We start from the raw sequence: 118406 nt of genomic DNA, 5'->3' as shown, positions 1-118406 counted from the left end.
CTACTTTTCACTTGTTTTTACAACTAGACACGGTGCTCAGAAGAGGAATTCCTGCTATGCTAGCGTGTCATTTGAGGCCCAGGGAACACACACAGGCCATCAGTCGCGGTGTCATTGTGATAGATTGAAATGGCAACCTTCTCAGGCTGAGGGGGGAAAAGACTTGTGCAATGAGAAACACATGTTCTGGAAACTTCTAGAGTTTTTGGTAAAAACTCCTAAGGCTTTATTGATCAGAGCCACAATGTGAAGGAAGTAATAATTCTTCAGCCATTTCAGCTGCTAAAGTTTATACTACCAGCATAATGTAGAGACAGCCTCTTTGCTGATTAAAAATATTATGTTTTGGGCACCTGGGTGGCTTGGATGGTTAAGCGTCTGCCTTCAGCTCAGGTCATGATCCCAGGGGGTCCTGGGATCGAGCCCAACATCAGGGTCCTGGCTCAGCGGGAAGCGTGCTTCTCCCTCTCCCTCTGCCTCTCTCCCTGCTCATGCTCTCTCTCTCTCTCTCTCTGTATCTCTCTCTCTATCTCTGTGTCTCAAATGAATAAATAAAATCTTAAAAAGAAATTATGTTTTGTGTTTTGTCACTAATCTTCTCCCGGAGCTGATCTTCGGATATAGTGTGTGGTAGGGATTGAATTGCTTTTCTTCCATATAAGGGTACCTGTGATATTGTGATTTATAATAAGAAATATACAGATTTGGTCTTTGTCCCCATTTCTGGCCCTCAGCTCCTAAAACCCTTGGAATTTTCTAAGAGAGTGATCAGTGTGTCTCTTGTTATGGCAATGAGGTGGCTTTTGCAAAGTAGCTAGGGATGGGGGCTGGTTGCCAAGAAAACCAACCAGGTGATTAGTGGATTGGAACTTCCAGCTCCAGCCCCCAATCTCCCTAGGAGGGAAGAGGCGTTTGAGGTTGAGTCAATCACTAATGGCCAATGATTTGATCAATCACGTCTTTGTAATAAAACCTCCATAAAACCCCAAAAAGGATGAGGGTTAGGGAGTTTCCAGACTGGTGAGCCAGAACCATGTGCTACTGGGCCCAAGAACATAAACTGCTTTGTTAAGGACCTCATCCTATGTATTTCTTTATCTGGCTGTGATTCATATCCTTGATACCCTTTGTAACAAGCCAGGGTTCTAGTGAGTAAACTGGTTTCCTGACTTTTGTGAACCACTGAAGCAAGTCAATTGAAACCAAAGAAGGGTTCCTGGTAATCTATGACTTATAGCAGTTGGTCGGAAGTACCGGTAACAACCTGGATTTGAGATTGCAGTCTGAAATGGAGGGCAGTCTTGTGGGACTGAGCTCTTAACCTGTGGAACCTGATGCCTCTCTAGGTAGATAGTGTCAGAATGGAGTTGAATTGCAGGATACCCAGCCGGTGTGTGAGAACTGCTTGGTAGTGTGGGGAACCCCCCCCCACATTGGAATTAGGACCAGAATCATTAAACCCAGGTGTCCCAGCTCCTTGCACTGCAATGTGCAACCTTTATCCAACCTTCCTGCGGTTTTGATTCTAGATTGAGTTTCTACATATACACGGGTCTGTGTCTGTTTATGCAGCACTATTCTGTTATTCTATACTGCACCAGTATCGCATGGTCTTAAATACTATAGCATTATAAAAAGTCTTGCTGCGTCGTGGGGAAAGTTCTCACAATTCATCCTTCCTCGAGAGTGTTTAATTTTTCCTGTACTTCACAAGCCTGTACATTTTTAAAGAAAAAGTTCACAAAGTTCCATATAAAAAGGGGCAAGGCATATTTTGGTTGGCATTACATTGATTCTATATACCATGTGGGAGAGAAATAACATCTTTTATATTGATTTTGCCAATCCATGAACATGTAATTTTTTTTAATTTAATCAGTTTTTTTTTAAAGTTTTCATGATTTTCTCTGTAAAAGTCTTGTCCATTTTTGTTAGTCAGTTCCTCAAATATGTACTTCGTAGTTTTCAAAGCTATTGTGCTTTGAAAGTGCTATCTTAAACATTTTTATTTCGTTTTCTGTTACTAACTGGTATGTTGAAATGCAATTGAACTTTATATGTTGGTTTTATATTTAGCAAATGCAAAATTCTCTTGTTAATTCCAACAATTTATCTGTAGATTCATTTGGGTTTTCTGTGTACTGAAGCTGGTTATTTGCTTTTAATGACAGTTTTATTTATTATTTTTTCAATCCTACTTTCTACCTTTTTTTTCTAGATTTACTGTGCTAGCTCAGACCTCCAGCAATACATTGAACAGTACTGTGGGATGGTGGGAATCCTCATGTTCCTAACTTCAAAAGGAATGTTTTTAGAAGATGTAGTGGGTAGAATAGTGGCCTGAAAAAGATATGTCCAAGTCCTAACATGCCTACCTATGAAATGTACTTACTTAGAAATAAAGTCTTTGCACATATAATTATAGCTTTCAACATGAGATTATCCTGGTTTTAGGGTGGGCCCTAAATGTGATGACTAGTGTCTTTATAAGAGACAGAGAAGGAGAAGATACAGAGACACACAGAGGGGAAGACCACTGTGAAGACCTAGGCAGAAACTGGAGTGATGTGTCTACCAGCCAATAAGCACCAAGAATTGCTAGAAGCCGCCAGAAGCTAGAAGCGAGGCCTGAAGGGAGGGAGCTTCTGGAAGGAACCATCACTGCCAACCCCTTGATTTCAGACTTCAGGCGCCCAGAACTCTGAGAGAATAAATTTCTACTGTTTTAAGTCACCAATTTTATAATAATTTGCCAAGGTAGCCCTAGGAAACTTACACCGAAGATAACGTAAGAGACCGCTCCGTGATTCAGGGGATAAGGAAGGGTTCCTTAAACAAGTTACAAAAAGCACTAGCCATAAAAGAAAAGATTGATGTATTCCTCCATGTTACAATCATCATCTTTGGGGGCAGGAGGAGTGGCATTGGCCAGGCAGCCAGACTTCGAAAAGGCTCTGTGCGCTGGCCCTGCTGCCTGGATGCCCAAGAGGAAGGTTAGCTCCGCCCCAGGCTGGGGGAGGTTGTTAGCCAAACCTGCTCCCGCAAAAATGGAAATGAAGCCAAAAATGCGGCAGGAAAGGATAAATCTTCGGACAAAAAAGTGCAAACAAAGGGGAAAAGGAGAACAAAGGGAAGCCAGGCTGAAGTGGCTAACCAAGAAATAAAACTTGCAGAAACTGGGGAAACTAAAAACAAGCAGAGTCCAGCCTCTGATGAAACGGGAGAGAAAGAAGCCAAGTCTGATACCTTGCCTTATCAGCGGTCCCTGTCTCCCTCCTTGTACAATCCAGAGGAATATTTTTATCAACTGTTTTGTTAATGCAAGTTTTTTAGTAGCTCTAGAAACAATTTTAAGAAGGAAGGATTCCCACCTCATCCCATTTTTTAGTGTAAATGTTTTTTTTTTTTTTTTAAAGAGGTGAAGTCATTTGCTGGTTGTTTATTTTTTGCTACAATCAGAAAATAGTGGGATAGTGAATAGGGGATGCTTTGATTGTCCTGGGTGTCCGCTCAACATTCCATAGCTGGGGTAGTTTTTATATTTTATAATACAAAGCATATTAAATGGCAATTGGGAGTCAGTTGTGCATTTAATATGTCTTGGACTTTTTTTTTTAAGATTTTATTTATTGGGCGCCTGGGTGGCTTAGTCGTTAAGCGTCTGCCTTCGGCTCAGGTCATGATCCCAGGGTCTTGGGATCGAGCCCCACGTGGGGCTCTCTGCTCTGCGGGAAGCCTGCTTCTCCCTCTCCCACTCCCCCTGCTTGTGTTCCCTCTCTCGCTGTGTCTCTCTCAAATAAATAAATAAAATCTTCAAAAAAAAAAGATTTTATTTATTTGAGAGAGAGAGAGACAGAGATAGCGAGAGAGAGAATGAGGAAGAGGGAGAGGCAGGCTCCCCGCCGAGCAAGGAGCCCGACTCCGGGCTCAATCCAGGACCCTGAGATCATGACCCGAGCCGAAGGCAGACACTTAACCGACTGAGCCACCCAAGCGCCCCTGTCCTGGACATTTTAAATGACCTCTATACCCCTGTCGTTTTTGGTAGGATTATTTCCTAAAGAAAACCACTCCTTGATCGTGGCTCTCCCTGTCAGAATTTTGTGAATTCTGTAACATCTTGGTCTTGATCGTTGTTTTCATAGTAACTTTGTTAATGTGCCATGCAAGATTGAAAGATCCGAGTATGTAGTGTACATGACATTAAATTGTGAATTAATGGGACTTAACAGTGTAATAGCCTATCAACATTTAAAGATATTGGTGCTTGATATACTGTTAAGGAAAATTCGCCTCCAAACTTTAAGCTGGAAAGTCACTGGAGTCAGTTTTAGAAAAGAATCACAGCTACATGATTTTTTAGATTTTTGGTATGTACATTAAGAATTGGGTACAAACTGGGGCACGTGGGTGGCTCAGATGGTTGGGCATCTGCCTTTGGATCAGGTCATGATCTCCAGGTCCTGGGAGGGAGCCCCACGTCAGGTTCCCAGCTCCACTTCTCCTTCTCCCTCTGCCTCTCCCCTCTGCTTGTGCTCTCTCTCTCAAATGAAAAAATAAAATCCTACAAAAAAAAGCATTGTGTACAAATTAAAATGTCTGTATTGATCCTGAGAATAACCGATAGAAACTCAATTATGAAAAAAAATCATCTTTTGAACATTAAAAGATATTGCAATAAGAATCTAAGACGTGCCATAAAATAGGAGGCATGTGGCAGATTCAGTCAACAAAGTACTAGCTCCAAAATATACTTCTATGAATCTACCAGGAAGTCAAACAACTTAGTAGGGAAATGAACTAAATTAAGTAAATGAACAAATAAAAATTGTATAGGAAATGCAAAACAAATGGCTTACGATCATATGAAAAGATGGTCAGCCTCATTAGTAATTAGACACATGGAAATTAGAACATAATGAGTTACCATTTTACCCCAGATTAGCAAAAAATTTTAAAAATCTGATAATATCAAGTATTGGCAAGGAAGTAAAACAACCGGAAATCCTCGACTCCACTGGAGAATATAAACTGGGACAATCAATATCTAGTAAAATTGCAGACGTACATACTCTATAACCCAGTAATTTTATTCCTAGGCAAATGGAGTCAGGAAACATGAATAGGAATGCTCATAGTAGCTTTCTTTCTTTCTTCTTCTTTTTTTTTTTTTTTAGTTTATTTGATAGAGAAAGAGATAGCGAGAGAGGGAATACAAGCAGGGGTAGTGGGAGTGGGAAAAGCAGGCTTCCCGCCGAGCAGGGAGCCTGATGTGGGGCTCGATCTCAGGACCCTGAGATCATGACCTGAGCCGAAGGCAGTCGCTTAACCAACTGAGCCACCCAGGCGCCCTCATAGTAGCTTTCATTGGAATTGCCAAAAAATGGGAACATCCCAAATGTCCATCTACAATAGAAGGGATAAAAGAGTGATCCTATTCATATGATGAAATTCTGTGTACATGTATAAATGAATGTAATGCCACTATATGCATCAACAGGCAAGTAACAAAAATACCTTCAATGTGATTTCATTTATACCAATTTAAAAATAGGCAAGATTCAACTACATTTCTTAGGGAAGTATATGTAGGTGAGAGTAAGGAAAAGATCACAATCATCACAGTAGTGGTTGCATGGGAGCAAGTGAGCGGGAGATAATAGAGTGGGAGACAGAGCTTACTTCTAAGGAACCAGCAGCATTCCATTTCTCACCCCGAGTGGTAAGATCAAAGCAAAATCAGAGCTAGACGGTAAAGTGGTAAAAAAAAAATGTTACTCAGGACCATTGCAATAGGGGAAAGGAGATCTCAGTATAAAACCAGCTCAATTCCAAATACAGCATGGGCAAGTGGGAATTTACAGCCAAGGAGCAGGGTGGAGGTCATTGGATAGAAAATTACTAAGGAATCATCATCAGGGTTATGGGGGGGAAATTTGACCCAACAGGGTTCTTGCAAATCTGACCCGACAGGGTTTTTGCTGAGAATACACCAGCATAATCAGTCACCTGGGGGATGGGGGAGGACCAGGAACCCAATTAGGTAACAAGAGTGATGGGATATGAGGATGGGAGTTCTTTCTAAACCGACGTAGCAGAGTGCTTGCCCCAATGAGATCTTACTACCAAGTGCAGATGGCCTTGAAGGTTCAGGAGTTTGACTGAAGCTTGGTCAAGCAGAATCTGTCAGTTAATTACATGGGTGTTTTCTTATATTTTTAAGACGCAGATATATTTTATATTTTTCTGTGTATAAGATATGTCCCACAATTTATTTATTTATTTTTAAAGATTTTATTTATTTGGCAGAGACACAGCGAGAGAGGGAACATAAGCAGGGGGAGCGGGAGAGGGAGAAGCAGGCTTCCCGCGGAGCAGGTAGCCCGATGCGGGGCTCGATCCCAGGACCCTGGGACCAGGACCTGAGCCGAAGGCAGATGCTTAACGACTGAGCCACCCAGGCGCCCCATGTCCCACAATTTAAAAAAAATTTGCAATAGATAATTTAACCAGTGGTTAGATGGAAGGGAAAACTATTGGGTCAAGGAATTTGTAGGACATTATATTATGGTTTCAGTGTTAGGCTTTCTAGTTCCTTTTTAATTCTCTTAATCACATTTCTAGGTGATTTTCAATATCCCCCCATTCAATATTGAGTCTTTCCAGTTGCAGGCACCCTATTGGGTTACAAGGGAGATCATGGTCTCTGCAGTCAAGTTGCTTCAAATCTGGCGATGATGAGATCATTACCACACCATGGGGTAACGACAGCCGTACAAGTATGCAGATGGGGAGATTTGGAAGAGGGATTCCTGAGATGTGCACTGGAGGGTATCCAAGCCAGGAGAAGACAATCCTGGCATTCCAGACCAAGTGAACAAATAACCAAGGAAGGTAAGAAGCAAGGCCCCTACAGAACGGTAAGGGGCTGGTGTTGCTGGGCCTCAGGGTACATGTTAGGAGGTTTGTGAGAAACTGGATTACAGATGCAGGCATAGGCCGGTTATGAAAGGCCTTGTAAGGTAAAGGAGTATGTTTGGCCATGAGGCTGAATATCCAAAATCACAGTGGCATAAAGACCGCAGTTCACAGCTTTGTCATTTAAGCCTTGTGCCCGGGTGGGTAGTGGCTGCCATGATGCGCCACACCAAGGCCAGGGCCCAGCCCTGCTCTGCGCGCCGCTCCGTGGCCCAAACACAGCTAATAATCAGCACAACACAGGCCTTTAAAATAAAATTGGTTTTATTATAAAATTTTAAAACCGTGCTTTAAAGGATCGTCGTGGGAATACTGCATCATAAGAAGAAAGATATGTTCATAATCCAGACAGTCACACAGTGGATTTTACACTGTCCATGGAATTAATATTTAAAAAACATTCTTCTTTTCAGTTAAGAAGAGTCTTCAGAGCACCATTATTTGAAGGGAAGGTATTTTGCATATCAGAGTTCATCTTTGGTCTGCAATTAAGAAGCAAAATATTTAGTGCCATCAAGAAGTCTTAGATGAGTCAAGAAAACTTACGTTAGTCTATTAATCATTTTCCCCTAAAGATGGGAGGAGGAAAAAAGGCAAGTTGGAGGCTTGTAGGGCCTAGGATTATGCTTGGAATCACCTCTGGAGAAAGTCACATTGTGGTTTATGGGATTACTGATGGCCAACACAAACATCTAAGCGTCTGTATTCCCATAAAGGGTCTGAGCTGTGAATCATGTCAGTGAAGGGCTAGAGCAGACAATGAGAAGGAAATTAACAAAGGCCTTCAGTGCACCAGTCAGGGGAAGATACTGATTTGGCACTCCTCAAAATCACTTAGACAAAGAGGAAAAATAAAAAAAAAAGGGGGGGGACTGAAGAACGGAGCTGCCCAGTTTCATCTGGAGCCAACAAGTGTTATGATACCCAATCACAAATCTCATGAGGGTACATTTCAAGTTGGATAATTTTTTTTAAGATTTTTTTAAAAAGATTTTATTTATTTATTTGAGAGAGAGAGAGAGAATGAGAGATAGAAAGCACGAGAGGGAAGAGGCTCAGAGGGAGAAGCAGACTTCCCGCTGTGAGCAGGAAGCCTGATGTGGGACTCGATCCCGGGACTCCAGGATCATGACCTGAGCTGAAGGCAGTCACTTAACCAACTGAGCCACCCAGGCGCCCCTTTTTTAAGATTTTTAAGTTATCTCTACACCCAACGTGGGGCTCGAACTTATGACCCCGAGATCAAGAGTCGCAGGCTCTACAGACTGAGCCAGCCAGGTGCCCGTGATTCTGGCAATTTTTCTTTGCTCAATGGCTTTAATTCATTTTATGAACTTCCAGCACTGACAGGGGTTAATACTGATCAATTACCACTTCTTGGGGGTTAGTTACTTAGTGGCAAGTCGGTACTCCCAAAGAACAAAATAAAAACAAAATAACCAAAACTCTGATTTGTAGCACCTGCTGTTGTCATGGTGACTCTCCCACCAGGTGGATTCCAAGCTCCTGGAAATCAACCAGTGTGCAAAATTCCTGAATATGTCACAGTCAGTGAGCTCATATCAACTGGTTCCATCACACCACTAGGGAGAGTGGTCACTTTATTCCTTTTAAACCTCCTTGTGAGACAGGCATGATAATTGCCAAATCTGCCTTCTCATCTTTGGTCACAATACCACAGTTTTGAGTTTGTTGTCCATTTAGAGACATGAGGATATTGCTTAGAAAAATATCAAGCCTGTATATTATATATGTATATGTATATATATGTAATATATATGTATACATAGGTATATATGTGTGATATATATTACAATTTTTATACAATATATGTTCATTCAAACAAAAAACAAGTACATTCAAAACAACCCTCCCCTGCCACACCATGTCTTTATACACAACCAGACACACAGTCTGATGACGCAGACTAGTTTTTCGTCTTAGCTTTTTATAATCTAGCTAGATGATTCTGAGCTAAATTCTTCTTCAAGCTCAGTTTTTTAACCATAAAATGAAGGCATTACTGGGTGACCCCTAAGGTCCTTTTTAGCCTTACAAGTCTATGTGAATCTGCCTTTTATAAATGAAATCAGTATGCGCTGGTATCAAGAGAGATTGCTTCTTAAATGAATAATCTGATAACATGAATAATCACGGTCATATATTTTTTTCATCTCTAAATTGAGGTAATGAACTTTGCCAAACCTATCTCACATGATGCATGTGAAAATACTTTTCAAACTGTAAAAATCTATTCAAATGCCACGTGATTTGAATTCTCACGTTGAAAAAATGCTTTGCAGGGGGGCAGGGAGGGGGGTTCCTGTGTCTTCTCTCTTATCTGCATGTCAGTGCCCTTTCTTCAGCCTGGTTGTCCATGGCATCCGCCTCTCTGGTGGACTGAACTGCATGGAGGCCCCTGGAGGAGCTCAAATTCTTGCTGTCTGACTCAATGACTAAAGGAATGAATGAGGACTTGGAACAGCACTAGTTCTTACTCTGACGTTGGCCAGTTCTGGTTACCTTTTTCCTATGGCACGTGCAAGGAAAGAGGTCATCCTCAGCCTGTGGTTCTACCCTCTTCATGCCCTCTCGGATTTGGGGCTCACTCACTTGCAGACTGGCATATTCCTGTGTAAGCAACAATTCAAAAGCATTCCTTATGTAACTTAAAGTACATTCACCAACCAAATTAGATACACTACACTGTAATTTGCTAGAATATGGTCCTTTTAACTCATATGTGACAAGTTGTGATAAGCAAAATATTTCATACTCCCCTTAAACACCCAACACCAGAGCTTCTGAGAGGGGGCTGTCCTTTGGACACTGGCTGCCAATTGCTAATGGACCTCTTCTTATTCTCTCCTTTACTTATACAACTTGTAGGGTTTTGGTTTTACTACCATCTGCCTTGAAGTGAAAATAACTGTGCACACGATCTCCCCTAGACTGGGAATTTGAGAACAGAGAGTATTCCCACCATGGCCTGCACAGCCTCAGACACCACCTCCGTTTATAACATGCTTGCTCTGGGCTAGGCGATGATGCTCTAGTAAATGCAATCTGAACGAATGAACACAACCCCCATGGATCTTTAGGAATTTGGACAGCGAATCCCCTGATCCTTCAGTTTACACACTTCACCCTCTCCATCCCTTCACCATCCCCTAGGAAGGTGAAAAGGGGGGAGGGGCCAGTGCAGACCAGAAACAGACTGACTTTGTTCTATAGCAGATTCTAAGATTTGGGGCTCAATACCTGCAATTCTGAGATTAAAACAAAAATCCTAATTTAGATCTAGTAGTATTATTAGCAAATTACTTGTTTACTAGCCTTTTAAATGATCAGCTATACATTGATTATAATCCCTAAATGCTTAGGTCCATGAAAACACTTTCCGAGAGACATCATAGCTCATATGGGATCAGCATTATAGGTCTGAAGATACTGTGCACTGTTTAGACAAAGAACTGGTAAGGCAGCAGCAAGATTGTACAAAGATAAGATACAGATCCACGTACAGTAACTTTGCAGGATCAGAGGCCAATTTCCTAACCACACAACACAGAGTGTGAACATAAATACTTTTCCCGTTATGTTGTAGCATCCTCCTCTAGCTAATCTTTGGTTTTGTACTATTTACATTACTATTTGATGTTGGTCCCTGTTTTTAGCCCACATAAGTATATATATATATATATATATATATCTCATTATATTAATACACTTTAAGAAATTATTAAGTGAAATATTATTTGCTGCTAACATGTCCAATTACAAATTGTATGTCTGTTCTCTTAGAAAATACTGACCTGGAAAAGTTTAAAATAGTAACAGAATATGTCATCACCCATGAGATTATTTCTTGCAAATTCCTGTCCTGCTTTTGCTATCTTCTTTGCCTATAGGAACAATGACAACAGAAGCCTTTAATGAAACATTTTTTTTTTCCATGCAGACGTATGCAAACTGATCTTCAGAGTCCACATATAATGGGACAATGGCAGGAGGAATTTCTTTGAGGGTAGTCTTATGTGGTTAAGGGAATGTTTAAGAGGGTACACTCAGATTAAAGGGAGGTTTTTAAAATATTTTATTTATTTATTTGATAGAGAGAGACACAGCGAGAGAGGGAACACAAGCAGAGGGAGTGGGAGAGGGAGAAGCAGGCTTCCCGCTGAGCATGGAGTCTGATGCGGGGCCCGATCCCAGGACCCTGGGATCATGACCTGAGCTGAAGGCACACGCTTAATGACTGAGCCACCCAGGCGCCCAGACAGAGGTTTTTTTAGACTTGAAAGTTTGAGGAATCATACTGGACCTTTCAGAATTAAGCCTCTCTTGCAGAGAGAGGGCACACATTTAATGGAGTGACAATGACATTGTAAAGTAAATTCAAGACAAGGCTTAACACACTGCCTTAACAGTTCTCAGCAACTCGTCTTCAGTTTACTTCATGCAATCCCGCCTTTTAATCTACAGCAGTTAGTTTTCCTTCCTGCCAGTCTGGCCATCTTAATTTTCATATTGCTAGCAGAGGTGAGGCAGTGCTTGGGGCTCCGATCAAACTGACCAAAAGAGAAAGCATCCTCAAGGGCAACATTTAGCTTTTGGTTTCAAGTGCAGAGTGGACAGTGAATCCAAGCCTGGACACCTGTGTTCACCCCGAGGAGGACTGATGTGCTGCCATGGGGAGGTGGTGTTCCATTTACAGGTAAGGGTCTAAATCTGAGCATCCTGAATGCTTTTCAGGGACAAGACATTTAAAATGAACCCCTGCTATTGGGGTAGAAGAGACTGACCTTACCTCTTCATCATTATCTTTTGCCCACTTGAGTTTTTCTAGGAGATCACTCAGGTTGCTTTTGACAGGAATGTAATGTTTCCAGGGCTGCAGCTCGTTGTAAAAGTGTTCATAGTAGATGGAGTCCTGCTTTAGCACAACACTGTCACCGACTAGGAGATATGGCAGGCGATACGCGGCAACAGTGCCATCGATGTTTATTTGATACTTATGCTGCAAGACAGTGGTAAAATAAAAGCCGTTATTAAATTGCCTCTCTCCACTCTTGATTCTCCTCTTTCCACACTTGAAGCCTCATCATTGTCGGGTGCAAACTGGCCAGATTTTGCCCTCTGCCTCTGCCATGGAGTAAATGCTGTTATAGAACACCTGACCTAGAGCTAAAGGCTTATTGCAATGCTCTCCTGAATTTCACAAAGGGGCCACGAGTCTGATGCTAAAGCAGACAATAAAATAATAAGACTGCTGTCTGAAGATAGATTTATCATGACTCTGTAATCCCTCTACTGCTTTATTGATCACGTGAGCACCTAAGGATGGCAGCTATGCCATGTTAGCCATCTTTTTTTACATCAGATGGCTACACACAAGTTTTGAGGAAATTAACAAGCTCTGGGGCAAGGGCGTCTATGAATAAAAATATTCATAGAGCTGTGGTCATCAATTAGTCTTTAGTTGTAGCAAATTCGACAGGTAGGAATAAAGCAAAGGCATGACAGAACACCCTCTGATGAGGGGTGGCTGATGACAGCTCTCTTTGGTTCTATAACCATTTCTTTCAGAAGTCTTTGTGATATGCAAATGGAGGAAACACTGACAATTCAACTTACAGCATTGTGTAGGTCTACCTGCTGCCATGTAACCCATCAAAAGAAAACCTGGCTATCTACAGCACAGATAGAGTTTGCTAATCACTTGCCTTCCACATACAGAGGACAGGTGACTACCTTTTGTCCACCATTCCTTCCATGACATGGGTCTTTAGAAACCACTTAGTGGTTTGGAGAACAGGGCAGTGTCCCACTGCCTAAAAGAAAGAGTTAGAAAAAGGATCCCTCCCCAGGAAACATGAGCAATGCAGGTTTTAGATACAGAAAGCCCTCCCTAATTCCCAGAATTCCCAGGCAATCATTTGGATGGGTTTCAAGACATTTCCCCATCAGAAAGTCTGATAAGAGACACCTGGTTTATATCTTCTTTAGTCTGTTGCAATGCTCTGGGAGAAGTATTTGTAAAATCACATACATACATTTAATAATAAGAAAGGATTTGGAGCTGAAACGTGCTTACCTTGACCCGAGGCCCCAAGCTCCCTTGATGCAGATTTAAGGTCAGGTCTGGGTACTTTGTACAACCCACGTTGCCACAGTGGTCCCTGGGGCCTCATGCCTTGATGTTCACCTCTCTCACCCCCTATCGTTTATAGGCCTCAGTTTCCCTCCCCCAAATGAAGGCATTTGGAAAAACAAAAAGGATTGGACACAACTGAGGTCGTACCTTGAAGAAATCGAAAAATGAAATGTGTTTCACAATAGGACCATATAGGCTTTCATCATGTTTAAAGAAGAAGAAGTTGGTGAAGGCAGCGTCTATGAGTTCCGGGTGTTTCCTGCTGAGCTTAACCAGCTCCAGCCTCTCTTTGCGGCTGTCACGCCCTCTCCACATAGCGGTGGAGTTCTTGCTTTCCCAGGGAGGACCCGTGTTAGCTTGCACAGACATCATGTCCAGACTTACTCTGGAAGACAGAAAGCACCACAGATTTTCCTCCCCAACCATCACAGTGCAAAGGTGGCTGAGAAAGAAAACTCAGCAAGGAAAGAAAACCAAGGCTCTGGGTCATCTTAGACCCGTCTCTCACCGGCCCATGGTTTCTAGAACAGAGTCAGTCAAGTCGTAGGTAGGCATCACAATATCCTTGGAATCCGTGGAGCCACACCAGGAAAAGATTGGATGGATGTGTGAGCTGGATTTCTTTTTTTCTAAAGGCCAGTCTCCCAAGTTAACAAAAAACTCCACATCTGGCATCTTCACCTGGAAAAGGAAGGTAAAGAGCTTATCTACATTACTGGCAATGGATAATCCCTTCTATGGATCAATGTGTGGGGAAAGGCAACCTCGTGCATGCAGTCTTTCCACCCCTGCTTGGCCACATAAGAACGGGTCTCAGGTCTGGAACACTTCTTTACCAAGAGATAGAGCCCTCGCAGTCTGGGCGGGGCTCACCTCCTTGTGAGCGAATGTACTTCTTGTTCTGCTTAAGCGCAGGTGTCCACGGCCCTCAGGCTGCCCAGCTTGCTGTATTTCAGACCCCACAGGGAGGGACAGGGAGCTTCCACTGCAGCAAGAAGTGAGGTGCTTGCAGCAACAGTGTGTGGTGAGGGGGGGGGGGTATCGGGGCGGGGGGCGGTGAGCAGATCTGCATGCCCAGGGGGACTGCCACAGAGCAAGGGACTGGATCTTGTTCCCTTTCCTCTGTTATAAGTAAGCGCTACAGCCCTTGAGGCTGGTATGCGTGCTGTCTGTTCTCAGCAACCTTGAATCCCTCACAGGTTTCTTCTTTGGGTGGCATTTACCTGCCTTTTCACTTTGGCCGGATTCACGTAATATCCTATCCTGCAGCACAGCCAGACCACCCAGTGGTCACAAGAAAATTAGAAATTAGAAATTCTGGAAACACAAGAAAATTTAGAAATTGTACCAAATGAAATACCAACTTTACAAGCTTCAGGTGATGATAATTACCCCAATTTGGATAGTGGGTAATTTTTCAGAATACTGTCATATATATAAGCATACTAGATATCCTTTCTGTGATGTGCAAATTGGCCAATAGACTGGCTTCAAAAAGAGATGAAATGACATAGATAATATCAGTTCTAATGCTGCCAAGAGACTCTAGGATGATCAGAAAGAGAGAGGGAATTACTGGAAAACAATTACAGCACAAAGCACTGGGACTCTAACCCTAGTTCCTGGTTAATGAGCCATATGTGCCCATTTAAAAAATATACCCCCCACCCCAGATAGTGGGGGGACCAGAATCTGAACTCTGGAAGCCCAACACCAAAGCCAGCTCTAAGGATTTCCAAACTAGACCGCCTCTACTGACAAGTGGTACAAACGTGTTCAAAGAAACTGTTTGGTTTTTCTTTTTTTTAAATCAAGCCACAGGTAAATGCTTGGGGTTTTTGGTCAGTCTGAAAAGTATCTTGAGAAACTGGAGTCCTGAACAGTCTTTATTTTTCCATGGATTGACACAGATGAGCAAGGAGAACTTGCTAGCATCCTGAAGTCTTAGCTGAAGGAGACAGAATACAGATGCTTTGTAGCTGCCTATGTTCAGAATAAACTCACTGTAAGTGCTCTGCAAGCTTGAGAAGGTACTGTGATTTTCTATGAGTAATTCAATCAAGATATAGACACAGATTATCCAATAAATTGTTATTAAGCAACCGGTAACAACGTGGGTAGAGTTTTTCCCATCAGCCAGTTTACTATCACTGTGAGGGTCTCCACTAGAACCTCACGAAAAGCACTTTATACCAAGAAACAGGATTCAGCATAACAGTAAGTCTTCTCTGGGCTCAAAGTAGGTTTAGTACTAAAACAATTTTATTCTAAGACATTTTCCCTTATAAGGTATTGCTGTGGGCATTGGGGGTTTGTCCCCCCAAAAGATAAGCTGAAGTCCAAAACCCCAGCATCTCAGAATGTGACCTTTATTTGGAACTAGGGTTGTTGCAGATACAATTAGCTAAGCTGAGGTCCTACTGGAGTAGGGTGGGCCCTGATCCGATATGATTAGTGTCCTTACCAGAAGAGAAGAGAGAGACAGACACATGGGGGAAGCGGGTGGTAAGGGGCAGAGGCTGGAGTGAGGTGGCTGCAAGCCAAGGAGCCCCGAGGATGGCCGGCCGGGCACCAGAAGCAGGGAGAGGAAGAAAGGGTTCTCCCCTATATCTCGGGGGGGGAGGGGGGCCTGCTGACGCCTTGCTCTCAGACTTGTAGCCTCCAGAACTAGGAGAGAACATTTCTGCGGTTTTATGCGACCAAGTTTGCAGTAATTTGTGACAGCAACCCTAGGAAATTCATACAGGTACCCTATGTGACATAGAGCCTCAGAATAGTATTATAATAAGGTTCCAGAATAGAACACCACTGATGCTGTTATTTTTTTTTAAATTACATAGTAAAACCTGGGCTGAAACTGTCTATTATACCTAAGAGAAAATACTTACTTTTCTAGTCAAAGAAAGTAGTATGGCATCCATGAAAATTCGAAAACCTACATGTTCACCATGAGTCTTGATATAAACCTAAGAGAATTGAACATTTATTAAGTTAACCTAGAAATGGTTTATTTCCCATCACCCTTATTTCCATTGTGTTTATTATGTTAATCTAAAAGTACTGGCAGATTTCATTGAGGTAAAGCTTATCACAATGATCCTCAGAATGATTTTTTTTTTTTAAGATTTTATTTTTAAGTAATCCCCACACCCAACCTGGGGCTTGAACCCACACCCTGAGATCAAGAGTCACAGGCTCCACCAACTGAGCCAGCCAAGCATTCCACAGAATGATTTTTAATAAAACTCTGTAGCTACTTACTGCCAAATGGTCAAAACAAATAAAAAATCACTAAGGCAAACAAGCAAACCTTAATCACAAATCATACCTTGTTATCCTTCAAGGTATAATGACATAAGCTTTGTCTTTGTCCAAATCTTTTTGGAATTTCTTCTGCAATCTTTTCTGGATCAACAGCAGGGAAATGTGCCAGATCTCTCTGAATCTGAGTAATGGTTCCTGGGCAGTTCATCTCCTGTAACCAGGCTGCACTATCTTCCAAAGGACAGTCACAGTTTTCATGGTAAACCGGCCCTAATTACACACAAGTAACAAAATATCACAGTAATAATTTCACTCAGCATTCAAAACAGCTAAGAAATATCCATTATATGGCTTCATAAATACTGTTGTTTTTTTTTAAATTATGTTACAAATTACCTTTTAAAATATATGGAGATTTGGCAACATGTTGACCTTGGAATTTAACTTCTATCTTCAGATTTTTGTAGCTTGCATACATTCTGTATCTTACTATGAAGGACCCATCCTTTCGGTCTAAAACCTGGACTCCAACTCTAGTGAACTGCTCTTCCGGTGCCGAGATTTTAATTTGGAACACCTTTTCACCTGGAGAAGATGTGAACCTGTCATGGGAAGAACAACAAGACATAAAGATTATTTCAAGGCACAAATGCACAAAGATTATGCTCTTGTCTATTAGCCTGTTTTCTTCCATACTCTCTCCCTAACATATATGCTTGCTGCTTCTCTCATATGCTTGTAGTATCAGAATGAATGTGATGGATCAGAGATTTTTAAAAAAAAAGCAGAGGATGACAAATGTCCACAATAACATAAACATTTTATTAGAAAATTACAAAGGAATATATAAAGACTACATATTTATGTAAACATAGGACCCACTTACGCATTCTATATATAAAAATATTCTTATCAATCTATTTATTTCATGCACCTGGTAATTTGCCTCTAAAGATAATGACCTTTTGAAAAGTCTCTCTCAATGATTCTTTAAAAGAGCAGTATTATAAATCATGTTCAGCCACGGGCAAAAGCCAGTAGGTTGTGTATCATCTAAGTGACACTGTATAAAAAAAATTTTTTTTTTAATGTGAGTGCTCTCGCTATGAATATTTTTAAGATGGTATTTAGTTCCCCCAATTGTTATAACCACGTGACAAAACTGATAACTTTTTTCTCCTTCTGCTTTGGAAAACTTCTTGGTAGTTTTTCTTAAAATACCCAAGATTTTTTTTTTTCCTACAAAATATACACGGTCAGCATCCACCAATAAAAAAAGACAATCACTTCGGGAGTATGTGAATTCTAAAACTAAGCTTTGAGTTATCATTTTAATTGCTGGAATTCAGTGGAATGAAATAATGTTCCTTACAAATGGTAGGAGATTCACACTTTGATACTTTCTGTATCAAATACTGTATCAAATTCTGTATCAGATACTTTCTGATAAGTTTCTGTAACTTTAAAGTTTCAAAGAGTGCTTCATTTTTCTTTCTGAGTTTCAAAACATGCTTACCTGCAGATGTCTCCCTGAAAACAGAGGGCAGCACCAGAGAAAGATGAACCAACCAAGTTTTTAACAACTGGGTTTACATTCCTTACAACAGCTTATGCCAAAGTAGGTGGAAAAGGTACTTCTAGCAAAGTCCAGGGGCTTTGTCTCTCCAGTCCTGTGTGAGTTCCTATCAAAACAGCCAGGAGAAGAGCTAATCCGGAATTATTTCTAAAACTACAGAGAATAAAATTGATTGCGACGGGGAAGACTGTTACAACCAGATGTGGATAGCATCCAAATATCGTGAAATTTAAACTGCTGTGGAAAAACGGGATCTTGGGCGGGAGAAACAGTACATTTTAACTGCATTCCAAAAGAGTTAGGGAGCCGTTTCTCGACTTACTTATTTCCTGATGCATCCACCGCCTGAATGTAGAAATAGCGTGCGGGAAGGACGACGGCTGCCTTCAGCCCGGGTCCCCATACTTCGCTCTTCTCTGGACTCAGTCGCCTGTCTCTGCCGGTCTCGGCGAGTGCCGGCACTGTCCCCCAAAAGAAGCAGTAAAGCAGCAAAATGCTAAACATTTACAAGACCGACTCTCAAATGATCCACGGATAAATGAAGTGTAAGAGGTGATCGGGACCAGCCGTGCCTTGGGCAGGGGCACGTTGGCCGATCACAGCAGCAAACACGACTCCAAAAGGTGTCCCTTGCTGTGCAGGGCAGGCGCGCGGGTCTCCACTTTTCCCCCAGAAAAATCACAGGCGGAGCGCTGGCTTCTCCAGCTAACGGATGCCAGTCGTTTTGCTCAAACGAGCAGAAACCACGCTACTCCTCTTTCGTGGGACAAAGATAAACAAATTTGTGTTGCTCCTGCAACTGGAGCATCATTGGGGGCGAATCGGTCTCAGGTTCCAGCCCAAGGTGCAGGGCGAGGGGATTGGCCTGCGTGTCGGCTGGGCTGAGTAAGGCCTTCTCCAAGTGGATGGCTCAGTGGCGTCTGTGCTCAAAGGCTTCCTGGGACTTGTAGTTCGCGACAGGACTAGCGGAAATCTTGCCAGGTTTTACCACCTCTCACTCATTTATTTACTTTGCGGTCACCGCTTTCAGGGAACAGTTATATACTAGATGCCCAATAGAGTGGCGTGCGGGGACACAACTAAGATTTTTTAAAAATTGTCACCATATCCTCCGCACGTGCAGAGGGCAGCTATAAAACGATGAAAGGAAGGTGTTGTCAATGATATCCGGCAACCGGTCGCCGGACACAGCCGTCCAGGGCGCTGTCCCCACGCGCTCCGATGGGACGAGAGACGCCAGCCCCAGGGTAACCGGAGGCGCGTCGCGGGCCGCGCGCGGGAAGCTGTGATCCGAGTCCGGCGCCCGCTCTGCGGCGGCCGCAGCGACTCGACCCCGCCGGTCAGGCCAGAGGTATCCGGGGCTGTGGGCTGGGCGAAGGTGGCGGCCCGCTTCTGTGCGCCCAGTGCGCGGGGCCCTCTGCCTGGCACGCGAGCGCCGCGGGCCCGGCCAGCTGCCGCCCGCCGGCTCTGGACGCCGCCTATGCTGCCTGGGTGGCCAGGGGCCACGGCCTCTCGGGAGCCCCGGGGCCGTCCGAGGGGAGGCCGCTGCATCCGTGCCCGTCCTCCTCCGGGAAAAAGTGGGGTGAAGAGCTGGGCAGCAAGATGGGGGAAGTGTTAGGGAGACTAGGGACGAGTGCTCTCGGGAACAAAGCCTGACTTGGAGATGCCCGCGTGGATACCGGTGGCTCCTGCCCGGCGCGGGTCTCCACGCCACGCAAGGCCGGGCCTGGCCGGGAGTGTGCGGTGGTCGTCCCTTCTTCCGCGTATGCCGGCTGTGCGGCCAGGCGGTCACCAGGAGGGGTCACGGTCAGCTCCGGAATCGGACCCAGAGCCCCCTGCTCTCCCTCCCTCTTCCCTCTCTGGACCCTTGCCAGCTGCCCCGAAAACCCAGACGGGCCGGGTGGCTCCGCGGGCCAAAGCTGTCCTGGGTGGAGGCCCAGGCGGGGCTTTTCTGTTTTCCTTTTTTTTTTTTGCAGTTGTCTTGAGTATTGATATCAACTGGTGCATTCAAAGCTCGAATCGGCTGCTCCCCCTTGGCGGGGGGGGTTAGTAGACTGCCCGCGTCCCAGCGGCCCTGGAGCTTCGGGCGCCGGGAGCCTCCCCCGGCCCCAGGCTGGTTGGAGGCGCTCACTCCACCGGCCTCCGCCCGCTCCCTCTAGCGGCGAACTCTGGCTTCCGGCCGCGGAGGGAGGCGGACGGAGGGGCCCGGAGGCCTCGCTGCGGGGACGGCGACTGGGGGACGCCCGGCCCGGGGGAGCGCTCGTGGGTCTGGGAGGCCGCCGGAGAAGCGCAGGCAGAGAGCGCGGCCTCGCTCCTCCTGTCGGCCGGCGCCGCCTCCGACACATCGGCTCGGCGCGGCGGGGACGGGCCTGCGAGACCGTCGCCTGGGTCCCGGCGGCTTCTGAGCCCGGCGGCGCCGCGGGCTTCGCGGAGTAGCGCGGTGGGAGCTCCGTTCGCCTGCCTCGGAGCCTGGGTGGGACGCTGCTGCGGCGCGCGGGAGGACCCGGTATCCTTCGTAGGCCGGCGGCCTCAGCCGGGGGAGGGGCTCGGGGCCGACCGCGCAGGGAGCCCGGAGCGCGTGGGGCTGGCACCCGGGGGTAGGACCGGGACCTGACCTGCTGGGGCTTAGCGCCTCTGGCCCGGCCCCGGGGCGCATATTTCACCATCAGTAAGTCACTTTCAGGCTCCTGCGTCTCCGTGGCCTTCCACACAGCATATAATAGACCATAACAGTTGTCCTTTGGGGGAGGCTTTGCTGAAGACCCTTCTGAAGATCGTCGTTCCCTAAGCAAACTTGAATATTTAAAAAATACGGATTGAAAATACAACGCGAAAAGAATGTAGCCTAGGCGATAAATATTGACCTTAAAAATGGAACGTTGATTTTACAGAACAGTTCATTTTAGTGACTTTTAGAAATCGTTACTCTAGCGGCGCATTTTATAAAATTTTGTTCAGTGGCTTGCGCCGTGATCCTAAGAATACATCATTAAATTGAGCCTTATGCAATCATTCCTTGTAAAATCTTAATAGAGCATCACCTCTCTGGAAACTCAGATCTCACAGATGAGAACCACGGAGGAGAAAAAGAGGCCTCTTGGCTAAAAGTCCAGCTCCTGATTCCTAAGGCCTCTCCTAGTAAAGCCCCCTGGAATCTAGGCTCCTAATCTGGAGCTTAAAATAATGCCCGGAATGATGTAGGCGCTTAAACATAACTATTTGTTGATGAGACTTTCACAAATGCCCATCCCTAAGGATAACCCTAGCAAGCCTTGTGAAAGAAAGATACTGAGTTCGTACAGGGTGACCAAGCCTAGTTTGGGGAGCAAAGAAAGAATTCCCTGAAAGTGACATTGAAGGGTATGTGCAGTACAAATGGGAATTAACTGAAGACGGGGAGGTCAGTAGGAGGAGACCACATCCAGAGAATGGAAAGTTGGAAGGAGGAAGGGGGAAGAGGAAGGAGGTAGAGTTAAAGAAATAGATCATGGGGCCAGACAAGGAGTTGGCTTCTTTCTAAGAGCAGAAGGTTTTAGGAAGGGGAGTTATAAGATCATATATGTGTCCAAGATTTATTTCCTAATACCTCCGCACAGGCCGGATTAGAAATGTCAACCCAGGCAGGGGCTGGGGATGGTGGCGGTGGTGCCAGGGCTAGGAGTGGGGATGGAACTGGGAATGGAACAAAACTAGGAACAAAAGGAAATACAAGATAGGACAAAATGGTGGGGCTGCAGGCTATTTAGTGGAGGGACAAAGTGCCCCTCTGTGTCTCAGTATTTCCTCAGGCTATAATTACAACATAATACAGCAATTGCTGTCTCTAATGATTCTGTCTAATAACTTGTGCTCAGTTCACTTGTAGGAAAGCCTGGGGACATGATAGTAACAAGCACCCTTAGCCTCAAGGGCCCCCACTGACACGGGGAGGACAGATGTGGATGTGACGGAGAACAGGGAAAGAAAAGAAACTCCGACAGTGTTTGGGTCATGGAATTTGGATAATTTTCACTTTCTGTGTAATATCTTGGTACTTTGCAGTATTTTTCTGTCATTTGTTTTACTTCTATGGTAAAAATCTAGAAATATCACACAGTTTTTCAGAGAAATTTCCATAAACAATGGTTCAGATGAGAAAGTTTTCAGACCACTGTTGGCTTTTATTGACAATCACTATACAATATGTCCTTATGTTGATGATCTTCATTTTTTTTTTTTTTTGGTAGAAGTACAGCCAAAGAGATCATTCTTGTTTAGTGACCATTATTTTTCATTAATTTTATTTTATTTTAATCACCATACATTACATCATTAGTCTTTGATGCAATGTTCCATGATTCATTGTTTGCGCATAACACCCAGTGCTCCACGCAGAACGTGCCCTCCTTAATACCCATCACCAGGCTAACCCATCCCCCCACCCCCTCCCCTCTAGAACCCTCAGTTTGTTTCTCAGAGTCCATAGTCTCTCATGGTTCGTCTCCCCCTCTGATTGCCCCCCTTCATTTTTCCCTTCCTGCTATCTTCTTCTTTTTTTAAAACATATAATGTATTATTTCTTTCAGAGGTACAGGTCTGTGATTCATCAGTCTTACACAATTCACAGGGCTCACCATAGCACATACCCTCCCCAGTGTCCACCCCCCAGCCACCCCATCCCTCCCACCCCCCACCACTCCAGCAACACTCAGTTTGTTTGCTGAGATTAAGAATTCCTCATATCAGTGAGATCATATGATACTTGTCTTTCTCTGATTGACTTATTTCGCTTAGCATAATACCCTCCGGTTCCCCAATACCACAAATAATACCTACCTCTGCCCACCACGCCGGCTCTTCGAGAAAGGCATGAGGGTAATGGATCAGTAGAAAATGCTCTGTCAGTTCATCTGCTAAGAATCAGAGAAACCAACTCCTCAGAAAACCCCAGTTTAGTCTGTGTGACATCAGGCACCGACCTTCTCTTTGCATCTTCCTCCAACATGACCAGGATGCCAGGAGATGAGGAAGAAAGAGAAGGCATAAAAGCTTCCTGTCTAGAGATCCGCTCTAAGTGCTCCTAGGATTTCTTGAAAAAAGTTTCCAAAAGATACTGTTGGGGTTTCCATCTTTGGTGGTGAAGCTCCAGCCAAACTGACCTTCTTGCAAAGAACTATAAACTCTGCACCAATTACTAAAAAAAAAAAAAAAAAAAAAAAAAAATCACTATCTGAAGATTTGAATAGAGGGAAAGCATTCCTTAAAAATAAAGAAAATGGAATCTTTTCTAGGTTATGTGGAGTCCTCCTTGTAATGAGCTCTGTTGCCTTAAATTACGTGAAGGACAGACATTACCTTTATTGGTTTCTCCTCACAGACTTAGCGTGACCATTCTTCTGTTATTTCTTATTGCCTTAGAGGTTTTTGTCACTCAGTATTTGTATGATGGGTTTTATATAATCATTTTTCTGTAACTTATGAAAATTACTCTCATTTCTAATTTTTTAAATAAGTGAATGGGCAGAGATTTTTAACTAGTAAACATCAAAACGGTCACCCGGGGTGGGTTGTGTCTCTTGAGCCACATTGCTAGAGCCCTGGAAGTGGGCACACTCAGCCTGGCACCTGCATCGAGTACTCCTCTACCACCTGTAATGGTCTGACTTATCAAGGTCTTGCTTTTATATAAATCTTCAGCTTCCTCAAATGCACTTGGTTGCTTTTTGAACCGTTCTCTGTTTCTTCCCCAAAGGAATTGGTGTAGACTTGAAAATTGGTTTTTCCTGAGACTGATCAGAAGTTAGTGACTACTAACTATAATTGATTGTGGTGATGAATGCACAGCTTTATTGAGATGAAATTCACACACCATACAATGCCCCTGTTTAAAATGTCCAATGCAATAGCTTTGTATTCACAAAGTTGTGTGTTCATTATCTCAATTATAGAATATTTTCATTACTCCAAAAAGAAACCCCATCATCCCCAACCTCCTCCTCCCTCCCAGCCCTAGGTAACCCACTAATCTAATTTCTGTCACTAGAGACTTGCCTATTTTACATTTCATATAAATGGAATCATACACTATTAGGCTCTTTCATGACGGGCTTCATTCATTTAGCATAATGCTTTCAAGGCTCATCCATGTTGTAGCATGGGTCAGAGCTTCATTTATTTTTATTGCTCAAAAAATATCCCATTGCATGAAGATACTACATTTTATTTATCCATTCAGCAATTGATGGACCTTTGGGTTGTCTCTCCTTTTTGGCTATCAGAAATAATGCTGCTATGAACATTTGTGTGGATGTATGTCTTCCTTCCTCTTAGATGTATACTTAAGAGTGAAATTGGTTGCTCATATGGTAACTCTAAAAGTTTGAGGAACTGTTTTCCAAGGTGACTGGACCATTTTGCATTTCCATCAGAAGGGTATGAGGGTTCCAGTTTCTCCAGGTCCTCAACAATCCTTTTTATTATCTATATTTTTGATTAGAGCCATCCTGCTGGGTGTGACATAGTATCTTGTGGTTTTGATTTGCATTACCATGATGACTAATGATACTGACATCTTTTCATGTGTTTATTGGCCGTTTCTGCACTGTCTTTGGAGAAGTGACTATTCAGATATTTTGCCCATTTTTTATTGAGTTCTTTTATGTTATTATAAAGCATTATTGTAAAATAATTTTTTAATAAGACACATGGCCAGTGATTGTGGCTGTAAGTGTATAGTAGTTGTAAAATAAATATTTATTGAATGAAGGCATGTGAAATACTTGATTCCTTTTCTTAGTGCTTTTGTAGTGTCTAGTGGATTGTTGATGTTTCTTTCTCCTCCTTCTTTTCTTAGGAGCCCATCTTGCAGCTCTCAAATTTCTGTAGAATGCTGTAAACAATCGTCACAGTTGGTTTTCAAGTCATAGAAAGAGTTGCAACTTCTCCTTCGTAACAGAACTTTCCTAGTTGCATTCAATGCCTAACATTGCAGAAGCAGAAAGGGCAAATGATTCTGGAAATGGTGAGCACAAATCCGAGAGAAAGTCTCCTGAAGAGAATCTACAAGGTGCTGTCCAGTCTTTCTGCCCTCGTGCCTCAGGGGCACCCTTGGGTCCCAAAGGAGATGGTCATTATCCGTGGAGCTGTCCAGTGACCCACACTCGGGAGAAAATTTATGCCATCTGTTCAGACTATGCCTTTCTCAACCAGGCAACCTCAATCTATAAAACTCCAAATTCAGCCCACTCTTCTTGCCTCTCTGATAGTACCTCTCTATCTGCTGGAAATAATCCATCAAGATACATTGGCATCCCAACGAGTACATCAGAAATCATCTACAATGAAGAAAATAGCTTGGAAAACTTATCCAATAGCCTGGGCAAGCTACCTCTTGCATGGGAAATCGATAAATCTGAATTTGATGGGGTGACCACAAATATGAAACACAAATCAGGTAAGGAAGGAGGCTTGAATTTCACATGTGAAAATAATCAGAAAACAATATATCTTGTTTAAGCTTGCCATTAAACATGGTTTCCTTTTATAACGCTGAACAAGGAACATTGCTGTGGTGTTGTCTGTCATTGTAGTTAAAATATAACTTTGGGCAGAGGACATTTAGTTCATTAATGGGTTACCACTGGAAACTTCACACATAACCTGTGCATTTTGAGAGCTTTGAAAAATCTAAGAATGCTGTAAAATACAGGTATTGCAGATAAGTATGTGGTAGCTTAGAAATGGTTCATGAGGTTCACTAGAATAACATACCACTATTTTGTAGTTTTGCAGAGACATGAATTCATCTTTCCCAATTAAATGCTTAGTTTTCTACCATATAACATTGTGGCTTTCTCTTGTTAAAATTTTAGAGCACCCAACAGGGTCTCCAGGTACCACTGAGTAGGTTGTGTCCTGCACAATTTAAGAGGGTGCTGTTCACCTAGGGTCCCATACAGTTTTGGAAATTGCAGTGTGGTGGCCCTGCATCAGAAACTACAGCTTTTCATTTCTTTCTTTTGGACTCACAGTAATAAAGGATTTTTTTGTGGTAGGTACACTTATCCTCATTTTATAGGTAAAGAAATTGAGGCTCAGAGGGGATAAGTTGCTTGTGGAAAGTTGATAGCTAGTAAGAGGTAGAACTGGGATTTGTTCTAGGCTTCTTTGACCATTTTGTAAAACCTCCTTACTTGTTCATCTGCCAGATCAACTTGTTTCACAGAATATTATGTAAATTCGTAATTCTCGGTGTGTTGGAGGGTTTCACTTTGTGTCTATTTTTTATGGGTGATTGGCCTATAATTTTTTCATAATATCTTTTTCAGGTGTTGGCATTAGGGCTATGCAGGTCTCCTAAGACAAGTTGGGAAGTGATCTCTCCTGTTTTCTGAGGGGTTTTCAGAGGGGTGTTAAAAATTTGTAGCAGTAGGGGGCGCCTGGGTGGCTCAGTCGTTAAGCGTCTGCCTTCGGCTCAGGTCAGGAGCATCAGGCTCCCTGCTCCGCGGGAAGCCTGCCTCTCCCTCTCCCACTCCCCCCGCCTGTGCTCCCTCTCTCGCTGTGTCTCCTTCTGTCAAATAAATAAATAAAATCTTAAAAAAATCTCTAACGGTGATTATGGAGTTGTCTTGATTCCCATTAATTCTGTCAAATTTTAGTTTGTCCATTATTATCTAAGTTGTTGGTTTTGTTGGCATAAAGTTATTTCTAATAGTTCTCTTTATCCCTCTAATACCTACAGGGTCTTTAGTAATAATTCCTCTTTCATTCTTGATACTGGTCATGGATGTTCTCTTTTTTTCCTGGCTAGGGCTTTATCAATTTTGTTCATCTTTTCAAATAACCAGCATTTAGCTTTGTTAATTTTCTCGATTGTTTGTTTGCTATTCTACTGATTTGTGCTTATTATTTTCTTCCTTCTACTTACTTTGGGTTTACTTTGTTCTTCAGCTTTTTGATTCGAGACTTTTCTCCTATAGCATTTAGTGCTTTAAATTGCTCTGTGAGTACTGTTTTAGCCACAGCCTATGACTGTTGATACACTTTATTTTCATTGTCCTTTAATGTGAAGTATTTTCTAATTTCCCTTGTGATTTCTTCTTTGATATATGCATTACTGTTTAGAACTGTGCTGCTTACTTTCCAAATATTTTGAGGCTTTTGCTAAATGTTGATTTCGAATTTGATTCCATGGTGGACAGAGGACATATGATCTCTATCTTTTAGGATGGGTTGAGACTAGTTTTATGACCCAACATACTGTCCATGTTGGTGAATGTACCATGTGCATTTGAAAAGAATGCCTGCCCCTTCTGTAGTTGTTGGTCGTAGTGTTCTATAAATATTTATTGGGTCAAAGTGTTTGAGAGTATTGTTCACATCTTCTATGTTACTACTTAATTTTTGTCTTGCTCTATCAATTGCTGAAAATGGGGTGTTAAAAATCAGCTGTGATTGTCGTCTTTTCTGCATTTAATCCTGTTGATTTTTGCTTCTGTGCAATTTGAAACTCTATTATTAAGTGCACACACAATTATGATTTTTATTTCCTCTTGTTGCATTGACTTTTCTATCGTTATGAAATGTCCCTCATTATTCCTGGTAATATTTCTTATTCTGAAAGTGACTTAGATATTAATCTAGCTACTCCACCTTTCTTTTGACTGGTGTTTGCATGGTATACCCTTTTCCATCCATTTATTTTCAACTTGTATCTTTTTATATTTCAAGTCCATGTCTCCTACTCAACCATAAAAAACGATGAGATTTTGCCATTTGGCACAACATGGATGGACCTAGAGGGCATCATACTAAGTGAAATAAGTCAGACAGAGAAAATACCGTATGATTTCACTTGTACGTGGAATCTAAAACCCAAAACTAATGAATAAACAAACAAAAGGTAGAATCAGGCCTATAAATACAGAGAACAAATTGATGGTTGGCAGAGGGGAGGAGGGTGGAGGGGACAGGCAAAATGGGTGAAGGGGAGTGAAAGATAACAGTTTCCAGTTATGGAATGAATACCTTATGGGAATAAAAGGTACAGCACAGGGAATATAGCCAGTGATTCTGTAATTGCGTTGTATAGTGACGGATGGTAGCTACTTTTGAGATGAGCATAATATCTAAAATTGTTGAATCACTGTGTTGTGTACCTGAAACTAATGTACCATTGTGTGTCAAATCCACTCAAAAAAGAAAAGACATGATTCATCTTCCTCTTGATAAAAATCTTATAACTGAAAAAAAGTAAAGTGCATCTCTTAAAGATTTTTTTTTTTTTTTATTATTCATTTGACAGAGAGAGAGCACAAGTAGGCAGAGGCAGCAGAGGGAGAGGGAGAAGCAGGCTCCCCACCGAGGGGAGATCCCGATGCGGGGCTCGATCCTAGGACCCTGGGATCATGACCTGAGCCGAAGGCAGATGCTTAACCGACTGAGCCACCCTAGGCACCCTAAAGTGCATCTCTTAAAGATAGCTTTTAAGTATAGTCAATGAACTACTTGTTTCAGGTATTGTTTCTTTTAGTTCTGGAATTTAGATTTTTAAAATAGTTTTGGTTCCTATCTTGGATTTGCTATCTTTTCATTCATTACTGGAAGACTGTATCTATCTCATAAAGCATAGTTATAATATCCACTTTAAAGTCCTTATCTGCCAGTTTTAAGACCTGGGTCATCTCAGAGTTGGTCTTATCTTTTTTTTTTTCCTTGAGAAGGTGTCATATTTTTCAGGTTCCTTACAAGTTCAATAATTTTGGATGGTATCCGAGGTATTGGAAATGTTGTGGTGATTTGGGATTCTGGTATATTCCTCCAGAGAGTGGATTTAAGTTTGTTCATTTGTTTGTTTGTTTTTAATTTTAGCAGCAATGAATTTGGTTTGATTAAAACTGCAGATTTTGTCTCTGGAGGACATTTCAAATCTCTGTCCAATATTTTAAGCCTTAGCTGTGCTGTTTGGGGTCTGCTTTATGCATGGTTCAGGGATCAGCCTAAGATTTGGGCCAAATGTATACACAAAATTTGAGTCTCCCCTTTTCTGGCTCTTTTATTTCTGGTCTCCCCACCTACCTTACTTTCCAGTGACAGTGATTGCCCAAAACTCTGTCCCGTAGTTCCTCAAGTCAAAAGAACGGCAGATATTCTACTTACATTTGCTATCCTCAGACCTTTCTCTAAAAGCCAGTGTGATGACTAGAGGTAGGTGTGTATGTATGTATGTTTCTTTGGTGTTGGGGCTAGATGGGTGTGTTATTGGTAGCGTGAGGAATGGAAGAAGGAATATGACAATGTTAAGGGAAGGTGGGCAAAGGTTCCTGGAGTTGATGAGATGGGGAGACAGGGTGTTGAGGTGTTGATCTGTTATGTTCCCTTCTCAAACTTAGCTTCCACTTTGCCAGAGCTTCCCTCTCTCGAACTGCATGGAATTTTGTCTGTGGGACCAGCTCTCCCTGTGGCAATGTGGGGACTTCATGAAGGGTGTGCATTTGGAATCCACACTTACTTAGCCGAGGGGGTTCCTAGGAGTAAAGTAGAAGGGAACGGAGGGCAGGCTCAGGTGAGCCTTAGAGGAAATATGCGGGTCCAGACCACTCTGGGGGCTGCTCGGATCACAGATTACCACACTTCATTGGCCTCTAAGATTTTAAATGGTTGGGAAAGCTATGTAGGGCATTAAGGCACAATTGGGCAGTGAAGACATGGGAAAAAAATGTTGCAAAGTTGTTTTTCCATCTTCTTACTCTCTAAGATTTATTTTATTAGTGAAAAGAAACTTTTCAGAATGAGACTTAACTCATGTTTGCCAGTGGTTGTTCAGCTCTGTAGAAATTTTGTGTTCTCCATGAAGACTTAACGAGAATAGCTAGAGGGAATGGGGAAAAACTTGTTTCTGGATATTATAGTGTTTGTCCCTATGACATCTTACAAAAATCAAAGAAATCCCCTGTGTCACAAGAGTTTCTGAGTTCCAGCTGGTTTGGGTTTTATTGTAGAGCATCTTGAATGAATGAAACAAGCCCCTTTCCATGTCTGTTTCTAGGCGTATATCTATATAATCTATATTTTATAATTATGCATAACTCATAAAAATAAAACATTAGCTTTTATTTAATTTTTATAGCAGATTTGATTATTTCATTGAAAATATGTTATGTGTAAAAATTATTAAATATTTGAGCATAGCTGTCTGAAATGTTAATGGTATTTTAGTGACATGAAACTTGAATGGTATTTATTAATATATATTTTAAAGTTTTTATTTAGATTCCAGTTAGTTAACAGACAGTGTTTTATTAGTTTCAGGTGTACAATATAGTAATTCAACACTTCCATACATCACCCGGTGCTCATTGCAAGTATGCTCCGTAATCCCCATCACCTAGCTCACCCATCCCTTCTGGTGACCATCAGTTTGTTCTCTATGGTTAAGATTTTAACTAAATAATTTTTGCCTAAGTAATCCATTAGCATTATTCAGAAATAAAAAGTGTAAAAATTAAACAGTGCAAAGTCTAATTTCATTTTTGTCTCCTTTTTGTCTAGCTCCCAATTCTCCTCCTCCTTAGGTAACTACTATTATTTGCATTATGTGTCTTTTGGAGAGATTGTGTGTATGTGCGCGTGCATGCGCGTGTGTGTTCATGCATAAGCGCACGCACACACACACACACACACACACAGAAAGGAGACTTTGTTTTCCCTTCTAGTTTCTGGTGCTAAAGTTGCATTTTAATAATATACATGTGAGTATCATTCTTAATTTGTTTTGTGGTCTCTGCAAGGCCTGGAGATATTTTTAAATATCACATTATTGCATTATTGGATCTAGTGCTTTTACTTTCTTAACAGAGTTACATTAATGTGGTTTTATTGTTTTGTAGAAAGGATTCATTTTTGGAAAGTGGCCTAGTTAAATAGTTTACTGTTGGTAATTTGATTTTCTAAACCAAAAATTTTGTGATTGCGTCTTTTACTAGCTGAGCAACCAGATCAGGAATTGGAATATAAGAATCTAATAGGAACTAACACTCGTGGTTGCTTAAACTTGTTTTTATTCTCTCTCTTTAAGCCAGGGGAGTATTCTTGAAGATACATGTATTTCTTCAATATGTTCGCGAGTATTTTGAGAACTAGCGGCATTGCTTTTTAATTTTGTTACATAATTAATTGTATTTCCATGGTAGTTTATTTCATCTTGAGCATTTTGCTTATTTTATATTCGTGTATTCTAGGCAATGTAAAGAAACAAATTTCCAAGAAAAAAACTTCAGATAAAAAAGGAAGACATCAAAGGGAGTGGCCTCAGTATTCTCCTCTTGAAGACATTAAGCAGCGGAAAGTATTAGATCTCAGAAGATGGTAATCTCTAAAAATTGACTTTTTTCCTTAACCACACAATACCATTGTCATACTTAATAAAATTAATAATATTTCCATTGTATCTGATTCCCAGGCTAAAGTTAGATATCCCAGGTTTTTCTGAAGTAACTTCACGCTTGGTTGTTCATAGTGGGACCCAACCATGAGCCACACCTTGTGTTTGTTTGTTGTGGCCTATATGTCTCTCCTAATCTAGAACAGTCTCTACCTCACTTCCTTCATGGTTTTTGTTTTGTTTTGTTTTGTTTTTAATTCTAGGAGATTGACTTCTTAAAGAGACTTGGCCAGATGTCTTGTAGAGTGTCCTACCTTCTGGATTTGTCTAATTTTTTTCCCTTGATAGTTGTCTAAATTATTTCTATAACCTTAGTATTTCCTGAAAGCTAGAAATTAGATATAAAGACTTGGTTTAGATTCTGGTTGAACATTTTAGGCAAGAGTACTGCCTAAGTGTGATCCTGTGTGCTCTGTATTGCATCACATTAGGAGGTACATAGTATCTGGTCATCCAGGATTAGATTCTAAGAGTGATCGCTGGATTTCAATGGTGACAGCCTAGCCCACATTACCAAGGTTCTTTGTTCCCCTCTGCAACGTCATGTAATCAGTGGGGTGGCAGTGGCATCAGGCTAATATCCTGTCCCCATCAACTTTTCACCTAATGGTTTTGGCCAAACCCCATTGACAATTGTTGCCTGAATCCTTGTTGCAAAATGGTGATATTTCAAATTTCTATCATTTCTTCTCCTTTTATTAGCTGATATTCTTCTAATAAGAAGAACGTTCACTCATCAGCTGGGGCTATTTGGTTACCTTAGAATACAGTTCCTATTCTAAAGAAAAAAATGTTTAATTAATGATAGCTTTTAAATATTACTAGTCTATGATTTGAGGTTTTAAAAATTGTATGAGGTTGAAAAATGCTAGATTTTATCAGTTATTTCATATATTAGACCCTTTACTGTGGGTTGAGAATAGAGATGCACAAAACATGGCCCTTGTTTTCTCAAGGTTTAGAATCTAGGTGAGAAATGGGAACTAAGCAGAAAAAACATAAAATATCTCAGGCAATCTGTCAGATGATGAGTATGAATAAGCTACCATTAGTAGAGGAGGTAGTGAGGAGCTTGGTCGTAAGAGAGGCTTCACTGAGGACCTAGGTCTTTTTTTTTTTTTTTAAAAGATTTTATTTATTGATTTGAGAGAGAGAATGAGATAGAGAGAGAGAGCATGAGAGGGGGGAGGGTCCGAGGGAGAAGCAGACTCACTGCTGAGCAGGGAGCCTGATGCGGGACTCGATCCCGGGACTCCAGGATCATGGCCTGAGCCGAAGGCAGTCGCTTAACCAACTGAGCCACCCAGGCGCCCGAGGAGCTAGGTCTTAAGAGAGGAAATCTGAGGGGATGGAGTGTCCAAAGGTCTTTGAATGGATGGTAGGAAAGTGTCTTGCTTGTTGGTAATGAAGATATGACAAGCTTGTTTGGAGTGAAGCTCAGAGAAGCCTAGAAACTCGCCCAACATCACGTGGTGAATAAGTAGATCTTGTATTGAAACTGAAGAGAGCCAGACTCCAAAGTTCATATTCTTTCTTTGTAACACCTGTCATGATCTATATCTTGGACACCAGGCTAAGGATTTAGCTTTTTTTCTTATGATGTAGAGAGAAACCACTGATGATTTCTTTTTTTTTCTTTTTTTTTTAAAGATTTTACTTATTTATTTGACAGAGAGAGACACAGCGAAAGAGGGAACACAAGCAGGGGGAGTGGGAGAGGGAAAAGCAGGCTTCCTGCTGAGCAGGAAGCCCGATGTGGGACTCGATCCCATGTCCCTGGGATCATGACCTTAGCCAAAGGCAGACGCTTAATGACTGAGCCATCCAGGCGCCCCATTGATGATTTCTTAACAAAAGAGCATTTTACAAAGACAAACTGGTAGTAATAAGTATGTAGAGCATGTTGGAGAAAGACACTATAATCCAAAACAGTAATGTTAGTTTCTTTGGATAAAGGCTTTGCCCATTTTTGCTTCTAATCCCTTAGGTTTAAGATATGTTTTAGAAACAAATTTGGATAATTGTATTTTAACAGTACAATATGTAAAGTTGTAAAGGCTTGGATGAAGAGGATAGATGGGAGCAATAACCTGAGGGGAAAAATTCAGGATGACAAGCTCATTTCCCACCGAGAATATTACAAGATTAGGGTTGCAGTGGAAACACCCATAGGAAAGAGTAGAAAGTCAATTAAAGTTGTAGGCCAGTCACCAGCAAGACCAGTAAAACAAGTTTGGATGGATGAAGAAATAGGGAAAATCTTAAGGGTGCCTAGGATTGATCCTAAGGCTTTGTGAAGAAGTGTTTAAGATGGAAGGGAGAGATTTAAATATGACAGAATAAGTCTTTTTACTCCATTCCTTCTCTCTGTTGGGGAAGTAGACCTTCCTCTGCCCTTCAAGGTTCTTCTAGCTGGACTTAGAATCAAATTGACATGAGACAGATGAACAGGAGAAAATCAAATTTAATGATGTATGTATAGGGAACCCACACAGACATGGAAATTCCAAAGACAATGAGGTAACATGAAGCTTAGTGAGCTAAGGAGGGGGTAGGGGTCTGAGGATACAAAGGGGAGGAAGGCCATTAGCAGGAAGGGGAAAGGAGATGTTCTGAAAAACAGAGTTTGCCCTATTATGCAGATCAGTTTCTTAGGTAAAGGAGAGTCTCTGTCAATAGCTCTCTTCCTCTTAAAAAGCAGGCAGTTGGGGGGGTGGTAGAGAGCTTTTTCTGAATCTGCTGGGTTTGGATTGCTTTTAACTCAAAATAATGTTCATGCCAAAGTGGTCCATCTTGGGGTGACCTGCTCTTGGCACCTACACCTCAAACCCATGGAAACAATAACAAAATTTAAAAAAAAAAATAGGGAAAAACTCTATCTTCCCTGAAACAAAGAAATAGCAACATTCCCAAACCATAGGTTTTAATTCAAGCGTCTCAAATCCTGTGCACTCTGGACCAACAGAGAGAGGACACCAAGGGCTACACAGACTATGGTGGGCCTCAAACAGCACAGGTTTCCCTAATGTTTGTGTGGCAGTCCTAAAACCATATGGTGACCCTTTGGTTAGATCCAGGGGTGTTACAGCTGCACCAGTGGAGAAACATTGGAGTTCTTGGTGGAGATCCAGTTCAGCGCTACAGAAATGCAGGTAGGGGCTATGGAAGGAGACCTCCTGCTGATCTGATTGCCACTTGATTATCTTACCCCTTCATTTCCAGCCAAGGACAGTGCCTCTGGTGAATTGCTGGGAAGGTTGGTGACGGCAAGAGTGAAACACAGGCCACATATTTCCTGATTTCAAAACATTACAGAGGCACATAATCAAAACAGTGTGGTCCTGGCATAAAGACAGATATGTAGACAAAGGGGTCAGAATAGAAAGCCCAGAAATAAACACTCGTGTAAATAGGCAAACAATCTTCAGTACGGGTGCCAAGACCACAGAATAGAGGAAGGACAGTGTCTTCAGCAAATGGTGCTGGGAAAAGTGGCTATCCTTCTGCAAAAGCATGAACTTGACCCTTACTTTTCACCATACACAAAAATGAACTCAAAATAGATTAAAGACATAAATATAAAGATCTAAAACTATAAAACTCCTAGCAGAGAACATAGGAGGAAATTTCATCACATTGGATTTGACAACAATATCTGAGATATAACACCAAAAAGACAGGTAATAAAAGTAAAAATAGACAAATGGAATTATGCCAAGCCTTAAAACTTCTGTGCATCAAAGGAAACAATCAACACAATGAAAAGGCATCCTCCAGAATGGGAGAAAATATTTGCAGATCATATATCTGATAAGGGGTTAATATCCAGAATCTGTAAAAACTCCTACAATTCAGCAACAACAAAAAATATCAAAGAACCTGATTAAAAAATGGGCAAAGGACTTGAATTGACATTTCTCCAAAGAATATGCAAATGGCCAACAAGCATACAAAAAGATGTTCAACATCATTAGTCATCAGAGAAATGCAAATCAAAATTGCAGTGTGATATTACCTCACACCCATTAGGATGGCCACTATCAAAAATGCAGAAAATAATAATTATTGGCAAGGATGTAGAGAAATTGGAACTTTTGTGTGCTGTTGGTAGGAATATAAAATTATAAAATGGTATAGCACCTATGGAAAAGTATGGAAGTTTCTCAAAAAATTAAAAATGGTATGTATGTTATGGGCCGAATGTTTGTGTCTCCCCTCAATTCAGATATTGAAATCCTAACTACCCCCAAGGTGATGGAATTAGGAAGTGGAGCCTGTATAGAAAGAGACAGGAAGAGGGAGCTTGCTTCCTCCCCTCTGTCTCTGCTCCATGATGTGAGGATACAAGGAGAGGGTGGTCATATGCTAAACAGGAGGCAGCTTCTCACCAGACATTGGATTTGCTGGCATCTTGATCTTGGACTTCTCAGCCTCCAGAACTGTGAGAAATAAATGTTTGTTGTTGAAGCTACTAGGTCCATTGCAATTTGTTATAGCTGCCTGAGCTAAGGCACCATATGGTCCAGTAATCCCAATTCTGGGTATATATCCAAAAGAATTGAAAGCAGGATCTTGAAGAGATATTTGCATACTATGTTCATTGCAGCATTATTCACAATAGCTGAGAGGGGGAAGCAGCCCAAGTGTTCATTGATAAAGGAATAAAGAAAATGTGCTATGTACCTAGAATGGAATATTATTCTGCCTTAAAATAGTAGGAATTCTGACGCATGCTACAACATACATGAACTTTGAGGAAGGACATTATGCTTGATGAAATAAGCCAACACAAAAAGATCAATGATATGTGATTCACTTATAAGAGGTACTTAAGAGTGGTCAAAATCATAGAGACAGAATGTAGAATGGTGGTTGCCAGTGACGAAAAGATAAATACTGTAGATTCCATTTATATGATGTATAAAGTAGTCAAACTCATAAAAATAGAAAGTAGAGTGGTGGTTGTCAGAGGCTGAGGGGAGGGGGAAAAGGGTGTCGTCCAGTGGGTGTAGAGTTTCAGTCTTGCAAGATGAAAAGGTTCTAGAGATCTCTTTCACAACAATATGAATATAGCTAACATCACTCACCTGTACCCTTAAAAATGGTTAAGATGGTAAATTTTATGTTGTGTTTCTACCAAAATTATATAAAAAAAAACAAAAATGGGGGCAGATTTGACAGTGGAGAGTCGAAGATAGCAGACAACTCTTCTGTGATAATGGGCTCTATTCAAGGATGAGTAAAATCATAGAGGAAGCAACTTGATACATGTATATAAAAGTTGCAAATAAGCAAAAACAGGGACAACTGCAGAAGGCATATACATCTTTGGGAGAGTTAGTCTAGGAAGTAAAGTTAAAATTCAGAATAAGCCCTCTTTATCAAAAAAGTTGTAATTTACACACTTTCTCAAAATGAAGTCAAAAAAGACATTGTATGACAACAGAAGGAAATAATTGACAGGTCCTTGGAAAGAAGTGGAGAAAAAAAAAAGTCATTGTAGAGGTGAAAACCACATTCGAAGCAAGGAAAAAAAAAACCCAACCCAATGAAAAACATAATCAAGTCAATGGCGAGCCAGTGTGAGGAGATCGCACAAAACTCACATGGAAAAGAACAAAGATGTAAAAATGATGAAAGAACAGATAAATATTGGGGCGCCTGGTTGGCTCAGTTGGTGGAGTGTGTGACTCTTGATCCTGAGGTTTTGAGTTTGAGTTTATTTAAAAATAAAATCTTAAAAAAGAAAAAGAACAGATAAATACGGATAACAGACAGAGGCTCCAAATAGTACTAACTTGTATTCTTGAGGAAGAGATCAGAGCATAGAAAAGAAAATAATTTGAAGACACAACTGGAAGGAATGTTCCCCAAATGAGGAAAGGCTAGAGTCTGCAGATTTGAAAGGGTAAATTGTGTCCCAGGAAAGGAAAGTCGATACAGATTGATGAGCATCAAGGCATGTTCTAGGGGAGTTACTGAAATTCAAGTATAAGGAGTCTTGGGTGCCCAGGTGCAAAACCAGTTGTACAAAGGGAAATTATCCCTTTGGTCTCTGTCTTCACCATGGCAGCACTGGCTGCCAGGCTACAGTGGAGTCATGTTTCTCAGGAGAGAAAAAGTCACCCAGATGTCACATTCACATTGTCATTCGAGTGTGGTAGCAACAGACTCCGAATCATGTGAGAATTCAGTGACTACAAAACCCATGAGCTCTTAGCCATTCAACAAGGGATGTAAACCAACCAAGATATTGCGGGTAAAGAAAGGAATGGAAAGCAGTAGGAAACAAGTCATGTTGACTGCTAAGTCCATTTGGAGGAAATTTAGTTGCAGAACGGAATGTTGGAGGGAGCTATGAATACCTGAGCACTTAGGGAAGTTAGCTTCTGAGTTTGAAACGGGAGCTGTATAATGCCAACACTTTCTCAGGCCAGGATCATTTCTGTGGGTAGGAATTCTTTTTTAAACAGCCTTGCGAATAGATATAAACAAAATCATTCTAATGTGTTCATTGGTTTTTTTCTTTTGTGGATGTAAACCAGTTATTTTGTAGTCTTTTCTGGAGGATGATTCTAGTTTCCTAGGGCTACCATAACAAAGTGCCATAAATTGGGTGGCTGAAAACAATAGAAACCGTCTCATAGTTCTGGAGGTTGGAAGTCTGAAGTCAAGGTATTGGCAAGGCCACATTCCCTTTGAAGCCATGGGGTAGAATTTTTTGCTTCATTCTAACTCCCAGTGCTTTGTTGGCAGCCCTTGGCATTCCTAGGCTTGAAGCTTCGACGCTTCTGCCTCCATCTCTGTTTCCCCCACCATGTGTCTGGGTCTTCGTCCGGCAGGCATTCTCCTCTCTGTGTGTCCTTCTTCTCTTTTTATAAGGACACCGGTCATCTTGGATTAAAGGCCCACCCCTACTCCAGTGTGACCTCCTCTTAATGCAATTCCTTCTGCAAAGACCCTGTTTCCAAGTAAGGTTGTATTCATAGGCTTCTGTGGTTAGGACTTCAATGTATCTTTTTAGGGTGGTGTAGTTCAGTCCATAACAATTCGTGTATTATGTGGCTACATAATAACCATATAGTTAAGGACCATAAGAATCCTTTGTATCTAGTCTTAAAGGTTCTAGTTCAGCCTATAGATACAAGGGTTGTTGATTTGTATAGGCGCCATTATGCATATTATGTGGACATATACGAATATATATACATGTATCTGTAATTTTTCTTTTTGTAATTAACTTTAAGGTAAGACCAAAACTGTGTTTAGTGATAAGTCTTATTTCTCCTTTTTGTTTTGGCCACTGTCAGCACCTTCATTAAAAAGCAGTTGGGAGGTGCACCTGGCTGGCTTAGTCCATAGAGTGTGTGACTCTTCATCTTGGGGTTGTGAGTTTGAGCCCTGCACTGGGTGTAGAGATTCCTTAAAAAAAATAAAATCTAAAAAAAAAAAAAGCAGTTGTGAAAAGGTAATTTGAAAGCCAATACTATTTCTTTTTTTCTGATTGAATAGTCTTGCTTCTTTTCTCCTCAGTTCACATTAGCTGCAGTCACTTCTCTTGACACGTGACAATTTAGAAAATTGTCTCGATTACTCAGTGCAATGAAATTGTGCCATGGAAGGATTTTGTGTTACACTTTAAAATTCTCTGTGACAATGGAACCATTGCTTCTCACCCAAGGGTTTTTAGTTGGACATAGTTGGTGATAAATGGGTGGTAAATTGTTTTTTAGTCTGAGTTGAAGAATCTGAAAAATTGATACATGGGGACAGTGCTTTGTTTCGTTTCTCCAGTATTTTTGAAGTTGCAAATAATCATGTATGCAGCTCAGTTAGGAGCTTACACTGAAATTTTAGTAGTTGGTGCCTACATTTATATATTATTATTTCTTTTCCATTGGTTTAGATAACATCTACTTTAAAGAGTGGTTAGTTAAACTTAGCTAACTTTATTAAACTGGATGGTTTATTGTTGTTATACATTTACAATATATTTAATAAATAAAAAAATATTTTAAGTGAGTAAAGATTTTACATTGGCTTATATGAGTAAAGTTTTCATTATGCTAACACATTTAGTTGCCATGAATATTATATTTCTGTATCCACATTTTGTATTCATTCAAGTGAAGAAAACAGTCTTTTGTTTTCTCAGGTACTGCATAAGCCGACCACAATATAAGACTTCTTGTGGTATCTCCTCATTAATTTCGTGTTGGAATTTTTTATATAGCACGATGGGAGCTGGAAAGTAAGTATTTATTAATTTATTGGTATCCCTAAATTCCAAATTCAGAAGTTTTTTAGTAAAAAGCAATATGCTTTTTCTGTAATTGAAGAGTTTTAAGAATAAGTTTTTCATACATCAAGAAAAAAATTGCTGCATTTTGTTATAAGCCTTTAGCTAAAAATAATAAGCATGTATTATTTGTGATAAAATAAGTATTAAGAATATAGTTGACCCTTGAAAAACACAGGGGTTAGGGCAGTCTCAAATCCACATAAAACTTTTGACTCCCCAAGAACTTAATGACTCATGGCCTACTGTTGACTACAAGCCTTACCAATAACATAAACAGTAGATGAATACATACCTTGTGTGTTATATGTATTATATACTGTATTCTTACAATAAAGTAAGCTAGAGAAAAAATGTTAAGAGTATCATAAGGAAGAGAAATGCATTTAAAGTACTGCATTGTATTTATAAAAAAAAATTTTCTGTGTATAAGTGGACCTGTGTGGTTTAAACCCATGTTGTTCAAGGGTCAACTGTATTACTAAAATTGTTTGCAAATCAGATGGACATATGAACATTGAGGCAGGTTATATTTCCATATGATTGGAATTGTAAAATGAAAGGTAATGTTTCTTTTGTAGTCTTCCACCTATTACCCAAGAAGAAGCTTTACGTATTTTGGGCTTTCAACCCCCATTTGAAGATATTAGGTTCGGCCCTTTCACTGGAAATACAACACTTATGAGGTATGAAGTCCTCGCTTACAGACAACACCTGATTTCTAGTTCTGTGAAATAACAACGCTGTAGATGTGTGTTGACAGTAAAACCATGTTTCCAGCTGCTGGGCCCCAGCCTTTGGTAGATACACCAAACTTGGGTGCTGCCCGAATTTTGCTGGAATTGGAATAGTGCCATCTGTGCTATGGAACTGTTGGCTATGAGCAAACTTTCTTGTCATTTTCAGATGGTTTAGACAAATTAATGACCACTTCCATGTAAGAGGATGCTCGTATGTTCTATATAAGCCTCATGGGAAGAACAAAACAGCTGGAGAAACTGGTAAGTAAGCATATAGAAGATTTTTACACACACACGCCTTAGGATCTGTCTCAAAGATTGGCTGATTTGGTTCATGGGACATTATGCAAACCTTGAATACAATCTCTTATTTTTATATGTCTTTATCCAAGGGGGAAATCATAATAGAAATCTGTAGGGTACTTTCATAACATGGGTGAATATTTTTAGCTCTTCTCATCTTTGCATGTAGAACTTTTAGAATTTTCAAGTATGTCCTAAACACTACTTTAATGCATTGCTTGTATTGTTTGGGCCTATGGCGTGTGTGCGTGTGTGCGTGCGTGTGTGTGTGTGTGTGTGTGTGTGTGTGTGTGTGCTGGTAAAACTCTTTCAGGAAGCAACATGGAATTTGCAATTCCTCTTCCTAAAAAGGAATGCCAGGATTTTAGAATATCTGATGGTAGGCCTGCACAGTAACATCTAACAACAGGACAATGGTCTTTGAAAGTGACAGAGTTCTATTACAGAATAGTCTTGGCTGTAACAGAGAGTAATGGAACTGATCTTCAGGACTATTTTTTTTTTTTTTTTTAAAGATTTTATTTATTTATTTGACAGAGAGAGACACAGTGAGAGAGGGAACACAAGCAGGAGGAGTGGGAGAGGGAGAAGCGAAGCAGGCTTCCCGCAGAGCAGGGAGCCCGATGTGGGGCTCGATCCCAAGACCCTGGGATCATGACCTGAGCCGAAGGCAGACGCTTAACGACTGAGCCACCCAGGCGCCCCAGGACTATTTTAGTTATATGTTAGTTATATTGGACAATTTCCATCTTTCACATTTCATCATAGCCTTTTGACTTTACTAATTAGAAAATTATAATATAGTTAAGGAAAAAATTATTTGACACTTGTTAAAATGATCATGGAGGCTTTATTCAAGACTATTGTAGTGGGTTATTATAATGGGAGCAGAGATGGGATTCAACCCTGAGTACAACAAAGACTACTGAGATTTATAGCCAATTAGCAAAGTGAGTGGTTGGGAGGTTACTATAAGGGGGCATGAAGGGGGTGGTTAGGGGGATCCTTGCTAACTGCTCTGAGAGGATTCTTGTGGTAGGCAGGCCAAGGGCAGGCTACAGGCTTAGACATCAAGAGTGGGGCATAAGGAAACTGAGCAGGTATTAAGGGTGACAGAGTCTCCTTAAACTGGCTTAGCAGGGTTCTTGCTAAAATTGGACCAACCAAGGATGGACACAGAAGCCTGAGGTGGAGTCCTACTGGAGAAGAGGGCTCCGAGGAACTTAACCAGTCTGGTTAAAGAGAGAGGGTACATGGTTTACCAAGGTGAAGGACTGAAACAGAGAGCAGGTTATAGCCTGTTGACCTGTAGCAGGTATAGCAAGTTGGTTATGAGTCAGGCACACTTGGGAGTTGACATGTGTTGGTTTCTATACATTCTGGTTCTGTGACCTTGAACAAGGCAGTTAGGACCACTTACTGAGTCCAGTGTAGACCTTTGTCTTTCCATATTTGTACCCATCCCATAGGGTCACTGTGAAGATAAAAAGAGACATATATTATATATACCTAGCCCCTTGTGTGACACAGAGTAAGGACTCAGTAAATGTTAGCTTTTATTCTTACTCCCTAAATTCTGCGCATTTGCAGAGAGCCTGTCCCTGTGGAAAAAACAGCTTTAAATGAATGGTATTTTTTTTTTCTTTTCTGTTTCTGGTGAGACTCAACACACTTCCTCAGGAATTGGTCAGACAGTTAAAAACTAACAAAGGATATACTTTCCAGGTTGCTAATTTTCTCTTCCCCTGTGTTTAGTTTGCTTTTTTTTTTTTAATAAAGAAAAGTGTCTACTGAATTTCAGTTTAAAAAAAAATTCAGTCATGTTTTTCATTCCAGAACTACCTAGTTCTTTTTCAAATCTTAAAAAAATTTTTTAGGGCGCCTGGGTGGCTCAGATGGTTAAGCGTATGCCTTCGGCTTAGGTCATGATCCCAGGGTCCTGGGATCGAGTTCCGCGTCGGGCTCCCTGCTCCTTGGGAGCCTGCTTCTCCCTCTGCCTCTCTCTCTGTCTTTCATGAATAAAGAAATAAAATCTTTAAATAAAAAAAATTTTTAAACCTGAGGTAGAGTTGGCATATAACATGACATTAGTTTCAGCTATATAACATAATAATGATTTGCTATTGTATACATTGCAAAAGGACCACCACAATAGGTGTAGCTCACACCTGTCACCACACGTACTTACAGATTTTTTTTCTTGTGATGAGGACTGTCAAGCTTTACTTACTTTACAGCTTTCAACTATAAAATACAGCATTATTAAGCATAGTCTCCAGCTGTACATTGTATCCCCATATCTGGCTTATTTTATAGCTGGAAATTTGTGCCTTTAATCACCTTCACACATTTCACCTTCCCTATTTTATTTTATTTTTTATTTTTTTATCTTTTTTAAAAAAGATTTTATTTATTTATTTGACAGAGAGCGAGACAGAGAGAGAGGGAACACAAGTAGGGGGAGTGGGGGAGGGAGAAGCAGGCTGCCCGCTGAGCAGGGAGCCCGATGCACCCAGGACCCTGGGATCATGACATGAACCATCCAGACGCTTAACCCATTTTATTTTTTAAAGTCTGTTGTTTCTTATAATTTCAAGCCCCCTTTATTTTTTTTCAAATACATTAAACCTTTTTTTCCCTGTATTTGATCTAATATCTAAAATTTGTCTGATTCTACTTTCTCTTGTTTCTTTTGGATTTCAGTTGAGATGTTGTGTTTCCTTGTGTGTATAATTTTTTAAAACTGTTATCTGTTTAGTTGGATCTACTTCTGTGGCAGGGTTTGGGGCTTGGTTTGGATTTAAAAATCTTGAGAGAAGATTTGCATTTAGTTTTGCCCATTTCCTGGAGTACTGGGACAATTTTTATTTAAACTCTCTAATTGAGGTTTTTTTTTTTTTTTTTTTTTGATGATACAGATGGCATCATTCTGAACTGGTTTATGATTTTGAATTCTTAGAGGAAATCTTGGCTGCACCATCAATCCAAAGTTTAGACTGGCACATTTCTTTGGTCTCTGTTCCATGTGGTCACTTTATTTCTGGTTCCCCTCTATACTGCCTCATGTTGTTCCAGCTTTGCATGGGTTTTCTCCTCTTGTCCTCTTCAAGAGAAGGCAAAACTTTACCTCTACCCATCTTAGGTTTTCAGCTGGGACATGTAGCAAAAAGACAGATGAGCCAGTTTATTAACACGTACGGCGCACTTCATGTGGGAGAAACCTCAGTGAAAAGGAACTCAGCCTGGTGGCTTAGAATGGCTTACTTAGCATCTGCAACAAAGAACAATACATTTGTAGAGAAGTGACGGCTATCTGGGGAGCCCAGGGCATCCCAGGGAAGGTTACTTATGTGGAAGGGAACTAATGGAGGAAGGTTTGTTTGCAGATTCCTCTGGTGCCATTTCTGGGCTAAGAGTCTGTCTCTGGTAAAAGGAGAATTTACATCCTGCCTTTAGGTAGGGAAGGGGAGGGTTGAGAGAGCTTTTCCTGCATTTGCGGCTTCTTAATTGCCTTCAGCTCAAAATAATTTTTATGTCAGAGAGGCATATTTTGGGTGACAGGCATATTTTGGTTTCCTTCCTGCTCCATTCTGCCCCCTGCCCCCAGCCTTATTTCCTGCAGACCTCCTGCAGCCATCAGAGTAGAACTTTACCTTTTATGGGGTTTAGCAGAAACCTTCAGGACAAAGACCTTCATAGGACCTCTACTTTTATTTATTTTTTAGTCTCTGGAAATTCTTCAGTTATGTATTTTAACAGCTCTTTTAAATATTTTATCCAGTACATTTGTTATGTCATTGGCAGGGTTATTTAGGGTCTCTGTATCCCAAGGAAGAAAAACTGATGGATCAGTTTAAAAACTATGTTTTATGTATTTGTGTTTATTTTCACATTTATATTCTGTTGAATGGAACAATCCTAAACTCAGAATTCTTTAGACAACAATATACTGTGAATGCTATGAATCTTTCTGTGATTAAACTTATGTATTACGATCAACGTCTATCTCTTTAAACCAGATTTATTTGTAGATATGCATATAGGGATTAAATCAAGCACAGTTTAATTAGCAGTGGTACTGTTGCAGGATTGCAGGGCTCTTGTCTCACAGAGTCCAAGAATGAATCTTGCGACACAAAAGGGTGAAGTCAAGTGAAAGTTTATTAAGTGGAGGTGAGAGCAGAAAGGAAAGAAAAAAACTCTCCAGAGGGGTCTGGAAAAAAACTCTGAGAGGGGTCCTGAATGGGTTGTCACCATGGGCTTTTACTGGCAGTCTTCTATTGAGAACTGACTGGAAAGCGTGTGGCCTTGAGATTCTTCTGCAACCTTGGTTTGTTCCCTTATGTCTTGTTCTTCTCTGTCTCAGCATCTCCACCTGCCAGGAATAGTTCCGGAGTCTAGTCAGGGGCCTCCTGTCTCTCCTGCCTGACCTTCACCCCTTCCCCTATTCACGGGCTGGGACCTGTGGGCAGAGAGAGCTATATTGGGATTGTGAGGAGTGACTGACTGTATACTTTTTAATTAATGGGGGTTAGGGAATAGCGCCCATCTCCAAGGAATCTGGAAGCAAGGCTTTCAGGACCGTGAGGGCCCAGGTGCTGCTAAGATAAGGTTCCTTTTAAACTTGAAGGCACTAAGGCAGCCATGGGTTCCTTGAGGAAGGTCACGCTCTGCGTGTTTCAGGTGTCCATCAATGGGCTGCAAGCTGTAAGGAGATTTTAATTTAAGCTACATTTCTTTTGCCTTTGTTTTCCATATCAGTACCAGTTATGGATATATATAGAGTTTTCCGTAAACTGTATCATTCAGATTAGTGGCTTGACTTTCATTTGGTATATTAATTATTCCTGCTTTAATACTGAATGTTTTATGCAGTTTTGGGGTTTTAAGGTCTTTGGTCTGTTTTTTTCTTTTTTGTTTGTTTTTGTTTGTTTTTTAATCAGCCTTGACAAGTAAGGAGCATCTTTGGTAATCCTGGTGATTCCTTAATGTACTTTTTACTAATATTTAATAATTTCTGCCTGTTAGCCCCATGACACATTTCCTAAGAATGTGTATGTTTTGTTCTAGGAAAGAGACATCTTATACTTTATTTCTTCAAATTAAAGGAAAATAATATTAATTATGTTGGTTCTAGATTTTTATCCTAGCCAGATCTGTATTTTAGTTTATGGTGATGCTAGCTTATAATATCAGTCTGTAAAACAAGATACTCATCATTACCAAGATCATATTATATATCATATTGACCACTGTCATCTTTCATATGATATTAACTTTTGAGGGTAATTTCATTTTTTTTAAAGATTATTTATTTCTTTATTTGAGAGAGAGAAAGAGAGAGTGTGTGAGCTTGTGAGCAGGGGAAGAGGGACTAGCAGACCCCTTGCTGAGCATGGGGCCAGCTGCTGAGCTTGATTTTGAGGACCTGAGATTGTGACCTGATCTGAAATAAGGAGTCGGAGGCTTAACTGACTGAGCCACCCAGGTGCCCCAGGTAATTTCATTTAAATTTAAGGGCATTTCCATACATTTTACTATACATTCCTACTGCTCAGTTTTAAAAATTAATTTTATAGTAGTAAAACCATCTTTTAGCAGATGTTTCGTGTGTGCTAGGCACCGTGCAGACTTCCTTGCTTTAATTCGGTAGCAATCCTGTATAGATGTATCATTCCCCCTTCCCTGATGAGGAAACAGACATGGAAAGTTCAGTAAGCAGAACAGGGTTGCACAGCTAGTGAGTGGTAGATTCAGGTGTCAGAACTCGTCCGCCTGATTTCAGATTTCAAACCTAACCACTTGTTGTTCTGTGGGTCCCACTGTTGTGTTCTTTTAACGATCCTAGTACATTTTAGAGCTATTATATGGTTAACATTTTTTATAATTAACGTACATCATTTTCAGCAACAAAATTATATACTGATAGAAACATTGCTAAACATTTTTTTCCCCAAAATGCTTCATGTCTCCTTAGCACAAGGGTTCTGTTTGATTTCAGATTTTTTTTTTAAGATTTTATTTATTCATTTATTAGAGAAAGAGAGATAGCAACAGAGATAATGAGAGAGGGTGAGAAGCAGGGAGCCTGACGGGGCTCGATCCCACGACCCCAAGATCATGACCTGAGCCGAAGGCAGATGCTCAACCGATTGAGCCACCCAGGTGTCCCAGACCTTGATTTTATCATAAGATTTTCACAAGATAAGTAGAATGTTTTTCTGGCCCCAAAGATTTAAACGTCCTCCAGTTGTTACAAAGTATAATAATGATTCTCTTCATTAAAGGTCTTATAAAATTTACACTGAAGATGGAAGTTTGCTGGAAGCAAGTGGATGAGCAAGGGTGTCTCGGAACAGTAATTAGTGATGTGAGCCAGCACCCGGCCCCCCCCCGTGGGACTCCCACCCTTCTCTGACAACTGCGCGTGTGTGACATGGGATCTTTCATGACATGCATGCTCAGTCCATAGAATAAATATTAGTAAAACTTAATTGTTTTTTTAGTGTGAGACAATAAAGAAAAGTAAATGTTCTAATATTTTGTGTCTGTGCCCCAAGGGGTCTTGTGTAACCACTTGGATGTGTCCACACTGAGAATCATAAACCTACAGCAGCGATTGGCAGAACTTTTCTATAAATAATGCAATAATCGATGGAGAGAATGTCACATTTATGTGTCCGAGACGTGGAAAAGTACTGTGATACTGTTCTCGGGCTGCTGTCCCAAGACTGCGTTGTGAGTGGGGCCCTGGAGACACCAGCCTAAGACTCATGAGTCCGTTACTTGCTTGTCTTATTACTTGCCAGTCAGAAGAGGATTTCATAGAGAAGTTCATGGATTTTTGTTGTATTACTATCAGCAGCATCTGGATAGAGGGGCAGGACCTACGCAGAGAAGGGTCACTAAAATCCAAGGAAACCAGGGGAATCACCAAGGCTCAGAAATTATAATATGAAAGGAAATTTGATATCAGAAAGAATATAGTATCAAAGAAAATCTGAGCATAGCAGAAGCATCAGTTATGTAAATTTAAACGAATTCCCAAGGTAAGAGAATGTAGTTACTTATTAATGGAATGTAGGAAAATACTAATAGGGCCCTGGAGACAGTTGATTTGGGAACTGCTGTTCTGGAATTTTCAATTTGTTTTGTCCAAATGTCCCATCTGACTTTAAGATTTTATGCCCTACTTTTATTGGAAACTCTCTCATTTGCAGATCTTTTCAGGGTTTGTATTTTATTTATTTCCTAATAGCCTAGTAGTCCTTCATGACTTTATTTTTTTTAAGATTTTATTTATTTATTTGACAGAGGGAGACACAGTGAGAGAGGGAACACAAACAAGGGGAGTGGGAGAGGGAGAAGCAGGCTCCCCGCTGAGCAGGGAGCCCAATGCGGGTCTCAATCCCAGGACCCTGGGATCATGACCTGAGCCAAAGGCAGATGCTTAATGGACAGAGCCACCCAGGTGCCCCACCTTCATGACTTTTTTAACTTAATGATTTGATGTGTAGATTCACCAGTGTCCCTAATAATCTAGGCTGTGTGGCCCTGGGCCCTACGGACTTTTTTACCCATATGTTCACATTTCCTCCAATATCTGCCAGGTCTTTTTCAGCGAGGAATGGAATAAACTACTCATTCACCTGTTCCCCTGCCCCAACCCCCTTTCCTTGGTGGGGGGGGGGCGGGGTTGCTGCCATTTCTTCAAATGAAAATAATATATTTTCTCAGTTTTCTTTATGTTTTCATTTTCCCTATTACAATACTTAACTCCTGACTTTGTCTTTTTCTATGCGTATTTCCTGAAGGATAATTGATCTGCTTCCCACCTTGGCATTTTCTTGTCTTCCTCCTCAATAATCAGTTGTCTGGTGCAAACCCTGCTCTATCGCTGAAGCGCCCCCTGCCACTTCATGTGCCACTTCCTCTTCCTACAAGACTGATCATTTGCATCTGTCGTTTGGCATTTGGCCTCTGCAGCCTTATGTTTCATCTTTTCAGTGTGTTCGTCCAGCTCCTTGACCATAGGGACATCTTTCAATAGCCCTGAGTCCGTATATGGTGACCATGACCTTGCAGGGGCTGCCCTCGAACTTCTGACCGTGTTCAGAGGGAGGGGTGGTACAATGTCAAGCAAAAGACCTTTCTGTTCTCCCTCTGTGGAAGAAAGAGTTGAGAAATAGGCTTTTCTCATTTGTCTCTGGGATGTTCCGTAGTGAAAACCATTGTCCCTTGTTGCTGTTCACTTGAAAAACACTTTGAGATGCATATTCTCTTTTTGTTTCAATTATTTTTAAAGAATTATTAGGTCTGTTTTCCTGGGTACTAGTCTTCTTCGACTTTGTAACTCCCCAGTGCTTGCTGACATGCTCATTTCCAGGGGGCCCTCAGTAAATGGAAATCGAGCTCACTCAGGAATAAAAGCAAAATGCAGGGGTTTTGGTGAAATTAACAGATTAACTGTTAATATGAGTAGAAGTATTTTTTTCAGAGTTGTAATTACTCATAATAAAAGTTTGTGTGGTAAGTGGTCTACAACTAGTTCAAACTATTGGTTCATATAATATAATAAATCTAATATAATGTAATATAATATAATATATAATATAATAAACATAATATAATATAATTATTATTATTATTATTCGGGTAACTTAAAACTGTTGGTTCAGGGGCGCCTGGGCGGCTCAGTCATTAAGTGTCTGCCTTCGGCTCAGGTCACGGTCCCAGGGTCCTGGGATCGAGCCCCGCATCGGGCTCCCTGCTTCTCCCTCTCCCACTCCCCCTGCAGTGTTCCCTCTCTTGCTCTGTCTCTCGCTGTCAAATAAATAAATAAAATCTTAAAAAAAAAAAAAAAAAAAAAAACTGTTGGTTCACTTAGCCACCAACATTTGTGCCAGGAAAGTCTAGATTAATTTTTTTTATTTTTTAAAAAAGATTTTATTTATTTATCTGAGAGAGAGAGAGTTCACCAGTGGGGGCAGGGCAGGGGCAAAGGGAGAGGGAGAAGCAGACTCTCCCGGGAGCCAGACACGGGGCTCCCTCCCAGGACCCTGGGATCCTGACCTAAGCCAAAGGCAGATGCTTAACTGACTGAGTGATTCTGGTGCCCCTAGATTAATTTTTTTTTAATCAGCTAGCTTGACAATTATACTAATGTTCATGTATTTCATTTTTATGCTGGTATGTATTATAACTTCTTAGTTTCGCTTAACCGAAAACAGCTACCTCTACCCTTTCCCGATGTGACTCATATATACTCTCACTGTGGCCACTGTTAGGAGCTTACCACTGTGTCTTAGCACATCTCAGGTGGACTATGCATCAATATTCTGTTTTCCTCATCTGCTGGTTTCTCCCAGTTCTTACTAGACACCACGGCACTTTTCAGTGTGCAGTGCTAATAGATCCATCTACTTCAGGAGCTCTCCAGTGCTTGCTTAAAGCATAAAATCCTTAGCATCATTCAAAGCCAATGCAGATTGGCCTTCCACTGCTATCCTCCACGGACCAGCTGCATTTAAAAGGTGTCAAGGGAGGAAGAACCTTGCAGGATAATGTTATGTTCCTGGATTAAAGAATCTGGTTCTTGTCTTTGAAGGTGTAAAATACTTGTGACAAATTCTTCCAGAATTCTCTGTAGTTTTCCTATAGATGATCAGGCCCTATAGAACAAACTTGCACTAAACAGACTCAGAGAATACCAGAATGTTTATATATTAACTTAGAGTGAGAAATATATAACCAAAGGGACCAGAATTCTCTCGTTGGCCGCTCAGGAAGTATGTTCCTTCTCACTGTATAGCAGTCCAGCTGGTTCTAGTAGTTCTTGTGCGCCGTACAGATCAGGCCCTGCAGTTGGAAGTGGTTGCTTTGTCATGTAGGTTTTGGATTTTTTAGAAATACTCTGGTTTAGGCTGAACATGGTGCTGAATTTCATTTCTATCAGTAACACATTTTTGTGTCTTCTCCTGCCTAGAAGTACTTCCCTGGGTGACTACCTTAATGTATTAAATATTGTATTTACTGTCTTTTATTTCAGAGGGTGATCTTTTTCTGACCTTGTCCTGAAATTCTGGGGGTGCCCTACGGTAGGATTCACTATGCTGTCATACCCTGTATTCTAAACTAGACCACCCACCTGCTGTTCCCTGATTACATCCCTCCCCTGCAATGATTTTGTTTTCTCCTCCTGGCCTTTCCTCTGTCTGGATTGTTGAAATCCTACCACTTCGTTAAGGTCTGTCTTGAGTGGCACCCTTCTTGATTCTTCAAACCTGATGTGCTCTTCTCCTTTGAATTATATCCCTTTTCTGTGGCACTGTCTTATTCCACTCTATAGTAAATAATAATGTAATAATACTTGTTTTATCTTCCCTAGGAGGGCAGGTCGAGGTACTATGCATTACTTGCCTCTTGTTTTCCTGCAGTTCCTGGTATAGTTAGTAGGTGCTCACAAATGGTTTACTACATTGAGTTAAATGGAATTTTCCATTAACTCTAGACCAAGTCTCAAAATGTGATCCTTAGACCAATATCAGCATCACCTGCTAACTTGTTAGACATGCAAGTTCTTGTTGGACATGCAAGTTTTTGGTCCCCACTCCAGACCTACTGGGTCACACACTCTGGGGGTGGGTACCAGCAATCAGTTGTTTAGCAAGCCCTGTGTGTCGAGCTTGAGAACTATTGCTGTAGTCTTTCTATCAAGAGCTGGGTCTTCCATTGATAGGGAATTCAGTGATTTTCAAATTGCGCTCAGCTGAGCCATGGGAATCCTATGGCAGTACTTTGGTGCTGAGAGGGGAGAGGACCAGGCATCCAGATTCCCTACCTCCTTTTTGGCCATGGCAACTCTGCTTTTAGCCTTTAAATGCACTAGCCTGCCATGTCAACTTTCCTTACAGAGGGGTTGCATGTCCAAAAAAGTTTGAAAATTATTATTAAATTAGAGGTCATCAAATTACAGTCCTTTTTGTAAACAAAGTTTGATTGGAACACAGTCATAACCATTTGCTTACACATTCCCTATGGCTGCTTCATGCTACAAAGGGAGAGGTGACTAGTATGAGGTGTGCTCATGACCGACAAACCTCAAATATTTACTCTCTGGCCCTTTAAGAAAAAGTTTGCTAATCCCTAATCTGAACCAACCAGAACCTTGAAGTAAGGAGCAGGAACATCCCTGACTAGCACTAAGCCCATAATTATTACTCTATAGAAAAAACCCCCCACCTCATGTCTTCTAGAAAAAAGGACATGGTCAAAGAGTGTTTGTAGCACCTGTACTCTTTAAAAAAAGGAAATAAAAGAGTGCTTGCAGCAGACAAAAAGATGTGAAGGGTAATGAGGATAATGAGAGCAAATTTTCTTACCTATCTCATTTGCTCCTGAAATCTTGAATATATTCCAGGACATTAGAGTCATTACTCTTCACAGGCACACTAACGAAGTCAGGTGTTTTGTATTACATTTGACTTTAAAGAAGGAAAATGTGAAATACTTAAAGATATCCATTAAAAAGCTATGATAAAAATCCCTTTTATTATAAGTTTTAGTTATTCAGTAAAGGTTTTAGTTATTTGGGAAAACTTTCTATTTGACATTTTCACAATTTTAAAAAAGATTTTAAGAGTTTTTTTCTAAACCAGTTATGTGTATACCCATCTTTTGTAATTATTGAATTTGTTAGGAGTCCAAATGCATACATTTACATTTGCTCACGATCCTGGAACCTATCTATAATGACGTTCAACCATGGTAATGACATAAGACCCTCTTCTGAATTTTAGTTCTGTTGGGCATTCATTAGAACTGCCCTAGATGTTAGTTTTTTTTTTTTTTTTTAAGATTTCCTTTATTTATTCATGAGAGACAGAAAGAGAGAGAGAGAGGAAGAGGCAGAAGGAGAAGCAGGCTCCCCATAGAGCAGGAAGCCCGATGTGGGACTCGATCCCAGGACTCCGGGATCACAACCCAAGCTGAAGGCAGATGCCCAATCGACTGAGCCACCCAGATGCCCTGGGTGTTAGTTTTTAAATTGCCGAGGGAAGTCAACCAAAAGCTGCAGAAAGATTTATCACTTGTCATTATGAAATAGAAATTTTAGTGGAAAACTTCACCGTGCCATGCAGATATGCCCTGGTGGTAGGCCATGAAATAGAAATCTATGGGAAAGACCTAGATGAAGACTTGGAGAACAGATTGAAGCTAAAAATGTTATTGTCCCCATGCAGCTCACAAATTGTGTCTACAGGGGTGCAGTGGCGTCCTGCTGCGTTAGCTTTGACCTGCTGTTCTTAGAGGTCTTCAGCTATGTCAGTGGCCAGAAAGTCAATCAGGGAAACCATAAATTGCCACCTTTCATCGACTTCACCTATTTTTAGGATTTCCAGTTTTAACGGGCTATTTGTTCATTAATAATTTAGTTTCTTCCAGGAGATGCAAGTTAACGAAACCTCAGTTAATGGCTTTAAGTATTGAGTGCTGGTAAAAACTTACTGCTTATGGTAAGACTTTTGAAATGACTTCACAACTAATAGAGCTGTGGGAAATATAAAAGGAGGAACGGTTATTAAGAGGATTCTGTGGTATGACCAGCCTGTCTGAGAGATGTTCTTATCTCATCACTTGGCTTATGAAAGCTGTCCCTCTAGTCTGGGTAGCTTTTGTAGAAAGACTAAAGTGTGTGTTGTGGGGAAAAGTTTGCATTTTGGAGGTTTGTGTCTTATCTAGAGTTTACATTTACCCATCAACATCAGTGTACATATCACCGGAGCTGTGCAAGATCACCGCTGTGGAATGGGAAGAACATATTAGAATGCCAGTATTTTAATTTAATCAAAAAATTCTTACCTTTTGTATATCTTTTACAAAGTCATATTAGTACAGTAGTCTATATAGTCTGTAAACAAAAATGCTTCTAATGGGCATGTCTATTGAGAAATTTCCAGTGACAGATATGCACAACCAGGAAAGTTGAGACCATTGTTGTTTACACTAGGTATTGGGTTTTATGTGGTCATTAAATTTTGTAGACAAGGATGTGCTATTAGAAGGGTTTTTTTTTAAGATTTTATTTATTTATTAGAGAGAGAGAGACAGAGAGAGAGGGAGTGGGAGAGGGAGAAGCAGGCTTCCCGCAGAGCGGAGAGCCCAGTGTGGGGCTCGATCCCAGGACCCTGGGATCATGACCTGAGCTGAAGGCAGACGCTTAGCAACTGAGCCACCCAGGCGCCCCTAGAAGGTTTTGATAAGCAAGGGCACCGTTCAGGTCTTTAGTTTGCGGTTCGGTTTATCTGAATTTCAGTCAAAAGGGTAAAACTGAAAGTAAATGTATTAATAGTTTTTGTATCTGTCAATAGTTTCTCACTCTTCCTCAGCAGTGTCCGTGCGTTCCAAGTAATGTCTTTCAGTCCTTAACTAGTAGTTTGTGTAAAGCATCTACAGTGCTTTATGGTCCCTCAGTTTGTTTGCTTTTGTTTTGTGTAGCTTCAGGGGCCTTGTCGAAGTTAACTCATGGATTGAAAGATGAATCGCTGGCTTATATCTATCACTGCCAAAATCATTATTTTTGTCCAATTGGCTTTGAGGCAACCCCTGTTAAAGCTAATAAAGCATTCAGGTAAGCATTTACATATTTTATGTGGATAATTCACCAAGAAAATGTGTGTTATTTTTTTTCAAGTTAGACTATTATTTAATATTTTAGCTAATTCTTTTGCAGAATTGCATTTGGTTAGTTGTGCTTTTACATTATCCACTTAGATACTGTTGTTCAGACTCATGAAGGGAAACACGTTTGAAAAATCACGTTTACATTTATTATAAAATGGTTGCATAGGACGTCCCATCTTATGTCATGGTGTTTTCATCCACTGTCCCACATGGAAAAATGAATTATGGAGTCTAATACCAAAAGATTGTCCCAACTGAGTACATTAAGCAGCATCTTCTTTTCTCATGGTGAAAAATGTGGAATTTATCGGTGTTCCCCCTTTGTCCCGGGTGAGTGGCCTCGGTACTTGAGGAGAAGGAAGGGGTAGCAATTGCTCTTTCAGTAAAACCTGAGGGTCAGGCAGGGAGAGCATGGCTCAGTCATCTGGGGGTAGGATGGGTTCTTTGAGGCTGGAGGCCATGCAGCATGAGTCCCTCTCAAGGCGCTGTGGGGTAGCGGGGTCCTGGGACAGGATCCTGAGACCTGGGGGAACCAGGAAGCTGGACACTGTATTTTTGTGAATGGGGAGCAAGGGGGAAACTACTTGATCTCTCCAAATCCTGAAATGTTTTCTTCTTTGCTCTGGAGATGAGGTATGTTGTTTTTTCTGTGGATTCATTCTGCAACTTCACCTTACTCCAGACATCTATCGAATATAAAATGTGAAACAGTAGGTCCTCCTACTTTGTACCCATTAGGGGAGAGTTCTCTACCTCTGCCTGTACCTAACAATCGCCTGAGATGCCTTTACAGTTGGGCAAATCCCTCCCCTCGCTCTACTCCAGATTTACTTGAATTAGTTTCCAGAGGTGGGATTAGGGCATTGGTACACTTTAGGGTTTTATTTTTAGGATGCCTTTTGAAACTTTTTAAATGCACAGTGAAAGGAGAGGATTAGCTGGAGAATGCTGGTAGCATGCTAGGATTTTTTTTTCTTTTTAGATGCTGAGAGAGGTGGTATATTTAATTTTTTTTAGTCCTATATTTTATAATAGGGATTAAGACCTAAGCGTGATTTATGCTTTCTCTTTAATGGCCTTAAGAAATTTGTTCAAGCCTATACTCCAGTATCTATTCTAGCATTAATGAATGTCATATTTGAATAAACTTTAGTATATCTTTTATTAACATAGTTGAGGCAATATTTCAAAGGAGTGAATGGCCTATACTAAGCTTACTATGAATGTATTTTATATTTAGCAGGGGCCCCCTCTCACCACAGGAAGTAGAATATTGGATCTTAATTGGAGAATCAAGTAGAAAACATCCTGCTATTCACTGTAAAAAGTATGTTAATTTCTCCTTTTCTCTTTAATTTAGGTAAGATTTACACATAGTGAAATGCACAGATCTTAATTGTATAATTAGGTGGATTTTGGAAACTGAATACACCTGTGTAATCACCACCCCAATCAAGATATGGAAGAGTTTCATTGCATTGAAAGTACCCTCATTCTCTTTTCCTGTCAGTCTCCAGAGACAGTCTCTGTTCTATCACTGTGGAATTGCTTTGCATGTCCTTGAAAGTCATGTCAGTGGAGTCATACAGTATTCTTTCTTGTCTGGCCTTGTGAGATTCATCCACTTTGTCATGCATGTCATGCTTCTCTTTTTATTGCTGAGTGGTATTAGGTACTGTAGGTATACTACAGTTTGTTACCTGTTTTCCTGTTGATGACCATTTGGATTGTTTTGAGTGTGGTCTATTGTGGGTAAAGCTGTTGGGACCATTAATGTACATGTCTTTAAAAAAATTTTGAGTGACAGCTTCATTGAAATAAATTTCACATACCATAAAGTGCACCCTTTAAAAATGTAAAAAATGTTCAATGGATTTTAGTGTATTTAGAGTTGAACATCAGTCCCCATGACCTAATTCCAGGACATTTTCATCACCCCCAAATGAAACCTCATACCAATTAGCAGTCACTCCCAAGCCCCCTCCCCCCAGCCCCTGGTCTACTTTGTCTGTGCATTTGCCTAATATGGACATTTCATATAAATGGAATCATAAAACGTGTGGCCTTTTGTGTCTTTCTTTTTTCACTTACAATAATGTTTTCAATGTTCATCTGTGTTGTAGCATGGACCAGAACTACATTCCTTTATATGGCCAAGTAATTTTCTGTTGTATGGATATGCCACGTTTTCTTGTGCAAGTTTTTTGAGGACATGTTTATATGTTTTGTTTCTCTTGGGTAGATATCTAGGAGTGGAATTGCTGATCATAGGATGGGTGTATATTTAAGAAACTGGGAGAACGTTCTCCTGTGGGGTTGTACCATTTTACACTCCCACCAGCATTGTATGGAGAGTCCAGTTGTTCTTCATGCCTTCACCAATATTTGATATTGTTATTCCTTTTTTTACTTAAATTTTTTTTATTTTCCCAGCTTTATTGAGGTATAATGCACATATACAACTGCATATATTAAAGTGTACAGTGTACTGATTTGACATATATTTTATGAAATGATTACCACAATCAAGTGTTAATTAACATATCCATCAGCTTACATAGTTACCTTTTCTGTGTGTGTGGTGAGAACACTTAAGATCTACTCTTTTAGCAAATTTCAAGTATACAATACAATGTTATTAACTATAGTCACCATGCTGTACAGATCCTGAAGGGTTGTGAGATCTAGCCCTGCACTGGGCTCTGCACTCAGTGCAGAGTCACCTTGTCTCTCCCCGCCCTGCTCGTGTGCTCTCACTCTCTAATAAATAAATAGATTAATAAATAACATCTTTTAAAAACATTCCATTACAATGGTATTTTGTACTTAAAGTGTGCTTTATCCTTCCTTTTTCGCTATAGGTGGGCAGATATTGTTACTGATCTCAACACTCAAAATCCAGAATATCTAGATATCCGACACTTGGAGAGGGGGCTGCAGTATCGAAAAACAAAGAAGGTAAGAACACAATAGTATTTGAAGATATTTCCCAATCAGCCAAAATACAGTATTCTACTCAGCACTCTTTAGGTTGTAAATAATAGAAATCCACTTTGGATTATCTTAGATAGAAAAGTGAAAATTACTTTCAGGACACAAGGGTATCTTTAGAATGAAAAGGCAAAGACTATAGCCTGGATTCATAAGGGACGGGTATCAACCAAAAGAATGTTAGCAGGGGCCAAGTAGCTAATCTGTCTCATTCTTTTTTTTTTTTTTTAAGATTTTATTTATTTGACAGAGAGAGACACAGCAAGAGAGGGAACACAAGCAGGGGGAGTGGGAGAGGGAGAAGCAGGCTGCCTGCTGAGCAGGGGGCCCAGTGCAGGGCTCGATCCCAGGACCCTGAAATCATGACCTGAACCGAAGGCAGACGCTTAATGACTGAGCCACCCAGGCGCCCCTAATCTGTCTTATTCTTTTGGGATTTGTATGCTATTCTTATTTATCTGATTATTTACTTTCTAAAGATCAGGAACTGCAGCTTACATCTCCCTTTCAGATGAGCAGGCTAGACTGAGACTCACCTGCCTCTGGCCCAGTTCCATAGTTTTGGCCCAGCTTAGGTCAGGTGTTCACTCCTGAGCCCAGTGAACTGTGGCCATGAAGCAGAGCCATATGTGCACAAGGTGGCTGGGGGAAGTTCTCAGGGAAAGGTAGATTCTGTGAATTGACATCCCACTGATATGATCCTACTAACATCAAGAACGTATGGGAGATAGGAAGAGGAATTATCTTGGTGTTTGAAGATATTTATTTATTTATTTATTTATTTATTTATTTATTTATTTATTTATTTTTTTTTTTTTTATTTGAGAGTGAGCAAGTGTGAGAGTGAGTGGGGGAGGAGGGGCAGAGGGACAGAGGGAGAGAGAATCCCAAGTAGACTGCACTGAGTACAGAGCCAGACGTGGGGCTCGATCTCACAACCCTGAGATCATGACCCGAGCTGAAATCAAGAGTTGGACGCTTAACTGACTGAGCCATCTAGGCACCCCAAATCTTGGAGTTTGGATTAGGCAAATGGGGAGGTTACAGTGTATGTGACCGGTGGAGAGGCATATGGAGGGAAGGTGTTTTGGCCCCTGGGGGCATTGTTCTATTTTTGTAAAGGCAGTTGGTCAAGAAAGATGCAGGGTAAGGCAATCTGATGGTCTGTTTTGAGGCAGGTGAAGGAGGAAAAATAAGGGAATTCATAGGAACCCACATTATTAGCATAATTCCTTTTATTTTCTTAATCCAACTTTCTTTTCTTCTCAGGTTGGGGGAAATTTGCATTGCATCATAGCATTCCAGAGACTTAACTGGCAAAGATTTGGCCTTTGGAACTTTCCGTTTGGAACCATGAGACAAGAATCACAACCTCCAACACATGCCCAGGGGATTGCCAAATCGGAGAGTGAAGATAATATCTCCAAGAAGCAGCACGGGCGTCTGGGCCGGTCTTTCAGTGCTAGTTTCCATCAGGACTTGGCATGGAAAAAGATGTCCAGTATCCATGAGAGAAGGAACAGTGGCTACCAGGGTTACAGTGATTATGACGGGAATGACTGACCATGCTGGGCACTGAACATCTTGTGTTACACACATGACTGGTTTATACAAGACTGCATTAAGACAGTAGAAGTTTTATTAAGTCTACCCTAAATAGGAACAGATTTTGTGGTACAAGATACATATGGTACAACATAACCTTGTAGTTCTCCAGTAAGTAAGCTTGTGTATGATTATGATGGGTGATTTCAGATATATAAGCAGATAAGCACAGATTACTGTCCTTTTAAAGTTAAGAATATGAAAACATTTCACAAAATCCAATAAATTGCATATAAACAGATCAAACACAAATTCACTTAATAGCATCATGATTTGCAATACTTAAGCATGAAATTATTTATGACTTAATCACCAGACATTTGCTGCAGATAGTTTTATTCCTAAACTCAAGATGTAAGCACCATCTGCCCTTTTAAACACAATTGGGCTGTTGATTTCTAGTTTCCTCTCATGGTTAAAGCTCATTTAAAATTATTTAGTGAATCTAGAATTCTTTTACTTGTAAGCAGTATCTGCCTGCCTCATTTGTTTCCTAACTTTCTCAGGATCCTCAATAAAGAGGCAAAAGAGAAGACTCAAGAAACTCATCTTTTCTACTGGTGCATTGATTCAGGATATTCTTGACTTTTTTGACTTGGTATCTTACTATCCAATGAACCTTGTTTTGGGATAGAATAAAAGAACAAGTGGGATCCAAAGTTTCTACATCTGAGGTAATCTGTGAAATGAGATCTTCTGATATTCGATTAGCCTCTCAGCGTGGAGTCCTATGTTGTTAAGAGCATTAAAGATGCATTAGGGAAATATCCGTATTCCCAACTCTGAGCTGCTTTTTTAAATCTGTACAATTAGCTGTTTGATGTGAGTGTTAAATAGTTCAGAAAGAGTGGATTTCATATATTTGAGCTCCTCTCTTGATGTCAATTTTTCTTCTGCTTCCAACCTATGACTTGTTCTTTCTTTTCAGGGCTGTTCCATGACTCAGATCAGTAACTTGATTATTACAAGGTGCTGAATATGTTGGTAACCATATTGCAATACACCTCAAGGAGAGGGTTGATTTTTATTTTTAAAATATTTTCATTTTCTTCTCTTTTGAATTTTATATCCATTTATCCATTCAGACACGCCTAGCCTACAGAGAGGGATATATATTATGAAATGGTCATTTTTCTGAAGAGAATATTTTGCGTGAAATGCAAAGGACTGAAAGAGCTTTGTAGGTTGTTGATTTTGTTACTTCACACTGGAACTTTTAAGAAGTTTTCATCAAATAAAGTTTTGTTTTCTACTTTTAATAATATGAATGTTTTGAACCTTTGTTTTAGGTAGGGAGTACCCTTGGAATTCTGTTTGAAGTATGTGACAATTGTGCCTAAGTAGTGTATTATAAGAAATTGTCTTGTATCAGACTTTTATAATCAATGAAACAATATATATTATGACTATAATTTTAGATTCCTATAAGACTTTATAATAGGAAATAGAAAATTTAGTTATATTAGCTTGAACCAAACGAAGCTGTCATTTTTGTAGGTCAAATATAGTTGAATATCAGCAATTTCATAGAGTTCAATGAAACATTTCAGAGAAGAGGTGGACAGGAAGAACCAAGAGGAAAGGAGACAAATGCAACATAAGGAATACGGTGACACCTAAGAAAGGATGAGTTTATAGAGATTGCCTATTGGCCATAAATAATTTTTTTAAGGTTTTATTTATTCATTTGAGAAACAGAGAGAGAGAGAGAGAGAGAGAGAGAGAGAGAGAGCATGAGCAGGGGGAGGGGGAGAAGCAGGTTCCCCGCCGAGCCAGGATCCCAATGTGGGGCTCGATCCCAGGACCCCGGGATCACTACCTGAGCTGAAGGCAGACGCCCAACCATCTGAGCCACCCAGGCGCCCACCATAAACAATTTTTACCGAAGTCTTGATATATATGATTACTGAATAACTTGATATATAAGTTCGGCAGTTATTAAGAGCACATTAAGGTTTATAGAGACTAATTTTCCAAAAACTATGTGCAAGTGACTGCACGCTTCTCTTTCAAGATTAGTAACATTCCTGTCATATTTGATTTCTTGGTCAACTCTTCTTAAGAGTCTTCATAGAAGCATTGAAAGTTCAAATACTGGCTCTGTACTCGCTAGCTGTATCACCTTGGGCAAGTTAAGATTAATGTTTCTGTGCTTGTTTCCTCATTGGTAAGGTGGCGATAATAGCATATATTTTATAAAAATGTTTTGAAGAATAAATACGTTAATGCATGTACAGTGTTTAGAACAGTGCTTTCCAGACAGTGCTTGCTATTATTACTCCAAAAGATGTGTATACTACTCAGAATCTTGAGAGCTCTTTAAGCAGCATCTAAAGGATGCTATAAGTCAAACATACACCCCTTAGTTACTGTTCCTTCCAAAGAATATTTTGTATTCAAGAAATGTTCTGGTCTCAAAAGCACTTATAATACTCAAAGGCCTACATTGGCTATTTGTTTTTACCCAGCTCGTAGGCATAAAATAATATTTAGATCAAGTCCTGAAGCTGTTCCTCTCCCCGCTACTATGTTGGCTGTCATTAGGCCAGGCTGGTGCGGCAGCTACAACACATCCAAACTTGCCTTCTCCCTGACACGAGAGGGGCTCAGGCAAGTTGCTCTACGATCCATCGGTTTGTATATCCGCTTTACCCTTGGCATTTTCTCCCTCAGTCATTCACTCAGCAAACGAATTTGAACACCATTAGCCACTAGGTGTTTCGTATTAAATCACTGATCTCAGAACAACCCCCAGAAGAAGGCGGCGTCTTCATTTTTTCCAGACTCTCATTGGTGAAGAACCTTGCTTAGGATCATAGGGTGTCTTAGCTGTAACAAAATACCACAGACCGGGGGGCTTAAAGAGCAGAAATTTATTTTCTCACAGTTCTGGAGGCGGGACGTCTGGGGGTGTTGACAGGTTTGGTTTTTACTGAGCCTTTCTCCTTGGCTTACAGATGGCCACCTTCTCGCTACGTGCTCCCAGGGCCTCTCCTCTGTGCGCACATCCCTGGTGTCTCTCTGTGTGCCCAAATTTCCTCTTATAAAGGACAACAGTCAGTTTGGGTTGGGTTCACCCTCACAGCCTCATTTTAACTTAATCGCCTTTAAAAGGCCCTATCTCCAAATACAGTCCCATTCTGAGGTGGTGGGGTTTAGGGCTTCAAAATAAATGTTGGAGCTGAACGCACCTGACCCCGTTAACAAGGCGTTATTATGCGGCTCAGCCAGGATTGGGACCAAAGGCTGCCTGACTGGGGAGGAGGTTCTTCCAGGGCGGTGCAAGACCCACCTGACCGCTGGAGGCTAGAGGCTGAGGAGGTCGTTGGGTAGTATCTGTGGAACACCTGCCAAGTGTCTGGGGTGTGTGTGTGCTGGAGGGGAGGCAAAAATTGAAGCGGCAATTTATATTAATCTCTGTAAAATACAGCTAGGCGCTATTTCTGGGAATTACTCCACAGATGGAGGAAATGCCAAAAAAAAGCACTTTGTGCAAGGGTTTTGCTAAACATTAATTTTTGACAGTTCTGTCATCAAGGGCTCCTTTGACGAAATCACCTCATTTAAATCAACCTTTCCACTGAGACTGCATTCCGTTTCAGTCCTTCAAGTCGGCACCAGTGTGTCCGACAAGGGCTATCACTTAGAAATGACAAGTGGTCTACACACACCACCTCTGATCCTAGCCAAAGCAGTCTGCGAAGGCCGGTTTTGTGCCGTTTGCAGAGGAAGAAACAAGCTCCGAACGACGCTGCTCGAACAGCGCCGCGCACTAAGGCGTGGGGGCCTGGCTCCGGCCTGAGGGTTCTAGAACGCCTTCCAAGAGCTACTGGCGGCCATCGTTTCTCGCCATTACTGCCCCACAGGCCGTGGAATCCTAAATTTAGACGCCAGAGAAAACCAAACGTAATCTGAAGGGTGAAGCCTTCTAAAAGGTGCCTAACTTAAAATGATGGCCTGTTATTATCTAGCTACTACGAGTTATCAGACAGAACACTTGCGAATTTTAAAAGACACCAGCGAAGCACCCGTCCACCTTCCTCTTGCCGCCTCTCGTGTGAAACAATACTTGGTACTGAGCGTGCACAGGTGGAGGCTGGTGGGCAGAAGCGGATGCGCAGAAGAGACGTAGAAAACGGTCACCTCAGCAAGCGGCGACTCGGCGAAGAGCCGTAGCGTCTGGCGGCGACAAAGCGCCAAGGCGGGGAAGGCTCGGAGCTAACAGGACGCCAACGCAGGGACTGCAGACGCCCCCGCGCGTCAGGAATGGACAGGCGCCGCAAACACACGTAGCGCCGTGAGGCGGGACTTCCACCTTGGGCGTCGCAGCAGACGGAAGCCGAGAGGCCCCCTTTCGCGGGGCTGTTACGCACCGACTCAAGAAGGCGGGTGGTGGCGGGGGAACCCCTGGCTGTTCGTCTCGCCTGCGCTGTGCTCTCGCCCTGCTCTCCCGTTAAGAGTGCTTACATCTGGGCCAGACCTTGGGTGAGAGGAGGACCTGCTCCTTCCCGACGCCGGCCGTTCTCTGGTCCTGCCCTTCTTCCGTGAGGCAAGGTCAGCCGCCGCGAAGTACCGCTCTCGCCCGTGCGGGTGTGCCTTGGAGAACGGCGTGCTCTGAATTATTTTCCGTCTTCCCTGGGCGGGAGCTCGGGGAGCTCTGCCCGGGCCCCGGCGCGGGTGCAGGCTGCGGGAGAATCCCGGCCCCCCGCCCCCGCCTGCCGCGGGGGCCTCATGGGCGTCCACGGGCTCTGGAAGCTGCTGGAGTGCTCCGGGCGGCGGCTGAGCCCGGAGACGCTGGAAGGGAAGATCCTCGCCGTGGGTATCCTTGACGTGTTCTCGGTGCGGGGATTCGCGCAGGTGTTTTGCGCGCCCCGGCTTCTCCCTGAGCGCGGAATGGTTTTGGTAGGATGACAGCCCCTCTCAGGGTAGCGATGGCGTCTCCTTCTCGACGTTTTCTTTCTCGGGGCGTCTGCTTGTCCCCGCTTTGCGGTCCCGCCTCGTTGGATTGCAGTCCTCAGGCTTTATCACTTAGGGGCGGTGCTTCACTTCTCTCCTCTGGAAAGTGGGGGCGACAGCGGTATGTATCTACACACGGGGTTGGTGTAAGGAATAAGGGGTTGTGTAAGTAAGAGGAGCTTAGTTAACATGGTAAAGCCTAAAAATACTGTCCTGCTGGGAGGTCGGCGTGGAGAACAGGGAGTGGACTTCGCACCCGCAGTTCGCCTGCCGTCCTGAGTCCGGCTGCACTCAGGTTTGCTAGGATAGTGTGAACAGGTGTTTGACCTTTTTGCTTTTTTAAAAGTAACTCTCATTGTTTTTTATTACGAGTTTTGGAACAGGAAACTGATGGGGTACAACACTGGAGAGGCATCCGAAGGCACACGGTGTTGGGTTTCGTTTCCTCCCAGCCTCTACGATGGACTTTCATAAGGGACTGTCGTCTGTGTCTATGTTGGCTGGTTTGCTGTTTCTGTAATCAGATGTTTTTCTTCTTTATCAAAACATATGAATGCTGTTTCTGAAGTTTTGGTCTTTTTATTCGTTGAGTAGCCTCCTCCTTTTCTGGGTGGCCGTTCTGGAAGCTGGTGGTGCCTTCCGCCGGTTCCCTCCGGGAACCTGGGAGCCCGGGAGTTCATAAGCGAGGTGGAGAGAGTCGTGTAAATAACTGCTGTCGGTGGTAAATGCAGTGTAAGAATAGGTGGGAATCACGCGGAAGGAGCCACTGAGAGAGGAGCCATTATTTACTATGGAGACAACTTATACCTAATGGGACAGTGGTAATTTTTCAAACAAAGTTAAGATGATGATGATATTTTTTTCAGTGTGAATAATCTTGAAATACATCCGTAGTGAGTTTTGTTTGCTTAAACGTTTTTATGCACGATACCGTGTGCGTGTGCGTGCGTGCGTGTGTGCGTGTGCGTGCGTGTGTGATTGCTGCCCTCTAGTGGTTCGTCGAATCACTGCTTTCTGAAAATTTTCTTCCTAGAACCCAATGTGAAGGAAAGCACAGTTTTCAATAACAGGAACCCTTCAAACTTCAGCTGACTTAGGTATTGTATGTCGTAGCCCCTATGAAGAATTAATAACTTGTAACATCATTAAGATGACGCATGAAGTTCGGCATTCTAATTTTTTAGGACGTTGCCCAAAGGAAGGAGGTTAAAGCATTTAATTTAGAATTTAGATTATCTATTTTTAAATGACTCAGGAGCAGTTTTGGGACATGAAGTAATTTTCATGAGGTTATTTTTTCTAAAGGGGCAAATCATATAAAGAGGACTGTCAAAGATCTTCCAGTTATAATTACAATCTCATATCTATATGTGTATAAATACATATGTAAAAGAATATTTGATTGCTGTTTTATAATTGATTTTGCTTTGTTTCATTTTCATGGGAATTCACATTCAAATATCTGACCTATATTACATTTTTTGTCTTCCTTGTTAAGAAATTATCCATGACACACTAGGTTCATAATTTACTCTTGGTCTCCTAAAATATATTTTTTTTAACCATCTATAGGTGAGTGCCTTGTTTATTTATACAATCTAAATGTATCCAATAACAGTTTAACTTTAATCTCTTATGGGCCTTAACATTTGTGAAATGCATTTAAGTCTATTAGCAAAATATTACACTTTCTTTAGATTTAGACTATGCATACTAACGGATATTAAATTGTAAGTCACCTAACAATAGAACTAAAGTAATTTATCTTTCATTTCAAAATGTTATTGATCCTTTGGGTCTTCTCTATAAAATGATCTGGCTTTGCTGTGGATTTAACTTTTTTTCAGCCCTGGGACAAATTTAATGTTCCCCTTTTTTCTTTATAAAAAGAAAATTTATTTTCTTTTTATAAAAAAGAAATTACTGAAATTAGACAAGTCAAATTATGCACATATTTTCAGAATGCCTAGTTTTACATGTATTTTAAAAAAATAATTTTGAGCTGGAACTTTTAACCCTAGTTGAGACTACTTATGAATAATAATAATAAAAAAAGACCCATCGTAGTTTCTAGGATTTAGAATTTTAGGCATATGTATGTTAGTAATCTGTGTTTTAAAAGCTTTATATACAGTTCGAAAGGATAGCAGAAGTTGAGAGCCACTGATCTGAAATTAGATTTTCTCATTGATTATAACATTTAAAGTCATGGTTTAAGTGGAAACTTAGTCCTGTACAACAGTGTAGCAACCAGAAAAAAGCCAAGCAGAAATGTTTATCCAGTACAGTGCAGAGCTAAGTCCTTTAGGAAACTAGTTTGTTTTTTTCTTTGAAACTAGTTTTAAAACTAGTTATAATAGCCCTAGTAAAAGGTGAGACAGTGAGAGGTGGTAGGATAAAGGATCTGCCCTGGAAGTCGGATTTGGTGTTGACTTAGCTCTGCACTGACCTCCAGTCTCGTCCTTTTACTCTGCTCGATTTGCTTTTTTGTGTTACATAACTATATGTATTACAGTATATCTATAACATATAGTGGTATTATATATCTATTGCTTCATTTTTTTTTTCTTTTTTACTGTCCATCTTCCCCAGTAGAGTGCAAGTTTCTTGGAGATAGACACACTTATCTGTTTTGTTCAGGGCTATGTTGTTTGCTGCCCATCCCAAGATCTTGGGACCTTGGATATGCTGGCACATAGTAGCACTCAAGTATTGGATTGAGTATAATAATAGCTTGCTTTCCACTAGTTATTTTGTTACAGTGTTTATTGAGTTAATTGTTGATGGGCCAATTTGTTTTATGGTTATAAATTAGGTAATGTACATTCATTTAAATACTTAACTGTTCAGCTCATTAATAGCAAGTATTTGTTGCCTCCTACGTGCCCTGTGAAAGAGAGAGCAGCGCACAGAAGTGTAGTCTAGACAAGGCATGGAGCTCATGGTTTGGTTTTTCCCTCCGTTAGATTGTAAACTCCACAAGGGCAAACCCTTTGTTTTGTTCAGGCCTGTATCTCCAGTGGGATTTCTGCCACATGAGCAGCAATACATTTTTGAATAGGAACGTATAAGTGGAGGTCTTTATCTGGGCTGAGGAAGTGACCCATGGACTGAGACTTATGAGAGAACACTAAGCTAAGAGAGGGAAAAACTCAGGCAGCGGAAGGAGCATGTGAGAGGCCCCTGGAGGCAGGAAGGGTCTACCTTCAAGATACATTAAAAGACGGAATTGATAGAATCCGGTAGTGTTTGGATGAGGGGAGCATAGGGGATGGCATTGAGCCTTCTGGCTTCGGTGACTGGGGTAACATTCACTGCAATGGGGGCATAAGCAGCCTGGCAGAAGAGGCATGGAGATGAGGACAAGCCGTAAGAGACTCCCAGGGAACAGACTGAGGGTTGCTGGAGGGGCAGTGGGTGGGGGGATTGGATAACTGGGTGATGGGCGTTGAGGAGGGCATGTGATGTAATGAGCACTGGGTGTTATATGCAACTGATGACTCACTAAATTCTGCCCCTGACACTGGTAATACACTGTATGTTGACTAAATTGAATTTAAATAAAGAAAAGATGAGTTCAGTTTTGATCATGTCAAGTTGGGAATGTCTGCAAGACCATCTAGTCTGGGCGTCAGGACAGAGCCCTGGGGCAGCCTGCACACACGAAGGGGGTGTGGTGTGGGGGTGCTAAGGTAGCCTGGGGAGCCAGTACAGCAGGGGGAGGGGAAGGGCCCGCAGGAGAGCTCTGCTGAAGTCGCTCTTGAGTGGCAAGTTAGGGGAGCAGGGGAAGAGACAGAGCAGGAACACCAGCGGTGCCACTTCCCTCTCTTACGGACAAATAGGAAATAATTTGGTAAGAAGCAGTTTTTACAAAAGTTAAACATAAGAAAACACCCAAGAAAACATAAATTACTTATAATTACAGAAGAGCTAACTATTGTTTAATATTTTGGCATCTGAGCTTCTAGTTTTTTGTATTTAACGGATCACATGTTATAAAACGTAATTATGCATTCCATTGTTTTGTAACCTGTTTTGTGTCCTTTAATATTTTGTGCCTGTCTTTCTTATCACTATCGATGCTTCCGTAGCTTCCTTTTTTGAGGGCTGTTTGATATTCCAACAATTCGGTATATCACAATTTAGTTTAAAGACCTGTTGGAAAACTTTTACATTGTTTATCATATTTTCTTTCTTTCTTTCTTTTTTTAAAGATTTCATTCATCTATTTGACAGAGAGAGACACAGTGAGAGAGGGAACATGAGCAGGGGGAGTGGGAGAGGGAGAAGCAGGCTTCCCGCCGAGCAGGGAGCCCAATGCAGGGCTTGATCCCAGGACCCTGGGATCATGACCTGAGCCAAAGGCAGATGCTTAACTGAGCCACCCAGGCGCCCCATTTATCATATTTTTATCGCTGCAGACATTCTTAGAAGTAACTCTTACTGTAAATCTATGATGATTTTCTGAGAATAAGTGTCTGGAGATAGAAGGAGTAAAATAGAATGTCAGTTTTTACATTTTTTGCTATGGATTGCCAAATTATTCTCCACAAGAGTTGTGCTAATTTATTAAAATTCTATAGAGCGTATTAGTTTTTTTTAAAGAAGCGTTTGCAATTAGATATTTTAAAGGACACATCTGTCGATGTAACGTTTTAAAATCAGTCTGCGAACAGTAACAAGGGTTCAAATAAAGTTAACGGATTTTAGGCAGATTCCATCAGGGCTAAACATTTTTCAGTTTCACATGAACTGTGATGAGGGCTTAGTTTTAGTGTTTAGATAATATCAGTTATTGGGAAGTTGAAATTGTGGGGATGAGGGAAGAAATTCCAAAACACTTTCCTTTAACAGTTCCTCCAGATATCAGTATTTGGTTAAACCAGGCACTAAGAGGAGTCCGGGATCGCCATGGGAACTCAATAGAAAATCCCCATCTTCTCACTTTGTTTCATCGGCTCTGCAAACTCTTATTTTTTCGAATTCGTCCTATTTTTGTGTTTGATGGGGATGCTCCACTATTGAAGAAACAAACTTTGGTAAGAGTCATCTGTTTTTTTTTTTTTTCTTCCTGAATTACTAGAAAGAAAGAAAAGTTCATGTACAATTTTAATTTTCTCTTTAGAATTTGGAAGCCAAGACTTATTTTGACATATATCCCACTTAATTTCAACTTTTTTTTTAGTTTATCTTGAAAAATCAACACTTTTTCCTTAAAAAAGGATTATTTGTGAGACTACGTCCTGGGTGCCATGATAAAATTCAACTTTTAATAGAACTACTAAAATTCTCTCTCTCAAATAAATAAAATCTTAAAAAAAAAGGGAGGGCATCTGGGTGGCTCAGTCAGTTAGGTTCAGGTTATGATCCCAGGATCCTAGGATCGAGCCCCAAGTAGGGCTCCCCATGCTTGCTCTCTCAAATAAATAAATCTGAAAAAAAAAAAAAAACTAAAATTCTTACAATTGAGAGTTTTCCTTTTAGAGTATCTTCTTAGGTGTCCCATGTGTGTTTTAGCTATGCTGCCGAGCATGATAAAGAGGCTGTTGGGGAAAATGCCTCCCTGAATCTGAGATCAGAGTAATTGGAGTAAAGAGTAATTGGATTTTATGTGGTGCCAGGTGTGGCTGAAGTGGATTATTGAAGAAGGAAATTGACCAGGATATGAAAGAATGACATTGAGTTTCTTTATTCTGAAGATAGTTTAAAACAGTGTTGGAACAAAGTTGTGAACTTTGGAGTAATTGTATTAACCGCTCCCCGCCCCCCCCCCCCCCCCCCACGAATGACAGCACCCATTTGGACATAGGACTTTTATGTGTTGAAAATGCCAGCTTGTCACTTCATGCTCACACCAGACAGACATTGTCTAAGTGAGGATGTAGGATAAAAGTAAGGATTGGTAAATGCCTGGGGACATTTATTCCCTTAGGAAAAGGTCTAGATCTAGACTTGCATGTTGCAGTTTTAAATTATCCAAGGCACATTCTATCAGGTACACCTTGGAAGGATTAGACAGGAAAAAAGAACTCCAGAATTTATTTATTTGCTAGTAAATAACATCTCCCCAATTCCCCAGCCTCATGATAAAGGTGTTAACACTACTCTAGTAATCATTTGTAATATATAAACACCTTAAACTTCCACAGTGTTATAGGTCAGTTATATCTTAATTAAAAAAGGAAAAGAATGTTTTGGTATTTCCTCCTTATATTCCACCATAAGCATGCAGAGTATTCCATTTTTTCCTACATGGACATTTCTTATAAGATAACCTATACATTTGAGGATTTCTTATGATATAAACTTGAATGTTGAGGGACAGAGTGGCATGTAAGTAACGTATTTTTTTATTTTTTATGTTTTTTGAGAGAGCGGGAGCTAGAGAAAGAGCAGGGGGAGGGGCAGAGGCAGAGGGAAAGAGAATCTCAAGCAGACTCCCTGCTAAGCATGGAGCCTGATATAGGGCTTGATCCCATGACCCATGAGATCATGACCTGAGCTGAAGTCAAGAGTCAGACACTTAACCAGCTGAGCCACCCAGGTGTCCCAGGTAATGTATTTTTATAAAGACCAATACCAGAAATTGGTTTTGGTGTAACAGTAACATTTTAAAGAATACATTAATATAATCCCTTTTGAGAAACGTTTACTTAATTGTATATTATTAAGTTGTAGGCTTCTTGGGGACATTAAGGGCCATTTAAAAGAAACTGAAAGTAAATTAATAGTTTGCCAAATACTGTATCCTAGCTAGTCCATTTAGTAGTAGGTAGATGGAGACTCAGTGTCCTTTACGTAGCAGAAATCTGAATATACCCACTGATACGACAGTTGGAGGAAATACTAAAGCAGTCATAATCTGAAACTCAGACAAACCAAATTCTATGGAAAAAAGTCACAGAAATGTTTTTAATATACTAATACCCTGAAACAGAATCCTATGTCCTTTGTTTTCACAGGCTAAGAGAAGGCACAGAAAGGATTTGGCAACCACTGATTCCAGAAAAACTACAGAGAAGCTTTTGAAAACATTTTTGAAAAGACAAGCTATCAAAACTGCCTTAAAAAGCAAAAGGCAAGAGGCAAATTACATTAATTTTAAAGATTAAAGGCTTTTAACTTTCGCTTTGAATTCTTGTGGTTCCCTTTCCTTGATTTTAACTCGGCAGATAACAGATGGTGAAATCAGAGGGATAAGTAGGCCCGTTTGACCCAGTAATTGGAAGTCGTGAAAATTCTCTGTTAGCTGAGAGTCAGCTTGGATACGGAGAGAGAAAAACCGTAGTGTTGCGTTGCCCGCACTTTGTACTTTCATAAGGCACGTCTCCGCGCCTGCAGTTGAGGCTGTGTCCAGGTGCTGGGAGCCGCAGCAGGCTTCCCCTTTCTCTCGAGGCCACGCTTGCTTCCTACAGCAGCGGCCTGGGCAGCCTGGGCAGCAGGGAGAAACCTGTTCCCGCCCCGTGGTTTTCCCCCTCTCACCCCCTCAGCAGGGCTTGTGTAAGCAGGGGAGTCTTCCTGACTCAGTGTCCTAGTTCCTGTCACCTCTGCCTACGTCTGTGTGTGTTTTCAGACATGAAGCACTGCCCAGTCTTACTCAAGTTCAAAGAGAAGATGACATCTATGTTTTGCCACCTTTACAGAAGGAAGAGAAAAATAGGTAAATGTTCAACTATTTAAAAATAGTAATTGTCTATGTATTCAGACAGATACAGACCTTTGTGTTTATCTACATGTTAAGGCATGTGGGAATTAATGCATCTGCAAATGCATTCTTGACACCTTTTAGAATGTTTTTCAAAGACTAAATTTTTTAGTGACTAACTTGCCTTGTGTTTTGGTAGTTTGTGCTGGTTTGTCTCTTCATTCTGCAGATCCTGTGCTAGCACTGTTCGTGTGTAATTCCTGAAGATGTGGATTTTCATGTTTCCTACCCTTTGCTTTTACGTACTATCTCTACCTGTTTCTCAGCCTGTGTCTTCTGACTCTTACCACCACGCCAAGAGACCATACACAATGTCCTCCTTGCTAAATCCAGTAGAAGCTCTGCAGGTGTCAGCTTACTGTACTTTTTAGCGGCACGTGTCTCGGCACCTGTGCTGTCCTGCTGTCTGGGAACCTCTCCGGCCACTCTTTCTCAGGCTCCTCTGTGGACTCTTCCTCTGGCTCTCTGTTCACTGTCAGCTGTTTCTGTGGCTGAAGTGCAGGCGGAGGGCCTGGCAGTGTGTCTCTGCCCCCACCTTCCTGCATTCCTTTCCCAGGGGCTTCTGAGACACCAAGTGGCTTTTGAATCAGGCCAGTTCTGTTTCTCTTCATCGCTGCCACCATCACCCTTGCTTGAGGTACCATAAAGGCTTCCACACTTCTTTCTCTGTCTTTGTCTTTGATCTTCCCTTTCGCTGGAACCCCTACCAGTCAAGTTCAATCTCTGCTTTGTGGTGTAGAATCTGTTAAAACCCAAACCTGATAATGTTATTTTGGAGCTTGAAACAGTTCCTAGCTTCTCATTTCTTTAGGATAAAACTCCAGCCTCTTAATCACATGCCTCCCCTACCTCACCAGGCCCTCTTTACACTGTCTCCAGGCAGGCTTTCCTTCCCTTGTTTCCAGATGTTTATAGAACGTAGTGTTTCTGCCTGGAACACTTGTCTCCATGAACGTTCTGCAGACCCTACAACTAGACCCCTCTCTTATTTGTGGCTAAGTCCAAGCAGTGCAGTTGCCAGAGACTCCAGGAAACTTTAGGGACCGCCCACCCCCCCAATTGGAGAGAGGTGACTCCCCTTATTGCAACCTGGAGCAACCTGCTCCTCCCTTGTGATGGACATCATCAGATCCTACTGTAATTGCTCCCTGGTACGTGTCCCCTCCTGGCTCTGGGAACAATGATGGTGTGTTTCGTGCCAACCTAGTCACCATCGTAGCCCCTAGAACTAGTGGCCCCTTGCCTCCAGAGGTATTTTTATAAGTTGTCATTAAATCATAGATACTGTAAATGTATGCTTGACTTTCAGTTCAGAAGAAGAAGATGAAAGAGAATGGCAAGAAAGAATGAGTCAAAAACAAGCATTACAGGTACTTACGTAATTTTTGAATTCAGAATATATTCTGTTATTTGAAATGGGTGATATGAAAATGAATAATGAGGTAGTATGAATTTGTGGAAGTTCCTGATAAAAAATAGACACATGCCTTCTTTATTGTGTGTGTGTGTATACGTGTGTGCATGTGTACATCTGTACAAACACACAGGCACCCATACACATTTGTATGGCATTTATCATCATGCATGTCTGGATATCCAAAATAAGCCTTCTTTCTTTTACAACGAATCAACTAAACAATAAATGGGTATAAATAGTAATACGTACTTCTATAAAAATATAGAAAACATACCACCCATAAATAACTTCAAGTAACATTTTGATATATATTAGCCCATTCTCCTGCCCCTCTCCTTATGGTTGAATATCCGTGTGTGTATTTGGGTATGTGTATGCATGTCAGGTGCACATGTGTGCATATATATGTAAACGTATGTCTGTGCTTATGTTCCAGTTCTCCATTGCTATGTAACTTGGTGGCGTGAAAACGGTTGTTTGTTATCATCCTCCTGCTGTTCTGGGGGTCCTGAGCTCAGTGAGGCAGTCCTGTCTGCATGGCTCCCGTGTAAATGCAGGCTGACCATAGCTGGGGCTGGCATCCCCTCCAAGGCTTCCTTACTTGCATGTCTGGTGGTTGACACTGGCTGTCAGGACACCTGCCTGTGGCTTCTCCATGTGGCCTGCGTTCGCTCACGGCATGGCACTGTGTTCCAAGGGCAGGCATCCTGAGAGCAGTTGCCTGCCGGGACTCTGTGGCCTTTTCTAGTCAGCTTCGGACATAGCGCAGCCTCTCTTCCTACACATTCTGTCTGTGAGAAGCTGGTCAGTGAGGCCAGCCCTTATTTAAGGGGTGGGAATTAGATGAAAAGAGGTGTCAGAGAACCTGTGGTCATGTTTTAAAACCACCACCACACATATTTTAATGAATGACATTTTTACAAATTGAGGTTGTACTGTAATAAACAAGTTTTTGGAGTTTTTTTCAAGTTTCTTGAATAGTGGATAACATTCTTTGATTCCCAAGTTAACTGGTTTTTGTATGTTCCTATTATTTTGGTGCATCTGGAGAAAGACTTTTGCGCTACAACCTCAGGCTCCTTCAACTTGTAGAGGTTCTGCATTATTAGGACAGCAAATGGAGAGCAGCCTTGGTGAAGACCATGAACATCGTGGTCAGAAAGACCTGCACTTAAGTCCAGGCTCTCCTGTGCACTAGCTGTGTGATCTTAGACAAATTAACTTCTCCCAGGCTTTATTTCCCATCTCCCCCCCTTTTTTTGTGAAACAAAAATGATAATGATGCCTTCCTCAGAGGGCTGATGGGAACATTAAGGTGTTCCCTTTGTATGGGGAACGCAAGGGGTGTTCTGTGCATGACTGGCCTGTCCTGAGTGCTGGCTGGTTGGCACATGCACATACAACATACCTACCTACAGGAAAGCACATTCTATTATTTTATTTTCTTTACTAATGAAGAATTTTAAAGTACTTTTGGTAATTAGTTAAATTTAGAAAAGTTTTATACTTTTTCATGCCTGTGAATTTCTCACTTGTCTTCACTTCTGATTATGGGTGAAGAGCAAAACAAAACTAATCTAATTAAGGGAATTACAGATATTGTTCAAATGCATAAGGCTCATCCCTGCCTTAGGGCCTTTGTCGTTGCTGTTCCTGCAGCCTGGGATGTCCTGATCAGTCTTGTTGGTGTCTTTCAAGTCCCTGCTCACATGTCATTTTTTTTTAAGATTTTATTTTATTTATTTGAGAGAGAGAGAGAGAGCACATGAGACGGGGGAGGGTCAGAGGGAGAAGCAGACTCCCTGCCGAGCAGGGAGCCCGATGTGGGACTCGATCCTAGGACTCCAGGATCATGACCTGAGCCGAAGGCAGTCGCTTACCATCTGAGCCACCCAGGCGCCCCATCACACGTCATTTTTTAATGAGGTCTTCTCTGTCTATCAAATAAATGTTTTCTCTCTTCCTGTTCTCCTAATCAACTCTCTTATCAGATTAACCCACTTTATTTTCTTGTTCATTTATTTATTTGGTTATTCTGTCTTACTCTACCCCTAAGAGTAGGGACCTTGTCTGGCATGATCTGCACAGTACCCTAGCACCTAGAACAGTGCCTGGCACATTAGGGGTGTCTGGTAAGTACTTTTTCTTCAGAGTGAATCAGTGAGTGAACAGCTACATTCCCCAATCTGCCTATTCATTGTTTATTGCAGATTATGTACAACTGTGTTTAATCTGTTGTAGATTTTGTAGAACTATTTATCATAAGTGCAGTAAATATCAGGGTAAATAGAATTAAGTTTACAAAATGTAAATTTCATGGTTACGTTTTTACTCTTTACAGGAAGAGTTCTTTCATAATCCTCATGCCATAGATATTGAGTCTGAAGATTTCAGCAGCCTGCCTCTTGAAATAAAGCATGAAATCTTGACTGATATGAAAGAATTTACCAAGCGAAGACGAACCTTATTTGAAGCAATGCCAGAGGTGAAATAATACAACAGCACATTAATCCTTAGAATGCTTAGAGCTTCAGCAAAATTTTTTATTAGAAAAAAGAGGAAATTGATAAGTATTACTTATATAGTATCTGTTTCTAGTAAACAGCATTTGTGTCTCAGAGATTCTATGAAGCATCATGTATTTATAAGTTTGAACTTATGCATATTTCTTCAAAGAAACCTTTTGACTTTCCACTTAAGACCGGGTCTTGGGATGCCTGGGTGGCTCATTCAGTTAAGGTTCTGATTCTTGATTTCAGCTCGGGTCATGATCTCGGGGTCATGGGATCGAGCCCCTGCATCGGGCTCCATGCTCAGCACGGAGTCTGCTTGAGATTCTTTCTCTCCCTCACTCTCCCCTTGCTTGTGCATGCTCTCTCTCTCTCTAAAATAAATAAGTCTATAAAAAATGAAATAAAAACCACGAGGTCTTATCTCCTGCTCTGTGTTCTCATAACACCCTATAATGTCTCTTTATGGTTCTTAGCATCCAAATGTGCCCGTTTTGTCGCTTCTGTATTTTCAGCACCTAGGTCAGTATCTTTCACATAGTAAGTGTTCAGTGTATGCTTAGTGGTTCAATTCTTAGGTTAGTTCATAAAAGTTATTTTAACCCATAATATGCATTGTCTGTAGAATACTAATAGTAATATAGAATCTAATCTAACTTGATATTCCAGGTGTCTCTTCTTTGGCTGCAGGCCTAGAAATGCAATTGGACCTTCACCTTCCCTCTTCCTCTTTCTAGACAGAGGTAATAGGAAATTCAGTGGTAAATTCTTCAACTTGGAGCATGTTCTGGTGGCTCTACAGCTACAGAAACTTGGAGCAGGTGGTGTGCCGAGTTGGGGTCAGGCTTGTCTCCTGATCATGGTACACCATTAATTACTACTGCTTTTAGTGGGTGAATGAGCTTTGTTTTCCTTTCTACTGCTACCACCTATTATTTCTCACATCATTCTCTAACTCACTGCAGGACAGAATGTACATTTTGCAGCAGCATTGTTCCTAATGAATGGATGTAGTGGTTTTTTTTCTATAAACTTTTGGACATTTCTTAAATTGATACCAAAATATGAAAAAGGTAGACAGGTCCTATTTCTTTCTCTGTCAGTCCTTTGGTTTTTCCACAAACATTGTGAACATAGGAAAATGCTAAGGTGCACAGAAATGATATAGAAAGGACAGAAGTAAATTTGTTTTCATTTCAGGGGAAAAAATCCAGGCTTAGCCTGTGTATCAAGCACTTTATTTCTTGAGTGTGAAAGGATCTCGGGCTGGCCTTTGAGGAAATGGAATTTGGGTTATGTAAACAACGTTGGGAAGGCATGGGAAGAAGGGAGATTGTCCCTAATGATTTGTTCCCTTTTGTTCTTTTCCCATCATCATGGAGCCTGGGATTGGTAGATGGTAGGGTAGAGGGTAGTGTGGCTCAGCAGCCCATGGGACCTGTAATTCTGGTAGGGAAGAGAGGGTCTGAGTCATCCAGGGTGGACCTCTGTATCATTGGGCAAATGCAGTATTGAGAATAGTAATGATGGTAAGTAATAACATAATAGCAATAGAAGCAGTGTAGTGTTGGCAACCTGTTTTTGATCCCACATCTACCACTCACTAGCCTTGCAACCTGTTTGTCTCAGCTTCTTCATTTGTAGACTGGAAATAATGACATAGGTCTCATGGGGTGGTTGAAAATAAAATGGGATGGGCGCCTGGGTGGCTCAGTTGGTTAAGCGACTGCCTTCGGCTCAGGTCATGATCCTGGAGTTCCAGGATCAAGTCCCGCATCGGGCTCCCTGCTCAGCAGGGAGTCTGCTTCTCCCTCTGACCCTCCCTCCTCTCATGTGCTCTCTTTCTCTCTCATTCCCTCTCTCAAATAAATAAATAAAATCTTTAAAAAAAGAAAAAAAGAAAATGGGATGATGCACATAAAAGCTCCTAGAAGAATGGCTTCACAGAAAATGCCTTATAAATGTGAACTATTATCATTATTAACTGTGATTGCCATGAATTATTAGGTGTCTTTTATGGATCAGGGACTGTGCTAGGCACTTTACTTGCATATTTTTTTAAAGATTTATTTATTTATTAGAGAGCGTGCACGAGAGAGCATAAGCAGGGTAAGGGGCAGAGGGAGAGAATCCTCAAGTAGACCCCCCCACCCCGCCCCGAGTGTGGAGCCTGTCTAGATTTCATAAACCGTGAGATTATGACCTGAGCCGAAACCAAGAGTTGGATGCTCAGCTGGCTAAGCCACCAGGTGCCCCACTTTACTTGCATATTTACTTGCGTTCCAGAAGGTTATCTATTTATTAAGCCATAATCAAAATGTCACAGTGCTTGGCATGCATTACTGCTTAATAATTATTTTTTGAATAAACGATTAAGGCACAAACAGTATCCATGATTTCTTTTGCCTAAATCTTTTTGTTTTAAAGATTATTTTTTAATAAGGCAGTTACAGTTTTTTCCTTAGTATTCAAATTTTACTGTTATAATATGAAAATGTCACCAATGGAAAAAATCAATTGCTCTCTGTCTTTTTGTGGGGAAAAGGATGGAAATGTGGGAACATTATCTGTATTTAATACAAAAAAATAATTTTACTTATTTTATTTTAGGAGTCTAATGACTTTTCACAGTATCAGCTCAAAGGCTTGCTTAAAAAAAACTACCTAAACCAACACATAGAAAATGTCCAAAAGGAAATGAATCAGCAACAGTCAGGACAAATCCAAAGGCAATATGAAGATGAAGGGGGCTTTTTGAAGGAGGTAGAGTCAAGGAGAGTGGTCTCTGAAGATACTTCACATTACATCTTAATAAGAGGTATTCGGTACCATCACTTACCTGATGGTTAAAAACCAAAAATATGTTATGTCTCTGAATTCTAGGAACTACCACCCTACTTATGTAATAATAAATATATGTAGCTATTAATGGATTACCTACTATTGTATCAACCCTCTTTGTTTTTATTATTTATTTAAAATTTATCTATTTATTTACTCCCAGTATAATTAACATACAGTGTTATATATTAGTTTCAGGTTTACAATATAATGATTCAACAATTCTGTACCTTACTCAGTGCTCCTGTACAAACCCACGTTAAAATTAAATAACAAATTTAACTCTTAGTGCTGTTCAAATGAAAATTTATAACTTCATTCATGAGAACCAGTATTCTTTTATTCATCTTACTGGAAGTATATTGTCTCACTGTAAAACTATATAATGAGAAATGTTTTAATTTTTCTTAAGGTATTCAAGCTAAGAAAGTTGCAGAGGTGGGTTCAGAGGCTCTTCCTTCTTCCAGCGAAATGCACAGCAGGTCTTTTGACATGAAGTCATCTCCATGTGAGAAACTGAAGCCAGAGGAAGAGCCTGCTGCTACCCCTCCTTCTCCAAGAACTTTCCTGGACATGCAGACTGCCATGCTGGGAAGCAGCTCAGAAGAGGAGTGGGAGAGTGAGACTCAAAAGCAGTCTGATGTGAAGAATGCACCTGTATCACCACTTACTCTCTTAGCCATTCAGAAGGTCCTTGATGATGATGAAGACATGGAAGCACATGCTGGAAATGACGTGCAGGCAGGAGGGTCAGGAGTGAAAACACTGCTTGAGAACAGTTGCCATGAAGAAGTTGTTGGGGGCCTAAAAGAGGGAGATGGAGAAGGAATGCTGTTGCCCTCAGGACCCCATCTAACTTGTGTGAACTCTGCACATGAAACCAGCCCTGACAGTGACAGGAGGCTGGCAGACTCAGCTCATTTGTCCCGTCCCATCTTCTGTCCAGGCAGTGAATCTAGTGTTTTAAAAGAAGAAATGTCACTTATGCACGTGGTGAGTGAAACCTTTCAGACAAGCGATGAGTCTACAGTTAAGGGTAGAAAAGACCAAGTTCCTTCAGAAAGCACAGTGGTGATGCACAGCGATGCACCTAGACTCCAGGGTGGGAGACAACTGACACCAGTACCTTTGATGAGTTCAAGTTCTGTATCAAGAAATGAAACATACACCAAAGAACCTGGACTACAACAAGACCTTTGTCCATCAGGCCCCAAATACGACTCCTCTGTTCTTTCAAGTGATGATGAAGCAGAAGGTGAAAAAAATCCCATTTCTGAAATCATTGACACTGTCAGTTTGCAAAGAACAAGTAATACACAAAGTGTCCCTTCAGAGGCAATAAGTAACTTGGAAAATGCAGTATCCTTTAATTCTAAAGAGCATGAGAATTTCCTGAAAACCATCCAAGAACATGAGACAGTGGAATCTGCAGACCAGGACTTAATTTCAGTTCCAAAGTCCATGGAGCCAATGGAAATGGACTCTGAAGAAAGTGAATCTGATGGTAGGTGCTTGTACTCTTCCAGATATACAGAACGGTAGGGTTTCACATCTCCAGGAACGGAGAGATCCTGCAGTGTAGTCTAGTTCCCACTTTTGTTCCAATGATGAACGAGGAGCCCAGAAAGGTGAAATGACTCTCCCAAGGACACACAGCTGGTTCTTTTTTGTTGTTTTTAAAAGGAGGGAGTACCAGTTGGAAAAGGTGAAAGTGAGTCTTTTAGGTTTTTTTAACTTTTTTTTTTTTGAAATAATTATAAACTTAATAAAGTTGAAAGAATATTACAGAACATTCTGGTTCCTTCACCCAGTACCTCAATGGCTAGCATTTAACCACATGTGCTTTATCATATCTCTTTATATATATTTATATACATATACATGTTTACTATATATTTACATCTATACAGACTTCTCTATTGTCGATCCTAATTATTCACAGATTTCTTATTTGTGAAATTGCCTACTTACTAAAATTTATCTGTAACCCCAGAATCAGTACTTAGCAGTAGTATCTTTGTGGTCATTCATGGACCTGCGTAAAGGGGCTAGAAGTTTGAATTGCCATACCACTCCCAGCTGAGGTTGAACAAGGTGTCACTCTGCCTTTGTGTGGCAGCTATCCCACAGAGGTGACCAGAAGGTTAATATGGGAGAGAGCAGTGCAGTGTAGACCAAGAAGCTCTGGTTCGGGTTAGTGGGATGGGGTTTGAATCCCAATTCCAGCACCTGTTAGTGGGGCAGCCTCAGACAAGTCTCTTAATACTCCTGATATTCATTTTCTCTTTTGTAAGATAAAGAAATTAGAATTTGCCAACATGGGTTGTTTTTAGGATTTGCAATTATAAATATATTTACTCTATGAACAAGGATGTATTCGTGGATTAAGTGTTCACGGTGACTTTATAGAACATACTGTTGTGAATAACAAGAATTGATTGTACACACACACAAGCTAACTTTTTTCCTGCTGTCTGCTGAGTTTCTCCATTCTTTTTTTTTTTAATTTTATTTTATTATGTTAGTCACCATACATTACATCATTGGTTTTTTTTTTTAAGATTTTTATTTATTTATTCATGAGAGACGGAGAGAGAGAGAGAGAGAGAGAGAGAAGCAGAGGGAGAAGCAGGCTCCTAAGGAGCAGGGAGCCTGATGCGGGACTCGATCCCAGTATCCTGGGATTATGACCTGAGCCGAAGGCAGACGCTTAACCATCTGAGCCACCCAGGCTCCCACATCATTAGTTTTTGATGTAGTGTTCCATGATTCATTGTTTGCGTATAACACCCGATGCTCCATTCAATACGTGCCCTCTTTAATACCCATCACCGGGCTAACCCATCCCCCCACCCCGTTTCTCCATTCTAAAGTTACTGTTTCTCCTTTGTAATTAGTATTTTATGGAAAGGCTGTGTAAATATGTTGTTCCTGAACAAATTTTTGCCCACTTATTTCAGCATTCATTGATGATTTTTACCTAAATAAATGGTTACTATGATGGCTGCCAAATGGCAGTTTTCTAATTCCATCATTCCTTACATATTTTTCAGTTTACGTCCTTTTATAAAAAGGAAGATCTTTCCCTCTTCCCCATTTACTGTTTTTTTAATATCCGTGTGGACTCAAGAGTTTATCTACTTTATTTAGTGATTTATGATGCTGTTGTACTTTATGGTTGGAGTCGTCCTGGCTTTGGCCAGAGGGGGCCCCCTTCAGGCTGGCTTCTGTGACTTTTGACAATTCCCTCTTACAGTTTGAGCATTTCTTTACTTTCTGATCAAGACATTCCAGATTTATCTTATACTTTCCCTGCCCTGCCCTGCCCCTGGATCCAGCCAGTTCACCAGAGAGTCCTAGGTCTCTCTGGTAATAGAGCATGATGTTTAGAAACCAAGATCTGGACCCTGAGTGTGCTCACTGGTACTGGAGTGGTCATTGCTTCAGGCCCTCTCAGGGACACAGCAGGAAGTATATTTATGTATATACACACAAGCATGTGCACACACCCATCTGTATTTATTTTTCTACAAATAAATACATATTTATATATAAATGTATATTTTCATGTATAAAAATCTATGAGTTCATACCGATACCTGCATTCCAATCCAACATCACAGATTTCATTTTAGCTTCCATTTTTGTTATAATTTCCCTTCTAACAGTGAGAAACCTTACTCCCATTGTCCTTAACATATTGACTTATTGCTTATTCTCTCTTAACTTGTAACCATCTCCTGGTCCCATTGGTGTTCTCCTTGGTCCTGGCTGTCTCCTTGGCCCCAGTCCCCACTCTGAGGTCTCCAGCCTACTCTGTCCTGATTGCATCCTGAAATCCATCCCCCTCCACCTGAAGCAAAAGAAGGGAATCACATTTCTTTTTAAAGACAAGGCAAGACAGGAGAGGAGGGAAGGAAGGTGGAAGAGAAGAGCTATTTCTCCTGAGTACTTTTCCAGGATTCTTTCCACTAATTCACAGCTTTATTCTTTGCTATGTCCATAGTGAAATGAGAACATATAACAACATACATGACTGTTGACATCCTCTGATAATTCTCCTTTTTGAACTCTGAAACAACATTAGTTAACTTAGCATATCTGTATAAAGCTTATATGCAAATCTTTGAAAGCCTGGTTCCCAATTTCAAAGGTAGTGCCAGTTTATCTAATGGATAAGGCTTATTTTGAAGTTACAGGCATTTTTTAATAGTTTACAAACAACAGAATTTATTTTTCACTCCATAGTCTTTTTTTAAATATTATGTTAATCACCATACATTACATCATTAGTTTTTGATGTAGTGTTCCCTGATTCATTGTTTGCGCATAACACCCAGTGCTCCATGCAGAATGTGCCCTCTTTAATACCCATCACCAGGCTAACCCATCCCCCAACCCCCTCCCCTCTAGAACCCTGAGTTTGTTTCTCAGAGTCCATAGTCTCCTCCCCCTCTGATTTCCCCCCTTCATTTTTTATTATTAAATTTATTTAATAGTAATATGTTAGCCTTACATGTTTTCTAGTAAATTCAGATCATTTCAGGGTAAAACATTTTGCAGGATACTTTGGAATGCTCTTGATGACTTTGGGATAATTTTAATGTTTCACTTGTAAATAAAGTGACCTTGTTATTTTGGTACAGGAAGTTTCATCGAAGTACAGAGTATAATTAGTAATGATGAACTTCAGGCTGAGTTACATGAAGCTTCTAAATCTCCCTCCAGACAAGATGAAGAAGAACTGATAGGAACTAAGAAGGAAGAAGCCACTTGTGACTCTGAGGGCCTCCTAAGATACAACTCTGGAAGTGAGGCTTTGGACACTGAGCCACATGAAGAAGCTGAAAAAGATGCAGACAGTTCACTCAATGAATGGCAAGATATTAATTTGGTAATAATATGACATCGAGTTTTAATTTACGGCTAAGAAAGAGCCAAGTTAAATAGCTTTTGAACTTGAAGGAGTTACTGGATGAACATTTATCAGATATTTGCATGCTTTTTTTTTTCTTAACTATTTTTTTGTAGTTCTGGGGATTGGGAAATCTAAGATCAAGGTGCAGGCTAATTTGGTTCCTGGTGAGAGCTCTCTGGCTTGCAGATGGCTGCCTTCTTGCCATGTACTCACGTGGTGGGGAGAGAGGGGGCTGGGGTGGGGGAGGGGGCTGGAGCAGGGGAGAGGCTACAGTCCTATCAAATTAGGGCCCACCCTTATGACCTTATTTAACCTTAATTACCTTTTTTTTTTTTTTTTAAAGATTTTGTTTATTTGACAGAGAGAGACACGGTGAGAGAGGGAACACAAGCAGGGGGAGTGGGCGAGGGAGAAGCAGGCTTCCCGCAGAGCAGGGAGCCCGATGCGGGGCTCGATCCCAGGACCCTGGGACTGTGACCTGAGCCGAAGGCAGACGCTTAACGACTGAGTCACCCAGGCGCCACCAACCTTAATTACCTCCCAAAGACACCATCTCCAGATGCAATCACATATGGGGTTAGGACTTTAACAATGAATTTTGGGGGAACACAATTCAGTCCACAGCAAGAACCACATACAATAACACCTAAAAGCATAAAACACTTACCTGTAGAGCTTACAACATATGTGAAAGATACGTATTTCAAACTACAAAACACTGATGATAGAAATCAGGGAAGACCTAAATAGATGTGGTTTTGGATGGGAAGACCCAATATTATTAAGATATCAGTTCTCCCCAAGCTGATCCATAGATTCATAGAATTCCAATAAAAACCCAATGATGGATATTAACAAGCTGATTCTTAAAATTTATACGGGAAAGCAAGGAAGCTAGAGTAGTCAAAACAATTTCGAAAAAAAAAATTGGAGGACTTATACTACCTGATATCAAGATTTCCTATGAAGCTACAGTAATCAGGAGAGTATGATATTGGCTAAAGGATAGATACATGGATCACTAGAACGAAATAGAGTCCTGCAATAGAAGCAAACAACAGTAATCAAGACAGGTTGCTCTTGGCATAAAGATAAATAGATCAATAGAACATAATATAGAAAGTACAGAAATGGATCCATGCATATATGGAGAACAAATTTTCAACAATGCTACAAAGGCCGTTGGATGGAGAAAGGAGAGTCTTTGCACTGGCCCTAGGAAAAAAAAAAAAACTTTGGTGCTGAGTGTGATATAGCAAAATCAACTCAAAACACATCACAAATTGTAGTTTTACAGTAACTCTTGAAACGAGGCAGTGCGAGTGTGAATCTTCCAACTTTGTTTTTTTCAAAGTTGTTTCACTTCTATAAATCCTGTGCATTTCCATATGAATTTTAGAATTAGCTTCTCAATTTGTATGAAACATGCCTAAGGTTTTGATGAGATCATATTGAATATACAGATCGATTTGGGGGGGAGTTAAATCTTAGCAACACTCTATCTTCTGATCCATGAGCAAGGGATATATCTTGATTTATTCAGATCTTTTAAAATTTTCTCAGCAGTGTTTTGCAGTTTTTAGTGTACAAATCTTACACATCCTTTGTCAGATTTATCTCCAATTATTTCATATTTTTGAGGGTATAGTAATTGACATTTTATTTTTTACAATTCATAATTTTTAGTGTAATTCGCAGAGTTATACAACTATCACAATTTTAGAACATTTCCATCCCCCCCAGAAACAGCCCTGTACCCATTAGCTGTCACTCCCTGTCCCTTCCTCTCCACCTCTGGGACCACTCATCTGTGTGTCTCTATGGGTTTGTCTTTTCTGGACATTTCATATAAAGGGGATCATACAACCTGTGGTCTTTTGTTTCTGGCTCCTTTCATTTAGCAGAATGTTTCCAAGGTCCGTCCATGTTGTAGCATGTGTTAGTACTCTTTCTTTTTATTGCCAAATAGTATTCCATCATATGGATATGAACCACCTTTTATTCATTTATCATTTGATGGACATTTAGGTTGTTTACGCTTTTTGGCTATTATGAATAATGCTGCTGTTAACATCTATGTACAGGTTTTTTTGGGGGATGGACGTATATCTTCATTTCTCTTTGGTGTACACCTAGGAACAGAATTGCTGGGTCACAGGTAGCTGTGTTTAACATTTTGAGGCCCCATCAGACTGTTTTCCAAGGTGGCTGCACCGTTCCCACCAACAGTGTATAAGGGTTCCAGTTTTTCCACATTCTCATCAACACTAATACTGGCCTTTTGATTCTGGTCACCCTAGTGGGTGGGAAGTGGTATCTCACACTGTGTTGTTGTTGTTTTTAAGATTTTATTTATTAGACAGAAGGAGAGAGTGAGCACGAGCAAGGGGAGTGGGAGAGGGAGAAGCAGGCTCCGACGCGGGGCTCGATCCCAGGACCCGGGATCATGACCTGAGCCGAAGGCAGACGCTTAATGGACTGGGGCACCTAGGCGCCCCTCACTCTGTGTTTTTTAAAAATTCCATTTATTTAAACTAAAACATGGGTGATTTAGTGAGGGAACTCTAAAGATATTACAGACCTGCTCAGAAATCCAAGTGGGAAACTTCCTAAGGAGGAACGCTTATTTGGTAATTTAGTCAGACTAAATGCAGGCTTTTTGTAACAAATGAGTTTAATTGGATCATTAATATAATTATCTACAGATAGAATTATTTTGCAGGAGGAACTGGAAACTCTGGAGAGCAGCCTGTTAGCACAGCAGAATTCATTGAAAGCACAAAAACAGCAGCAAGAACGGATTGCTGCTACCGTGACAGGGCAGATGTTCCTGGAAAGCCAGGTAGGTGTACAAGCCAGGCCTCCTTTAGCAATTCCTACCGCTGGTTTTATTTAATGCGATTCCCCAAGGGGATGCCTTCGATGAAATGTGTGCGCACTGCTCCCATTTCTGGTCAAGGCCGAGTCCCGCATTTCCCCGGGGTCACAGCATGTCTCTAACTCTCCAGGAACTTCTTCGCCTGTTTGGCATTCCCTACATCGAGGCTCCCATGGAAGCAGAGGCACAGTGCGCCATCCTAGATCTGACCGATCAGACTTCTGGAACAATCACTGATGATAGTGATATTTGGCTCTTCGGAGCACGGCATGTCTATAAAAACTTTTTTAATAAAAACAAGTTTGTAGAGTATTACCAGTATGTGGACTTTCACAACCAACTTGGTAAGACTTCAGAGTATGAGTACTTTTTGAGATTTACCTTTAGAATTTGTATTATGAATTTTTTCCTTTCCAAGGAACTAGTTTGATGTATTAATTAGGAAATGGTCTCTACAAGTTTTCATGTAAATGATCTTTTGCTTCTAGAGAGGAATAGGATTTTTAAATTAGAATTAAGAAATTAAAACTCTAGTAATGTTTAGGCATTTTCTGCAGTTTTAATTACCTGACCTGCTTAGACTTTAACTGGTTATCCGAGATCTCTGGAGTAAACCAAAGGTGGTAGAGAAGGGAGGCAGTGAGCTCCATGGCCCCGTGTTAGTGTTTCTGGCAGTGATTCTTCATTTTTCCATTCATCTAACAAATACATATCGAGTGATTCCTGTATGCCAATTTTTGTTCTTGGCGGTGGGGAAACAGTGGAGAATACAAGTCTAGTACGAGAAACAGATAATAAACATAATCCATGTAGAAAAACAAAGCTGTAGAAGAGGAGAGGGTGACCTGCAGTCACAGGAAGAGCATGTGCTGTTGTATATAGAGCTGTGGTCAGGAAAGGCTTTACTAATAGGTCACTTTTGGGCTAGGGCCTGAAGAAAAGAGGTAGTGAGTGTGGTACATACCTTAGGGATGAGCATGTCAGACAAAGGGCCTAGAGAGTAAAGGCCCGGAGGCAGAATCTTGCTTGGTGTGTTCTAATAAAAATTTAAAAAATATAAAATGTTTTTACTTTTATAGGATTAGACCGGAACAAATTAATAAATTTGGCCTATTTGCTTGGAAGTGATTATACAGAAGGAATACCAACTGTAGGTTGTGTTACAGCCATGGAAATTCTCAATGAATTCCCTGGACATGGCCTGGAGCCTCTCCTAAAATTCTCGTAAGTTCTTTCTTAATTTCTTTAATTAAAATGTTTATGTAAATATCTGATTTAGGGTGCCTGGGTGGCGCAGTTGGTTAAGCATCTGACTCTTGGTTTTGGCTCAGGTCATGGCCTCGGGTTTCTGGGATCAAGTCCACGTTGGGCTTTGCGCTCAGCGCTCAGTGCTCAGCATGGAGTCTGCTTGGGATTCTCTTCTCCCTCTGCTCTTCTCCCCTGCGCAGGCATGCACACACTCTCTGTTGCTCTCTCTCTTTCTCTTGCTCTCTTTCTCTCAAATAAATAAGTCTTAAAAAAAAAAAAACAACCCAATTTAACAAACAGAACTATTATTTGTATCATGAAGTGTCACAAATCACCGGAATTGATTGGGTTACCAAATTTGTTTTCCCTTTCTAGACTTCAGTGAAATCAGAGACAATTTTTTTTAGAGGCACCAGACTTATCCTAGTTCAAGGGGCTACATAGCCAGGTCTGTGGGATTCCATAGGCAAGTAGAAATTCCCATTTCATTCATTCAGATATGGATTGAGTGGTTGCTCTTGTGTCAGATGCCCTGCTAGGCTGGGGTAGACTTCTTCTCCGCTTTCCCTAGTTGACTAAGCCGTAGGCTGTGCTCTCAAGGAGCTCCACGCTCTTGGGGGGACAGAAGCAAACACGTCCCTGCACTTCCCTGTGTCGAGTGCTCTGAAAGAGGAGCCAGAGTGGCATGGAAGTACAATGTTGAGAGCTTTACCTCGGGCCCTGCTGTCCCATTTCTTGCTGCGTGTACTCTGATGTGTTTAGTGATGGTGGTGCATTCCACCCAGAACCCACCATTGTGCTGCCTTTGGGGTACACTTTATGGAGTTTCTGGGACAGTGGTATTGAGGAGGATGTCTGTGAAAGGAGTTCCTTCTTAAGGTTGGTCCTCAATGGCATTTAAAAAAATTGGACTATAAGTCACATACCATAAATTTCACAGTTCAGTGGTTTTTAGTCTATTCACAAGGTTGTGATGGCATTTCTAACCACCAACTTGTCATGAGATACTATTTGGTAGGAGTTGATTTAATGGTTCTTTGGAGTTCTTTCCAGTTGTATCTCCTGTGTCTGAAAAATTCTGATGTTCTGGTCTAAGAATCAGTGATTAAAAATTAAAACTTAAATGCAGAAGTCGTTTTAATGTTTGCTCTTCTCTAGCTGTAGCACATGTACCAGTGTATTTATTTTACACTTTCTTTGTATCTCTCCTCATGATTTCCATATTATTGAGGAAATAATATACTGGCAGTAAGTTATTGGGTAGCTCATAGGTCATGGTATTTAAATAACTTGAAAAACTACAAATAACTTTACTGTACAAATAGTAATAGAAAAATTATGAAATATGAATTAAAAAGATGGTTACAGTTAACATTTTGGTTTATATAATTTTAGACTTTTCTGTGCGCAGTGTACTCAGACATTTTATATATATATATATATCTGTAGTCATACAAGTGTGTATTGTTTCTTTTTATGTTAACCTATAACTCATTTGGTGATAGAACAAGGCATACTGTCAACAATGTATAGATGAGTAACAGTTTTTAATGACTCCATAGTAGTCTTCTGATGTATTGTGATTAATTAATCACATGCCTATTGTTATTTCTTTTTTTTTAAAGTCTGAACAAACGTGATTTGAGTGCCTTCAGAGACATATTGTTGGGTTCTTATCTGATTATTATAGGATAAGTAAAAATGGTATTTAGATTTTTAATTTGCTATCCTGAATTTTTTTGTTTGTTGAAAATTTGCATTTCTGATAGAGTGAATGCCTATTTATGCCATATTTCTTTTCTCTCGTTAGTTGGGTGGTTTACATTTTAGCCATTTCTGCTCTGGTTGTCCAGCTGGTGGCTGGCAGAGAGGAACAGCCGGAGCTGTTCCTGGCTCGGGGACGTGAAGACAGATGCAGTTAGAGAGCCTGAGGAGAGGTGGAAGAGCAGTGAAATTGAGAGTGTTGCCTTGCTTTCTTTTCTGCTTTCCCTTTCCCCTAACCAGACTCCAGCTCATCACCCCCCTTTAAGGTGGAGCTACTCTGGGCCTGCCCACTGAAATCAGCCTAGCTGTTTGGTTAGGCCTACACAGTGCCCTCTTTTGTGGAGCCTTCATTGTGAATTGGCTACCAACATTTATTTATTTTTTTAAAGAAGAATTTATTTTTATTTTATTCATTTATTTGACAGAGAGAGACACAGTGAGAGAGGGAGCACAAGCAGGGGGAGTGGAAGAGGGAGAAGGAGGCTTCCCATTGAGCAGAGAGCCTGATGCGGGGCTCCATCCCAGGACCCTGAGATCATGACCTGAGCCGAAGGCAGACACTTAATGACTGAGCCACCCAGGCGCCCCATAAGAAGGGATATGTTTTTTTTTTAAGATTTTATTATTTATTTATTAGAGAGAGAGAGAGAGCGAGTACACAAGCAGGGGGAGCGGCAGGCAGAGGGAGAAGCAGACTCCCCGCTGAGCAAGGAGCCCGACACAGGACTCGATCCCAGGGACCTGGGATCATGATCTGAGCTGAAGGCAGACCCTTAACGACTGAGCCACCCAGGTGTCCCGGCTACCAACATTTAAATTAGGGGAGATTTCACTGAACATTTTTGGTTCTCCTGGGGGGAAATGAGATCTGAACACACTGGGCCCAAATGCCCAGATGTCCCTGGAAGAGCAGGGACAGAGAACGGCAGTCACCCCCACCAACCTGGCCCGGGCACAGATCCTTCCATCCTAGCACAGTCGCTCCCACTCCCTGCCGTGTTCCCCACAGTTCAGCTGACTGGCGGAGGCCATCTTTCATCTTTATGGCAGTGCCCGGCCCTCCTGCTTTAAGGAGGGGGAGATTCTCTCAGTGGGATGAATGCTCGGCATGTTGTGCTGCTCAACCTCGCTGACAATCCTGATTCCTTATCTCAAAGATGGAAATTCAAAAGAGAATAGGCGAGAATTATAGGTGTTCTCTTAGTGCACTCCTGGAAATGGTATTGTAAAACTGATGAAGACAGATCTTAGTTCCTTTTTGCCTTTTGATGCTGCAGTGAAGACTGCAGTTAGTCTTTTGTAATGCTAGGCGGCACTCCTGCACTGGTGAAATGAGGCACTGGCTGAGAGCAGATCAGAGTCCCATGTCCCACCTGGCAAGGATGGGAAGCAGTGCAACACAACAGAGAGTGTTTTTTTTTTTTTTTTTTTTTTAATGTTTCATTGAATGTGTAGATTGGTGAGGGTTTTCTTTGCTTTTAACTTTATGCCATTCATTCTTCCTAATTGTATAAATTTTTCCGGTTGTCCCTTGCCACGTTGTAAAATACTTTAAACCTCAGTGGCTTCCAACAGTCATTGATTTTTGCCCATGGATCTGCAGTTTGGTGAGGCTGTGTGGGCATGTCTTGTTGGGCTCTGTGTGTGTCAGGGGGCAGCTCAGCTGGGCTAGAGGATCCGCTGGTGAGGGAGCCATGTGTCTGGCCAGTGGTGCTGATGTTGGCCGGGAGCTCAGCCAGAACTGTGGGCCGGGGCCTCGGACCCCCTCCATCTGGACGCCCTCCATCTGGATCCCCTCCATCTGGATCCCCTCCATCTGGAGCTTCCTCACACAGCATGTCAGCTGCTTCCGAGGCAGATATCTTAAGGGTCCAGATGTGGAAACAGCAGGCTCTGAAGACCTGGTACAGCGTCCCTTCCTCTGTCACAGAGCCCACCCGGCTCAGGGAGGGGACATGCCCCACTTCTGGATGGGAGGAGAAGCAAAGGGTGTGGGGCTGTCTTTAACTTGCCATAGTAATTTCTGATCACAATGGAAAAACTGAAAAAGGAATGAAATATAAAGAAGAAAATGAACAGCTGTATCCTTGCTTAGAACCTTGCCTAACACAGTAAAATAATAGTTGTCATTGCTTTTATTATTTTAAATTGCCTTGTATATGTTTCCTTTCTTCACATATATGCATTTTCTCCAAAATTGAGGTTCTACTTTCTGTAGAGTCATGTTCTGCATTTTTAAGATGTAACCTGTTCTTGGCATTTTTACGTATTATTAAATATTCTTGGGTCTGTTATTGTAGTTGATTTGAAGTAAATGATACAGATATGTGACCTCATTTTCCTGCTGAGAAAGAGCCCCAGAGAAGTTGTGGGCCCTGACGGGCGATTCTCAGGGTCTGACTGCACCAGTGCCCCCTGTGAAGTCTTGAGCAGGTACTGACTTGTGCTTGGGGTCGGTTTCTTCCTCTGTGGGGTGATGACAGTGGTAGGTAGGACTGTGCTCTGGTGACGAGCGGCATATATGACCACTGACATGGTGCCAGGCGCAGAGTAAGCTTGCAGTCAGTGTTTGCCATGGTTCCTCTGTGGCTCATGGAATTTGTTCTGGGGCTTGAGTTTACATCTTCTAAGCATAGCCCTTTATCTGCAGTGCATCTACTATAATGTCATGAAATCTTGTCTCCTTTGCCTTGTAGAGAGTGGTGGCATGAAGCTCAAAAAAGTAAGAAGATAAGACCCAACCCATATGACACCAAAGTGAAAAAAAAATTGCGCAAGCTGCAGCTCACACCTGGCTTTCCCAACCCAGCCGTTGCAGATGCTTACCTCAAACCTGTGGTGGATGAGTCCAGGGGGTCGTTTCTGTGGGGGACGCCGGATCTGGACAAAATTAGAGAGTATCCTTTTACCCCTTCGACCTAAAGGAGCACTGAGCCAAATATATGTTTTCCTTTGAGTTGGAGGGAACACTTGGATCAGCTTTTTCTTAATACTTTGTTTAAGATGCTCCTTTTTCTCTTTCCTTAGGTTTTTTTGTTTTTGTTTTGTTTTTGTTTTTTTGGTGGTAAAATGTACATAACAAAATTTATCATCTTAACACTTGAAGCATACCATTCAATGGCATTAAATACATTCATATCGTTGGGCAACAATCACCAGTCACCACATCCATCCCCATTCTTTTCATCCGAAAAGAACTGAAGCTCTAGACCCATTAACAACAACTCCCCATCTCCTCCCTTCGGACCCTGGTGACCACCAAGTCTACTTTCTGTCTTCAGGGTTTTGAGGACTTGAGTACTTCATACAAGTGGAATCATTCAGTATTGGTCCTTTCGTGTCTGGCTTATTTCACTGAGCACAGTGTCATCAAGGCTCATCCATGCTGTACCACGTGTCAGAATGTCCTTTCTTTTTAAGGCTGAATAACATTCCATTGTGTGGATATGCCACATTTTGCTTATCCATTCATCTGTTGGTGGATACTTGGGTTGCTTCCATGTTTTAGCTATTATGAACAATCTCTTTAGAGTGAAGAGGATCTTTATTTGAAAGGGGTAGTGATAAACATTCAAGGTACAACCACATAATTATTATTCATTCTGAAAGAATAGAAAAGATGATTAGTTTTATTCATTCTTATTTATATGTTCCTTTTTACATATTTAAATCATCATTTGGATAGATGCTTAAATGTTTGCAATAGTATTAGTCTAACTACAGTTTTTTTCTCTCAAAGAAATATGTATGATATCTGAAACTTGTTTTTATTCTAAATGGTTAACCTTTTTTCAGAGTAACGAGTCTTTGATGTCCTAAAATGAGAGTTGGGTATGTTTTCTCTTAGAGGACATTGAACAGGAGACATGCCACATGATTATGTTGCAGTAGTTTGTTTTGTCATTTGTTCTCTTACCACTTTATTCTTTATAAATATGAAAATCTTTAGAGATACGGGGAATGGGATTACAGGTGAGTTCTTTGCACCTTTTTATTTATCACTTGTTTAAATATCTTTAAAAACATGTAGAAGCCTTAACTGCCTGCATATTTTGTCAGCGTTATTTTGGGTGGAACAGGACGAAGACAGACGAGTCTCTGTTTCCAGTATTAAAGCAACTGAACGCCCAGCAGGTAATCATGGCAGCTCTTTTCCTAACTTCAGGGTGAGGAGTGAACCAAGAAAGGCTGCCAGTAGCAGCTATTAAAGACCCGTTACTCTTTTATTTTAGAGCATGTAACATACAAAAATATTACACTTTAGATAAGAGAACAGAAGAAAACAGAAAAAGGGAAAACTGCACTTTGTCTTCATTTCTCAATTTCACTCTTAGGGCTGGACTTCCGTGTCTGTGCATGTTCATTCTGCCTTTGAAAAAACCAGGCTAATAATGGATTGCATACTGAGATGTTTATGCTTGAATATTTTAGTTTTTCAGAGCTATTTTCATTTAAAAAAGTTCTGGGAAGTGTCCAGTCCAAAGCAAATCCTGATCATTGAATTCTCTTCGAGTACAAATGCTCCTTCATTCTATAAATGAGTCATCATCACTATGGCATGTTGGCAGGAGAGATTTTTGAGATGAGGCCTTTGTATGGCTCTCAGTTCTCTCGTGGGGTGGGTGTAGGTCATCGTGTCTCGCTTTATCTGTGAGTATATTCCCACCCATACAGAAGATTGTTCTCACCCCAGGAACAACCTCCAAAATATATGTACAGGTAAACCACTTAGTAGTGAGACCATATCCTAGAAAGTACACGTATTTAAATCTATTGTCATTAGGTTTGGTTAATTTAGAAACAACATAAATAAAACTGAGGTGGACGGCCTTTCTGAAAAGTGTCTCCCTTGCTTATGTGATGACTTTCTGTAATGGAGCCATTGTATGCCAACAGCCAAGGAAAGCGTGTCGGCTTTGTGATGATTACTCCTTAATTTCAGGTACATTGTGTTGTAATATGTTTCTTCCTTTACATTATAGAAGTTATATAAATTTATTTCCCCAAAATTAGAAAAAAGTGAATTAAAATGATCCATTATTTACTTCCTCTGACAGATACTAACATATAGATTTATTTTCTTTTCCTCTCCCCTCTCCTTTGCACATATATTTGTTATCATACATAAATGCAATTTGATCTATATAACTCCCCCTCATACTTATTAACATAAGATTTTTTCTGTATATTGCATGGTTTTCATAATTTCAAACGACCAGATTACCTTGCATCAAAGAGGTTTCACTTATGGGTTCAGCGCACTTAGTGGACCCTTGATTTTCAGGTTTTCATAAATAATGCTGTGATGAACGTTAGGCATAAAACTTTCTCCACAGGCAACTATTATTTTAATAATGTTTTGCCAAATGTGGATTTGCTAAACAAAGGCCATGACCGTTTCCCAGTATGCAGTGTGGGTTGCCTCCTCAACGAACTGCACAATGACCATGTTTTGAAGAGAAGGGAGGAGTGGAATTTAGACACAGACTGCACGAAACTGTGGTACTCCAAAAGAAGTTGGCATATTTGGCTACTGAAAAACACCTGACTCTCTCTGAGTGCCTGGGAAGGGGGTTCTTATTGGAGATGTGGACGGAGGGCTTAGGTGACAGGTGGTGAGGACTGCTTCAAGTGTGATCTAGAAAATAAAATTTACTCTCAGTAAATCCTGAGGGAGAGATTTGGCTTTTGAGAGGTAAGGAAGGCACCTTCTCTGAAAGAGTCATCCAAAGCCAGTGACCAAGGTGGAGCTCTTTGATTTGCTTCAGAAAGTTGACTGACTTGCCTGAAAATTTTTTTTTTTTAATCATTTCATTTCATTTTTTTAGACGCAGCTCCGAATTGATTCTTTCTTTAGATTAGCTCAACAGGAGAGACAAGATGCTAAGGGTATTAGGAGCCAGAGACTGAACAGAGCTGTGACTTGTATGCTGAGAAAAGAGAGAGAAGCCACAGCCAGCGAAATAGAAGCAGTGTCCGTTGCCATGGAAAACGACTTTGAGTTCCCTGATAAGGCAGAAGGAAACACCCAGAAGAGAAGCCTAGCAAATAAATGGAAAGAGTCATCAAGCCTGAAAAGAAAGAGGCTTTCTGACTCTAAGCGAGAGAGTCAATGTGGCGGGTTTTTGGGGGGGGCCTGCCTCTCGCCGCCGTCATCTGGGACCTCTTCAGGTGAGGACGCTGTGTGTGTGTCTTCAGTGACCGTGCAGCAGGAGAGAGCAGCCCCGGAGTCACCTGGCCGCCGCCCGGGTTTGCTGAGCCCGGGTTTGCAGAGCGCAGCGACCCCAGCTCCCGCCAGCGACCAGGGCGTGACCAGCAGCAGCTCTAGTGATGATGACAGACAGGGCCCCGTGCCAGTGCTGGTGACCGCCAGATCTGTGTTTGGGAGGAGAAGGGGGAAACGGAGAGGTACAAGAGGAAGGAAGAGAACAACCTAATTAATTTAAGCCCATTTGTTCTCCCTCATCGGGCACAACTTAACATTTTGTAATGAATTTGTTGTGAGGAAATAACACAATTAAAAGTATGCGCACAATTTTTGTATTGTGTTTTTTTTTAAATATGGATGCACAACTTGACATTTATTTTTCTGACATGTTACACTTTTCTAGTGTTTTACATGTCATTGACTATTTCCTTGTATTCACAGTCTTTGCTCATGTTTCTATTATCATACAATGTTTGATGCTTTCCTACAGCATTACAAAAAGAAAGGATTTCTTTTCTTTTTTAAAGATTTTATTTATTTATTTGACAGAGAGAGGCACAGCGAGAGGGGGAACACAAGCAGGGGGAGTGGGAGAGGGAGAAGCAGGCTTCCCGTGGAGCAGGGAGCCCGATGCAGGGCTCACCTGACCTGAGCTGAAGGCAGACCCTTAAGGGCTGAGCCACCCAGGCGCCCAGGGGAAAGGATTTCTGTTGATCAGTAGTCACTGTCAATCAGCATTCCCTTTGACTTTCTGACCCAGATGAGAAGGAATATATCCGTATTTCTTAATTCCATAACAGTGGCCATTTCCCACACCTATGTGAAGTCCTGCCCCCCCCCCCCCCCCCCCCCCCGCCCTGCCCCAACTACTTCCCATTTTTCCTCAGGATCCACTTAAAAGAGTGGCAAGAGGGAACCTCACTGCTACAAGATACTTTGAAGAGTATGTTTGCCGTACTTACAGCAAGATAATTAGGAAACCTAGATGGGGTGTGTGATTTCCCCTGTGAGCATTAACCAAACACAGAACCTCTGTACCGTAATGTTTGTCTTTTAAAATACTTTGGTTGTCACGAGCTGACTTCTGTGTAAATGGCTGTGGGGGCTCAGGGCTGTGGTTAAACCGGTGTAGGTGGGCCTCCCTTAGGAGCGGCTTTCAGGGGTTGGTTATTGTTAACAGAGACGTTCCTTCTGAGTGGCCTAGCCTCGGTTAGTTTATTATTGCTCCGGCCGCCACTCTCACAACAGCAACTCCCGGAGTTCTGATTGCTTAGTTGTGAACAGTCTGAGGAGAGCATCGTCCATTACCTGGAGCCTGGGTTCTTTGGCCTTCAGAGGTACCGTCTACCCAAGTCTGTATCTTTTCTGACAGCTTTGGTATTTCCGTCTTTGCTGATTTTCTTCCCTCTGCCTTCAAATAATTGAAAATCTTTACCCCAGTGAATACTAAATACAGATAACTTTCAACAACCTTGTACTGACTACTGGACGCTTTTTTTAAGGCTTTAATTTATATTTACTTTTCAGCCCTTCTTCTCAGATAGTTGGTCTACAGCTGCGCTTTTCCTTTTTATTTATTCTTTCCTAATTAGAAATATCTCCTCTGATTCTTCCAGTCTTCCCTAGCAGCTTTCTTCTAGAGTCGACAATGACTTCCATGTAAATAAGCTCAGATCTTTTTTTAATGCGTCTTCTCTCTGGAGGTATTTGAAGCAGAACACTTTTCTTCGGGGGATGGAGTAGGGAGACATTAACTTTTTCACATTATTCTCATTTCTGAAAGCTACTTATGATTGGGAGTTTTCTGCATATATGTTTGTAAGTACTACTTTTGTTAAAATTTAATTTTGCTTCCTTTCATAGATAATTTCCATTTGTTTTGCACTACACTAGTTGGGGTGAAGGCTAAGCTGCTATAGCAAAGAGATCTTCATATACAATGGCCTACATAAGCTGGACCATGATTTATCTCCTACTCAACAGGCTGGCCAATCTGAGCTGGTTAGGCAGCTGTCCACCATGAGGTCATTCAGGGTCCCAGGTTCAGCCATCTCCTAGGCTGCTGTCTTGCTTGAATGGTCACTGCTCTATCTGCACTTCAACCTGCTGGAAGAGGAAAGAACCAAAGCCCTGGGAAGGACAATGTCCTTTGTTAAAAATCACTTATTCTGTTGAATCAACCTGAGCATGTTCTTCAGAAATACCCAGAAATGTAATCTCTACCTGGACTATGTACCCAGGAAAAGGAAAAATGGATATACAGCTTATAGCTGTAAATGTATTTATAGAACATTTTGGTATTTATCCTTTTTTCTGTTAACCCTCTGACCAAGGCATATCCTTTTACAAATGAAGAAACAAGCTTGGAGATACTTACCAACTTTACCAAATTCACCCAACCAGTAGGAAAGTACCCAAATCTTTCTTTTTCCCCCAAATTTAATTTGAAATTCAGGGTGCAATTTTACCTACAAAATAGGTTGCCTGTTTATTATTTTTTTTTAAAGATTTATTTATTTGAGAGAGAATGAGATAGAGCATGAGAGGGGGAAGGGTCAGAGGGAGAAGCAGACTCCCTGCTGAGCAGGGAGCCCGATGTGGGACTCGATCCCGGGACTCCAGGATCATGACCTGAGCCGAAGGCAGTCGCTTAACCAACTGAGCCACCCAGGTGCCCCTCGGTTGCCTGTTTAAAACCAGCAGCAGCAAAGCAAATTTATCACTATTCAAAGTGAGTTGGTATACATGGGTATGATGTAGGATGACAACCATCATATATATACTTTTTCTATAAAATCATCTTTCAGCCTACTAATCTTTTCTTCAGCTTTCTCTACCTTTGCTGTTAAACTCATCTGTTGAGTTCTTTATTTCATGTATTGTATTTTCAGTCCTATTTTCTTGACTAATTTTTATAGATCCTAGTTCTTTGGTGTAATTCTTGTCATCTATTCTTTGAATATCTTCATCACAGTTACTTTAAAGTCTGTGTTAAACAATTCCAATATCTGGGTTACCTGTGGGCTTGTTTCTATTGTCTGTTTCTTGGTATGATTAGTAAACTCGGAGTGAATGCCGGACATTGTGTATAAGGAATTGTAGATGTTGTGGATCTTCCTCTGCAGAGGACTCGGGAAGGTACTCTGGCAGGCGGCAGAGGGGAACATCACCTGACTATAAGCAGGACCTAGTGAATTCAAGGCTGCCTTGCGGTCTTTGTAAGACTCCGTCTTCCAGTTTCTCCCCATTACTAAAAAAGTAGTTTTTCGGGGGTACCAACTGACACCGGGGGTGTTTCTTATTGTGAGCTTTGCTCTACTTTCAGCTACTCTTTGCTTGGAAAATTAGCCTCTTGCCCTAACAGCTTATTGAGTAAATGCCTTGAGTGAAGGGTCAGTGCTGAGTGTGGGGTTTATTTCTCTTGCTTCCTGGGATCTTGGGCTCCCAATTCCTGGCTGCCTTGCCAGCTCCCAACACTATTCTTTGTCTTCCCAGTTCTATGTGATCGATCACTGGAAGCTCTCCTGGCATCCTTCCTTGTCTTCCCTTTGGCTTCTCAGCCTCTTTATTATCAATAATCAGCAAAAACATGGAATTCTTGGGGCGCCTGGGTGGCTCAGTCGTTAAGCGTCTGCCTTCAGCTCAGGTCATGATCCCAGGGTCCTGGGATCGAGCCCCGTATCGGGCTCCCTGCTCGCCAGGAAGCCTGCTTCTCCCTCTCCCACTCCCCCTGCTCGTGTTCCTCCTCTTGCTGTCCCTCTCTGTCAAATAAATAAATAAAAATCTTTAAAAAAAAAAACAAACATGGAATTCTTGGCTACCTTGGCAGTTCTTTCCTGACCACTAGCGTGTGTGTGTGTGTGTGTGTGTGTAATCTGCTTTCCTAGTTCTTGGAAGCAGAGGTGTGCTATAAGCTACTTACAGGTGGAGGCAGAGGTCTCTATGTACTTTTCAAACAGTTCAGTGTAACTGAAATAATCATTGTCATGTCAGTTTAAATGATCAATTTAGGGATTCTGCCTCTTAAGAAATCTGGCACTGAGGTTTCATGATCTTTTAAATAACTCCTTGAAAAAGACAGGTAATTTTTATTCACCAAATGATTATTCTTATTTTAAAAAAAGCCAAAAAAGAGGATGTCCTCTGCCCAGAATTAACTGCCTATGAATAATAGTTTTCATTGTTTAGGATTTTGCAATTTGCAGATTTTTTTTTTTTTTTTACCTACCATATTCCTCTCACAAGTATATATTGAGTACCTTTTATATCCCTGTTTTATAGATAAGGAAGCCAAGAAACACATTAAGTAAATGCCTCAAATCCCAAGCAAATTTAAAATTAGGCTCCCAGACTGCTAGTTCCATCCAATATATTAACGTGACCTCAAGTCAACTTTGTATAAAGTATTTCTTAGAAGCTGTACCTACACTCCTCTAAGTTTATGTAACTTTACAATATTGCTCGATTTTGTTACCTATAGTAACTTCTTATTAAGGGCATTCTGAGTGACCAGGGTGATTTATACGTGCTCTGAGATGCAGCCATGCATGTTCACGTGCAACTGTATGGGTAACAGGCACCCTCAGCCTTCCGCTTCAGTCCTAGTAGGAAGGAATTACAATTTGATGCCTGTGCCCAGAGCACTATGCACACATTCTCTAACTTTCTGGTGCGGCTCTCTGATTCTAAAAATGTTGTTCACACCCAGACAGGTGACAGAAAAAGTATGCAGCCTCCGTCTCACTGGACGTCATAGCTGTGGAGTCCTAAATAACTCTTGGCATCGAAGTTAAAAAAAGGGGTCACTTTGCTCAAATAGTCTTCACTCGCTTGTAGGAGTGGTTTATGTTCACTCACTGGCTCTAGTTCTGTTCGTGAGACACTCACATGGAATATTCCTATTCTTCAGCCCCCTTATTTACGTGCATTCCAGCCTCATTGCTGTACCCCCGAGGTTTGGAAGCTGCAGCTGTCAGGATCCTAAACCCTCCTGCGAGGACTTGCTGCCAGTGTGTACAGTAGGAAACTGCAGGCTTGCTTCGGGGCTAGCCTTTCAAGCACCCTCAGAGGTCTCTCCAGCAAAACAAAAGCTGTGTGGATGATACTTTTTGAACTTCCAGAGACTCAGCTAACCCGTTTAGGTATGTCCGGACTTAACATTTAATAAACGTTGACCTTCAGGCAGACACGTGTAAGGAAGACTGCTTTTTTTTCCCCTTAAATGGAAGAGGAACTAAATTGGGAACAAGACGCGTGACCATGTTTCCTGTTGTTTAGCCAGTGACCTCAGGGACATTATTTAACTTCACGCTTTCTTCATCTGTAAGCTGCAGGGGAAAATGATTTGTCTTCTAACTTATTGAGACATACTGCAAAGAAAAATGTGGTGGCTGTGAAAGGTGTTCTGGGATCCTTGGAAGAAAGGAGTGCTATATAAGTTCACGGGAGTACGGTGATTATTTATAATATGAACCAAAACTGAGATGTAAAACATCAAATCGTTTTTTCCCGAAGTTGGAGTAACAGCTAGTTTAAACTTATTCACATGATATGCTCTATTTGAGAGGCACAAAATACTTTAATTTCTTCAATTTTAAATATATTTGCTGAGATGGTATGGGTTCTATAAAGTGAAAGCTACTCAAAAGACCATTTGGTGGTTGGGCTATTAGACATTGGGTTCTTACTAATGATGTACTGATAGAAACAAGTGAACTTTGCCTCTATTGCTATTTTAGATTAATGTTGTGGTTTTCACTACACTGAACGAAATTCATTTTCTCCCAATGTTTTAATCACCTCTTAAATGTGAAGATTGCTATCCGACCAGTCAATATAAAGATGATGCCTTTCTTGGTGATAGCTGAGGTAGTCTCTGGTGAAGTAATGTCTTTTTTTCTTCCAGTAGCTTTTAAAATTTCTGACTCTGAAGCTTTTGTCCAAATTTTGATTTGTACTGCATAGATTGTGTTTTGGGGGTCTATCGTAAATCACGATTAATATATGAAATTTTAATAGAATTTTCTATGGTATGTTTGATGTTACTTCAGCTTTATTAGGTATATAAAAGCACTTAACACACACTTTTGAATTATTACTAGTTGATATTGTAATGTATTATTTGCCTAGTTTTCAAGAAATGATCAAGAAAACATCAATATATAGCCATCCATTAGTTCATCGCTTAATGGATCCAGGAGTTGAAAAAGGTAAATTATTTTATGTTTCTTTATATAATTTGACAAATTCTAAGAAGACAAACAACTAATAGAATATAAGTGCTTAACTTCTCAGTGTTCCCTAACGTCTTAAAGAGAGTGAAGACTTATCAATTGCATATTGCACCTTGGCTTCTGTTTGCTAACCTGAAAATATCTATAATAATGCGTAATGTCTACTCTGATACCTATGGTCCTGATGATATGTTAGGGATAATTTTGACAAATTAAATGTACAGACTTGCTAAGTAGTTAGAATTTTTTTTTGATATGAAAAAGAAGAATAAATTTTTTCCCCAAGTGCTATACACTACATACATGATTGTGATTTCTAACATACTTCTTTTTAGATAGGAAGAGAGAGAAAACTAGTTTTGTGTAAGTCTAAAAGTTTTTATAAATGCCTGCATGAAAGATGATTTTAGACTATAAAAACATTTTTAGCCTGTGTTTATGGTTCCTCTGATGTATTAATAGAGACAAATATATAATCTGATTTGACCTTTCAGTATAAGGAGACTTTAAGTTTGAATTCTGCTATAACTGTAGTTATTTGAAACTGACCTCCCATTTTTACATCATTTTAAATATCAAGAGTGACTTTGCATGGATTATGTAATGTAGCTATCCCCATTGACTTGAAATAAAAAGTGCAGACAGACACTCTTGATGTAGACCTGAAGAGCTAGTACTGTTTTTGTAGAACATTTGTCATACAAATTTAATTATCTTGGCTTCTTTCTTCTCTCTTCTTTATCTACACATGGATGTTTTCTAAGAATTGTAGTCCTTCCCCTCTCCCCTTTTTAGGCATACCAGGTGCCTCTACCTAGGTGAGCATATCTTTAGGCCAAGAGAGCTGGGCGTATGCCCGGTGTTGGCAGCCTACATAGCTTCAGCACAATGGTTTTACTGTAGTGATTTTTGCAAACCTAAACATTTGAAGTCATAATCACTTAGAGAATCCAACCATTTAGATGATTTGAATGAAGATGCAATTTCTGTGCAGTTTCTGAATAAAATTTCATCATTATCATTATCATTAGTAACAATGCTTGGTTTCAACTGTGCATATGATAATTTGTCAAATTACAAAAGAAATGGGAGAAGTTCAAGGTAAGGTTGAGACAGAACTAGTATTAAAATATTTTATATCACGAGAAAACACACCCATAATCATTCAGATAGCCTACAGCTTTAAAAATATGTTCACAGGCAGATTAAGTGTGTGCTGTTGGGGCAGAGTCAGATGGCTTTTTGTTGGAAAGACTTCCGCTAACCAGAGGAACACTCAGTTCTTTAGTGCTGAAGGATATTGACTTTACCTGTCCTAACTCTTATACTTAGTATCTTGTGCTTGAAAAAGATGGAGCAAACCTATAGCCCAGTTTTTCTATTTCAGCGCTGGCCTGAAGGTCCAAGAATTATAGGATGTCACTAAGTTATACACAGATTACAGTTAGGACTATGGCACATACCAAATAGTCCTCTGTCTATGGTTTCTAATGCTACATTAAGAGTCTAAGCTGTCTAAAACCTTATCCACGTTAACTATTCCAAATATCTTGTGTTGCCTACCTCTTGCCAACAGCTACCCTCCAGCTGTTAGCCCACACAGCAGTGTGTTATAACATAGCTCCTCAGGCTCTGCAGCCTTGGAGCAGGTTTGTCCTAACCCAAGGCTCAGTGATTTCTGTGCATGACTCCCAAATCTGCCCCTTTAACTGCTTACTTGATGTCCTCTGTACTACCTTGTGTCCGTTCAGAGCCCTCCAGAAACAGATGCCAAAATGGGATTAAATGTGCAGGAGATTTACTGGGGGAAATGTTTGTGGATGGTAAAGAAAGAGGGGACAGAAGTGGGTGGGGAGAGCCATCAGATCACAATGCAGGTCTGACACATGCGAGAAAAGAGGGAGCAAGTCTCCCACTAGATGCATGTTGTCTGTGGAATGGGAGGGAAGTGGCGTTAGCGGGCAGTCCTGGGGGAGGCATGGCCTCTGAGGAGCCAAAGGGACCCAGCTGGAGCCATTGGGCAGCTGTGCTCCCAGAGGCACCCTCCCTTAACCTGAACAGCATACCTCTGTGGCCAGCGTGTCATACCACAGAGTACTTCACTTTAAGAAAATAATTTGCAGATTTACACCCCTGCCCAACTTATATTTTCTATCTCAGTTTATGGCAACTTTATTTCCCTGGTATTTCCCTGGCTGCCCAGAAATCTAGAATCATCCTGGTCCCTCCTCCTCATACCGTTCATCATTCCATCCCACCAATTTTACCAACTTATATTTCCTGACTCCTCATACCCTCTGACACCACCAGTTGTCTTGATTCAGGTCTTTATTATTTCTTCTTGTGACTGTTATAAGTACCTTCTACCCCCACTCTGGGCCAGCGCCCTTTCTTTCTCCTCTCTACATCTTCCTCTTTAGTTTTCTCTATAGCTGCATGATCTCTTCAAAATTCAAATCCTGTCACATTCGCCTTCTGCCTAAAATTCTTCCATGTCTCATTTCCAATAGGACAAAATCAAGACTTCTTAGCATGACCTAAGTATTTTATCTCATGCTACAACCCCCACTCATCCTACATTTTAGTCCTCAGAGTTTCCCAAACTGGAAAACTGGCCAAGAGTCTTTTTGCCAGGGGGCTTTTGCACGTGCTGTTTTCTCTGCACAATGTGTCTTGTCTTTTCATTTGACTCGTAGACTCATCATCATCAGGGCTCAGGTCATTCTTTTCTGAGCTCTCCAAGATGTGGAGCTTTCTCTTTCTATTTTTGAGTGTATTATAACACTTACATGTTGCTCTATCTTTATATTCATAGCGCCCAGCTACTGAATAAAGCGAGTGAATGAATGAATTAGCTATAACTGAGGCCTGTTAGACTTGCAGTTTGCTCATTGGTAATGATCTTGTGTTTCTGGTCCCCAGTCCGTTGGCTCTTCTCAGAACTGAGTATAATGTATTATTTTGGGATATCAGGTGAAAATCTTTCACAAGCATCTTTATAAATCTTTACAGAGTTGGATTATGAAGAAGAAAGTTTATCTGAGTAATTCTATTGCTGTTTAAGGGACGAATCAAACTATAGTCTGAGGCAGTAGTTTTAACGTAGTGGTTGAAGGACTACAGCACGTATAATTACTAATGTGAGAATCATTCATCAACTCATGGTACGTGTTTAAAAAGTAACCTGAACAACTATCTGCTAAGACTAATACATTTTCCACATATTGAATAAAAATCACTTTTAAATATATCAATCTGCCTCAAAAGTCTTCAGAACACAAGTTTGAGTATCAAGTTTGCCTGTCAGTTGTTGCCCTGGATTGGGGGTCTACCACCACTTCCAAGGCTCAGGAATTCATGCTTGGCTCCTAGACCAAGTGCTGCTGCTTTAGTGCAGCTTTGCCTGGATTACTGCAGTAGTCTTCCAAGAGCTCCTAAGGTAGCCTCAGCGACTGCTGCCAGAGGTGAGTGCCTCAGTGACAAATTTGCTCACATCAGTTCCTGCCCTAACTCCTCACCTAGAGAACAAAGGTCAACATTTGTTCTATTTGTTCCCGCAAGTGCAACCTCGACCTGCTTCCATAGGCTTATTTTCTGCAACACCCTGACAGGTACCTTGGACACCAGCTCCATGGGTCTTTTGACCACTCCCCTGGACTGTCTCCATGCAGTGGCAGGCGGTTCATCTCCCTTCTCAGCCTGGCTGCGTTCCTCTTCCCTCCACATGCTCAAATGTCTCCTCTTTGAGAATGCTTCTCCCGATTCACCAACCAGTGGTGCTTCCCAAAAGCACTTTAGAAATACTTCTTTTATTGTGCTTATCATACTTCATTCACAATTGCTTAGGTGTCTGTCCCCACAACAATCCCAGCAGCAGACATCGAGTACAACTAATTTTGTTTTGTTTTGTTTTTCTTTCCCACTTGCATCCTGAGCGGCCCAGTAAAAGATGAACTGTCTTTCTTCTGTAAATGTAGCATCATTTGATCCACTTGATTAAAGAGACAGCCTCAGTATATTCTTGAAACTAAGCAGACCTCCAGACAAAAAATATTTGTGAACTCTTTTCAAGAATTAATTTCAACATCAGGCCCAAGACCTTGACATTGCTGAGGCATTCAGAATTCTATCTTTCAGGTTAGCCTGTGACCATTTACTAATTGGAAAATATCTTTAACATTTTTTTTTTTAAATCTCTGGCTATTTCTAAGAGGCACATGACATTCATCTTTGAATAGAAGATTCTGTTGAATGACAAGACCCTTTCATGTAGTAGAGGGGATTTTACTTTAAATTTTGCTGACAGGTTTTCATGACAGCCCTCAAATGGAAGCTTAAATTCACCTGCCATAGCTATTAAAGACATTTTTTTGGTGTATTTCTGTGATGTAACCCTTCCATTTATTATTGTTGTTATTGACCTTAAAATTATAAAAGAGAAAAATATAGATGGTGCTTCTGTTTTTGAAGGCTAGCTGTAATCTAGCCTCTGAAGTGAATTCACTGTTAGATTTTCCTCTTAAGAAAAGCATCATCATAATGTAGCAGAATCCTGCTAATTTTCACTTCATACTTGAAATTGTTAATTCTCAGGAGAACAAGAGCACCTGGTAGATTTTATTCACTATCAGCAAAGATTTAATAGCAGGAAAATGGTGTTAAGTCTTTTTTGTATCAAAGAGCATTAAAATAAGATAAGACCAAAATAGCAACATAATTGTAATGTTGTTTTGATTATGTTTTATTTACAGTTTGTTTTGATATTTATATTTTAATATTAAACTCATTAATAAAATAATACTCTTAAGATTGTAGTAGATAGCTTTTATCAAAAGACACAGCTTTCTGCTTTTCATATAGGAAAGTCAAGATTCAACATTTTGTGTAACATTACTCAGTTTTAGTTACTTGTCTCAGGGCCTAAGTGCTAGGTAACAAGGAGAGAATATGTGTGGAAACAATATTCTTCAGAAATGTAAATTAGAATTCTATTGTATGATAATGTTATTAATTTTTGGAGAAAATTACTCTTCAGATCTTAACTAAAGGTCAAAGAATATCTACTCTACTCATTCATTAATCTTCTCAAGATTCAATCCCATATTCAATAAATAACTAAGCATGTATTTTAAGGAACATATTCTTTGAATATTATTTGGGGGATAGATTTCTCCTTTTTATTACAAGGCTCACATAAGGATATATAGTGCAGCTCTTTCCACTAGATTTCAGTTTAGAGGCTCTTGTCATCAAGGTGGTGATATTGCTAAAACTTAATATTTAAACATGTCTTTTGGTTTAAATAAATGACTGCTGTTAAAACTGTTAAATAACTACTGTTAAAATTGTTACCTCAAAATCTTTAAATCAAAGTTAATGCTGAAAAACAGCAGTCAAAATTTTAAGATAGAAATAACCGCACGTGTATATTTGCTTTTAAAATCCTACATATTACATCTAGACAAATTATTTTAAGCAGCCAAGTTTGGTACATTTTGGTTTCCTGTTATAAATTATACTAACATTTTATGAGACTGACTTCTTATGGAATGCCTGTAGTGTTTATATAATATTTAGATGCAAAAGAGAGTATTAATATAAAACATTATCAGTTAATTTTTATTCAACCTGACAATATTTTCTGTATGATACATAGTCATCCTGGGTGTGTAATTAATTTTGAATGACCACATATAGATGGATAGAACTGCTCTTTTAAGTGTATATGCAATTAATAGTGGCTATTGTTGTTTCATTAAATCTCTTTGAAGATCTTTTACTTTGGGAGGTATAAGTAATTTTTGATTGTAATAATATATTCACATATATGTTTTTAAATCTCACTTCCTTATAAAGGTAAAGATGTGGCCAATTTAAAAAAAATGGCTCGTTTTGTTTATTTAGAAAGAGTTAAAAACCAGGAATCATTTGTTATTATACTGTTCTTAGGACCGTAGCACTAATCTGGTCCACTAACCTTTAAAAGAAACTGCAAAGTCAAAGACGTCAGATTGTAGCAGTAAATATTCACTGTCAAAGTTTTTATATCAAAGATTGGAACTTTAGGAGATGCTCCTGGGATTTAGTGTACTCTAACATCTATTAATCCCTGATACCTTGGGTGACTTGTCAAAAAGTGCTCCACTTACAAAGAGTATGCAAGGAGGCCCAAGAGGGCACATACAGTGAAAGGTCAAGGAAGCAATTACTGTTGCCTGCTTTTCCCTAAGGAAATTCTGCAGCAAATGCTGCCCCCACCCCCACCCATCTCAGCAAGGCCTGTGAATATAATGAAAGGAAAGTTCACGTTCCGGTAAAACATATTTCCTATATATATATATTTTAAAGATTTTATTTATTTATTTGACAGAGAGAGAAAGAACACAATCAGCGGGAGTGGGAGAGGGAGAAGCAGGCTTCCTGCGGAGCAGGGAGCCCGATGCGGGGCTCGATCCCAGGACCCTGGGATCATGACCTGAGCCGAAGGCAGATGCTTAACTGACTGAGCCACTCAGGCGCCCCTATGTTTTTGGTTCTTAGAGCTCTTGCATGTGAACGCATGCCATAGTTGAAGAAGTACAGTGAAGTGGATTTGAAGAGGTGGCTCTTGCTGAAGAATATCAGTTTTTCATCTCTTTGTTTTCCTGTATCTCTGCCAAGGGTCAATGTTTGTGAGGGTGGTGGAGCGGGTGTAGACTGGGCCCTTCCTATGGCATGAAGTTAAGTTAGAGATTTTTTGAGGAGTACCTGGTTCCGTGTGGATCCTTAGAAGGACTCTACTGAGGGATCACAGAATATAGGACAGGAAATCATGTTGACAGGAAGTCCCCCCGGAATTGTGGCCTCTGAGGGAAGTTTTCAACAATGTCAAACTTGATCTACCTCCATCTAGCCATTCTGCTCCCCAAATACTGGGGAATGATGTTATCGGATCTCATAGGACAGGGTTGGAAATAACATCTCTTAGGACTTAGGGACTCAACACTGTCACTTCTACTTATTCTTGCCTCAGTGCAGTGGAGAAGTTTAAAAGTCTCTTGAGGCTTTCACATACTCCTGAGTCCAGAATTTTTAAGACTGGCACTAGATATATATATATATATATATATATATATAATTTTTTTTGGCATGTTTTCCTCTGTCCTAAAATTTTGGAACATGTTTTAAAAAATAAAAGTTTGCTCATCTTGGAGCTTACTTTTAGGAGTAATAGACAAAAAATCTATGGTGTCAGATTTTGGCTTAATATTGAGAAGAATTTTCAATAATCGTATTTTCTAAATGTATCTTGTGAAGTAACATATTTACCCTTATTGAGAATATTCAAAGAGGCTGAAAAGCTGATATGTAGTTTACACCCAACCTGAGCACGAGGTGCAAGGGTAGACTAGAAGGTATCTGAAGTGTTTTCCATCTTGACATTCTAGGATTCTTTTTTTTTTTTAAAGATTTTATGTATTTATTTGACAGAACACAAGCAGGGGGAGCGGGAGAGGAGAAGCAGGCTTCCCGCTGAGCAGGGAGCCCCATGTGGGGCTCGATCCCAGGACCCTGGGATCATGACCTGAGCTGAAGACAGACGACTAGTGACTGAGCCACCCAGGTGCCCTGACATTCTAGGATTCTATGACATTTTATTTTTGAGTGATGCATCTGTTTTAAAACTTTGAATAATTGCAGTGTTGGAAATTGTGAAAGTTTTTAATTTTTGAGATTTGGGAAATAAGTTTTCTAGGAGGAGGTTGTCTTCTACGAGGACCAGAATGAGAAATTTTTGTATTGCTCCCAAATTTCTTGGAAATACTTGTGTTTGTTATTTGTTTATTTACTTGCTTATTTTTGGATCTCAGGACTGAGGTGTGAGTTAATCATCCCCATCAGGTCATGATGCACTCCCATCAGGCAAGACTCCACCGTCGTATGTACATCCATCTGTATGTTCCCCCTCCTCCCTCCCCTCCCCTCCCTTCCTCCTTTCCCTGCCCCTCCCTTTCCCTACTTCCTCTTTTAAGCAATTAAGAACTATGCTGAAGAAATAAATGTTGTTTAAGCCACCCAGCCTATGGTATTTGTGTTACAGCAGTCCAAATAGACGAAGACTTTTTGAAATAAGAATGCAGAAGCAGAACAAACCTCTGTGATAGCACTACATGAAAGTGGGATAAAATCCTTAGAAAATGAAAAACTCAGATTGAGTCCAAAAATGAAACCATAATCTATACTATCTATAAACTACATGTCTAAGGTAGAGACTCAGAAAAATTAGAAAAGCCAAGAGAACGGATAAAACAATAAAATAATAAAAAGAGCTAAGTAAAAAAGTAAATTTACAAAATCACGAGTTTCTCAAATTCTACTTAGGAACTTGAGGGAGAGAAAATTTGTTTTAGGCGAGGAAGATACACATTATTTTAGGATGGAAAGATACAACATTATAAAGATGTCCGTTTTCTCTAAATCTATAAATCACTACAATTATAATGAAAACACCAACATGATTTATGGTGATTTGGGTCAAATATTACTAAATTAATATAAAAAGAAGAAAAAATAAGAGCATGGTCAGAGATATGCTGAAAAATAATAGTAATGAGGGGGGCAAGTGTCCCAAAGGTATTAAAATATTTTAATAAAGTTACTGTAAATAAAAAATGGTATTGGCACAGAAATAGACAGGAATCTGGGCATGAATAGTCCATAAATTTTCCCAACTGTGTACAGAAATTTAGCTTCTTGTAAAGATAGCATGTCAAATCAGGGAGAAAAGATGGGGTATTCAACAAAGTTGGGGCAATTGCCTAGGTGTTTGGGAGGAAAAACTGGCTATAACTTGCTCCTTAAATAAACATTTTTTAAAAGAAAAAAAAAAAAAGAACTATGCTGAAGAGAACTAGGCCTGGATTTAGTGCTGGGTCGGGGAAGTAGCTAGCAGGATTCTAGCCAGACTCAGAGAACAGAAACGAGACTTGAAAAGTCAATGGGTTTTAAGAATTGGTATAAGAAATACAAAGCTTCAATATTAAAGCAAATCATAGATCAGAGGTTAAACTTAAGACATATTTCCTTCCTGAAGCCATTCATTAGTGACCTTCACCACAGTGCATTCCCCCTTACTTATTTAACTCTAGAATTTTCTTTTATTCTAGAGGTATAATCGACTAGTAAGAATTGTAGATATTTAAGGTGTGTGAATTATGTTTTGATATATATATATATAGATGTATAGATGTATAGATATATAGAAATGAACGCGGCAATCAAGCTAATTGACATATCCATCACTTCACATAGTTACTGTTTTCTTGTTTTTGTGATGAGAACACTTAAGAGCTACTCTCTTAGCCAATTTCAAGGATACATTATTATTAACTATAGTCACCATGCTATGCATTGGATCTCCAGAATTTATTAATCTTGCGTAAATGAAACTTTGCACCCTTTGACCAATATCTCCCCATTTCCCCCACCGCTGCCCCTGGCAACCACCATTCTACTCTCTGCTTCTATGAGTAAGTATAGAATTTTCAATTAATTCAATTCTGATACCTCACAATCCAATATTTTTGTTTATATGGTGATCATGTTAATATTATTTGGTTTCATGACCAAGATATAATAAGTTATAATAATGATAATGACTTATTGAGTTCCATGTAATAGCCAAGGTGCTAAGCACTTTACATACAGCATCTTGTTTAAATCGCCCAGCACTGTTTGGTGGAGGTTCTTCTATCTTTCACGTTTTACAAAGAAGGAAACAGAGACAGGGAGAAAGATGTGTGTCTTGCTCCATAACTAGTTTGTAAATTCTTAGAGACAACTTGTTTTTTTAAATTACATTCTAGCTTTTTAGGAGTAGAGAGGGGGCTTTGGAACAATAAAAAAAAAAAACTCACATTTTGGCTCCTTCATTTTTACAAGTTGCATGAACTTGGTCAAGTTAATAAGGCTCTCTGAATCTTAGTTTTGTTACCTGTAAAAGTGCAAATAATAATGCCTATCTCACAAAATTATTGTAAAAGTTACATGAAATAAAATGAAATTACATGAAATATCAGATATGATATATTTAACATGGTCTGGCTTGTTAACTATGTGCTCAGTAATTGATATTGTTGCTTATGAACTTTATCCAATGTTGTGGATGTTAAGGTGCCATGAGTTGCCCAAAGTAATGCTATAAAAATAAGTAATAATAAAATAATACAAAGGTATATTTTTGGATGATATTAAATATCTTTTGCCTAGGTAAAGGCAGGTCATAAAGGATATACTACTATACATTATTGACAGCTGGAATTACACTATGTAGCCAATGTGAATAGTCAAGATCCTATGTTCCATCACCAATCTTTCTCTCTTGTTCTAGATGAATAGATGGGTAGCCCTTGAAATATATTGCTTTTTAAAAAGTATATCAATTATTATTTGTTTCACATGGCTTTGCAGAAATGAATTATTATTTGGTTCACGTGGCTGTGGATGTATGAAATGTTAGCTTACAGTATGAGTTATTTTAAAATAGTTTACCTTACTCTTACACTGCACTTAAAGTCAATGAATATTCAAAAGTAACTTAGAATGAGTAGACATGCTACATTTCCCTCAGGTTCTTTTTCCCGGTTCTTACCAACACAACCACAACTATTGACTTTTTTGTTTTCCTTTCAGAGAAGAGAGATGATGACAAGAAGGTGGTTGCAGAGATCATGGCAAGATGTTTTGTTCCAAGTCTAATAACAACCACCTCCTGGGAGGGATTTCATTTTGTCGGTCATGAGATTCGGATTACTGAAGCCATGGATTGTTATGGTGCTGTCGTTTGGCCATCGGTATAATTTCAAACAAAACTTGTTACATTTCACTGGTTTTCCAAACAGTTTTGCTCCTTATTGTGTACTATTTGGAAGGAAATAATAGTTTCCATAGTTCTATTTTGTGACCTCAAACAATGCTAAAACTTAGAAATCACAAAATTGGGAAAACGCTTCCACCAATTAATTCTATTTTTGGCTTGTAGGATTAATAGAGAATGCTGTTTAAACCTTCAGTGTTTTGTGACTATGGGAGTTTAGAATAGCAAACATTTTTATTTCCCGTTCAATTGGCTCCATTTGAGTTAAATAATCATAGTAAAATCTATCAGTCTCAACATGCAGAATGTTTTACACGGTCACCAACCCTTTAGCAGTTGTTCAGGAAGGGTCCAGACCCCCTTCCCTCCACTGTCTGCCCCAATCCCACGTACTTCTTTTAAGTGACTATTATTATTATTATTAGAAATTGCTTTCTTTAAAGATAATCATGTCTAAGCAACTGAGTTCCATAGTTTCATTTCTCTTATCTCCCAACAACCCCCAAGGACTTTTTCTAGTCTAAATGTTGAACCTATTGGAGGATATACTTCTGTTGATAATTCCCTGTAGTGAAGTGTATATATTCACACATACATTCACATGTGTCCATGCGTCATAGCATTAGTGTATATAGTATATTTATATAATAGACTTTTATTTTACTTTCTGTTATTACTTGCCAAGCACTACCTTTTTCTTTTTTAAAAACTTTCATAGGCCCTTGTTCTATGCTATTTTCTGGAAACAAATGTGAAGCACTGTAATATGGTTGACAAAAATGTGATTGAAATCGGAGCTGGAACAGGGCTAGTCTCCATCGTGGCAAGTTTACTTGGTAAGTAGGTAATTTTGATTGAACGGGGTCAGAGGGTTTAATGATCGGATGTCATTAGCTGCTTTTACTACCCAGTTTACTCTGACCTAGGCCTATTTTTAACTCCTTAATTGTTTGAATGGGCTTCATCAAGAAACACTACCAATTTTAAAGTCACCTTACTGGTTTGTTTGAGAATTGTCTGTGAAGCTGTATTAGTTCTGCTCATGGAGCACCCACGTCACAAGTGTATTCTAATTGGGCTGTGCGCTCAGGCCTCCTGGCTGCTGGAGGAGGCGCCTGGCTGCTGGAGGAGGCTTGTGGGACACAAGGCCCAGGCAGAACCTTCTGCTGCTGACTCTGGTGGTCTTTATTTAGATGTTAGCCATATTTCAACATTCCCAGATAGCTGTACATTCCTTGTAGATTTTGAAGTCCTATGCTTTCATGAAAAAGCACCTGTTAGAAAGGAGTAGTATCAATCACGTCTGCTTCTAATTTTACACATTTTCCCTGGAAAATGTTTTTTCTTTTTTTAAAATTTATTTTATTTTATTTTTTTAAAGGATTTTATTTATTTGACAGAGAGAGAGAGAGAGAGAGAGCACAAGCAGGGGGAGTGGGAGGCAGAGGGAGAGGGAGAAGCAGACTCCCCACTGAGCAGGGAGCCTGACACGGGGCTCGATCCCAGGACCCTGGGATCATGACCTGAGCGGAAGGCAGACATTTAACTGATAGAGCCACCAAGGCTCCCCTTGAATTTCTTTTCTCAGCTCATCTTCATTCTTCTTTGGGGACCCCCTTCTTATCTCACCAGCATTTCCTTTTCTCATGACATGTGTGACAGCCTCTATGAATGCCTAAGCCTGCTTCACTTCAGTCTCTCTCTGTTGTTACCTGTTTCATTGCCTTAATTTAGCTGCCTTCTCTGATGTGCGCTACCCAAATCTCTCCTGATTTCCTTGATCTTTAGAAGTGCACACCTGCCACTCTAAAATCTTGAGAGGATTTCAAGATTTAGTAATTTACAACTTCCTAAACACTGGGGAAATGAAGTCCTCCCCAAATAATTTTTTTAAAAAATTGCTCCTTCCTGATATTGCTTTCTAAAGTCACCATTCCATTTAATATGGGTAGTCAGTGGTACCACTGGATTTATACCGGAAGGCTTCCTGATCAGGAGCACATTTGTGCTTTGGGAAGTTATTTGTTTCACTAAAAAGAATTGATCCTTTTAGGCTGCTTGTATAACTTGACACAAATAATAAAAGATAGAGGCTTTGTTTAGTTAGTGTTTACCTCTCTAGACAAAAATCTTAATAGTCAGATGGTTTATATTCACTGTAGATGGGGGAATCTCCCTTTTCTTGGGTTTTTAAAAGGATTTGTTTGAAAATGACAGACCCACCCACACTAGAATATGACAACATATTTCTGTGATTCTGCCAATGATACGCATATTGTCCTCCCACTTTAATATTTCCCACAAAATATAATCACAATGGCCAGAGAAACTTGTCATTGTGACTAAGGAATGGGTTCTTAACTGGTCTGGGCTGCACTAGACTTCTCTCCCAGTTCTGCTTTCTTATTTCTTACCCCAGTCTGTTCTTGTCCGATGTGTGGAATTGGCCAATCCTAGATTTATTTACACATTATTTTCAGGCTCTGCCACAGCTCATAGTTTAAGGGCCAAATTTTATTGATTTTCGGTTTCTATAATTTTGCCTCTTCCAATTTCTTCCTTCTACTCTTCACTTTTAATTTGGAGATTGTTCATATCTTCTTCATCTGAGTATTCTGTCCTGCATCTATGGTCTTTGGCTGTAGGAACTCTATGCACGTGTTGTGGCTAGGTTTTAAACATTTTCTGTTGGGAAGATTCATACTTGTAAGGGGGTCAAGCTGAAAACTTGGGCATAAACATGGACGTCATGATGCTTCCAATGTAATTCTATTGAAAAGCCCTCTTTGCACACCTGAGCTCCTCTTGTTCAACAACAGGATGCCCGATGTTGTAATACACTCATTTGGCCTCACATGACTTGGGCTCAGAATTCTTTTAGCAAAGAACAGATGTGCCTTTCAACAGTGACTTCTGATTGTCCCATTGAAGATTCCAAATATTTTGATTTTTCTCTTTCTCTAGCTTATTTTTCTCCTAGCATGTAGTAGATAAATAGCAAATAGCGACAGCAACAATGGTAAAACAAACAAAAAACCCAGGAGAACAGAAAAATGCAAGGGAGTTAAAAAGTGCAGTGGGAATCTAAAATTTTTTTTTGAGGGGAGGTGTAAAGCTGCCTTAGCATCTGTTTTGAAGGAATTTCCCTTCTGTGTGTAGCGACCAGTCTTTCCCTGCGGTTAGTGATTGTGCAGAATTGCAAATGCACGTTGGCTTGAAACCTGATTGCTTTACCTTATCCCTTGAGGGTTACTTTTCCTACTGTTCTTTGTTTCATACATAGGTGCACACGTGACTGCCACAGACTTACCTGAATTACTTGGAAACCTGCAATATAATATTTCCCGAAACACCAAAATGAAATGCAAGCATTTGCCTCAGGTTAAAGAGCTCTCCTGGGGCATAGCTTTAGATGAGAACTTCCCCAGGTCTTCCAACAATTTTGACTACATCCTGGCAGCTGACGTTGTCTACGCCCACCCTTTCCTGGAAGAACTCCTCATTACCTTTGACCATCTGTGCAAAGAAACTACCATCATCCTCTGGGTCATGAAATTCAGGTTGGAGAAAGAAAATAAATTTATAGATAGATTTAAGGAGTTGTTTGACCTAGAGGAGATTTACAATTTCCCTAGCCTGAATATTAAGTTGTATAAAGCTGTGAAGAAAAGTCAGAGGAGTGCGTGATACCCTCAAAGGAGGGCTTCAAAAGCAAAGGTGGTTTCTAGTAGAGTGTTCCTTTAAAGAAGATCCTGGATGATCTGATGTAGCATGACTTTTCCAAGGGGGACACCCCCCCCCAATGAACTTGCCTCACTCCAGACAGGGAGTTTCCCAGATACAGCACCTGGGTCTGTCATACTGTGTGGTCATTGGTTAGGACAAGGTCTGCTTTCCTTATCCCTCTATAGCACCATTTATTATTATTATCATTTTAATAAATGGTACTATTATTTTTAATGTATAACTATAGGATAATTTTTTTTTAAAGATTTTATTTATTTATTTGAGAGAGAGAGAGAATGAGAGATAGAAAGCACTAGAGGGAAGAGGGTCAGAGGGAGAAACAGACTCCCCGCTGAGCAGGAAGCCCGATGTGGGACTTGATCCCGGGACTCCAGGATCATGACCTGAGCCGAAGGCAGTCTCTTAACCAACTGAGCCACCCAGGCGCCCCACTATAGGATAATTTTTAATAATATCTCTAAAATGAACATTCTTATTGTTTTAAACCTAAGCTCTGATTCTCTCTTTAGGAATAAAGAAATAGCTTATAATGGGATCTGCAGGTAAATCTGAAAAGGCAGATGCATAATGTGATGGTAAATGTGAGATTATATTTTGTGGTTTTCATTAGTGCCAGTTTATAGGTGGTCTGTTGTCTCTGCTTTGTGGGGTGGGCCTCGAGTGCAACCTCTGAAATCAATCATGCTTGTGGATTTGAGGTTATGGGCAAGGACATTTCATTCTAGTAAACGAGAAATGAATGGAAGCAAACATAAACACAGCTGAGATTTTGGAGGAGTTATTGTTTTATTTTTAAGCCAAGTACAGTTATGTTGAATCACAGAAACAGAGATAAATATAAAAACTCTGGGTTGAAAATACACATACACATGAAAAGATTTAGGCCTCTAATCTCAAATAACCAGACATAGGACTGGTTTTAAAGTTCCAAGCTTTTGTGATGCACATATATAGACCTAGATATTTGAAATCATATGTGATTTTTTTTCACATGGACCTTAGAGATTATAACAAAGACTGAAGTAATTAAAGTCAGTGCAGGGAGGGTAAAAAATGATGATTGTGTCCCAGTGGTTCAGACTCCGTTGGTGGGTGGCTACTCTTGCAATAGTCCTTAGGCTGTCACAGTGCCCCTGGGGTGGTGCTTATTTTCCTAGGCCCAGCCCTATGCTTTGCTGGAAGTTCTCAGCCATGCAGGGTCCAGCACAACTGACAAAATGACTTCCTAGGGTCCTGATGTATAAGGAGGATGCATATGTATACTCCCAGTGGGTTTTTGGTTGTGTGGCACATAGGGCTGTCTCCCAGTTTACATGGTCTCTTCCTGTTTTCACAGCCCATTACTACATGAAGTCATGTGATCCTTTCGACCTTTCTAAGAAGTCGAGGGAATGTCATTATCCCTACTTCACAACCAGCCTTGCTGGGGCTGAGAGGGTGGTCACTTGCCCCAGGCACATGGAGCAGAGGGCTTGTCTGAGCTTGGGGCATGTGTTCTTACCACTGCACTGCCTATATGCTTTTAAAGCAGCAATTCTCAAGCTCTTTTGTAAATGAGTGAAGTCATCTCTTCAAAATGGGATCAGTACCCAGAAAGGCAAGCAAATACATTAGGAGAAGTGAGAATTGCCCTTCCTTATATTTTCCCCTTTTGTTTCTGGCCTTAACTGGGTGGTCAGGGCAGGTGCATTTGGGAGGTGACATTTAAGCAAAGCAGGAAGGAGATGAGGGAAGAAGCAGTGCGTATATCTAGGGAAGTGTGTTCCAAGCAAAAGGGACAGCTGTGCCCCAGGGCATGCCAGTCATCTGGCAGAAACAGCAAAGGCCAGTGTGCTTTGGAGCAGGGTGAGCAGGGGACACTGGTTAGGGAGGTCAAAGGGGGCCAGGTCATGTCCGATCTTCGTGGCAATCTGGCTTCTTCAGAAGCAAACTCTAAGGTGGAGTTCGGTTTGCCAGGCATTTATCACGGTGTGCCTCTAGGATCGAGACCTGTGTGAGGAAGGGGGAGAGAGACAGAGGTCAAGCTGCAGGGCAGGCCCAACCACACAGGGCCCTGGACCGAGATTGGCCTTTCTGGGTGGTCCTGTGTCGGGGTATGCCCTCTGGGCCT

The 118406-nt window shown here is 40.7% G+C and overlaps 3 protein-coding genes across 10 annotated transcripts; 2 read left to right on the top strand and 1 right to left on the bottom strand.

Annotated features, from left to right (window-relative positions):
- Window positions 1-7224: 7224 nt before the first annotated feature.
- POGLUT2 (protein O-glucosyltransferase 2) lies at window positions 7225-18803 on the bottom strand. Its single transcript, XM_027590915.2, has 10 exons — window positions 18298-18803; window positions 16796-17001; window positions 16464-16669; window positions 16024-16101; window positions 13644-13816; window positions 13283-13520; window positions 11789-11998; window positions 10794-10883; window positions 9502-9609; window positions 7225-7460 (listed from the first exon to the last, which is right to left on the bottom strand). Exons 1-10 carry the CDS (start codon window positions 18477-18479, stop codon window positions 7443-7445), a joined length of 1509 nt encoding a protein of 502 aa, XP_027446716.2. The 5' UTR covers window positions 18480-18803; the 3' UTR covers window positions 7225-7442.
- Window positions 18804-18932: 129 nt separating this feature from the next.
- Window positions 18933-95788, top strand: LOC113920650 (basic immunoglobulin-like variable motif-containing protein). 7 transcript variants are annotated; one of them, XM_027590914.1, is made up of 24 exons: window positions 18963-19326; window positions 24808-25407; window positions 31193-31319; window positions 39551-39646; window positions 40276-40380; window positions 40601-40695; window positions 54235-54367; window positions 55661-55747; window positions 57282-57378; window positions 58681-58912; window positions 68836-69011; window positions 70935-71050; window positions 71546-71632; window positions 72987-73047; window positions 75436-75579; window positions 78215-78422; window positions 78858-79949; window positions 83092-83339; window positions 86086-86205; window positions 86372-86585; window positions 87321-87465; window positions 91950-92150; window positions 93303-93387; window positions 95082-95788. In XM_027590914.1, the coding sequence occupies exons 2-24, from the start codon at window positions 24930-24932 to the stop codon at window positions 95688-95690; spliced, it is 4956 nt and encodes a 1651-aa protein (XP_027446715.1). In that variant the 5' UTR covers window positions 18963-19326; window positions 24808-24929; the 3' UTR covers window positions 95691-95788. The 7 variants fall into 7 exon arrangements, with proteins under 7 accessions (XP_027446714.1, XP_027446715.1, XP_027446713.1 ...); XM_027590908.2 differs by lacking the exons at window positions 18963-19326; window positions 24808-25407; window positions 31193-31319; ... (5 more) ...; window positions 57282-57378; window positions 58681-58912 and adding an exon at window positions 58982-63835; XM_027590913.2 differs by lacking the exons at window positions 18963-19326; window positions 68836-69011; window positions 70935-71050; ... (10 more) ...; window positions 93303-93387; window positions 95082-95788 and adding an exon at window positions 18933-18956 and having other exon boundaries at window positions 58681-60278.
- Window positions 95789-100728: 4940 nt separating this feature from the next.
- LOC113920633 lies at window positions 100729-116453 on the top strand. 2 transcript variants are annotated; one of them, XM_027590895.1, is made up of 7 exons: window positions 100729-100913; window positions 101591-101670; window positions 109545-109612; window positions 110841-110877; window positions 112366-112526; window positions 113268-113385; window positions 115833-116453. In XM_027590895.1, the coding sequence occupies exons 5-7, from the start codon at window positions 112404-112406 to the stop codon at window positions 116234-116236; spliced, it is 645 nt and encodes a 214-aa protein (XP_027446696.1). In that variant the 5' UTR covers window positions 100729-100913; window positions 101591-101670; window positions 109545-109612; window positions 110841-110877; window positions 112366-112403; the 3' UTR covers window positions 116237-116453. The 2 variants fall into 2 exon arrangements, with proteins under 2 accessions (XP_027446696.1, XP_027446695.1); XM_027590894.1 differs by lacking the exons at window positions 109545-109612; window positions 110841-110877.
- The last annotated feature ends 1953 nt before the right edge of the window (window positions 116454-118406 follow it).

The sequence above is a fragment of the Zalophus californianus genome, chromosome 3 (genome assembly GCF_009762305.2).
Source record: "Zalophus californianus isolate mZalCal1 chromosome 3, mZalCal1.pri.v2, whole genome shotgun sequence".
Classification (NCBI taxonomy): Eukaryota; Metazoa; Chordata; class Mammalia; order Carnivora; family Otariidae; genus Zalophus; species Zalophus californianus.
This window is presented reverse-complemented; position numbering and strand designations above follow the sequence as displayed.

Coding starts and splice junctions, on each gene's coding strand:
- LOC113920633 (XM_027590894.1), top strand. CDS start 101,601: ATGATCAAGAAAACATCAATATATAGCCATCCATTAGTTCATCGCTTA. Junction 101,671..112,365: donor GGATCCAGGAGTTGAAAAAG/GTAAATTATTTT, acceptor TTTTCCTTTCAG/AGAAGAGAGATGATGACAAG. Junction 113,386..115,832: donor CATCGTGGCAAGTTTACTTG/GTAAGTAGGTAA, acceptor TTTCATACATAG/GTGCACACGTGACTGCCACA.
- POGLUT2 (XM_027590915.2), bottom strand. CDS start 18,479: ATGTTTAGCATTTTGCTGCTTTACTGCTTCTTTTGGGGGACAGTGCCG. Junction 13,817..16,023: donor TACTTTCTTTGACTAGAAAA/GTAAGTATTTTC, acceptor TTCCTTTTCCAG/GTGAAGATGCCAGATGTGGA. Junction 13,521..13,643: donor GTTCTAGAAACCATGGGCCG/GTGAGAGACGGG, acceptor TCTGTCTTCCAG/AGTAAGTCTGGACATGATGT.
- LOC113920650 (XM_027590914.1), top strand. CDS start 24,930: ATGCCTAACATTGCAGAAGCAGAAAGGGCAAATGATTCTGGAAATGGT. Junction 25,408..31,192: donor AAATATGAAACACAAATCAG/GTAAGGAAGGAG, acceptor CGTGTATTCTAG/GCAATGTAAAGAAACAAATT. Junction 73,048..75,435: donor GTCAAAAACAAGCATTACAG/GTACTTACGTAA, acceptor TACTCTTTACAG/GAAGAGTTCTTTCATAATCC.